This window comes from Apodemus sylvaticus, chromosome 1 (assembly GCF_947179515.1).
Source record: "Apodemus sylvaticus chromosome 1, mApoSyl1.1, whole genome shotgun sequence".
Taxonomy (NCBI): domain Eukaryota; kingdom Metazoa; phylum Chordata; class Mammalia; order Rodentia; family Muridae; genus Apodemus; species Apodemus sylvaticus.
Genome location: NC_067472.1, coordinates 119,000,993 through 119,128,429, shown reverse-complemented (window position 1 = coordinate 119,128,429; position 127,437 = coordinate 119,000,993). Strand labels below are relative to the sequence as shown.

The following is a 127,437-nucleotide window of genomic DNA, read 5'->3' as shown; positions in this document are numbered from 1 at the left end:
CATTGTGTCAAAATGGGGTCATGAGAACATGCATTAATAGCATTAGTATTGTGAAAGTAGCCAGTAGGAAGAACACAAAAGATAATTGGGAAAATGGCTTTGTGTGTGTGTGTGTGTGTGTGTGGTGTGTGTGTGTGTGAATCAAGAAGCTTTGGATCCAAATCTCAGTACTGAGGAATAAGTTTCTCAAAATGCCTTTTTCTATTCATATTGGTTACTCTGTTGAGAGTAATCTCAAATTCTCAAAATTTGAAAACATGAGAAAGTTAATTTCATTGCACTTCCTTTAATGCACTAAAGCTAATTAAAATTTCTTAAGTTGTCTGTGCATTTGTAGGTATAAGGGATGACATTTACAGTCTCTTGGTGAGTATGTGACCCTCATGGAGGTAGGAAGGGCCACAATGGAAGTAGAAAAAAAAATCATAAGTGGTATATGAAAGGTATTTTTTTTACTTAGAGCAATGGCTAATTATGACAGATTTCAGAGTTATATATATTTATCTTGACAAAGCAGTTTCTGAGATTAAAATTTCTGTTTATTCTGACAAATATTATGTGCAAACAAATTCAGATATTAGGTGTTTACTTTAAGAACAAAAGATGCTTACTTCCCTGTGTGCCTATGTTTCTTTTATTATGGTATTAACTGCTGATTCATTTAGTCCTTTCAAAATGTCTTCATGGAATATTTGTGGATGAGAGTAAACCATGGGACAGTTCCTGGCTTTGGTCTTCTAAAATAGGTGGAAGTAAAATATCTAGTAATGGATCACAGCGTGGACTTTGTAAGATTTGGAGTTTGAAGTTAAATAATCCTAACCTACAAATTCCATTTGCTACTAACAGAAAAGATAATTGAATGAGTGAGAGCACATGAAGCTCCAGAAGCCACAATCACAGCCACAGCCACAGCCACAGCCACAGCCACAGCCACAGCCACAGCCACAGCCACAGCCACAGCCACAGCCACAGCCACAGCCTGGGAGGAAAGTCGCTATTAAAACTGCACTATGACATCTTCTCTTTTCAATCAGTGTCAACTGTCCTCTTTAAAAGTTCTCAAACACAGGGTGGGCTATGGCTCTGTCAAATTTGTAAGGCATCTTTTCTAGGATCCCAGGATGTATGCCACACTTGCTATGTACCTGCTTATATCCTTGGATTTCCCCCAAGTTCTCTTTGTTTTATTACCCTATTAGATTTTAACATGCCATACAGGTTAGATGTGACACACTTGATATCTGTTCAGCACACATTATCTTTCCAAGACAAGGTACCTCTGTGGTTATGGTTCTTCCATCTCCCAAAATGAACAAAGTGATGGAATATTTATCTATGCAGGAGAATTTATTTGCATAAGGCACTCATAGTGGCTTTTGCAATCCCAGTATTTGTAGATGTGAGGCTGGAGATTTACTGTACTGTACTATTAGACTTAGATGCAACAAAAGAAAAAAGAAAAAGATAAAAATAAAGAAAGAGAGAGAGAAAGAAAGAAACAAACAAACATAGAAACAAAGAAACAAAGAAAGAAACAAAGAAAAGTAACTGAGAGAAAAAATGGATGGAGAGAGGGAGGGGAGATGGGTAGGAGGAGTCAGAATAAGAAGAAGGAGGATGACAAAGAAGAAGGAAGAGGGGAAGGAGATAATTCTTGGTAGTTGTGTTATATGTGAAATATGTGTTATATTTAAACTGCTCTATACAGTTTAAATTGGTGAAACTTAAACCATTTTATCTAGTTAGGATCTTCTGAGCATCTGATGGGATTTTCATCAGCTAACTTTGATATTTGTTTTTCTAGATAAAAGCACACACATATCTATTATGTACAATATTTAAAGTCTATAATGATACCCCAATGGCTAAAAGTATTGTGGCTATGTCTGACAACCTAGATTTGATACCCAGACCCAATATGGTTAAAGGAAAGAACCAATTCCTCCAAATAGTCTTTGGCTGATATATACAAATCATAAGAATGTTCCCACATACAAATACAGTATGCTTACATATATAAATATAATAAAATATATAATTATATATAAAATATATTTTAATATAAAATATAAATATTCTAATATAAATATAAAGTTATATATTTTAAAACATAGAATTTAAATATATAATTTAATTTGGTTAACCTTGAACTGTTTACCGACAGTACTATAAGTCACACTTAAATAAATGTTAGCTATTATTATCCCACAAAGCCAAAAAGACAGCCAATTCTTTTGTTTGAGTTCCTTTTTTGCTATTTGGCAGTTTCATTGATGTATGTAAAGAATTTTAATCATTTCAATCCCTCCTTTTCCTCTCTCATGCATCTTTCACTCTTGCTAAGGCCATTTTATTCCCAGCTAGTGCTCCTCTTACTTTCATGCCTTCCTTTTGTGTGTGACCAACTTAATATAATTATAGTTGCTTACACAAGCATGAGTGGGAAATGGAACAGGAACACTTTATCAGTGGCTATATCAGTAAAGAAAATTACTCCTTCCTTTAACATCCATTAACTAGTCTCTCAGAGAAAGAGAGTCTTATAGGCCACTCCCACCAGTGATGGAATGTCTACACATGCAAGTTTGTGGAGCTTTTGTGCAAACATAGCTTCAGTGACATTATGTATGTCATAGTTGTGTCATTTCTATAAGAATTATTTTGCTGTATCTCTCTGTCCTCTGGCTCTTATATTCTTTCCACACACTCTTCCACCAATCTTGCTTAAGCATCAGAGGAAGTGAGATAGATCCCATTTAGGATGGAGCACTTAACTGTCATAAATTCTTGGCACTTTTACTGGCTATGAGTGCCTTCATTGAACACCAGTGGTGGTAAGGAATGTGCCTGGCATATAAACTGGAGTATTTAAAGGAGCACTTAAAACCAGAGATCATGACCAATGTGGTCTATGATGGTACAGTTAACTGTTTCAAAAAAATAGCTCTATTTTCAGTTGTCTTCCCATGTCCTACAGCCCATTACAGTCCATCTTTCTCCCAATACTTCCCTTATCTCAGAGAACTGGCTATAAGCAAGATAAACAAAATGCATTCTGTCATCTAAAGTTACACTGTGATGACTCCTAGTGACCAGTACAGAAATGTTGAGGATTGGTTCCAATGCTTTGTCTTAATTTGGCTCCCAAAATCACATTGAACTCTGCATGTTCAGAAGATGCTGAGGGTCCCTGTTTCCAATTGGTTTCTGTTTAATCAATAAAGAACCAAAAGCCAATGGCTGGGCAGGGTAGGAATGCAGGAAGCTGACGAAGGAATTCTACCATGAGGGACCATAGGACTGAACACCACATGCCCCATGATGCAGCAAAAATAAAATATAGATTTAGAAAGTGTTCACTAAAGAATAGCAGAGGGGAGTGTATGGAAGTGCCTAACCATTGAGTTAGTCAAGTCATATAAAATATAGCTGATGTGTGCATGTGTGTGAGTGTGTGTGTGTGTGTGTGTGTGTGTGTGTGTGTGTGTGTGTGTGTTTCATTCACAAATCCAGAAAACTCAGGCAGGTGACTAGAAGTACAATCACACTCCCTTTCTTCCCCACCCCTGGAAGGAAACTCAAAGCAATTTAACTATTCACTGCTACACAAAAGTATCACCCCCACTAAGAGCAGTTTTAGAACAGTTGACATGATAGTTCAGAGTGGGTGCTTATCTTTCAGATTACTGTCAACATGAAGCAGGATGGTGTCTTTCTATGTATAACTATTTCTTTCTATCTGTATTATTTTTCTTGACTTTGTATCCTTATGGATTTATAGAATTCCAGTACTTACTGTATAAGGTAGTTATTTTTACATGCTTGAAAAACTGTGAATTTAAAATCATACTAACTAATGTAAAAATCTGTTTCCACCAATTTGAACTATAAAAGCTTGTACATCTCTCTGTCTCTTTCTGCATATGTGTGCATGTGTGGATGTGTATACATGAATGTATGTATGTATGTATGTATGTATGTATGTATGTATTATGTATGCATATGTATACATGCAAGGAAGAATTTCCAGTGTCCTTCTTTATTAATTTATACCTATTTACTGGAGACAGAGCTTCTCACAGAATTCTTCTTTATGCCTGAACAGATAAGGGAAGCTGGAGCTAGGCAGGTAGAGAGAAACTCAAGTGATTTTATTTTTGTCTCTATCACACTTCCCAGCACAGAACTGAGGTTACAGGTGAGCATGCAACCATGGACAAATTGTGCATACAGATGTTGGAATCTGAATTAGGGCTTTTTTCTTACACAGCAAGTATTCTTATCCACTGAGCATAACCTCAAGTCAATAATTTCCAGTACTCATGGAATGATGATATATGTGCAAACATATGTCAGATTTTTGTCACACAAAACAAATTACCAGTATTACAAGTAATGATAATAATTATAGTAAAGTCATCAAAGATGTGTGTGAAAGTCATGGAAACACTATGGCTTTGCATTAGAAATAAGGATTAAAGTCACAGAAGCATAAATTAAAAGATGCAATATATCCAATTTAATAGGGCTTTTTGACCCCTTAGTATGACTTTGTTATTCAAGCTTCATCATTGAAAAAGGATATATCCATATTCAGTGTCCCATATGACAAGCAGTGCTTAGAGTAGTGCTTAACATGGGTCTAGTATATAAATGATGAAAAGGCCCTATTATAAATGTTAAAGAAGAAATTAATCCAATCTAAAAAAATTATGTCTTAGAATAGAGATAGGTAATTATTTTTCTATTTTATGAACTTACTTGTTAAATTGTGTTTTAGAATATTGCTCTAGAATGATTATAATCCACCATAATTTTATAAGTAATTACTTTCCTGTGACCTCCATTTGCATTTTTCAATATAGCATATGGCTTATGGTTCTTAATCATCTTTATAGCCCCAAATTCTAGCAAATATCTGCAGGTTAAGTTGATGCTGATTTCATTTTGTCTTTATAAGTAAAATACATAAATACTTTGATTTTTTTTTTATCATTGATATATATCTATTGTATACATTATAAGTGTTATGTGTTTATTATAACATTTTCATACATATATAACTTGTTCTTTGCTTATACTGAGGCCACCCCAAACTACCATCACACCAGAAGAACAAGATTTGGATTCAAAATCACTGGTCATGATGCTGGTACAGGAACACATGAAGGACATACTTAAAGAAATTCAGGAGAAAATGGATCAAAAGTTAGAAGCCCTTACAAGGGAAACACAAAACTCATTGAAAGAAATTCAGGAGAATACAAAAGCCAATAAGGAGGAAACGCAAAAATCACTTAAAGAACTACAGGAGAACTTTGGTCAACAGGCTGAGGTCATGAAAGAGGAAACACAAAAATCTCTTAAAGAATTACAGGAAAACACAAACAAGCAAGTGAAGGAGCTAAGCAAAACCATCCAGGATCTAAAATCAGAAATAGAAACAACTAAGAAAACTCAAAGGGAGACAACTTTGAAGATAGGAAACCTTGGGAAGAAATCAGGGGACATAGATGCAAATATCAACAACAGAATACAAGAGATAGAAGACATAATCTCAGACGCGGAAGATACGATAGAAACCATGGACTCAACAGTCAAAGAAAATGGAAATGAAAAAAGCTTGTGACCCAAAACATCCAGGAAATCCAGGACACAATAAGAAGACCAAACCTAAGGATTATATGTATAGATGAGAGTGAAGATTTAAAACTTAAAGGGCCAGCAAATACCTTCAATAAAATTATGGAAGAAAACTTCCCTAACCTAAAGAGGGAGATTCCCATGAATATACAAGAAGCCTACAGAACTCCAAACAGACTGGACCAGAACAGAAATACCTCCCGTCACATAATAATCAAAACTCCAAATGTACTAAAAAAAGAAAGAATATTAAAAGCAGTAAGAGAAAAAGGCCAAGTAACATATAAAGGAAGACCTAGCAGAATCACACCAGACGATTCACCTGAGACTATGAAGGCTAGAAGATCCTGAGCTGATCTCATGCAGACTCTAAGAGAATACAAATGCCAGCCAAAACTACTATACCCAGCAAAACTCTCAATCACCATAGATGGAGAAACTAAGATATTCCATGACAAAACCAAATTTACCCAATATCTATCCACAAACCCAGCCCTACAAAGGATAATAGGAGGAAAACACCAATACAAGGAGGGAAACTTCACCCTGGAAAAAGCAAGATAGCAACCTTCTTTCATCAAATCCCAAAGAAGATAACCAATCAAATTTAAAAAATAACATCAAAAAATGACAGGAAGTAATAATCACTATTCCTTAATATCTCTTAACATCAATGGGCTCAAAGCCCCAATAAAAAGGCATAGACTAACAGACTGGATACGTAAACAGGACCCTACATTTTGCTGCATACAGGAAACACACCTCAGTGTCAAAGACAAACACTACCTTAGAGTAAAAGGCTGGAAGACAATTTTACAAGCAAATGGTCTCAGGAAACAAGCTGGAGTAGCCATTCTAATATCAGGTAAAATTGACTTTCAACCCAAAGTCATCAAAAGAGACTCTGAGGGACACGTCTTGCTGGTCAAAGTAAAAATACACCAAGAAGAACTCTCAATCCTGAACATCTATGTTCCAAATGCAAGGGCACCCTCATTCATAAAAGAAACTTTATTAAAGCTCAAGGCACACATTGCACCTAACACATAATTGTGGGTGACTCCAACACTGTACTTTCCTCAATGGACCAATCAGGAAAACAGAAACTGAACAGGGACACAGTGAAACTAATTGAAGCTTTGGACCAATTAGATTTAACAGATATATATAGAACATTTTATTCTAAAGCAAAAGAATATACCTTTTTCTCAGTACCTCATGGTACCTTCTCCAAAATCAATCATGTAATTGGTCACAAGATAGACCTCAACAAATATAAGAAGATCGAAATAATCCCATGCCTCCTATCAGATCACTATGGAGTAAAAGTGGTCTTCAATAGCAACAAAAACAACAGAAAACCCACATACATGTGGAAACTGAACAATATTCTACTCAATGATACCTTGGTCAAGGGAGAAAGAAAGAAAGAAATCAAAGACTTTTTAGAATTTAATGAAAATGAAGACACAACATACCAAAATCTATGGGATACGATGAAAGCAGTGCTAAGAGGAAAACTCATAGTCCTAAGTGCCTCCAAAAAGAAAATGGAGAGAGTATACACAAACAACTTAATGACACACCTGAAAGCCCTGGAACAAAAAGAAGTTATTTCACCCAGGAGGAGTAGAAGGCAGGAAATCATCAAACTCAGGGCTGAAATCAATCAAGTAGAAACAATGAGAACCATACAAAGAATCAACAAAACTAGGAGCTGGTTCTTTGAGAAAATCAACAAGATAGATAAACCCTTAGCCAGACTAACCAAAGGGCACAGAGAGAGTATCCAGATTAACAAACTTTGAAATTAAAAGGGAGATATAACAACAGAAAATGAGGAAATTCAAAAAAATCATTAGATCCTACTACAAAAGCCTATACTCAACACAACTGGAGAATCTGGAGGAAATGGTTATTATAGACAGATGAAATGGTTAGTATAGACAGATATTAGATATCAAATCTAAATCAGGATCAAATAGATAATCTAAACAGTCCCATAACACCTGAAGAAATGAAAAGGGTCATAGAAAGTCTCCCAACCAAAAAAAGCACGGAACCAGGTGGCTTCAGTGCAAAATTCTATCAGACCTTCATAGAAGATCTAAAACCAATACTCTTCAAACTATTCCACAAAATAGAAACAGAAGAAACTTTACCCAACTCGTTCTATGAAGCCACAATTACGCTAATACCAAAACCACACAAAGATCCAACAAAGAAAGAGAACTTCAGGCCAATTTCTTTTATTAATATTGATGCAAAAATACTTAATAAAATTCTTGCCAACTGAATCCAAGAACATATCAAAACGTTCATCCACCATGATCCAGTAGGCTTCATCCCAGGGATGCAGGGATGGTTCAATATAAGGAAATCCATCAATGCAATCCACTACATAAACAAACTCAAAGAAAAAAACCATATGGTCATCTCATTAGATGCAGAAAAAGCATTTGACAAAATTCATCATCCTTTCATGCTAAAAGTCTTGGAAAGAACAGGAATTCAAGGCTCATACCTAAACATAATAAAAACAATATACAGCAAACTGGTAGCCAACATCAAACTAAATGGAAAGAAACTTGAAGCAATGTCACTAAAATCAGGGACTAGACAAGGCTGTCCTCTCTCTCCATATCTCTTCAATATAGTACTTGAAGTTCTAGCTAGAGCAATTAAACAACATAAGGAGGTCAAGGGGATACAAATTGGAAAGGAAGAAGTCAAATTATCACTATTTGCAGATGACATGATAGTCTACTTAAGTGACCCGAAAACCTCCACCAGAGAACTCCTACAGCTGATAAACAACTTCAGCAAAGTGGCTGGTTATAAAATCAACTCAAGCAAATCAGTTGCCTTCCTATACTCAAAGGATAAGCAGGCTGAGAAAGAAGTTAGGGAAGTGACACCCTTCATAACAGCCACAAACAATATAAAGTATCTTGGTGTGACTCTAACCAAACAAGTGAAAGATCTATACATCAAGAACTTCAGATCTCTGAAGAAGGAAATCGAAGAAGACCTCCCTCAGAAAATGGAAAAATCTTCCATGCTCGTGGATTGGCAGGATTAATATAGTTAAAATGGCCATCTTGCCAAAAGCAATCTACAGATTCAATGCAATCCCCATCAAAATCCCAACTTAGTTCTTCACAAAGTTAGCAAAAGCAATTCTCAAATTCATCTGGAATAACAAAAAATCCAGGATAGCTAAAACTATTCTCAACAACAAAAGAAATTTTGGGGAATCAGTATCCCTGACTTCAAGCAATACTACAGAGCAATAGTATTAAAAACTGTATGGTATTGGCAATGTGACAGACAAGTGGACCAATAGAATAGAATTGAAGACCTAGAAATGAATCCACACACTTATGGTCACTTGATGTTCGACAAAGGAGCCGAAAACATGGAGTGGAAAAAAGATAGCCTTTTCAACAAATGGTGCTGGTTCAATGCAGAAGAATGCGAACTGATCCATTCTTACCTCCAGACCTCCATGTAAAACCAGACACACTGAAACTAATAGAAAAGAAACTGGGGAAAACACTTGAGGACATGGGCACGGGGGAAAAGTTCCTGAACAGAACACCAATAGCTTATGCTCTAAGTTCAAGAATTGACAAATGGGACCTTATAAAATTACAAAGTTTCTGTAAGGCAACGGACACTGTTAAAAGGACAAAACGGCAACCGTCAAATTGGGAAAGGATATTCACCAACCCTACATCTGATAGAGGGCTAATATCCAATATATACAAAGAACTCAAGAAGTTAGACCCCAGGGAACCAAATAACCCTATTAAAAATGGGGTAAAGATCTAAACAAAGAATTTTCACCTGAATAAATTCGGATGGCCGAGAGGCACCTTAAGAAGTGCTCAACATCATTAGTCATTAGGGAAACGCAACTCAAAACAACCTTGAGATTTCACCTTACACCAGTCAGAATGGCTAAGATCAAAAAACTCAGGAGACAGCAGGTGTTGGGAAGGATGTAGAGAAAGAGGAACACTCCTCCACTGCTGGTGGGGCTGTAAGATGGTACAACCACTTTGGATATCAGTCTGGCGGTTCCTCAGAAAACTGGACATGACACTTCCGGAGGACCCTGCTATACCTCTCCTGGGCATATACCCAAAGGATTCCCCGGCATGCAATAAAGACACATGCTCCATTATGTTCATAGCAGCCTTATTTATAATAGCCAGAAGCTGTACAGAACCCAGATGTCCCTCAAAGCAGGAATGGATACAGAAAATGTGGTATATTTACACAATGGAATACTACTCAGCAATTAGAAACAATGAATTCACAAATTTTTTAGGCAAATGGTTTGATCTGGAAAATATCATCGTAAGTGAGGTAACCCAATCACAAAAGAATACACATGGAATGCAATCTCTGATAAGTGGATATTAATTAGCCCAGAAACTCTGAATACCCAAGGCACAAATCTCATAACAAATGACTTCCATGAAGATGTATGGAGAGATTTCTGATCCTGGAAAGGATTGATGTAGCTTTGGAGGGGAATATAAGGACAGAGATAAAGGAGGGAGTTGATTGGAGAATGGGTGGAGAGACGAAGGTTTATGGGACATATGGGGAGGTGGGATCGGGGAAAGGGGAAATAATTTGGAATGTAAACAAAGAATATAGAAAATAAAAGTATTAAAAAATAAATAAAATAACAAAATAAAATAAATAAATTGGCCCCCAAATAATAAATTTGAAGTATATAAAACTTGAATATTAAAAATATTAAAATTGTTCATATGTAGTTTGCAATTGCTGAATAATTTTAAGGGTTTGATGGCATTACTAGCTTGATTTAATTTGCAAACTGTTCTTATAAAGGAAAGCTTATATAAATGTTGTAAGGCTATTGAACATCAATGACTTATGCTTGTTGTCAGTCTCATAGAGACCCTGGTTAAAATGGCTTGTATCCATCACAGGTTAATTTCTACATATAGAGAATTACATGTTTGATTTGATAAAAATAGATGAATCCTACAATTAATTTAAAAAAATTAAACCTAGAGAGAAAAGGAAGGGGAAAAAAGAATACCACTTATTTATTTCTTAAAATGATGCAGCAATAGGACTTCAGAAAAAAAGAAGCAGTTTATAAAAGCTACACAGTATGCAAGCTTAAAATATACAAGGCTGATGAGAATTTAACGAAACTTTCAGATATATTGAAATATTCATAATATAATTTTGTTACCATAATGAGAATCAATATAGAATCAAATAACTGGTAACTTTTATCAAAGGTGTGACTGCTATACAAATATATGCCATGAGCCTCTAGAGGAAAAAAAGAATATTCTATGATGGCATGCAGTGGCAAACGAGGAAATTGTATTGTGATAAAGAGAAAAATTGAGTTTATAAAAACCTCTGTCAGTTGTAATGAACATCTCTTTGGTGGATTTATATATAAATGCTAGGTAGAAGAGTGCAAGAAAATGCTTGCATTGCATATACAACACTCTGAAAAAAAATTTAAAAAACTAAAAATTTGCCTTCTAAAATTTTACTAAACTAAAAACTAAAACTAAAATTCTACTTTCACTAAAATAAAATTTTACCTTTCACTTAAAGTTTACATTCACTGCAAATTTTGGTTAGTCTCACAGATGTGAAGGTCTCAAAGATGACTCGTACCAAAGCGCCATGAGATTGGATGTGCCCCTGACACTTTCACACTAGAAACTGCTTCAGATAGTTTTTCCCAATTACTATTTGCATGCCTTTGGCCCTTGGGCTTGATGATTTCAGATTATAGTGATGCTGACTCGAAGCTTCAGGTGTGACTGTAGTCATCTGTTGTTTCTGGCTATGGGTACACTTCAGGCAATATTCTGTAGTAATAGACCACTCCCGCCAGAGGCCACTGTCCTAGTAGGTAGCACATTCCCATCTCTTGCCTGTTTTATTTTTCTACCAGTCACAGAATATAGATAAGATGACAACTAATGAAAGCTGGCAGATGTTTTCCTCTGCTACTGACTTAGTAATTATTCATCTTTCCTAATCATTAATGAAATAAATTCAGAAATAAGTGAGCGTTTCTGTCTATCACAGATTTTCAAAATTGCCTGAATCAGTTACACACACACACACACACACACACACACACACACACACACACACACACAAACACACACACACAAACACACACACACACAAACACACACACAAACACACACACACACAAACACAAACACACACACACATGCATGCACACACCAGGGGGGTGGCTATTTTTTTCTTGGAAATTCACAGTGAAGTAAGGGAAACAAAAATGTACCTCCAGTTTAAATAATCAAGACACATTCATAACAACCAGACCAAGTAATTTTAAGAGAAATTTTATTTAGATACAAGTAAGTTGTTTTTTTAGCAAATACCAGTCTTTCCTTAGAAACTAAAGTTGGGAAAAACCGTGGGTCTGAGCAAAAACCAGTCAAACAGCTATGGTCTATGTTTTATAAAAGTTTAAAATTGTACAACACTAACAAATAGGTTGAGTGAGGTCAGACCGCTTAGTCCCACTCTGTTTCCTAGGATGTTCACAGATGGCTCTGATACAGCAAGCTGTGGTAGTCGTCTTTGTCCATGAGGAGAGGCTGCCTTTCCTCCTGGGGTTGCTTCTTCTTCTGCTGGCATAACCTACTGCTAAGCCCAGCCAGAGCTGCAGCAATAACAGCTCCCACCAGTGCTGCCCCAAGAAGCCATGGCCAAATACGACTGGCTTGTTCCAAGTAAGGTTCAACATAGTTTCTGTAAAAACCTGGATCTGAAATAGAAAGAGATCATGCGCTGTTTTCATGGATATCATCAGCACCGTTTGCAGCATTTTAGCATCCTACTTAGGAGTAAGATGCCAGCTATTTTGCTAAGTACATAGAAAATCTTGGGGAAAGATAACCTATTCCTTCTTAGGGCCAGTTTCCTCCCTAGAACTCTGCTTTGGGGATCTTTTGAAACTTGAATATAAGCCTTGATATGAAATATTGTTAGGTATTATTGTTACAATTCCTTTCGATGATTATGTAATAGTACTGCTGATCAAAGAAACGTAGCTGATTATTAGCTGTTGATCTGTTTGATAATTTTAGTTATTATTTGAGTAACACTAATTATAGAGCTGGAAAAAACTTAGTCTCAGAGCATTCTCAAGAACACTAGGACATTTGTACACTCTCTGTTCTTACAGAGATCTCTCTGTGTGTGTGTGTGTGTGTGTGTGCATGTGTACATGGATGTGAGCATGTGCATGCAGATGGCATCAAGGTAAAAAGAGGGTTAATGAGCCCCTGTAGCTGAAGCTACAAGTAGATAAGAACTGCCAAAATTGGTACTTGGATTTGAATTTCTGTCCTCTGTAAGAAGAGCAACCTCTTAACTGTGGAGACACCTCTCCGGCCTTCCAATTTTCAGTTTTAAGACAATAGATTTTAGCCAAGAGTATTTTAAAAATAATTTCAAGTAAGAAAAAGGCTTTGATCATCTATAATTACTTCAAACCTCATCAGAAATTAAAACTGGGTTGGAATTAGAAAAATTGTGACTCCTGCCACACATAAATAAATTTTATTCCTGAATCTTCTAGTGCAGATAATCTAACCTACATATTTTCAAAAGAATGTACTTGTGGCCAATAAGTTAAGGAAAGATTACAAGGTGGGACATCTGGCAGAGAGAGATGAAATCTGGGAAATAGGGATAGGAGGATTCATCACCTGGACTTTTCCTGATATATATATGGAGAGAGAGAGAGAGAGAGAGAGAGAGAGAGAGAGAGAGAGAGAGAGAGAGAGAGAGAGAGAGAGAGCACTAGCTCTAAGATAAAACTAATATAAGAAATAATTATAACAAACAGATTCAGGGTTGAAACATAACAAAAATTCAAGATGTGTCTTTAAGTGACAGTCCCATATTGAGATGGTACAAATAAAATAGATTTGTAAGAAAAATAGACTCATTATTTATATATGAAAACACCTGAGATAGACATGAAGAATTAAAAGATATTGATATTTACATATTATTTGGAAACATGGAAATAATTTTTTAAAATATATTTACACAAGTTATGGTAACTGACTTGGCACGATAGCCCTAAGAGTAGAGACATGGAAAGTAAAGAAATTGTTTTAGTATTTGGAAAAGTCTAGCCTTAAAATAGCATATATCATCATTTGACAAAATGAAATGAAGAAGCATGATCAATGACTTGATTTGATTTTATGAGAGTAAAATGTAAGCAGATACGAAATAGAGACAACATAAATAGAATACATTATTTTCCAGCACTTAAAAAGAATTTACCATTATATAATACATAAAAGTATTATAAAAATAGTACCTGGGTTTTAAAACATGCCTAAAATAATAATTAAATAGTATGATGAAGCATGAATTATCAGATGATATATGTTGAAGTAGATGATATATGTTTTTGTAGAAAAGAATCATATCAATTAATTATATATGAATTTTAAAATAGCTCCAAATAAATATGATTTGAAAAATAATAGTCTTATTATCACATATATTCTTAAAGAATGTAGTAGTTCAAACAGTTAAAATGTATATACTTCTAAATATTAATATTCTGCTTATATAAATACAATTAGATACTACGTAGAAAACTTTAAATTTTCAGTAAACCAAGAAACTGTACTTAGTATTGTCTCAAAAAGAGTTAGATAGATTGCTTATGGAAGGCAACTTCTATATACTGTCTCTTCTTTGGGTTACTTAAATGGAATGACATTAAAAACATTGATGAGCCATCATAGATTATGGAATTCTATGTAAATATTAAAAGATTAAAGTCTAATCTTCAAAATTATGGACTGTTTTTTTTAGTAGAGTATCACTAGCAAACAATTTATTGATGTCAAAAATTTTAACTAGTACCTTAATATGTTTGCTACCCACTTTTTTATCCCATCCTTGTTGAAGTGGAAATTACAGTAATTCTTTCATGATCATCTTCTTTAGAGATACTTGATAAGTATAGGATGATGGATGGATGCCTGATTCATGATAGATATTCCTAATCACTATTCAGAATTCACTATCCTGCAAACTAAGAAAGAGTGGATTCAGGGACTAAAGCCCCCCGGAAATGAAGCCAGCACAATATGAGAAGTAGAAAATCAGGAGCTAGAGAAAACTGAAGAAGGCCTCTATGCCTTTATCCTTTCCCCCATTTTATCCTTTGAGTATGCCCCCTTCTCTAATTTTATAATCAAATTGTCATTGCATCTAATCTCATTCCTATATATTTGCTGATATTTGCTCTTCAAAAGCTGCACTTTGAGAAGCTAATTAACTGCTCATTCCACAAAAATAAAAAATAAATACCCTTGGCACGCTACAATGATAATTGCATGTAAGTAATTCACAGTAAAATTATATACCTAAAACAAAGAAAAGGTAACATTTACTTTATGAGGTATTTGGAGAGAAGTGGATGTATATCACACTTTAGCTTGATAATGTTCAGCATGAGTGACACAGGAATATTCTCTTTTTAATCTGGAGGATTTGTTAATAAGTAATTGCATATTAAAGATGAGTGTTCAAAGAGGACAAAAATAGAACATTTTTTTTTTTAACTTAAGTAGTGGCTACAGGGATAAATATCTGTCCATTTTTTTTCTGTTTTTTTTCTTGTCTCTGAAAATCTTAGAAATCATGATGATAGTTTTAATAAAAATGGATTATTTGCTTGTTTATCGTCACCAGAAAAGTCAAGAAATGACTGACATAAAAATGGAAATCTCTAGATTTGACTGACATTAATTTAAATAATGAAAAAAATTGAGACCAATGAAAATGTGACATTTACTTTCAGGAATCCTGAAAAGTCACTATTAAATACGTTTTAAAACTGTGGTTTGATATTGGGACATAAATATCTAGATTTGATTACTTTTAGATATTCGCATACTTAGTTCATTTTAAATGTCTCCTCAATGTGTAGCAAATTGCACAATAAATGCTATTACCTTTATGGCCTGGGATCAAAGAGAGCAGCTAATGCTCCTAAACACTAAGCCATCTCTCCATGCCCAGAAGCTGCCTCAACTTGGAAAGGGGGTCCTCAGACTGGTGTTTGGCAAAGGCCAAAAGCAACAGCTGAACATCAATGGTGAGTACAAGTTGACAGCTCAGTGTTCTGCTTGAGACAGCTTTCCAGAGACTGCGAGGCAACTCAGCTCTTGGTAGAAAAAAAAATTCTAAAAACTCTCTGGATAACTCATGGATTTTCTAACCAAGGTCAGAAAGCTGCTAGGAAAAAAACTTCTTGGATTTTCAGGCCTAAGCCAGAAATCCTGATAAAAAAATTCTAAATGAGCTGTAACAGCTCCCTGTTATAACTTTTGGGGCTTTTTTGAAACAAGTCAGAAAAGCTGCTAGAAAAAAAATTGGGGGTCCTGACCAAGGACCAGGCAGTTGTGGAGCATGCCTTTAATCCCAGCACTTGGGAGGCAGGAGTTATTCTGAGTTTGAGGCCAGCCTGGGTGGGTCTACAGAGTAAGTTACAGGACAGCCAGGGCTATACAGAGAAACCCTATCTCGAACCCCTCCCCTCCTCCCAACCCCCCCCTCCTGAAAAAAGAAAATTCTAAAAGAGCAACAGTTCTCCAAACAGTTCTCTCTGGATAGCATTATCTTGCAGACTAAAGCCCAAATTGATTTACATATCTATTCAGTCATTTACTCCAGTTTCCCTTTGATTAGCTCATAAATCACCATTTAAGGACATTAGCCCCTTGATTCCAATACAAAAATAATTTTTTTTAACATGGCAAATGAATTCAGAGATCTACCTGCCTATGTAAGCATAGACAATAAGCGAACTGTATGAGATCCGTGTCTGAGACCACTATTCCATAAATCTCTTTATCTCTTTTCTTAATATCTTTCTGAGAAGCTGGCTTATAGGGCAGTTGCCTCTGCTCTTTTAGGTCCATGCAACCCCTCTTATAATTCATATTGCTTCCTAATGGATAGTTGAGAAATTATTTATTCTTGAATTAATGTTTTAGAGGGTTTTTTTTCAACAGGCTGTCCTGAAGGTCATAGCATATACCCTTTTGCTTAGTACATTAGACACACCCTCGCCTCCCAGACTAGCACAGTTTCTGATTATCATGGGCTCATTAACCTTGGCATAGAAGACATTCATCTGAAGGGGGAACATAAAGTAATTATGTACATTATTATATAAACAAGTCTCTTGTGCACAGCAACCATTAACATGCATTCTCTAGCATTTAAACATCAAGACCACTGCAATCATATGCGAAAATGAACTCTTTTTTTTGATGTTTCTTTCCTTGCCTTTTATCAGTTACCCCTGAAAGAAAATCACTTGCTTCTCAGTTTTTAAAACATCACTAAATCTGATTATAAGAGAAAATGTGTGACAATTTCAGACATTAGCTGCCCTCTACAGCAAAATACTTAAGTAATTATCACCATGAATACCTGAATGATGAGTAATGACCCTCATGAACTAAATTATTGAAAACATTTAATAATTCTTTTTAGAAATTTTGAAATTTAGAATGAATAGAGATGAATTTTAAGTACTTTGAATGCATAAAGAAACAATAATGAAGAATGCTTCATAAGATAGAAAATAGGCAATTTGTATTACTTATTTTAAAATCAACTTTCTCTAAAGTTAACTGTGTAAATTCATAGCTGTATAAAAAACATAGTAGATCAGTAAAGCATTTCAAATTAATATTTATTTTAATATACTTAGAAAAAATATATTCCACTTTCTATTAGGATTTTTTGACCCTCATCTCTTATATAGATCTAAGCTAGGTATGTGTTTAGGACTTCAAGTCTTTGTATCACTTTGCACTGAGAAATATTTACCCTGATGTTTCATATCTTACTCTATCATAACAAAAACATGAACTTCCCCTTGTGTCTGGCCCTTCTTTTATTATTGTTAAATATATCATTGAATTTTACTATATGTAAGTACACTGTAGCTGTCTTCAGACACACCAGAAGAGGGCATCGGATCTCATTACAGATGGTTGTGGGCCATCATGAGGTTGCTGGGATTTGAACTCAAGACCTTCGGAAGAACAATCAGTGCTCTTAACCGCTGAGCCATCTCTCCAGCCCTGAATTTATAATTAATTTTCTTCACAGATTAAAAAGCTTCAAAAGAGTCTTTTGACTCATAAATTTAAGTCAGTATATAACTTACTTGCCAATTTCTATAAGTTTTGTCCTAAAAATGTAATGAGGAATAAACTGGTTCATGGATCACACCTAGACAATGCCCCAGCCATAAAAAGCATAGAATTTATGGTAACTTTTACAAAACATCTCAATCTTTTCAATGTTATTTTCTTTGTTCACAACATGCAATAGAATTCAATATTTCATAAATACAGTGATCATCTTTGCTTTTTAGTCTTATTCTTTCAGGTCAGAGTATTTTCTGCCCTTTTATGTCTGCTGCCTACCAATTCTTCAAACATTGTCAAAGATGAATTATGTATGAATCACTACTTCCCTATCTGATTCTTTGTAAAATTTTGCTGATTCAGACTTTGTACTTCCTTGCATAGTCTCTTGAACTTTGTAGTGGTTCGAATATGCAAAGCCTAGGGAGTAGCATTATTAGGAAGTGTGGCCTTTTTGGAGAATGTAAAGAAGGGTTCAAGAGTGTTGTCCTGGTTGTCTAGGAGCCAGACTTTTCTTAGCTGCTTTGAAACAAGAGGTGGAACTCTCAGCTGCTCCGGCCCCATGTCTGCCTAGAAGCATCCCACCTTGATGATAATGGACTGAACCTCTGAACTTGTAAGCCAGCCCCAATTAAATGTTATCCTTTATAAGAGTTGCCTTGGACATGGTATTTGTTCACAGCAGTAAAACCCTAACTAAGACAGACTTCCACTTTAGATTTGGTCCTTACTGAGATCAAAACTACATTAGTCATTTTATTGCACCTAAAGTTGATCCTAAGAGGTAGGAGTTAGTGAATTTCATACATTTGTTCACTTTTCCTTATCTAATGAACTTATTCATGTTTCCTTCATGTAACAATTTATAATTTTACACTGTATTCTTCTAGCATATATATATATAGAAGCCTTTATATGCTATAGTAATAGCTAAGGGAACTGTCAAAACCTGATTCCTCCATATATTTATATTTAACATTTAAGAAGTCACATTAATTCTATAAGACTTATATTCTCACCTTTTTTCATACAAAATACCTGTCTAGTGAATAATAAATTAAATAATATATATAGTTATGGTTTAAATATAAAGCGTTCATCCCCATACCCATACACCCCAAAACTAAAGTTTAAAGGACTTAGCTGCCAGCTGATAGGTTTGACAAATTGCATCATGAGGATTCTGGCTGTATCAATTGATTAATCAATTAATGGATTCCCAATATGATGCACCAATTAGGACTTGCTAGAAAGTAGGAAGCAAGGCCTCATTGGAGGAATTTAGTCACCAGGAGCTTGCCTTGGAATATGACTTCCTCTTTGTCCCTACTCCATATCCCTAACATCATGATATTTCTATTTTGTTTCAAGCTCAAACCAATGAAACCTGTTGATCTCGTCTGAAACTTGTGAAAGCAGGAGAAAATCATTTCTTTTACTTGACTTTCTCAGTCATTTGTCATTGCAACAAATAGGTAGACTAAAATAGTAGGAAGCTCCTGCATGGATAGGTTTTCATTACTACCTGTTCCTTCTTCAAGAAGATATTAATGTAGTTCTGATGAGGAAGGCTAAAGACCATAGGTACTTCTAGTCCTAAGGCTTTACATTATGCTTTTAGCCAAAGGCATAATAATTAACATTAAGAAGTATTATGAAGCCCAGTATTAATTGGTTTTGAAAATTCAACCAAGAGTCTCACAATGGAAGATCACAAATTGTTAATTCCATATCATCCTGCCTAGTCTGAATTCTTTAACATGATTACGAACAATCCATTGAGTTATTCCTAGAGTAAAATGTGATTTCCAGAATTGAAATAATATCCCTAGGTCATAAAATAGTTAGCTGACAGAATTATGCCCCAAAAGCTTCCTAATCCTATATTCTTCAATAATTTAACTGGATAAAATATCCTATAGTAGATGGAATAGATGTAAATTTAGTAATCCTTGAATTACATTTCTAGTTTACATGATTATATATTGGTTTAATATAGTTTCTTTAAAAGTTTTGGAAAAAATTGAATATACAATGGATATTTTTTACTACCTCAGAAGAGGTTACCTGTATTAGAATCCATAGTTCATCTAAAGGCAACTGAGCCTTACCTGACTCTTGTAGGTAGCTGTAGTCATATCCCAGATCCTTGGATGAAATGAAGAAATCACCATTTCTATAGAGCGGTATGAAAGGAACCATGTAGGCATCTCTGTTATGGCCAATAGGTGCATTGGCTTCTGGGTAAACTTCCAGAAGAGGGCGGTGTCTTCGGAGCCATTGTTCAAATATACTACAGAGAGAAGGGTTACTCAGACTCAGGAACATTTTATTTATAAGGTCTAAATTTTAAGTTCTTAAAAGACTGTTATTGATATCTCAAGATTTGGTCAAATGCTGACTATCTTCAATCTTTGGCAAGTGACAATTTCATTTCCTGAAGAAGGTCATTCATCAGAAATAGTGTAAGGATAACTTCAATTTTTTTCCTTATGAAAATTAGACTTTTATAGCTAGTATAGAGAATTTAATATTTGGTTTCATGAAATTTAGTCATAATCATGAATATAACTGAAAATACAAAGAAAGTCAAAAGAAAAAACGTAAAACTAAATGACAAAAGACTAGAACTTAATCACTTTCTGTTGTGTGTGAACATCAGCTATTTCAGTCCTTTTCTTTTTTTTTGAATCTTTTTTTTTATTCGATATATTTTTTATTTACATTTCAAATGATTTCCCCTTTCCTAGCCCCCCACTCCCAAAAAGTCCCGTATGCCCCCTTCTCTCCCCCTGTCCTCCCACCCACCCCTTCCCACTTCCCCGTTCTGGTTTTGCTGAATACTGCTTCATTGAGTCTTTCCAGAAAAAGGGGCCACTCTTCCTTTCTTCTTGTACCTCATTTGATGTGTGGATTATGTTTTGGGTAATCCAGGTTTCTAGGTTAATATCCACTTATTAGTGAGTGCATACCATGATTCATCTTTTGAATCTGGGTTACCTAACTTAGTATGATGTTCTCTAGCTCCATCCATTTGCCTAAGAATTTCATGAATTCATTGTTTCTAATGGCTGAATAGTACTCCATTGTGCAGATATACCACATTTTTTTGCATCCACTCTTCTTTTGAGGGATACCTGGGTTCTTTCCAACACCTAGCAATTATAAATAGGGCTGCTATGAACATAGTAGAGCATGTATCCTTATTACATGGTGGGGAATCCTCTGGGTTTATGCCCAGGAGTGGTATAGCAGGATCTTCTGGAAGTGAGGTGCCCAGTTTTCTGAGGAACCGCCAGACTGATTTCCAGAGTGGTTGTACCAATTTGCAACCCCACCAGCAGTGGAGGAGTGTTCCTCTTTCTCCGCACCCTCTCCAACACTTGCTATCTCCTGAATTTTTAATCTTAGCCATTCTGACTGGTGTAAGATGAAATCTCAGGGTTCTTTTGATTTGCATTTCCTTAATGACTAATGAAGTTGAGCATTTTTTAAGATGCTTCTCCGCCATCCGAAATTCTCCAGGTGAGAATTCTTTGTTTAACTCTATACCCCATTTTTTAATAGGGTTGTTTGGTTTTCTGGAATCTAACTTCATGAGTTCTTTATATATATTGGATATTAGCCCTCTATCTGATGTAGGATTGGTGAAGATCTTTTCCCAATTTATTGGTTGCCGATTTGTCCTCTTGATGGTGTCCTTTGCCTTACAGAAACTTTGTAATTTTATGAGGTCCCATTTGTCAATTCTTGCTCTTAGAGCATACGCTATTGGTGTTCTGTTCAGAAACTTTCTCCCTGTACTGATGTCCTCAAGGGTCTTCCCCAGTTTCTTTTCTATTAACTTCAGAGTGTCTGGCTTTATGTGGAGGTCCTTGATCCATTTGGAGTTGAGCTTAGTACAAGGAGACAAGGATGGATCAATTCGCATTCTTCTGCATGCTGACCTCCAGTTGAACTAGCACCATTTGTTGAAAAGGCTATCTTTTTTCCATTGGATGTTTTCAGCCTCTTTGTCGAGGATCAAGTGGCCATAGGTGTGTGGGCTCATTTCTGGATCTTCGATCCTGTTCCATTGATCCTCCTGCCTGTCACTGTACCAATACCATGCAGTTTTTAACACTATTGCTCTGTAGTATTGCTTGAGGACAGGGATACTGATTCCCCCAGAATTTCTTTTGTTGCTGAGAATAGTTTTAGCTATCCTGGGTTTTTTGTTGTTCCAGATGAATTTGATAATTGCTCTTTCTAACTCTGTGAAGAATTGAGTTGGGATTTTGATGGGTATTGCATTGAATCTGTATAGTGCTTTAGGCAAAATGGCCATTTTAACTATATTGATTCTACCGATCCATGAGCATGGGAGGTTTTCCCATTTTTTGAGGTCTTCTTCCATTTCCTTCTTCAGAGTCTTGAAGTTTTGTCATACAGATCTTTCACATGTTTGGTAAGAGTCACCCCAAGATACTTTATACTATTTGTGGCTATTGTGAAGGGTGTCATTTCCCTAATTTCTTTTTCAGCCTGCTTATCCTTTGAGTATAGGAAGGCCACTGATTTGCTTGAGTTGATTTTATAACCTGCCACTTTGCTGAAGTTGTTTATCAACTGTAGGAGCTCTCTAGTGGAGTTTTTTGGGTCACTTAGGTAGACTATCATGTCGTCTGCAAATAATGATAGTTTGACTTCTTCCTTTCCAATTTGTATCCCTTTGACCTCCTAATGTTGTCGAATTGCCCGAGCTAGTACATCAAGCACAATATTGAAAAGATAAGGAGAAAGGGGGCAGCCTTGTCTGGTCCCTGATTTCAGTGGGATTGCTTCAAGTTTCTCTCCATTTAGGTTGATGCTGGCTACCGGTTTGCTGTATATTGCTTTTACTATGTTTAGGTATGGGCCTTGAATTCCTGTTCTCTCTAAGACTTTAAGCATGAAAGAATGCTGAATTTTGTCAAATGCTTTTTCAGCATCCAATGAAATGACCATGTGGTTTTGTTCTTTGAGTTTGTTTATGTAGTGGATTGCATTGATGGATTTCCATATATTGAACCAACCCTGCATTCCCGGGATAAAGCCTACTTGATCATGGTGGATGATCGTTTTGATGTGTTCTTGGATTCGGTTGGCAAGAATTTTACTGAGTATTTTTGCATCGATGTTCATAAGGGAAATTGGTTTGAAGTTCTCTTTCTTTGTTGGATCGTTGTGTGGTTTTGGTATCAGCGTAATTGTGGCTTCGTAGAAGGAATTGGGTAGTGTTCCTTCTGTTTCTATTTTGTGGAATAATTTGAGGAGTATTGGTGTTAACTCTCTTTGAAGGTCTGATAGAATTCTGCACTGAAACCATCTGGTCCTGTGCTTTTTTTGGTTGGAAGACTTTCTATGACTCCTTCAATTTCTTTAGGCATTATGGGACTGTTTAGATGATCTATTTGGTCCTGATTTAATTTTGGTATTTGGTATCTGTCAAGGAAATTGTCCATTTCCTCCAGGTTCTCCAGTTGTGTTGAGTACAGGCTCTTGTAGTAGGATCTGATGATTTTTTGGATTTCCTCAGTTTCTGTTGTTATATCTCCCTTTCATTTCTAAGTTTGTTAATTTGGATACTTTCTCTGTGCCCTTTGGTCAGTCTGGCTAAGGGTTTATCTATCTTGTTGATTTTCTCAAAGAACCAGCTCCTGGTTTTGTGATTCTTTGTATGGTTCTCTTTGTTTCTACTTGATTGATTTCGGCCCTGAGTTTGATGATTTCCTGCCTTCTACTCCTCCTGGGTGAAATAGCTTCTTTTTGTTCCAGGGCTTTCAGGTGTGTCATTAAGCTGGTAATGTATGCTCTCTCCATTTTCTTTTTGGAGGCACTCAGGTCTATTAGTTTTCCTCTTAGCACTGCTTTCATTGTGTCCCATAGATTTGGATATGTTGTGTCTTCATTTTCATTGTGTTCTAAAAAGTCTTTAATTTCTTTCTTTATTTCTTCCTTGACCAATGTATCATTGAGTAGAATATTGTTCAATTTCCACATGTATGTGGGTTTTCTGTTGTTTTTGTTGCTATTGAAGACCACTTTTACTCCATACTGATCTGATAGGAGACATGGGATTAGTTCGATCTTCTTATATTTGTTGAGGTCTGTCTTGTGACCAATTATTTGGTCGATTTTGGAGAAGGTACCATGAGGTGCTGAGAAAAAGGTATATTCTTTTGCTTTAGGATAGAATGTTCTATATATATCTGTTAAATCTAATTGGTCCAAAGCTTCAATTAATTTCATTATGTCCCTGTTTAGTTTCTGTTTTCCTGATCGGTCCATTGAGGAAAGTGCAGTGTTGAAGTCACCCACAATTATTGTGTTAGGTGCAATGTGTGCTTTGAGCTTTAATAAAGTTTCTTTTACGAATGAGGGTGCCCTTGCATTTGGAGCATAGATGTTCAGGTTTGAGAGTTCTTCTTGTTGTATTTTTCCTTTGACCACCAAGAAGTGTCCCTCAGGGTCTCTTTTGATGACTTTGGGTTGAAAGTCAATTTTATCTGATATTAAAATGGCTACTCCAGCTTGTTTCCTGAGACCATTTGCTTGTAAAATTGTCTTCCAGCCTTTTACTCTATGGTAATGTTTGTCTTTGACCCTTAGGTGTGTTTCCTGTAAGCAGCAAAATGTAGGGTCCTGTTTATGAATCCAGTCAGTTACTCTATGTCTTTTTATTGGGGCATTGAGTCCATTGATGTTAAGAGATATTAAGGGATAGTGATTGTTACTTCCTGTCATTTTTGACGTTATTTTTTAAATTTGATTGCTTAACTTCTTTTGGGTTTGATGAAAGGTTACTATCTTGCTTTTTCCAGGGTGAAGTTTCCCTCCTTGTATTGGTGTTTTCCTCCTATTATCTTTTGTAGGGCTGGGTTTGTGGATAGATATTGGGTAAACTTGTTTTTGTCATGAAATATCTTAGTTTCTCCATCTATGGTGATTGAGAGTTTTGCTGGATATAGTAGTTTTGGTTGGCATTTGTGTTCTCTTAGAGTCTGCATGAGATCTGCCCAGGACCTTCTAGCCTTCATAGTCTCAGGTGAAAAGTCTGCTGTGATTCTGATAGGTCTTCCTTTATATGTTACTTGGCCTTTTTCTCTTACTGTCTTTAATATTCTTTCTTTGTTTAGTACATTTGGTGTTTTGATTATTATGTGACGGGAAGTATTTCTGTTCTGGTCCAGTCTGTTTGGAGTTCTGTAGGCTTCTTGTATATTCATGGGCATCTCTCTCTTTAGGTTAGGGAAATTTTCTTCCATAATTTTATTGAAGATATTTGCTGGCCCTTTAAGCTGTAAATCTTCACTCTCATCTATGCCTATAATCCTTAGGTTTGGTCTTCTCATTGTGTCCTGGATTTCCTGGATATTTTGGGTTACAAGCTTTTTGCTTTTTGCATTTTCCTTAACTGTTGAGTCCATGGTTTCTATGGTATCTTCAGCGTCTGAGATTCTTTCTTCTATCTCTTGTATTCTGTTGTTGATATTTGCATCTCTGTCCCCTGATTTCTTCCCAAGGCTTTCCATCTCCAAAGTTGTCTCCCTTCGTGTTTTCTTAGTTGTTTCTACTTCTGATTTTAGATCCTGGATGGTTTTGCTTAGCTCCTTCACTAGCTTGTTTGTGCTTTCCTGTAATTCTTTAAGAGATTTTTGTGTTTCCTCTTTCATGACCTCAGCCTGTTGACCAAAGTTCTCCTGTATTTCTTTAAGTGTTTTTTTTTTTTTTTGTTTCCTCATATTGGCTTTTGTATTCTCCTGGATTTCTTTCAATGATTTTTGTGTTTCCCTTGCAAGGGCTTCTAACTTTTGATCCATTTTCTCCTGAATTTCTTTAAGTATGTCCTTCATATGTTCCTGTACCAGCATCATGACCAGTGATTTTAAATCCAAATCTTGTTTTACTGGTGTGATGGGGTATCCAGGACATGCTGGTAAAGGAGAATTGGGTTCAGATGTTGCCATATTGCCTTGATTTCTGTTAGTGACGTTCCTGCATCTGCCTTTTGCCATCTAGTTCTCACTGGTGTTAGTTGGTGTTGTCAATGCTGGACTCACCAGTGCAAGCTGCCCCTTCCCAGGTGGCCTCTGGTGCACAGCTTGCCTCCTGCACTGCCTGGAGACAGGGTGTTGTTGTCCAGGCTGTTTAGACCCCGAAGCAGACACCTGAAGGCTCCTGCTAGGGCCTGCTGGATTCACTGGAGCACACCGACTTCTCCCTGCTGGCTGCCTGGAAGCTCCACCTGCCTCTTTCAGAACTTGGGAGATGTGGTGTTGCTGCTCAGGCTGATCTGGATCTGGAAGTGTAGAGGCTACTGCCAGAGGCCTCAGGACAGAAGCCTAGGCTCTGTGCCACAGGGAAAGAGCTGTGCTGTGAGCTCCCAGACTGCCTCTGGGCGCACACCAGGTCCCCCCGCACTTCCTGGAGACCTAGCCCTGTGGCCCAGGCTGTCCAGATCCCAAAGCAGGCTCCTGAAGGCTCCTGCTGGGGCCCGCTGGATTCCAGTCCTTTTCTTATGGTTAGAAAAGATCATGTTTTCTGAGACAGAGCATACCTCTAATGATAGAAGATGAAACAGTCCATAAAGCTTTTATGTGACCACATGATTACTATTCAGGAAAATCCATCCTAAGACTAGGAAATAGTGACGAAAGCAAACAAAAAAAAAAAAAACAAACAAAGAAACAAAAACAAGGACAGTGGAAATCCATCCTAGTAGTAAGCAAAGTCTTTGGAATAGCATTGAGCAGTAAAGATTGCCAAATCCGACACGGACTTGGTAGAGGTGGAATGACATGGTTCCTGCCCCTGAAACAGGGCCAGCAGGCATGGTCCTCCATGAGTGTCAATGGCTGCTGTGGGCATATGGCTTGTTTGTATAATAATGTACATATTTTCACATTCTTCCTTCAAGGAATGTCCTCCCTGCTAACATTACTCTATAATAATCAGAGATAGTATGAGTCTGGCAGGTGAAGTTGTGTCTAATATCTCACCAAAATGATAAACACTGGAATCTTCAGGACAGTCTTTAATGCCTTGGAAAAGAACTATAAAACCATGAGTTTGAAAATACATATGAATCATTTGGGGAGGGGCAGTTTTTTTTTTTTTTTAAGAACAAAATCAGCTGTACTCTGATCCGACTTGTAAGAAAGACAGTAAGGAAAGAGAGAAGGAGATTTAGGGAGTGGTGATCACAAGAGATTCCACCCTGCTAAGTTTTTGGTGTATGATTTCAAATGCAGACAGAGTCCCAAGTTCAAGATCACCCTGGGACATAGGGAATTTAGGTCCAGACCCAGGCATGTAGCAATGGTAATTTTAGGGCAGGGTCCCAATCCAGCTAGCTTATCATCTGTACAGATCTGCAGGCAGATCTCCGAATTCTTTTGCAATGTTAAAAAAAAAATGTGCTTGCTGTATCCTATGAATCAACAGGCAAGGTCTTGGGATACTGATTCATAGGATAATCAAAAGGGAACGTGGAGTAAATGACTAGATTGATATGCAGCATAAAAACCTGGGCTTAAGATCTTCAAGAGATGCTATCTAGCAAAATTTTTAGAATAGCAAAAGACAACTGCTTAGAGAACTATCTAAAACAAAAAATAGGGAAGAGAGCTGTCTGGAAATCTGCAGAGAACGCAAATCAGAGAGAAAGCAATCTGGAAAGTTATCTCAAGCAGAGCATAGGCTACCAGTTTGGACCCAAAATTTGGTTTCGAGTTGTTCCCTTCTCTCAGAATCTCCCTCAAAGTTGAGATGATCCTTGGCAAAAGACAGATGTACCATGAAAGGAATATATTCTGAACTAATCTTTTTCTACCATGTTTGCTCATGATTTTGCCCCTACTGATCTGATCTGCTCCTAAGTTTATTTCACGATAGTTCTGTAAGCTAGCTAAATTCCTTTTGGAACTTTCCTATTAAAATAAGCCAATGTAAATGGTTGGAACTGGAAAATATCATCCTAAGTGAAGTAACCCAATCACAAAAGAATACACATGGAATGCAATCACTGATAAGTGGATATTAATTTGCCCAGAAGCTCTGAATATCCAAGACACAATTAGTATATCAAATGACTCTCATGAAGAAGTAAGGAGAGGGCCCTGATCCTGGAAAGGCTTGATCCAGCATTGTAGGGGAGCACCAGGACTGAGAAAAAGGAGGGAGGTGATTGGAGAATGGGTGGAGAGAAGAGGGCTAATGGGACATATGGGAGGGGGGAGAAACAGGAAAGAGGAAAGCATTTGGAATGTAAACAAAGAATTTAGAAAATAAAATAAAATAAAATAAGCCAATGTTAGTTTCTGGTAGACACAATGAAAATTAGTAATAATGCTTAAAATATAAATGCATCAGAATATCTGGAAACATGAATTATCAAACAGTAAGAGAATTTATAGAAAGCTATTAAAAGTGTGACAACAAATCAATTTCTGTTATAAGACTGGTTGACAGGGGAAGAATAAGAAACCTGGAGTTAATGAAGTTTCCTTGAGCACTACATTTAGGTTTGTATCTTTCATGATTAAAAAATAAATTTTGGGGAGATGGGGAGGAGGTACAGGATGTGAAACAGTCAGAAGGTAGACAGGGGTAGGGGGAATAAAATGTGGAGTGTAAAAATAAATAAACTAATTAATAATGAAATAAAAATAAATTAAAAAATACTACATTTATTAAAGACATGGTCACCAAATCTTTACAATCCAACCAATCCAAAAATCCAATGTTAGAAATATTTATGAAGGTCCAAATAAGTTATTGTTAGTTTTAAATTTTATGTTAGAAAATCAGGAGGTAGTATGTTGTAGAGAGCAAGTTATTTAAAAGGGAGACTGTTAACACTTGAACAGTCTTTTTAATTTTAAACTTGAACAGTTAAACACTTGAACAGTTTTTTTTTAATTTTAAAAAACCTATAGTTTAAATTACAACAAAAAGAACAAAAAGTCAAATAGAAAAAACACAATAATTTTTTCTATGGTATAAAACAGTCCTGTCACGTGAGATCTGGATTTCAATCAGTAGTCTAGTCAATATATTGTACCTATACATGAAAGTAAACATAAAGCATGAAAATATAAACCATAACTATCAAAATTTTTCTAATTTTGGTTTATTATGAAATATATATTAATCATATATTACATGTCAACTTCTAATTAAAAATGGAAATAACTTTTATTGTACAAAATACTATGTAGATTAAAACAGCATCAGACACAGATTGTTGATAGTAGCATTTTCCCCAATCCCTTTTGCCAATCATCTTTGGAATTAATGTCAGTACACTAGGTGAACTTTACAGCTGGTAATAAAAGTGAAATGTGCTATGACAGAAATATGAAGACCATATGTTTGAAGCCAGTTCTCTAATATTACTAGTTTTCTGGGAGACAAAATTAAGAACGAAGAGGCTTCTAAAGGATTGATATTCTCTGGGTCCCAGCTTTTTCTACCAAAAAAAAAAAAAAGATTAGAACTGGTTTCTAGACCCTAAGTCTCTGTAAGGTTTATAATTTTATGACTTTTTAAAAATATTAGATTGTACTTTTATCTTCAAAAAAGCCTTATTTGTTAATCACATGCAACTTGAAGCTAATAGAAAAGAAACTGGGGAAGACCTTGAGGACATCGGTACAGAGGTAAAGTTCCTGAACAGAACACCAATAGCATATGCTATTGGGATCAAGAATTGACAAATGGAACCTCATAAAATTACAAAGTTTCTGTAAGGCAAAGGACACCATCAAAAGTACAAATTGGCAACCAACAAATTGGGAAAAAATCTTTACCAACCCTACATCAGATAGAGGGCTAAAATCCAATATATACATAGAACTCAAGAAGTTAGATCCCAGGGAAGCAAATAACCCTATTAGAAAATGGGGTACAGAGCTAAACAAAGAATTTTTACCTGAAGACCTTCGGATGGCTTAGAAGCATCTTAAAAAATGTTCAGCAGCACTAGTCACTAGGGAAATGCAAATCAAAACAACCCTGAGATTTCACCTCACACCAGTCAGAATGGCTAAGATTAAAAATTCAGGAGACAGCAGGTGTTGGCGAGGATGTGGAGAAAGAGGAACACTTCTCCACTGCTGTGGGGCTGCAAATTGGTACAACCACTCTGGAAATCAGTCTGGCAGTTCCTCAGAAAACTTCCGGAGGATCCTGCTATACCACTCCTGGGCATATGCCCAGAGGATTCCCCAGCATGTAATAAGGATGCATGCTCCACTATGTTCATAGCAGCCCTATTTATAATATCCAGAAGCTGGAGAGAACCCAGGTATCCCTCAATGGAAGAATGGATGCAAAAAATGTGGTATATATACACAATGGAGTACTATTCAGACACTAGAAACAATGAATTCATGAGATTCTTAGACAAATGGATGGAGCTGGAGAACATCATACTAAGTGAGGTAACCCAGTCTCAAAAGATCAATCATGGTATGCACTCACTAATAAGTGGATATTAGCCTAGAAACTGGGAATACCCAAAACATAATCCACACATCAAATGAGGTAGAAGACGAACGGAGGAGTGGCCCCTCGTTCTGGAAAGACTCGTGGTACTAGTATAGGGCAAAACCAGAACAGGGAAGTGGGAAGGGGTGGATGGGAGAACAGGGGAAGAGAAGAGGGCTTATGTGACTTTCAGGGAGTGGGGGCCAGAAAAGGGGAAGTCATTTGAAATGTAAATAAAAAATATATCAAAAAAAAAAAAAAAAACCTTAGGAGAAGTAAATGAGGATAAACCTGCAAAAAAGAAAAAAGAAAATACAATCCAGCCAAACATGAAAAGATGACATGTAAATATATACAGATATTATATTTTTAATTTATAAAGATTTATACATATATATGTGTGTGATATTTTATTAGTTTAAAGCCTTATATCTTCAACTAGTAAACATATATTTTAGGTATATGCATTGTCTTTGACAATTGGTCCTTTCCCAGGCCCTCTTACACTTTGATGTAGGAACAGACAATATACGCCGAGGCAAAGAAAAATTTGCCCCTGATTTCATTTGAGAAAAATTATTATTGAACTTAATTGATAAATAATATTGTTTCTACCAAGAGATATAAACAAAACTCTTACCTTAATAGGACAAGGGCATTAATCCTTAGCTCCAGATATAATGGATGAAACTATTAATTTGCTTACAACTTTATCAACTTGTGAAAATGAAGGCATTAGTCTTGATGAAAATCTTCAGTGGTAGTTTTCATCTTCATCTAATTTCATGAAACTGTGTCTAGAATGTGACTTTCATTGAAATACTAATAATAAACTGTATATTCATGCTGACAGTTTGGGGGAAAATCTTATAAAAAATCTCATATGTTCTGAATTAGAACAGATTTCTGAAAGTCTGAGAAATAGGGAGAGAGGTATTGGAGAATTAGAAAAACAGTGATCATAAAAATATAGAGTGATTTGTTTTAAAGATAAACTTAACATAGACTATTTGGTTTCAAGTCTAATACAAAGTCCAAGGTTGCTACTGTCTATCCAGTAATAGACAGAAAGGGGAAAATGAGCAACTTCTCTTGAACCTATAAGAAAATCAAGGTTTTAGGACAAATTTCTGACCCTAAAAGTATAGGTATATATGTACCATAAAGAACAAAGCTAAAATTTATCTACTAGGAGCCCATGCAGCTGGTTCCATGAAATGATAACAACACACAAACATTTCAGAAAATATAGTGACAAACTTCTGGAATAGCAGTCTCATTACAACACACATTATGCCTTTATACCCAGGAATTCTACAAGGATATCAAGATGAAGATACAAGATCTTTTCTAACCATGTCCATCATAGCAAATATTGTGAAATATGTTGAGAACATTTCCAATTAATTAGTTTTAAATGGATAAATGGATTTCTTCAAGTCTACTTTTTGTTCTGGTTTTATTCAGTATGGGAGGGGCCCAGGAAAACCAAAGGGCCCAAGGCCTCCAGAAAATATTTTTTGTAGTGCTGAAGCAATGGAAGAGAAAATGGTTAAAAGGGTTCAGAGAAACTCATTTGTAGCCATAGCACACAGACATTGGTGTATGTCTTATTACAAAAGTTTCACAATATGTTATATGACTTCCTGGCTCTCGGACTGTAACATCACCCCAACAAAAGTGCAGTGTCAGAACCAGAGATTGCACATAAAGGAACTACAGTATACTGAGAAAGAAGGCATATATCCTTAAGAAAGGTATACAAGGAAGTCCAATACTAACAGAAAAATAACAAAGGTACTAGGGAAATATAAAACATGTCTACTATAACCACAGATTTATTAAAGATTGTTAGATGTCAAAAACATAAGTCTTCACATTATCATTGCATTTACTTCAGCTACTATAATTAAATAAAAACAAAACATGTCCAAAGTAAGAAAACTTGTCTGAAGAGACAAAGCAATTATCAGAATTGCAAATATCATGTATAGTTTTGGGATTATTAAACAGAGTTCAAAATTATATGAATAATATGCTGAGTTCTAAAAGGAAATGTAAAAATCTCACAATAAAAATCTCACAATGCAAGATGATATGTAAGCAGATGTAAAAGCTCTAAAAAAGAACCAAAGAAAACATCAGAAATTACAAAAAAAGATCTACAATAGAAATGAAAGATGCAGTGAGTTGATCAGTATACTTAATATAGATTAGGAATGAATTAGCAAATATAAAGATGATTTAGAAAACTTCTCAAAAAAACTTGTTTTGTTTGTCACAGTGGCAAATGAATACATCCATGTGAGTATGAATACCATGTAGTGTCATAGAGTAAGGATATGATTAAAGACAGAAATATTTGTTATAACATACACACAGATACAAACACATACAGTGAGGGGGGAGAAGAAAGAGAGAGAGCAAGAGAGTGTGAGAAAAATAGAGAGAGAAATATTTCCGGATAAGAAGCAAACTGAAATTGTTGCCAATTGCTAAATATGAAACAATTGAAATTAAAATATTAAGTATTGCTGGCTTATAATCCAAATTATAAGTTAAATGAGTTATACTCACACTAATATAAATGAATTAATAGATAAGGGCAATTTATGATGTCAAATACTCTAAAATAATCCTGTGTTTCTCTGCAGTTAGTGTATAAGGACTTCCTTCTGAAGTGCATTATCAGATAGTAGAGAAATTTAACAGTTTGAAAAACTGTCAAAAACAACCTCTACACAACAACATATGTTATTAATAGTCATTATAAGTCCTTGATATGATATGAAGCAAATGGTGATTTACTTCTGTAATATTCTTTCAATACAACACTTGAATCCAGTAGGAATAAAGTTCTGTTGAGGGACATTATACAAGACACCTGAGTAGGACTCCAATATGTCAAGATCAATAAATGAAAGTGAGAACAACTGTCATAGCTGAGAATAGGGAAGCTTGATAAATAATGGTAATATAGTATCTAAGTCAGAGTACCAGTCCAAGAACAACATTAGGGTCACTTCTAATATGGACTTCACCTATGTAATTTATCAGTATTAGTTTTCTAACTGCAACAACTGTTCCATACTCTTGTAAGATGTTATTGATTCAATAAACAGGGTATGATGCATGTCAAAACTCAGTATTTTATCTAATTAGTGAAACTATTTTAAAACAAAATAAAATTAAAACATATTACATTACAATACATTTTTTTTTTTTGGTCAAAGCATTGGTGACATTCTCTGCCCTGTGGTTCTTAACAGTATAGTGGTAGATTTAAAAATCCTAGAGAGTAATTTTAGAAATATTTTTGTAATTATACACTGGAAAATTCTATAAAAGAATTATGTAGAAAGCAATTCTGATTCATGGTTATATAGGATTTTCCAAGTCTGCAAAGTTAAGGAAAATTTTTCATGGTATATTTAACTCAGAGTTGAAGAATGAGTATCCAGGGGAAGGGATGAATACGAACATGTATGCAGGAAATCACAGGCACTAAGTGTCTGACATACTTGTTCATAAAGGATCAAGGAGAGGATATTTCTAGATGATATTGGAGAAAAAAAAAACTTTGGCTTCAGCCATGGAGAGTAGCAGAAGTCTTATAACAGAATTTTTCATGATTTCCTTCTCTCAGCAGTAGGAAGGAGCTTTTTGAATTTGGAATGGTGAATGGAGGCATTAACAATTAAGCATTCTGAAAGATTATCCAGACTTCTTTGTGGATGATAGACGAAGGATGATGCTATGGTTTGAATATCCCCCAAAATTAAAATGAATTTTGACCCTCAATCTGGAAGTATTGAAAGTCAGAGCCCAATAACCAGAGAGTAGGTCACCAGAGTTCTGACATCATGAATGGATTAATGTTCTTGTCTTTGGAGAGAGGCAATTTCCAGAGGTAAGTGTTGAGGAACACCTGGGTTCTTTCCAGCTTCTGGCTACTACAAATAGGACTGCTATGAACATAGTGGAGCATGTGTCCTTATTATATGCTGGAGAATCCTCTGGGTATATGCGCAGGAGTGGTATAGCAGGGCCCTCTGGAAGTGCCATGCCCAGTTTTCTGAGGAACCTCCAGACTGATTTCCAAACTAGTTGCACCATCTTACAATCCCACCAGCAGTGGAGGAGTGTTCCTCTTTCTCCACATCTTCGCCAGCGCCTGCTGTCTCCTGAGTTTTTGACCTTAGCCATTCTGACTGGTGTAAGGTGAAATCTCAGGGTTGTTTTGATTTGCATTTCCCTAATGATTAATGATGTTGAATATTTCTTAAGGTGTTTCTCAGCCCTCCAAAGTTCTTCATGTGAAAAATCTTTGTTTAGCTCGGTACCCCACTTTTTAATGGAGTTATTTGGTTCTCTAGGTTCTACCTTCTTGAGTTCTTTGTATATATTAGATATTAGCCCTCTGTCAGATTTAGGGTTGGTGAAGATCCTTTCCCAATCTGTTGGTTGACGTTTTGTCCTTTTGACAGTGTCCTTTGCCTTATAGAAACTATGTAGTTTTATGAGGTCCCATTTGTCAATTCTTGATCTTAGAGCATAAGCTATTGGTGTTCTATTCAGGAACTTTTCCCCTATACCCATGTCCTCAAGGGTCTTCCCCAGTTTCTTTTCTATTAGTTTCAGTGTGTCAGGTTTTATGTGGAGGTCCTTGATCCATTTGGAATTGAATATTTGTGCACATGTAGGGTGCTAAAATTTTCTAAACTAGACATCTTCAGTTAGTGATCCTTATATAAGAAAAGAACTTTTTATCATAAAGTATTTTCCAGATTGCAGAAAAAAGATAAATTCATAATTGTAAAAGACAAGTCTAAAGATATGTGTGTGTGTGTGTGTTTGTTCATGTGTGTGTACATATGTGTGTGTTCAAAATTGAAGCTCAATTTTCCTCCTTGTACCAAGGGAACCCAGAATCCAGTACAGAGAAGTGGGTTTCAGATAGACACAGACATGGGATTTTCTAATGAATAAGTTAAAGTTCCTTTTGTAGGGAATCTTGTGAGTGTCCTTGAAGTGACTAACAAATTGCTGAGTGTTCTCTAGATAGAGCATATCCAAGCAAGTAGATGTGAGTGGAAGGAGTTAAGGAAAAAAAACCAATATAATCTATTAAAAGAAAGAATGCTTTACAGGATGAAAAGGTAAGAAGAAAATATGTGCTCTGTGGTATATCAACAATGAGAAAAGTGCAAAATACAGACACGTTGTTTCAAATATGTGTGTGTGTGTGTGTGTGAAAAACAACAATTTTTGCCCAACTTCAGTTTTCTTTAGTGTAAAGAGCACCTAATAACAAAGTCAAAGGCTATAAGAAACCAGTGAGATAGGTATGCAATGTACAATCTATTAGTTACCCAAACTGATTTGGTGTAGCTATTCTTTGACACAGCAGAAACTACCCGTTTCACTTAATACAAATATAAACATTTTTGACATAAATATTCTACATTTTGGATCTGGTGTTATAGTTGGTATACTATGGACAAGATGAAGAATGGTTTGCAAACAATGTTTTATTTTGTACCTTTATTACTAATTAGAAACACTTTAATATTTACGTGTATATATAATGTGTTATATGGAAGAATCTAAAGAAAAAAAAGAAAGAATCTAACTTCAATTCTATCCCTTCCAATTGTTTCTCATCCTTCCCTCACTTTTCTCTACTAATTTCCTGATCTCTCTCCTCTCTCTCTCTCTCTCTCTCTCTCTCTCTCTCTCTCTCTCTCTCTCTCTCTCTCTCTCTCTCTCCCCATACCTACTGAGTCCATTTAGTATTGCTTATATAAGCATGGGTGTGGGGCTACCTACTGGAGGATGGGTAGCTTCCCAGGTCCCCAGAAATTATTAAGAAAGCTAAAAAATTCAGGAACTTTTCCCTGTGCCCATGCCCTCAAGGGTCTTGCTCAGATTCTTTTCTATTAGTTTCAGTGTGTCTGGTTTTATGTGGAGGTCCTTGATCCACTTGGAGTTGAGCTTAGTAAAAGGAGATAAAGATGGATCAATTCACATTCTTCTGCATGCTGACCTCCAGTTGAACCAGCACCATTTGTTGAAAAGGCTATCTTTTTTCCGCTGGATGTTTTCAGTTCCTTTGTCAAAGATCAAGTGGCCATAGGTGTGTGGGTGCATTTCTGGATCTTCAATTCTATTCCATTGATCCGCCTGCCTGTCACTGTACCAATACCATGCAGTTTTTAACACTATTGCTCTATAGTATTGCTTGAGGTCCAGGATAATGATTCTCCCAGAATTTCTTTTGTTATTGAGAATAGTTTTTAGCTATCCTGGGTTTTTGTTATTCCAGATGAATTTGAGAATTACTCTTTCTAACTCTATGAAGAACTGAGTTGGGATTTTGATGGGTATTGTGTTGAATCTGTATATTGCTTTTGGCAAGATGGCCATTTTAACTATATTAATCCTCCCAATCGACGAGCATAGGAGATTTTTCCACTTTCTGAGGTCTTCTTTCATTTCCTTCTTCAGAGACTTGCAGTTCTTGTCATACAGATCTTTCACTTGTTTGGTCAGAGTCACACCAAGTTACCTTATATTGTTTGTGGCTATTGTGAAGGATGTTGTTTACCTAATTTCTTTCTCAGCCTGCTTATCCATTGAGTACAGGAAGGCTACTGATTTGCTTGAGTGGATTTTATAACCTGCCACTTTGCTGAAGTTGTTTGTCAGTTGTAGGAGTTCTCTGGTGGAGTTTTTTGGATCACTGAAGTACACTATCATATCATCTGCAAATAGTGATAGTCGGACTTCTTCATTTCCAATTTGTATCCCTTTCACCTCCTTATGTTGTCTAATTGCCCTAGTTAGTACCACAAGTACTATATTAAAGAGATATGGGCAGCCTTGTCTAGTCCCTGATTTTAGTAGGATTGTTTCAAGTTTCTTTCCATTTAATTTGATGCTGGCTACTGGCTTGCTGTATATTGCTTTTACTATGTTTAGGTATAAGAACAAGAATTGACAAATGGGACCTCATAAAATTACAAAGTTTCTATAAGGCAAAGGACACCATCAAAAGGACAAATCAACAACCAAGAAATTGGGAAAACATCTTCACCAACTGTACATCAGATAGAGGGCTAATATCCAATATATACAAAGAACTCAAGAAGTTAGACCCCAGAAAGCCAAATAACCCTATTAAAAATGGGGTACAGAGCTAAACAAAGAATTTTCACCCGAAGAACTTCAGATGACTGAGAAGCATCTTAAAAAATGCTCAATTTCATTAGGAAAATGCAAATCAAAACAACCCTGAGATTTCACCTCATACCAGTCAGAATGGCTAAGATCAAAAACTCAGGAGAAAACAGATGCTGGTGAGGATGTGGAAAAAGAGGAACACTTCTCCACTGCTGGTGGGGTTGCAAATTGGTACAACCACTCTGGAAATCAGTCTGGTGGGTCCTCAGAAAACTGGGCTCATCACTTCCGGAGGACCCTGCTATACCACTCCTGGGCATAAACCCAGAGGATTCCCCAGCATGTAATAAGGATATATGCTCCACTATGTTCATAGCAGCCCTATTTATAATAGCCAGAAGCTGGAAAGAACCCAGGTATCCCTCAACTGAGGAATGGATACAAAAAAAAATGTGGTATATATACACAATGGAGTACTATTTGGCCATTAGAAAGAATGAATTCATGAAATTCTTAGACAAATGGATGGAGCTGGAGAACATCATACTAAGGTAATCTGGTCTCAAAAGATCAATCATGGTATGCACTCACTAATAAGCGGATATTAACCTAGAAACTTGGAATACCCAAGTCATAATCTACATATCAAATGATGTCCAAGAAGAATGTAGGAGTAGCCCTGGTTCTGGAAAGGCTCAGTGCAGCAGTATAGGGCAATACCAGAACAGGGAAGTGGGAATGAGTAGATGGGGGAACAGGTAGAGGGAAGAGGGTTTATGGGACTTTCGGGGAGTGGGGAGCCAGGAAAGGGGAAATCATTAGAAAAGTAAATAAAAAATATATCAACTTAAAAAAAAAGAAAAATGCACCAACAAAATTTCTACAATGTTAATTTATACCTAGGGTTTTTTTTTGTTTGTTTGTTTGTGTTTTTTTTTTTTACTTGAATGAATGGGGATAATAGGGAAGGAAAGAACCAAGCATGCATGACATGATTATTCAAATAAAAAGATGAAAGATGTAAATTCAAAAAAAAGAAAGCTAAGAAATGTTTTTTTTTTTTTTTTTTGTAAATGGAGTAAAACAATTGAAGATGGGCTTCAGGTGATTTATTCAGTATGGTACTTGTTACGCAAGCATGATGAACTGAGTTTAAATCGGCAGCTGCCATTCATAAGGAGAGTGTAATATAAATTATGTTGATAAATTGTTGTGTCATTTATGCTTATTAGGAAGAGAATCTGGAGACAAGATGGATCTTTTATTTCAGACTTAAATATATTTATATCTTGTCCTCTGAGACACTTTTGTAATATTTCCTGTCCAGCTAGTCTTGCCAAGTGGTACTCTCCAGTTTTATTGAGATCTTTTCTCAGAAACTGATGTGAAAAAGATATAGAAGAACATGCCCAGTGTCAGCCTCTAAACTGCACATAGGATCAAACACACACACACACACACACACACACACACACACACACACACACTAAAAATTTGCAGAGTAAGCATTTTATAGAGGGTTATGAAGAATTCCTGAGGGTATGAAGCTAGAAATTTAGGTTTAGAGTATTGTAATAATAACTCTAGGAATGTGGGTAACCTACTTAACCTGTGATGATGCTAGTTTCATTTTGGAGAAAGAGATACTAGTATTGGATGAACCATTTCAGCCACAAAATTCAAATGCTGAAGGAACTCCTAGTACCTTGGTGAGTACATTAGAAATTGAGTTTTTTGGAAAAAAAAAGATTGACATAAAATGAATCATGAGACTATCACAGACTGACAACCACTCAGGAAGAAGAGCTTTAGACACAGATAATGAGAAAAAACTGTGAAGATATCTTTCATTACAAAAAAAAAGGCCTTAGAAGAAACAATCTCCTGTCTCTTTCATCAGATTTCTAGCTGCCAGGATTGTAAGAAGAGTAATACTCTTCTTTAAGTAAGAAGAGTAATGCTTATTATAAAAATTACAATTATTAATATTGATATTAGCATTATAATTTGATTTTAAGGTTTTCTTTTTCAGGACCTTATACAATATATGTATTTTTACTTTATCTTTGGCTCCATTAGGGCTCAGGTCAAATACCACTTCTATGAGAACTTCAGTAAGAATTATTTCTTTCCTTCCTTGATTATTACATTACGACAATTTTTCAATATGTGTTTACTACTGAAAATCCATTCACTATTACCTCTCAGGCCTTCATCTAATATCATATGTACAGAATTCAAATAAAGAAATTAATCATCTCACTAATTATTATATGTCTTACATTTATACAATTCTTGCTCACAAACCAGATGGGCATTCAAATCATTCATACCCATAAAATTTAAAGGAAATTTACAGAAACTGCACTTTATTGGAAAACCACAATATTTCCAAATTCTTAAAGTGAATATATAGTAACTCTTTTAGTAATTACTAACTGATGATCAGAATTGGTTAAAAAATCTGAGATATGCTGGTGTTTTTAAATATTTCCTGACTGAACCATTCACTGAACCAGGTAGCAATAGGAACAGCTTGAAGCCTGGTACTCGAAATACAAAACCCAGTGAAGAACTACCCTTGTATTCCAAGGAGCTGAAGTTGGGCTCACAATTCAACACAGCATATCATGAATGGCAAACAATAATCAAAATGTCTTATACATTAGGAGAACAGTGAAAGGACAGAGAAACATCATTAGATAATCTTATCCAAACTCCATATCTATGAATTCAACAACCTGAAGATTAGAAATATTATTTTTATATATCTACTGAAGATTTGAAACCTTTCCCCTTCTCTCTTAACAATGGGATAAAGAAGAAAAGTCTATGAGAGGATGTTTATAAATTATGCTCAAGCATAACACATAAGTAACACCGTATTGTATGTGAGAGACTTCAGCATCTGTGGATATGTGTATCCTAAAAATTCAGAACAACTATATTAATTTCCTATGTTATTCTGCAATTCTCTTTAATTATTATTAATAATTTTTGTTTACATTTCAAATGTCTCCCTTCCTGGTCTCCCCTCCATGAACCTTCCCCCCTTTGCCTCTAAGAGGATGCTCACCCACCCACCTACTCCCACCTCACCCCTCTAACCTTCTCCTTCTCTGGGACATCAAGCATCTACAGGATCAAGTGCCTCCTCTCCCATTGATGCCAGATATGGCAGTCCCCTACTATGTATGTAGCAGAAGGCATGGATCAACCCATATATACTCTTTGGTTGGGAACTCTGAGGGGTCCAGCTAGTTGATATTGTAGCTTTTCCTATGGGGTTGCAATCCCCTTCAGCTTCTTCAGTCCTTCCCCTAACTTCTATTGGGGTCCCCAGGCTCAGTCTAATGACTGGCTGTGAGTTTCTGCATCTGTCTTAGTCAGGTGCTGGCAGATCTCTTCTGCAATTTAATCTTCATTTATCATAAAAAAGTAAATGACTTCAAGATGGACTTAGTATAGGCACACTCTTAACACAACATTTCCACAAAGAGTGACAGAAAAAACACTATCCTTACTCAGGGGTTCTCATTACTATATCAATTTTCTATACATTATTAGTTTTTTTACTTCTTGTCCACTTATGGTAGATTATACTAAGCCTTCACCCAACACCCAGGATTAAAATGGAATGGGCTCCTTGTTTGTTCTGATAACTATTTACTACAGACCACTGTACATATGACATTTCATATGTAAAATTTAACCTTTATAGTCTCACAAGTAAATAACATGTCTTTATGAGGAATCCAAAGTGATCATCCCTCTACCTAAAAACCTACTCAGAGACAGAAGATATACATGTATTTGCAGTTGCATAAAGCCAATAATTCCACAGTTATTGGTCGTCCTACTGCATTATCAGTATATTCTTTATTTTCTTTATAATTCTGGAATTTTTGTCAATAAAAATTACCAGAAATATTATTTATTATTTTAGATCATTAGCAGTCCACATGACAATTAATCTATACTCTTTCCTTTTTGCAAACCCCCCAATTTCCACCTCATGACTTAAAAAGGAAAATAAAATAAAAACTTTCATTTTGTTTATTCACATTAAAAATTAGAGCAGGAATGGTGATGTAAATTAAACAGGATAAATTATGGATGTTTGTCAGAGGACTTTGAATTAATTTTTATATCCAGTGGGAGATGTAGCTACAATTTGATCAATGGGATAGTATAAAAAAATTGACTTCATCAAATATTTATTTAAGAATGCTATGCAGAATTTGTTTTTTAAGGCTTGAGCTATGGTAATTATGGCATAGTTTAATACCAAGGGCCTATACTAAACTTAATACTAGTTAGAAGTAATGCATGAAGATACAACAACAACAACAACAACAACAACAAAGTATAGAAGTTCACAGATGTTTCAACACCAGAAATGACATTTGTATAGAGAAAATTCACTATGGATGCAAATTTTTTCTTAGCTAATTGCAAATGTTCTATGTATGCATCAGCATATGTATAGTGTATAATTCTAGAAGCATATGGAATACAAATAGACAAGTAATTTATATAGCAATAATACTATTATCATTGGTATTTCAATGACAGATATAGTGTGTTTAAACTAGTGTAATCAATGAAAAGTATAATGTAAAACATTATTCAGAACATGTATTGATCCAGGCAGCATGCTGACATTTAAATCACAACAAATCATTTTTACCCCTAGAAGGACAAACTGAAAAATGCACAGATGAAAGGCTGAATACCACATTATTTGTGTGTGTGTATTTTGCTGTTTGTATCTTCCCACTTATCACTATCATTTTCCTGTAGTGACGATCTTCATTTATTCATAAATTCTCTTCACTTTTCTACTCATTTAAGCTTCATTTTCAATTGCAGTAATTGAAAACTAAAGTTATTCCTGAGAAATAACTTGATTTGTGTGTCACCTAATCAGGAGTTTAAAATATGGAAACTGACATATTAAACAAAGGAGAAAACTCTCTGCTTGAATTTTTATTATGGGAAGGAAATAGCAAGAAGGAAAGAATTTCTATTTATTGTATCAAGGAATGATCTTTATATAAGAGAAGATTAGTGAAAATAAACAATGAATCAATGAGCAGAATACTAAGAAAATCAGCAGGGATCATCTGGAGAAAAGACAGGGACATGGGCCAAAGGGAATTGTGAAGTCCTCATAAATGTCACAAGTTGCTATCAGCTTTTCCTATTTTCCTTTATGTGGTTAGTTGTGAAATTTATGAAACTTAAAGTGCCTAATTAAGTAACATAAGGAAAAGGGAACTATGGATAAATAGTCAGCCTTTAAAAACTTAGGGGGTATTTTTGAAAGATAAAGTCAACATGACAGTTATTAGCAAAGCCCTCCTTGAATCCATCTGACAACCTCTACAAAGATTAAAGGAATGATTTTCCTGTCTGAAGTCTGTTCTAGCTGCTTATGTATTGTGTCATTTAGAAATAATTTCATTTATTATCAATTCCCCCTAGTTTTAAAACTTCTTTGCTTCTTTTAAAGATGTGAGTTATGTCATAAATGTCCAACTTATCACTTTCTGTTTGTGCTGAAAACACGGATGAGCTCTAGCTGTATAGAAAGAATAGATATAAACAGTCAAGAATTGTAACAATCTCCCAGTGGATTTACTATATAATGGGTCTGCGCTTAAAGTGATAGAGATGAAGAAAACTTGAAAACAACCAAACATGCATTTATCACATTGGTATAACTTAATGGGAGAGAAACAAATCCATCTTTCTTGAAGCAATGGAAAAAAAATGACACTATCAAAAAGCAATTTTCTTCAGAAAGAGAATTCTTATATATATAATACATTCTGCATATGAAAGAATATTGTGGCTTGAAGTAATGTTGTCATTTACAAAGAAGATGATAAACATTTATACTTGGATCATCATAATTTTCAAGAATTTCCCATGCAAATGGACAATCGATCATAAAAACACAGTTTTATCTATGTATATATTATTATGTCCATGAAAACAGAATTGAAATAAAGTGTTCTTTATTTTTATTTCTGGAAGTAATAGAAGTACATCAGTAGATGTGTTGTTTTAGAGAGATAATATAGCTGAAAAAATAGGAGATAAAACTATTATTTAGCCTTAGACATTGTCTAATGGCAATAAAATCATTATTTATTTAAGAAAATCTTATAAACATTAAGAACCATGAATGTTTGTGCCATGTGACTAGATTATATCACGTCTTTCCATTTAACTGGGATAATAGAAAAAAACCAAATCATTCTAGAGAATCTTATCACTTTAACAGATGTGTCTTTCAATTGCTGAGCAAGAGATATTTATTCATTTCAGAGATTTATTAAATTTACTTCAATACTATTTCTGTACTTTTCAGCATATAAATCATGCCTTTCTGGATTAAAACTATTCCTAACTTTTATCCTAGTGGTGCTGCAATATGAATCAGGAGAAATACAGAGTTCTGATGCTATTTCTAAATGACAGCCAAGATCAGCTGATTTAGTATGAGATCTGGTATTCATGGTCATACAGGTGGCTAAGAGTATACTTTTATAAAATTTGCCTGCATGACATTTTTTTTCAGAGAAAAAAGTTTACAAAGTATCAATCCTCTTAGGAAGATATTGAGACTAGGCAAGAGATGAATGGTTTGATTCAAATAGTCTGTACTATAGGGCACCTGATTTCTAACATCAAAATAGTATAAAGCTTGCAGTTTTTTTTTTCTGTGTGGGAAATGAGTTCAAAGTATGCTATAAATCAAGGACTATTTTCATTCCTAGGATTAATTCATCTTTTACTTTGCAGTTGTGTATATGTTCCTAATTCCAGGCTTACCAATCACAGGCATGAATACAGTTCATCCTTAAATTCATTGAAACTTGGATACCCAGACATGGGAAAATAGGAAAGGAGGGAGAACAGGTGGAAAAAGAATCAAAGAGAGAAAGAGATAGTGTAAGAAGAGGAAGAGAAACAGAATTAAAGAAGGAAAAAGAAGAAAGGAAGGAAGGAAGGATGGAAGGAAGGAAGGATGACAAGCAAATTATGACAATGGAAGAGCAGGAAATGTATGAAGGAAGGTAAAGGAAGAAGAAGCAAGGAAACAAATGAAAAGAAATTGGAATCTTAATGATGTAGTCTTTGATATTTTCCCCTATAATCAAGAAAAGATAATGCAGTACATTAAAATTACAAAATTGTAAAGAAGAAAAAAGTGGTTGAGAAACAAAATTTAAAAGTATAATAAACGAAGAATGATCAATAGAAGAGAAATTTAGCTGAATAGAGCTGAATAATTAAAAATATTTTGTCAACCACAGCCAGCCAAAGCCTGATATTTCAAGGAGAGACACAGACCTTGGAACACAAGGCTCTACATGACATCTCTCCATCAAATCCCTCGCTTCAGGGCTGTGGAAAGCTGGTAGAAGACACAGAGAAAGTGTAAGATCCAGAGGGGATGGGGGACACGAAAAAAACAAGTCCCTCTAAGTTAATTAAACAAAGCTCACATGAACTCAGGACAAATGAAGCAGAAAGCACAGGACTTACATGGATCTATACCAGGTCCTCTGCATGCATATTAAATCTTTCAGATTGGTAAATTTGTGGGAGTCCTGAATGTGTGAATGAGTGTGTCTCTGATTCTCTTGTCTGCTGTTGAGGTTCTTTTTCTTCTATGGGTTCACTTTGTCCAACTTCAACATGATGGGTTTTGGTACATCATATTTTTTTTGTTAAAAATTAAATTAAAATAAATGATAGCTGTAAGTCTGTTTAAAGTCTCCTCCACCCCTACTCTCTACATGTACATCTTGATTCTTAAAATCATTTTAGGAATATTTAACCAGAACTAAAAAATAAAAGAAAGAAAAGAAACTATTTTTTCAAAGGAAATAAGGCAGAGATAAATGTGACAATACACACACTTGAAATCTCCAACCTCAAAAGGCTGAGGCAGATATATCTAACATTGGAAGCTAACTTGGTTTAAAAAGTGAGATACTGGAGGGAAGGAGGGAGGGAGGGAGGGAAGGAGGGAGGGAGAGAGAGAGAGAGAGAGAGAGAGAGAGAGAGAGAGAGAGAGAGAGAGAATAATTAAGAATAATGGAAAGAGAACAAACGAACAAATAAACTTCAAGATGTTCTACATAAATTCCAACTATGTAAGTAGTTAGTGTTCTGAATACTGGAACTAAAATTATCTGATTGTATAAAAATTGAGGATCCCATGTGAGCTGTGCATGGTGTTTCATATCTTTAATTCCAGCATTTGAATGGCAAAGATTGATTGATCTCTGTGAGTTCAGGACTAGGCTGATTTACACAACCAATTCCAGGTCAGTCACAACTGCCTGTATAGTGAGACTTTATAAACAACCAAATACATAAGAAAAAAAGAAAAAAAGAGAGAAAAAAAGAAAGAAAGAAAGAACAAAAGGAAGAAAGAAAGAACAAAAGAAAGAAAGAAAGAAAGAAAGAAAGAAAGAAAGAAAGAAAGAAAGAGAAAGAAAGAAAGAAAGAAAGAAGGAAAGAAAGAAAGAAAGGAAGGAAGAAAGGAAGGAAGGAACAAAGGAAGGAAGGAAGGAAGGAAGGAAGAAAGAGAATGGGGGTATGATATACTTGAGAGAAAAAATAAGACCTACCTAATAAGTAAAAACCTAAAGAGAAGATGTTTAGCTAAATAAATAAACATTAATGTTGATCCAAGCCTGAATCATAAAAAAATTGCATAAATTTTTTCTGGAAGTTCTAACTGTGGAAAGATGCCTTTATCTAGCAATTAAAATTGAAAACATGTAATTAAATGAATAAACATGAAATTTACATGTGATTAAGTGTGAATTTTTAAATATTCATTAATTTATTTTATGTATGTGAGAACACTGTTACTCTGTTCAAGACACACCAGAAGAAGGCACTGAATATCATTACAGTTGTGAGTCACCATTTAGTCGCTGGGAATTGAACTCAAGACCTCTCTGGAAGAGCAATCAGTGATACATACATACATACAGACAGACAGACAGACAGACAGACAGATAGATAGATAGATAGATAGAACAAACAGTACATAGAAAACATTTATGATATTGAAACAACATTTAAGGACAAAGAACTGAAACAAACAGTTTAATCATCTTGATTAAGGGACATATAAGTAAAGAAAAATTCAATATAAAGAGAAAAATATAAATATTTCTGAAATTAAAGATAAAAGAATGGAGAAAACTAGTCTTAAGCTGTAGCTTATAATAAAAATCAAGGATACTGATAAAATCTAGTTAGCTGGGTCATAGCCTGCCTTTGAGACCCTTTTCCCCACTGGGTGACTTGTCTAGACTTGATAGAAGAGGAGTTGCATTGTGTTGCTGCAGTGTGATATGCCATGGAGGCCTTTTCTGAGGAGAAATGCAAGATGAGTGGGTTGGGGAGAGGAGAAACTGGGCAGAGAGGAAGAAGGAGAAACTGTGGTCAGGATGCAAAATAAATAATATTAAACTTCAATAAGAAACAAAGTAAAAAAGTTGGTCACAGTAAAAAATTTAAAAAAACAGAAATTGTAGATTGTCACACCTTGATGCATATACACTAAAGGATTAAAAATATGAAATGTATTTGACCACTCTTTTATAATCTGACAAAATTGGAAAATTCAATGAAAATCACAAACTATTAAAGTGTGTTTAAGGAGAAAGAGTTGAATAGTTATATTTATGCAAACACATGAATTTATTTTTGAAAGATATATTTCAAAGAAAATTCTTATTTTTCTTACTGATAAATTCTACTATATATTTAAACAAGATACTAACAGTTGAATATGAACACTTCCTCAACATGGGAAAATAAGAATAAGCACAGCAATTTGTTATCAACATGTGGTTCAACTCAGCGTAAAAAGGAAATGCATTATACAAAATAATTTAAAAATCAAATACTATTATAAGACAGAGATAAAACATTGTCCTTAAGAAATTATATTTCAGACTGACATACTATGCTACCTGCTTATAATGATTACATACAATGTCTGTATTTGAAAAGATATTAAGGCAGTTGTGGAAGAAGGAAGGAAGGAAGGAAGGGAGGAAGGAAGAAAGGAAGAAAGGAAGGAAGGAAGGAAGGAAGGAAAGAAGGAAGGAAGAAAGGAAGGGAGAGAAGGAGTGATGGAGGGAATAGATGATGGAGAAGGAAGGAGGGAGGAGTGGAAAAGCAGGAAAGAGGGAAGGAAAATGGAAGAAAGGAAGAAGGAAAGAAATAAGGAAGAAAGGATTTGCCATTGGTATGTAAATAAACAGAAATAGAGATGTTTAAGAACTTTTAATCTTCGTGGTATTTGTACTATGAATTTCTGGCTTTGTTCTATTTACAATAAGTGGTACCTTTTATTATTTCAATTTATTTCAGAACAGTTCTAGCACAGATAACTGAAATGAAATCCTGAGGCTTACTCTGAAGCTAGACACATAATTGATTTGTTTACCACGTGATGAAAAACATGTAGACTATAAAAAACATACTGATGGTCAGAGAGTCTCATTAAATCCTTCACCCAATCACTTAATTATGTGTGGACATTGATTCTCAGTTTCCATTTCTCCAATATCTTCTTTTTATTATTTAAAATATTTGTAGTTTTAGTGCTAATAATAAATGACAAAACAAACAGAAAGGCCCAAAATGATGCCTTCCCTTTGAACCTGTTTTAAATTCCTTGCACAGTCCTCATGCCTGGTACTTCTATTTTTCTGTTTTAGCAGTCCCTTATTGTATCATGTCTTATACATGAAAACATATTTGTCCCAGAAATTTAGTTTGTTTCAATTTCAGAGACTTGTTTTCACAAATTAGATGATGTGAATTAGAAATCAGAAAATTAGATGATGTGCCGATTCAAGATTTCAAGTTCTTCAAATTATTAAATGCTTATCAGGTTTGGGAAACACCCAGATTTACTAATATATTGAATTTTTAGTTTACAGTACTCTTATTCACTTATGGTGAGGATTTAAAGGAACCTCAGATTTACAAAGGCATTTTAGTCTTAACCATGGACCAAAGCCCTTCATTTTTGTTGAATTCTAGCCATTAAGTTAAACACACTAAAATCCTAATAGTCAAAAACAGGAATAGGCCTAATTTTAAATATAATGCTGCATCTAATTCCTTTCTCTTCCCAGAATGTTGCCTGAGCAGTGTTTTGAGACACAGCTATAAATGTGAAAAAAATCTTTATACAGGTAAATTAATATTTATTGTTAAATTTATTAAAACTTTATTCTGCTAATCTATTTGACATTATCTCAGATTTGTGCCATTTTAAAGCATTTTTTCTAATTTATTTTCATTGTTTTTGTATTCATTTTCTTTTAGTACTTTGTATCCATATTCCCACTCTGCCAAACTTTCCTTCACTCCCTCTTTCAGAACCACACAACTTTGTCATGTGCATTTTTTTTGTTTGTTTGTTTTAAACACATCAAGTTCAATTTACGTGCCCATAGATTCTTGGATATGTGACCTATCACCAGGGAATAGTCAACTTACCGGGGGCCACAAACTTAATAAAAATTGACTCCCTCTCACCCACCTGTCAGTTGTCAGTGTCTCCTCAGCTAGAGGTGGAATATCTGATAATTTACTATCTTTCTAGAACAGAGAGTCTTATCTACTTTATAATTACACAAACTATAGATTTAAAATTATAAAAGACATTTTCTTTTTTTTTTCAACTTTAAGATGCTTTTATTAACAAAAAATATATTGAATATTAAAATTCTGAAACCTATAGTAATTATATATATATTATATATATTAGAGATACTCAGAAATTATCAGTAGACTAGTTTTTTTTATTCGATATAATTTATTTACATTTCAAATGATTTCCCTTTTCTAGCCCCCCCCACACCCCGAAAGTCCCGTAAGCCCCCTTCTCTTCCCCTGTCCTCCCACCTACCCCTTCCCACTTCCCCGTTCTGGTTTTGCCGAATACTGTTTCACTGAGTCTTTCCAGAACCAGGGGCCACTCTTCCTTTCTTCTTGTACCTCATTTGATGTGTGGATTATGTTTTGGGTATTCCAGTTTTCTAGGTTAATATCCACTTATTAGTGAGTGCATACCATGATTCACCTTTTGAGTCTGGGTTACCTCACTTAGTATGATATTCTCTAGCTCCATCCATTTGCCTAAGAATTTCATGAATTCATTGTTTCTTTTTTTTTTTAATTTTTTTATTCGATATAATTTATTTACATTTCAAATGATTTCCCCTTTTCTAGACCCCCCACTCCCCGAAAGTCCCGTAAGCCCCCTTCTCTTCCCCTGTCCTCCCTCCCACCCCTTCCCAGTTCCTCGTTCTGGTTTTGCTGAATACTGTTTCACTGAGTCTTTCCAGAACCAGGGACCGCTCCTCCTTTCTTCTTGTATCTCATTTGATGTGTGGATTATGTTTTGGGTATTCCAGTTTTCTAGGTTAATAACCACTTATTAGTGAGTGCATACCATGATTCACCTTTTGAATCTGGGTTACCTCACTTAGTATGATGTTCTCTAGCTCCATCCATTTGCCTAAGAATTTCATGAATTCGTTGTTTCTAATGGCTGAATAGTACTCCTTTGTGTAGATATACCACATTTTTTGCATCCACTCTTCTGTTGAGGGATACCTGGGTTCTTTGCAGCATCTGGCAATTATAAATAGGGCTGCTATGAACATAGTAGAGCATGTATCCTTATTATATGGTGGGGAATCCTCTGGGTATATGCCCAGGAGTGGTATAGCAGGATCTTCTGGAAGTGAGGTGCCCAGTTTTCGGAGGAACTGCCAGACTGCTTAAAAGACATTTTCTTAAAACAAGTGAAATGTCTTTCTCTCCTTATAGCACATGAGAAATGAGACATTTGCAATCGGAAAAGTAGCAGAAAGAGAGGACACACTAAGGGTAAGGAACTGGACAACGGATAGATTTTAAGGATACTCTGCTGTTTGCTGGCTTCCTTTACACTGTGTGTTTATACAGTTGTTTGCTCACAGTTCAGTGGAGTAAGCAAGGACTCTAATGGCTTTGTTCCATAGAACTAAGAGAAGAGAGATCACTCTTAAGTGATCACTCTTAATCACACTGTGATTAAGGAATTTTTTGTGATTTCTTTTCCTCAAAAGACTTTATTTCTGGCTTTTTTAAGGGAAACATGGTAGCATCAATCTTGAATTTTGTTCTGTTTCTTGTCTTTTTTCTCTCTAAGATTAAAGGAGTTTTACTGTTTCCTTTTTTCTTGTGAGAAAAATCACATTTAAACAAATCTTTTTCTGTTTGTTTGTTTGCTTGCTTGCTTGCATTTTGAGACATGGTTTCTCTGTATAGCCCTGGCTGTCCTGGAACTTACTCTGTTGACCCGGCTGGCTTTGAACTCAGAAATCCACCTGTCTCTGCCTCCCAAGTGCTGGGATTAAAAGCATGAGCCACCACTACCTGGCTAACAGATCTTATTATTTTGATAAATATAAACATTGTTCTTCTAATGCAGTTAAAGAAAACTGGCACTTCTCGCTGAGGTACTGACATAGGAATAAGTCTTTTTTGACATCCAACAGCTCTGTACCCTTGATGTTCTAGATTACATGACAGTTTGTACTCCACAGCTTTATCTTGGCTTGCTGACAGAATGGAAATAACATTTGCATTATGCATTCTTCTGTTTTGCCAAAGTACATGAAGAAATTTTGTTTTGATACTTTCAGAAACACAAAGGCAGCATCAGAATCATATTAATAACATCAATTCATGAAATTAAAATATCACAAATAAAAAGTTAAATTAGCATTTCCTGTGGATATTTTGTACTTTAATAATCATTATTGGCTTTATTCTTTATTTAGAACAATTTGGAAATTTTTCCTTTTAAAAATAGCTTTCAAATTGAAGCCATGTAATTTTTCATAATTTGAATTTTAAAGTAGACCAATGTTCTTCATTTCTAATGAATTTTTTACTGTTTCATTGGCAAAATTCCCATAAATTGTAACACCACTACCTGCCATTTGGAACTAAAAATCTGTTCTAAGAATTAATTTTTTTCTTACTTTTGCTATCACATTATTAAAATCTCTAATGTAGTTCAACATTTTCATTAATATTCTGTCTTCCTTCAGCCTTTAGTTTAATTTTTATTTGTATCAAATTTTAAAAGATTAAATGGGCCCCCACACCCAAATAAATAATATTTTGAACTACTAATCCCCATAACTTCATGGTGTTACTGGATTTAAAGACAAAGTCAGAGACTGGCAATTAGGTTAAGCAAGTTATTAGTGGGAGCTACAATCAGATATGACCAGTATCTGGAGAAGAAATAGATACTGTACACAGATACACATAGAAAATATTCTACATGGGCACACAGGAAAAGGATGGCTATGTCCAAACCAAGGACAGAAATCCTCAGAATTAAATTCTCTTGACATTGATTCAGAGCATTTATTCTCAAAACTATGTTAATATAAATTTCTGTTCTTAAGTCACTAGGCTGTGGTACTATTCTATGGCAATAAAAATTTAAATTAACTTCTTGGGAGGATATTTCTAATTTTATTATCCTTAAAGTCAGAACTGATTTAATGGCAGATGCAGGATAATTCCAAACAATACAGAGGTCAACTAAAATCCTGACAGTTGACTACTAGTTTCTGTGTGTGAATTTACTAATCTTAAATAAAAGTTATAATTCATACATTTAATGGGTGATATATACGTGTATGTGTGTATGTTTTTGTGTGTGTATATGTGTGTATGTGTGTATATATGTGTATATATGTGTGTGTTGTAGAACATTCCCACACCAGTATATTTCTTTTTTGTTTGTTTGTTTTTTTGTTTGTGTTTTTTTTTTTTTTTTTGAGACAGGGTTTTGAGACAGGGTTTCTCTGTGTAGCTCTGGCTATCCTGGAACTCACTCTGTATACCAGGCCAGCCTCGAACTCAGAAGTCTGCCTGCCTCTGCCTCCCAAGTGCTGGGATTAAAGGCATGCACCACCAACATCTGGCCCACCAGTATATTTCTTAAATTCAACAACCTATTAATGCACTGAGTTACATAAAAAAAATTCCTAAATCCTTTTATAAATTCTTGTTTTTCCATCTTATCCTCCTGAGAAGTCATCACCAAATTTAAAAGTGATGAGCACCCATGCAATTGAATGGAACAGTAAATAAAGACAAGAAACAACACTGAAGTACAATCAAAATATCTCAGTACTACATTCGCACACATATATGCACCTGTTCTTTGTCTTTTTGTTCTAAACGTGAAGAAGTCACGCATATCTCATAGGAGGGTTTCACAGGTTCCTTGTCTTCAAACCTCAAATAATAGTGTGGTTATTTGAAAAAGAACATCTTCCCATAGGCTTTTATTTTTAAATGTGTAGTTATCAGGTTGTGGAACAATTTTAGAAGGATTAGGAGATATGACCTAGTTGGAAAAGTTCAGCCTGATTGGATGAGGTGTATCACTGGAAAAGGGCTTAGAATTTTCAAAAGTCCATCCTAGTTCCCAGCCCATTTTCTACTGAAGATTAAGTTGTAGAGCTTTCTTCTACTGCTCTTGTGTCATGCCCATCTGCTTCCTGCTGTGATAGTCATGAACTTCATTGTCCCCTGGGACCATGAGCCCCAAATTAACTTTTATAAGAGTTACCTTGGTGTCTCTTCACAGCAATAGAACAGTAGCTAAGACAGTCAATCAGCATGCTGAGGTGCTTTTCTCCCTCTCCCTCTGTATCTCTTTATACCACTTAACCTCCTAAAAGCTTCGTCTTATATACCCTATTCCACTTCTCATTAGAAATCTTTGCAAAGAATTGTTCTGAAACTTCCATCTGGCTTCCTATATTCAGAGCAGCTACCAAATCTGCTTTTGCATCAATCACTACCCGACCCAGTAACATCATGTAATTTTTCTTTTTAGAGCAGTGGATATGATATGTTTGTTGGTATCCTTTCTTTGTTTCCTTTTGTTGTTGATGTTCGTGGTAGTGGTGGTGGTGGTGGTGACTGTTTTGTTTTGTTTTGTTTTGTTTTTCATGTTCTTAAATGGATCTTAAGACTTCATATGCTTGTTTTTATCCCTTGTCCCCTGTTGATCTTCCTGCTCCCTAATCTGTATCTGCTCATCCTCTTAAATAATTATATAGGTTAAAGTGTTTGGACTTTTTCTCCTATTGTACTAAATGCCTGTGTAATTTAAACATTTTTTATGATTTTAAGCATTGTCTATGTGCTAAATGTTATCAAATGTATTCTGACTTTTGAGTACCACAGGACATGATCCAATTAAAAGTGGGGATTGTTTGATAATTGCAATATCACCAAATGACTTATTTATTGATATGTAAAAGTAACTTTTATTCACCTGATGTAATTGAAATCTTGTAGGTTTACTGCTGAATAAAGCTCACGCCTACCTAATACTTTCTGATCTTTTGTTGAGGTTTAGTCTTTTGCTATGTATTATAAAACCAAGTGTGGTCCCCAAGACCTGGTTGTCCCATAGATGAGAGAGTCTGCACATAGATCCAAGTGATGCTATGTGACCTTGTCCCCAGTTATTTTTGATTGGTAAATAAAGATGCCTATAGTTTACAGATGGGTAGAATTGAGATAGGTCGTGCTTGGTGTTCCCAGCCTTGGGGTTGGAGGAGACCAAGAGAAAAGGGAGAAGATGGAGGAGGGGGAGGAGAAGGAATAGGAGAAGGAGGACAAGGAGGAAGACGACGATGAGGAGGAAGAGGAGGAGGAGGAGGAGGAGGAAGAGGAGGAGGAAGAGGAAAAGAGGAAAATACCATGGGTTAGGAATCAAGAAAGAATGGATCTGAGGATCAGCCAATTGGAGTTAAGAGCAGCCCAGATGAAACAGTCAGTAATAACTCCAGGTTATCTATAGGAAATAGATTTTAATAGCACAAAGAGTAGATCTTTGCCAAGCTCTACTGCTAATTAGGGCTTATTGTAAAAATTAAAGTGTGTGTCTTTTATCCTGGAATTAAATGGTCAAAGGCAGCGTAGAAACACTAGATTGGGATTAAATGATGTCTAAAACAAAAGAGCACTCAAATTATGGTAGTTAAAACCGAAGTTTACAATTGAAAAGGGTCCAGGTAAAAAGCAGGGGTTGGGGGTGGGGGAAATCAGATAAAGCAGCCCAAGAGGTCTATTCTTGTCAATCAATCAATCAATCAATCAATTAGTCAATCAATCAATCAGACCAAAGCTTCCCAGAACATTACAAGAGGAGAGGCTGGGAGGGCAATTCCTAGCTAAGGAGCAGGAACCTACAGAGAAAGTATGGAAAGTGGCTTTTTAAAAAAAGTCGCTACTAAATTTAAAAGCAAAACATAAAAGTTAAGACTTCTCCCAAGGGCAGAAAGGCAGAAGGGGAGGAACCAGCTCCCGTTTAAAGGTGAGGTAAATGCTTCTGTAAATTGCTTACATCATTATCCCTATGCAGGAGGAGTTTACGCAGCTATAGACATTCGAAAAAATAGGAAACTAATTGGTCCACTGAGCGTCGGCTCCGATAATTTAAACTGATTGGCCTAAAAACTATGGAGAGGTACAAATCAATTGGCTCACATTTCGTGTGCTCTCCATGCTAAGAAATGATTGGTTTGTGATTCGTGGGCTTTGTTGTAAACTTATAAAAGCTGTCATAATTTGGCACTCATGGTCCACAGTCCTCTAGCCCTGTGCAGTGTACGGCTGTGGAACCCAGAATTCTGGAATAAAGAAATCCTCATGTTACTGCATCGAGACTGTTTCTTGCGAGTGATTTGGGTGTCGCCTTCTGAGGTGTGGGGTGCTGGGGCCCCCTCGGTTTTTGGGGGTCTTACATTTTTTGGTGCGTTGGCTGGGAAGTGCGATTTTCCTTCACATGTGAGAGAACAAACTCAGAGGTAAAGGGGATCCCCTCTGGAATGTGTGTGTGCCAGCTGGTGTCTGTGTCCTGAATGTCTGTACTGGTCTGTTTTCTGTATCTGAGGAGACACGTGTTTTCAGTGGACAGCTGTCCTCTCGGGTTTGTGAGAACCAGAGGACCGTGGTGAGCAGATATACTCCATACCACAGGCTGCAACCCAGGGAGACATTCCTGGGTATTTGGGGGAACTCCAGAAACCCTGGAAGATTCCCAACTGAATGTCGGAGAGGACATGGTAGTCCTACTGAATTGGAGAACTTATACACCCTCCCGGCCATCTGGTTTTCTGATCTGGCTCTGTCTGTCTCAGTGGGAGAGAGCTGAATAAGGCTTTCTTCCATCTGTAAACAGCAAGTCAGTGATGGTGGAAGCCATGCTTTCCTGAAATCTGTTTTATCTGATCCCTGTTATGTGTGCAGGGATGCCTGGTGTCTGAAACTGGGCCCCTCTAGGGGCAAATTATGTGATTTTCCTTGCTCTGTGTTCTTGAATCTAGAGACCTGACAGTGGCAGGGTCATGCTATCTATGTGGTGTTGTTTTGTATCGTGTTTTGTGTTCTTGGACTTAGATGGGCGATATTATTTTGACTTTGACTGAAAAGCAACTCTGTGGCACCAAAATCAGGTCACATGACTCAAGCGCGCCTCAAGCGCACCAACTTAGAACAAAAGGAGAGACAAAATACTTGGGCTCTGACGCCCCCTGAAAAGGAAAACAAGTCTTAACAAGACGCTCAATGTGGTAGGTGTAAGAATTTTGGGTTTAAGTTGGTACAAATGGTTTATTTCTTTTATTTTAACTTGTTTAAATTGTTATGATTGATGTGATGTTAAACTTTGTGGTTATATTTTTCCTCTGGGAGAGAGGGCAAAATAAGGGAGACCTCCAGAAGACTAGATTCTAAAATATTAAGTGAAAAAAAACTGTCTTTGTGATACTAAAATCTTTATAATTGGTATTAAGTTCAAGGCATAAATTCTTATTTGATACAGGGTTTATTTTGATAGAAAATCAAGGTTTTCATTGGTATAAATACTAAATTTAAAAGTACAGGATTTACACCCAGTTCTTTGTTGTCATTATTACCGATTTAAGATGTTTAAACCTATGAGTTTAGGGCTAAATAGAAATACAAGGCTCTGAGTTTATTGTTAGGGTGTTTTCTAGGTTTTAATCAGAAATAGCTGAAGATAGTTTCACAGACAACAGTTCACATTACTTTGCATAGATAGTTGGTTTTCAAAAATGTCAAAAATCCATGGAATATGGTGTTTAAGTCTTAAAAGCTGTGTTAATTTTTCTATATATCTTTTTTAGTTAATATTGGTCACTCTTAGATTTCTGATTGTATTGAAGACTGTTAGTCTCATAGACAGCCCAAGTTGTTTAATCCTGAGAAAGCTGATATAGATTTAAATAAATGATTTTCAGGTGATATAAAATTTAAAGCCAGCACATGAGTCAATTCTTACAATGTTAATTATTAAGTTGTACAGAGTCATATTGGGGACTTATGCCACATGGTAGGAACTTGACATTGGCCAAGGACAATCCCTGGCTTTGGGCAGGAATCTAAAGTTAGGGCATAATAGGGAAGTAGGTTACAGCAGGAATTTTTATCCTAGGGTGGAGAAGCTCAGTGAAGATCATTGTTCTTCCAGGTCTATGAATTCCTGAATTAAGCAGGTGACCCACCCAGCTGCCCTAGCAGAGGAGTCAAGAACCGCCAGATGACTTTGCAGGATTTCAGCCTGGGGTCTGGGGGAAAGGGCTTGCCCAAACTGTTAAAAGGTCTGACTGACATTAAAGTTCCAGCAACCCAGTTTGTAGTAGTGGCAGGCAGCTACGGAATACAACATTGTTAATTCTGACAGTCTTTTAAGATAATACAGATGAAAAGGGTTCTGTTTAATTTACAGGGATGATAAACTAGGTGTTATGTCTATCTTATAGTTTATAATTTACAAAATGGTAATAATTATGCTCAATTGATACTTAGAGAGGACCACAGAGTGGAGCAGGAGAGGACCTGAGACCACCTATCCTGATACCATGGTAGCTCTCTCACTAAGGGTATATTTCTCAAGAGACTAATCTCTTTGAGACTGTTTTATTTGTAATACAGGAAGCCAAAAAGAATACCCCCTCAGACAAAAGGTAAGAGGCATCTGACAGACCAATACCAGACTCCATTGGCAGATTTCGAGGGTATGGCAGCCCATGAATTTGACCAAGGTATATAAGGGTAAGCAGGTACCAGATGAGTCACCTACAGCTTTTCTAGGGCAACTTATAGAGGCATTCTGCCAATATACATGCTATGAATCCAGGGGCTCGGAATATAAAGCTACTATGACAATGGCTCTTATAGACAGGGCTAGTAGAGATAACAGGAAAAAGCTTCAGAGGCTAGAGGGATTTGGTGCAGGTTGCTGAGAAGGTCTGTAGAAGGATTTAGTAGTATCGGTTATTGAGAAAGTCTATAGAGAGATTTAGTACAGTTTGCTGAGACAGGGAGACAGAGGAAGAGAAGAAACAGAAAAAGAAATAAAATGACAGAGAAGGAAGGAAGCTACAGAGAATCCTGGCTATAATAAAAAAAAGCAGAAAAGGGAGACAGAAAAGGACCAGTGTGCATACTATAAGGAAAGAGACCACTGAGCCAGAGTGTGCCCTAAGAAATAGAAGTTGGGAGCAGGAATTCCCAGGTCTTGGGAAAAGTGCCCTCAAATGGCAAACCCAGGTGTTAGCCCTGGGTGAAGACAGCGACGAGGGGAGATGGATTTTCTGACCACCTCCCCTAACCCAGGATAACTGTGGGAGTGAAAGAGAAACCCACTCAGTTCTTGGTGGACACAGGGGCTCAACACTCAGTCTTCCAAGCCAATGGTGCTGTTTTCAAGAAAAGATCTTGGATCCAAGAAGCCCCTGGCACCAAAATGTATTCATGGACTACCCGAAGAACAGTGGACCTAGGGATGGGATGGGTAGCCCATTCATTTAGGGTCACCCTAGACTGTACCTACTCTCTGTTGGAGTAAGACATACTCTCCAAAATGGAGAGGGTGCATATATGCTTCCTGCCCAACAGCTGCAGCTAACTGGCCCAAAAGAGAGACTGACCCCTGCTGAAAGTCGCTACAGACAGGAGCAGTGTTCTCCATGATGGACAGAGATAAGCAGGTGCTGCTATGGTGGACGACACAAATGTCATCTTTGTAGAAGAATCTTTACCCCCTGGCATGTCAATGCAGAAAGTGGAGCTCGTTGCACTCACCACTTGGAACTTGGACCCAGCAAGAAAATCAACATCCACACGGATAACAGGTATGCCTTTGCCACAGCCCACGTCCACAGGGAAATATGCCAAGAGGAATGCTCACATCAGAGGTAACCAGCAGGAAATCTTGGACCTCTCAGATGTCCTAATGAAGCCAGCCACTGTGAGTATTCACTGCCCAGGATGCCCAAAGGGAAAAGACTCAATGGGCAATAACCAGGCAGAACAAGTGGCTCCAGGAATGGATATGCAGGAGCCTATACTGACTATGGGTCTCTAAAAGACACCCATTGGGAAATGGGACAAAATTAAGGAACAGCCTCACTTAAAAAAGGACTCAGATTGCTAACCACCCTACCAACTATTACCAAGAGAGGGTGCACACAAGAAGGGAGAACTATACTCCCCAGAAAGTACACCAAAGACTCACTAGGCCAAATGCACAGATGGACTCATTTAGGGGATTAAAGAAAAACAACTTTGTCCTGGCAGTTAAGGCACCAAACTTATATATTTATGACTCAGGTTTTAGGCTAGAGAGATAATAGAACAGTGTAAGATATGCCAGCAAGTAAATGCTTATGCAGTAAAGAGTAAACAGGGCAAAAGACCTAGAAGAGACAAGCCTAGATACAGTAAGAGATTTTATAAAAGCTAAGGCAGGAGAATATGGTTATAAAATATCTTCCAGCATTTATAGATACTTTTCTCTAGGTTTGAAGCAGGAAACAGCTGCCAAGGTTAGAAGAAATTTTCCAGAGTTTCAGAGTGCCCAAGGTAATTGGATCAGATAATGGTTCTGGTTTTGTTTCTAAGGTAAGTCAGAAATTGACAGAAATATTGGGGACTAATTGGAAAGATTATTGGACATACTGTCCCCAGGGCTCAAGGCAGATAGAGAGAATAAACAAAACCCTATGAGAGACCTTAACTAAATTGTCCTTGGAGACTGGCTCAGGCTGGGTGGTGCCTCTCCCCTTGTTTCTGAAGAGCCCCTGCCATTTTAACCTGACCCCCCCTAGAGATCCTCCTTGATACCCCAACTCTTTTGGTGTCCACTGGGTCCTCCCAGGAGATGTCCCACAATATGAGATTTGCCTTAAATGCTCCATCCCAGAGACTCCACACTACTTCCAGATAGGTGACTGGATCTATATAAGAAGGCTTCAGGAACTGTTGCTGGAACCCTGATGAAAGAAACCCTCACCAAATTGACCACAAAGACTGGTGTTAATGATTAGATAGCTCTCCTACCCTTTTTGCTTCAGGCTTTTGTTCTCTAGGCTCAAGGCCTTCGAGTGGATGAGGCAGCAAGTGTGGAAGCAGTTCCGGGAGGCCTACTCAAGAGAAAGAGACTTGCAAGTCCCACATCGCTTCCAATTTCGAGATTCGGTCTACATTAGACGTCACTGCAAAAAAAATCTTGAGTCTCGGTGGAAAGGCTCTTATCTTGTACTCTTGACCACCCTGCTTTCTGCTTTGATGAGACCTTTTGTAATTTTACTCCTTTTGCTTACAATTGGAACCTGTGTGACTAACTGGTTAATAGTTTTTTATTAGAGAAATGAATAAGTGCTGTGCAAATTCTGATGCTATGCCAGCAATATCAGAGATTTAGGGCAGGACAATTCAGAATATATAGAGTCAGAGATTTAGCTCTATAGTTCTAAGATTAGAACTATTAACAAGAGAAGAAGTGGGGAGTGAAAGGTTAGAAAATAATACAGCCTAACTCTAATGACCCCAAGAAGTCAGAGGTTTAAACTGCTATCTCACTTTGTTAGAAATTAGGTAAAAGGTCACATTCCAGATCCCGCCCTTTGTTTAGGGCTAGCAGAAAAGGCCTTGAATAGGTGATCCTGGCCTCACAAGGTAACTGGAAATGGGCTAGGCTTATTTTGCTTCTGTAAATTGCTTACCCCATTATCCCTATGCAGGAGGAGTTCACGCAGCTATAGAGATTCAAGAAAATAGGAAACTAATTGGTCCAATAAGCGTGGGCTCCAATAATTTAAACTGATTGGCCTAAAAACTATGGAGAGGTACAAATCAATTGGCTCGCATTTCATGGGCTCTCCATGCTAAGAAATGATTGGTTTGTGATTCTCAGGCTTTGTTGTAAACTTATAAAAGCTGTCGCAATTTGGCACTCATGGTCCACAGTCCTTTAGCCCTGTGCAGTGTACGGCTGTGGAACCCAGAATTCTGGAATAAAAAAATCCTCATGTTATAGCATCGAGACCGTTTCTCACGAGTGATTTGGGTGTCACCTTCCGAGGCATGGGGTACTGGGGCACCCTCAGCTTTTGGGGGTCTTACATTATAACTTCAAATTAAAAGATAATGCTTTTCTGTTGCTAAAAACTCATTTTGCCCTAGGAAAGATATATTCTGCTAGTCAATATGGGGACCAAGAGTTGAGGATGGGGCAGAATTGTTTTACTTTTATCCAAAAGAAAAAGAAAAGCTATGATCATGAGAATTAACATAGGGTAGAGTTACATGCTACTCTGAGCAGCCAGTCTGTCTCCTTGGAATGTGGGATTTCCACAGGAGAGCTATGGCAGCTCCAGAGAGTTAACTTCAAAATGGGCATCATGCTGGTATGAGCAACCATTTCTAGAAATGTGGGCTTCCACGGGAGAATTGGAAGTTCCTCAGTTTGACAAATGACACATGACCTAAGCCATAAAACTCATCAAATGTATGGTGACTTGGGAATATGTTTATACAGTAAATAGAAAAGAATTTAAATAAAGATAAATATAGAAAAGACTATTAATTTAATTTGTATAAATAGTGAGAGACCCCAACTCAATGTTTTTAGCCCCCTAAACAACTAGCCCAGCACAGAGTAACTTGTTTTTCTTCTTTCAGCTTGAGAGAAAAATAGTCCATCCTGTTCTAGTTCCAGTATTTAACTATACAATGCCCCAAGGACGTTTGCTCCAGATAATCTCTAAACTTCTTGAGACATAAACTATTGCCTGACTTCCCCTTTCTGTACTTCCCCATTCCTTGCATAATTTGTCCTCCACCCCTTGCCTTGTTTGTGATTTTTGTCCTCCACTTTGTCCCCCACCCCTTGCCATGTGATTTTTTTCCCCTTTAAATACCCCTGACTTCAGTTGCACAGGGTCCCACAGTCCTCTACCCTGCATGGTGTACAACTGTGGACCCCAGAGCCTCTGGAATAAAAATCCTCTTGTTATTGCATCAAATTGTTGTTTCTCTCGAGTGAAATGGGTGTCACCTTCCAAGGTGTGGGGTGCTGGGGCCTTACAGAGTGACTAAATCTAGGTATTTGATCTCAGTTGCTTAGGAGAGAAAGGCAAGGAAAGTAAGGTTTCTTTTGAGTCTGAGTGTTAGCATTCCTTATAGGGCCCCCTCCCCCTTACACACACACACACACACACACACACACACACACACACACGCACACGCACACGCACACGCACACGCACACGCACACACACGCGCACGCACACACACATACACACAGATACCTGGAAATATCCAGGTATGCCTAATTCATTACAAAAGGGACTGTTTGCCCCTTCCTCACTAATTCTCTTACACTCTAACCCTTTTATGCTCTTACCTTCTCTGTCCCTTCTCTCCCCATTTCCCTCCCCATCTCTCCACATTTCCCTGGCCAGCCTCTGCTCTCTCTCCTCTCTTTCTGTCTCTTTGTCTCTCTACTCTCTCTCTCTCTCTCTCTATGTCTCTGTTTCTCTTTGTGTCTCTCTAGCCAAAGGGATTTAAAGACTATGTCATTTCTGCATTCCAGCAAGATCACAAGGACCTAGCAAGTATTTGGATGTGATCTCTTGTCAGAGCAGCCATGTTGGTGGATTAAAATTCCTCTAGATTTATAAGTGAGCAATGATTTAATTTTACTGAATGTATTGCTTCTGTCACCTACTTGCATCTTTTTATAGCATTATTCCTTTTTCTACTTGTCGTCATCCTGTGCATCCTTGCGGTTTCCCTTATTTTTAAGTTACTATTTCTAGTGACATCAATATCATCATATGTTAAATGATAACTTCTGTTGATTTTACTTCTGAAATACACATGAACTGTTTTCTTCCCATCAAAGCTCTGGTTGATAACATTAATTAATACCACAGAATTATCCCACCTACACTGACATTTTCTTCCAACAGTCTGTTTGTCTCAGCAAGCAAAGTAACTTGAAAAATACCTGGGTATTAATAATGAAGTACAAAAACATTAAAGTTTGGTCCCCCCTATAGACCACTGGACTGAGCACAGGGGTCCCCAGTGGAGGAGTTAGAGAAAGTCCTGAAAGAGCTAAAGGGGCTTGTAACCCCATAGGAAGAGCAACAATATCAACAAACCAGACCCTCCCCCACCCCCTACCCCTGCCCCAAGCTCCCAGGGACTAAACCACCAACCAAAGAGTACACATGGAAGGACCCATGTCATATGTCATCTGTAGCAGAGGATGGCCTTGTGGGACATCAATGAGAGAAGAGGCCCTTGGTCCTGTGAAGGCTTGTTATCCTAATGTAGGGAGATGCCAGATCAGATAAGTGGGAGTAGGTGGGTTAGGGTGCAGGGGGAGCGGGGATGGGATAGGGGGGTTTCTGGAGGGGAAATGAGAAATAGGATAACATTTGAAATGTAAATAAAGAAAGTATCTAATAAAAAAGAGAAAAAAGATAGTGTCCTGATCAAATAAGTGATCACAATGGCAGACATTGGAAAATTGCTAATGCTTGGACTGTTTTTCATGTTACATATTTGAGTATTCATATGTATTTCTATTAGAATCTTAATTAAACACACATTTGCTGAGAAAAAAAGAGATTGGTGCATGATTTTAAGATTCTTTTTTCAGATTCAATAATAAAGGCCTATTTTTCTTTCTACTGTTGCTAATGAAATATTTAGATTAACAATATTGTAATTCTTCTCATTCTAAATCACATTAACCCTACAAAGAGTTGAAAGATCCTCTTCATTATAGGACATGTTTAAGGTTACTTGTCATAGCAACTGATTTCTTTATCACAAGATAAAGTACAATTCAATGTCCCTGGGTGAATATTTTATCTCACAATAAAATGTTATTGATACCCCATAGTGGCTGACTGCTGCCAATTATCAATTACATGACACTTTAGGAAGTCTTAGTGAATGGCTTCTATGTGTAATGAACAGACAGTATTAGATGCCAGAGGTGATCAATATATAGACTCTGTTAGCACAGAGCTCAAGATTTACTGGGAGAGATACACATGAATCAATCTAACAAAGACAAACTCTTTTAAGAGCTAAATCTAACAGGAAAAGCAGCTGGGGGAATATGGTCGAATATGATTATAATGGTACAATGGCAATTTGTTATAGAGAATGAATTCTGATTCAGAAAACAAGCAAGCACTTTAAACCAGGTTATGGGCCAATAATAAGAAAAGAAACAGAGAGCAGGTTCCCCTCTGACATCCCATCAAGTGCAGACTTGAATATATATCTCTGATTTCTGAGATGACCTCCTTCCATAACCCTGATATTTCCACCTTTCGGAACAGGCTTCAGCCTCCAGTCACCAGTCAGGAAGCAATCTGCTGTTCATTCCTGAAGTCCCAGGGACCTGTCTTGCTGCCACCTGTCTGCTTGGACTGCTGTGCTGACAATTTGGTACAGCATCTGATTTGAGGGCATATGGTTCGGGCAGGCTTCTTAGCAAGCTAACCCAGGGGAAACTTGGCAAATACAAACAAACAAAAAAAAAATCACTTCAGGAGAAATAATTATCTGTAGCTGAGGATCAAGGCAGGATCACCATTCCTAGAATGCATTAGTTCATGTTTTCACTTAGCCAGGATTTTTCTATCCTCAAAAGGCTGGTTTCAGAGACTTGCTGAAGTAGTGTTACTTTACTGGAGAACACTGAGAAAATAGGAAATAGAGACCATGTAGCCATTTTTAAGTGTTCCCTTACTTCTTATGAGAGCTAGTCTTTATACTGTGAGCTATACTGTGTTATAATTTGTAAAATTATATGTATATGCACATTATTATTATAATTATATATTAAAATATATTATAAAATTAATATAATTGTAAAATTGAAATACATTATAGTTAAGAAGGTTCATTACCATTACTTTGTATGTGAAAAGTCTTAGGTCCAGAGAGGTCTGCCAGCTTTTCCAATCTCACATAAGATTCACTGAGCATTGCCAGAAGTTTCTCATGGGCTCTGACTCCAGACCTAATGATTTTTCTATCACATAGTTTCTTTTTATATTTAGGATCTGGGGTTTTAAAGATGAATTACTAGTAGTGAATATCTTATCCTGTTAGCTTTCCTCTGCTCATTTGGTTCCTCAGCCTGTTTGCCGCCACTGTCTTACCAATGACATCAGACTAGGATTTGAGAATCAGTTAAAATGACTGGTCTAAATTGGAAAGGCAAACTCATAACAGGATCATCTGGGTCATTCTGGTTTCAGATTGCCAATGTTTTGTAATTCATTCTACTTGAATAGTGTCTTCTGTAACAATCACACTACTTGGCTACTGTTAACACAACCACTGTAATGATAATTTCAGTTTTCTCACTGATTGAAGACTATTCTCTCTTTGTCTATTAATACATATAGCTTTTATTAATTATTTTATGAATCAGATTTATAACAGGTGACTTAAACTGTTTAATTCTGTTTTTATCTATAATGTAATGACATAGGACTTAACTTATAAGATGGTAGAATCTGTAGATATGAAATGAGTCCACTTATGCAAGATAAAAATAATTCAGCATACATCTCATTTCTTATAAATGTTATTTGTGCTTTTAATACTTTAGCAGATTTTTGTAATACTTGGAGCTAATATGAACCTTCTCTAACTGCAAACTTCTTTATGAGTTTTGTTAGCTATAGCCTGAACAATTTACCTCTCAAATGTCACCAATTAGAATTGTATCTATATTTCAAGAATTCTACAGTCTCAAGTATATTCCGTAACTAGTGGATATTCATTTGTGACAGTCACAATTTTAGTGTTATGACTTCATAGGCCAAAGAGAATGCCTGTCTGTCTTCACTTCAATCGTGTTCTTTTCTTCACGCCCCTTTCTGCTCTCAAACATTGATCTACAGTATGTGCTACCTATCAACAATTCATTAATTCCTGAGGAAGTCATCATTTTCTCAAAGGTTAAAAATGGAAACAGTTTTTACCAAACTCAGTAGCATCAAAGTTGGACATGGATTTGTAAACCTTAACACAGACAATTTCCATAAGAGAAATTGAAGACCAGATGGTATAGAAAGTTCACAGGAGCATTGCATGTACAGCCCTCAGTGTGGCAAGTGCCACGTGACAGGAAGACATTCTAGAAGCCAAGGCTAAAGAGATATCATGTAATATATAATAACACTAGGCAGCACTTTGAGATGAATTGCCAGGAAGAAATCTTCATTAAACCAACATATAGAGAGAAGGCTTCAGAATAAATATTTTACCAGAAATCACTTTAATAACAGCTAGTAAGAAATAAACATTTCTAATACATTTTAAGTGTTATAGGAAAACAAATGCCCATCTCCTTCAATTCTTTTGAGTTTTCAGAATTGATTCTATCATTGGTATTATTGGATAAGTATATTTGTCCATTTCTTTTTTTTAACCATAAGATGTTCTTTATTTATTTCCACATATATTCTTTTTTATTAGATATATTCCTTATTTACATTTCAAATGTTGTCCCAATTCCTGGTTCGCACCCCCCCACCTTGCTGAAAATCCCATAAGCCATCTCCCCTCCCCCTGTTCCCCAATCAACCCTCTCCTGCTTCCCTGTCCTGGTATTCCTCTACACAGCTGCATCAAGCCTTTCTAGGACCAAGGGCCTTTCCATATTGTTGTTCCTCCTATGACTCTGCAAACCCCTTCAGCTCCTTGGGTCCTTTCTCTTGTTCCTCTATTGGGGACCCTGTTCTCAGTTCAATGGCTGGACGAGAGCTTTGTATTTGTATTTGTCATGCAGAGCAGAGCCTCCCAAGGGACAGCTATATCCAGCTCTGGTTAGCAAGTTCTTGTGGGCATCAATAATAATGTCTGGGCTTTGTAACTGTATATAGAATGGATCATTAGGTGGGGTGGTCTCTGGATGGTCTTTGCCTCAGACTCTGCTCTATATTTCTAAATATTAACAAATTGAAAAAAACTAATAGGGTTATTTGGTTTCCTGGGGTCTAACTTCTTGAGTTCTTTGTATATATTGGATATTAGCCCTCTATCAGATGTAGGGTTGGTGAATATCCTTTCCCAATTTGATGGTTGCTGTTTTGTCCTTTTAACAGTGTCCTTTGCCTTACAGAAACTTTGCAATGTTATGAGGTCCCATTTGTCAATTCTTGATCTTAGAGCATAAGCTATTGGTGATCTGTTCAGGAACTTTTCCCTTGTGTCCATGTCCTCTAGGGTCTTCCCCAGTTTCTCTTCTATTAGTTTCAGTGTGTCTGGTTTTACATGGAGGTCCTTGATGCACTTGGAGTGAAGTTTAGTACATGGAGATAAGAATGGATCAATTCACATTCTTCTGCATGCTGACCTCCAATTGAACCAGCACCATTTGTTGAAAAGTCTATCTTTTTTCCACTGGATATTTTTGGCTCCTTTGTCAAAGATCAAGTGACCATAGGTGTGTGGGTTCATTTCTGGATCTTCAATTCTATTCCATTGGTCCACTTCTCTGTCACTGTGCCAATACCATGCAGTTTTTAATACTATTGCTCTGTAGTATTGCTTGAAGTCAGGGATACTGATTCCCCCAGAATTGCTTTTGTTGTTGAGAATAGTTTTAGCTATCCTGGGTTTTTTGTTATTCCAGATGAATTTGTGAATTGCTTTTTCTAACTCTGTGAAGAACTGAGTTGGGATTTTGATGGGGATTGCATTGAATCTGTAGATCGCTTTTGGCAAGATGGCCATTTTAACTATATTAATCCTGCCAATCCACAAGCATGGCAGATTTTTTCCATTTTGTGAGGTCTTCTTCGATTTCCTTCTTCAGAGACCTGAAGTTCTTGTCATATAGATCTTTCACTTGTTTGGTTAGAGTCACACCAAGATACTTTATATTGTTTGTGGCTATTGTGAAGGATGTCATTTCCCTAACTTCTTTCTCAGCCTGCTTATCCTTTGAGGATAGGAAGGCAACTGATTTGCTTGAGTTGATTTTATAACCAGCCACTCTGGTGAAGTTGTTTATCAGCTGTAGGAGTTCTCTGGTAGAGGTTTTCAGGTCACTTAAGTAGACTATCATGTCATCTGCCAATAGTGATAATTTGACTTCTTCCTTTCCAATTTGTATCCCCTTGACCTCCTTATGTTGTTAAAAAATGGGGTACAGATCTAAACAAAGAATTTTCATCTGAAGAAATTCAGATGGCCAAGAGGCACCTTAAGAAGTGCTCAACATCATTAGTCATTAGGGAAATGCAAATCAAACAACCCTGAGATTTCACCTTATACCAGTCAGAATGGCGAAGGTCAAAAACTCAGGAGACAGCAGGTGTTGGTGAGGATGTGGAGAAAGAGGAACACTCCTCCACTGCTGGTGGGGCTGTAGGATGGTACAATCACTTTGGATATCAGTCTGGCAGTTCCTCAGAAAACTGGACATCACACTTCCGGAGGACCCTGCTATACCTCTCCTGGGCATATACCCAAAGGATTCCCAGGCATGCAATAAAGACACATGCTCCATTATGTTCATAGCAGCCTTATTTATAATAGCCAGAAGCTGGAAAGAACCCAGATGCCCCTCAAAGGAGGAATGGATACAGAAAATGTGGTATATTTACACAATGGAATACTACTCAGCAATTAGAAACAATGAATTCACAAAATTTTTAGGCAAATGGTTTGATCTGGAAAATATCATCCTAAGTGAGGTAACCCAGTCACAAAAGAATACACATGGAATGCAATCTCTGATAAGTGGTTATTAATTAGCCCAGAAGCCCTGAATACCCAAGGCACAAATCACATAACAAATGACTCCCATGAAGAAGTATGGAGAAGGTCCTGATCCTGGAAAGGATTGATCTAGCATTGGAGGGGAATATAAGGACAGAGAAAAAAGGAGGGAGGTTATTGGAGAATGGATGCAGAGAAGAAGGTTTATGGGACATATGGAGAGGGGGGATCCGGGAAAGGGGAAATCATTTGGAATGTAAACAAAGAATATAGAAAATAAAAATATTAAAAAAAAAACTAATAAAATTGTCTAACCTCAAAATCAGAGATAGTTCATTAATATTTATTTATGCTTGCCTCTCACTTATTAATAGGCAGATTCATACATATGAAGAGATATATGCAGTTGCAATAGTAAATATCATGTAGCATCCATACCTCATTTTATAATATAAATAATACTGTAAATTTCATCAATTGTAGATACATTGGCATTATTTTAATGCTCTCTGAATTTCCCTTAGCATTCAAGAGCTCACTACAATTTATTTTGTGAAAGAACAATAGGAAATGCATTCATCCAGTTCTTCTACTCAGTATTTAAAATTAGGATATTTTAGTTGCACACTGCAAACCTCCATTTACTTGTTCAACTACACATTACATGTTATCATGCTGAGTACTTGAACTAATGATTCAAGATGTGTTAAAATAAACTAGTATTTTAGTGAGTATGATACAATGAATTAAGTTCTACAGTAAAGAGAAGAACAAAAATTTCTGAGGACATAAAACAATTCAGTAAGCTCCCTGGAGAAATGACAAAAATTGTATAGTGAGGAATGTACCTAAAATAATACTTGACTTCTAAATACTGGTACAACCATTGTTCCATGCTTTAAACAAGCTCAGTTAGAAAGAGAATAGAGTGAGTGCCCAAGCCATTCTAATTGTTTCTTGAATAAACATTAATGAATATATAAAATTAAGGAGATAGCCTAAAATATTTTTACCTCGTAATATTAAATAAGTTTGCAAGAAATCTGCAACACCTCAATAACATACTTTGTTTCTTTATAGTATTATTTGTGGTATCATTTTTAATATTCAAATTTTTAAACATAATGCACTGTTGAACAATTACTCAAATTGTTAGATAATAAGAATATTATAACTCACTAATATAGAGTTTCATTAAGTATTATTACTTCCACCACTCAGCATTATGACCAATGTGATATCATTATAATATTTCCAATATATATGTACCACAGAGGTTGTATGGTTGTCTTCAAGTCAGCCATAACTTATATGTGCTGCCTACTGTTCACACACACCTGTTTAGTTAGATTCATATCTTGTTTGTTTTTAATAACCCCTCTATTCTTCATAACATTTCCAAAAATCTGTATTTAAAGATAAGATAAGAAAATCTCAGAATACCTCCATGATTTGTCTAAACTACCAATGATATGCATTGATGAATTCTAAATATCAAAAAACCCACCTTACATCCATGATAGTAGTAACAATTCCCAACACATTGTTATTTCTGTGAAAATTCTGAAACATTAACTATCAGGATATATTATAGCTGCTTGTTTAAGTTTTACGTGACTAACACCTTTACCTAAGTCCACTAACATCCACCTATCAGTTTGCTTTAAAAATAGTAAGAAGATTAGTTACAAACCATGCAAATTCCTATGAAACAATAATGTGTCTTTGTCTCCATGAAAACTGTCACTTTTTTCATCCATCCGTACACAGTAGATTCCTTATATTCATGCTTTTACTCTTAACCACAAATGTCTACAAGCTTTCAAATTCAGCACTAGAGCCAAATGGCCTCATAGCCTATGAGGAATCAAACTTATACTTGGGAGTTCTGTATCTACTATGTAAAGTCCACCTGTAGCTATTGACTCTCTAGTATTAGCTTCAAAATGTATTCCTTGTCCTAATCTAATATCAAATATAGTATACCCTATGCTGTAGTAAGACATGGATGAATCTGAATCCTGAACTTACATTGTTGCTTAACTTGAAAATTTTTATTTCTTTATCATACCTTACACCTTACTGGCTTCTCTTTAGTTTATTTGAACTTTTAGTCTTAGCTTAGGTTCTCTCAAAATAGCAAACCACCATAATTTATAAGGATTGGTATGATAAAGTTGCATTTGAAGCACACGTTGATAGTACATTTAAGAGCAATGAACCCATAATTTATGAGGAAATGTCAACCAACCTGTCCACAAAAGCATGATGAAGAAGAAAAATGGGATCGTTGGCTGATCCCTGTACTTGGGACATTGTTCCATTCATAAAGATATGTAAACCATTGTGCATGCTACTTTGAGAAGAATCTGCTATTCCTGTGAGTGGACTGGCAAATCCTGTTGGCACAAAGGGAAATTTAAAAATTAGTTTTTAATGATTGAAAATCTAAATGATTATCTTATCTCATATATAACTACAAAGGAAATCATGATTTTAAATAAACAAAATCAATAAGAAAACTCACTTGATATTGAGATTTTGAATATTCATTCAGATGTCTTCAAAACTGAAAGATATTAGGTTGGGTACACTATGTGGTAGATTAAGTAGTGAGATAGGTTGGACCAATATGGACACTCTTATGGTACATCTCTGTTAAGTCCTTTGGATACTGCAAAGTCCCAAGAACCTTTGCAATAATCAGCCTTCACTCTCTCTTAAATATAAAAATATACAAAATATATCAACAACTTATTTAAAATATAACCCTGAGAGGAGTCCTTTGCAGTATATTTGTATCCTCTTACTTTGTAGTTCTAACAATTATTTAAATTTTAGATACTGGTTCCAGAAGAAGCATAAAATTTATGGTCAGCATTATACTCATTTATTTGTAATTGTCCTAGGAAAATCATATCATAATGTTTTTATTTTTATAGAACATTCATTTCACAGATAATTAGAACTCATTTCAAAAACAAAATCAAGTCCTCATCTCTCTGTAAATTCACTGTTAAGAACATATAATACTCTCCACTGTCGTTTGTTGACTATAAGTATTGGGAGTGGAGTTTTCTAGGAACTTAACATTGCTTAATTTCATATAATTGAGAATCATCATACATATTACTTATTTGCATTTTCATGGATTTAAAATAAAAGGCTTAGTACACTAAGGAACTACATATGTTTAGAGAGAGGGATTGGAAGATAAACCTGTTTAACTATAGAGTTTAAGCTTTCATATGCAAGAGTTTACTGTCTTTACTATGTAGCAAAATACTGTACATCAATGAAGAGTATAATCTATATAAGGATAGGCTTCAAATTTTAGTTTTAAACATAATCATAACATCAAATGAAAGCTTTAGAACTTCATTTCATGTACGGTCTTCAATAGTTTTTTAAGTTTAACCTAATTATTTTTACCAGAGATATAAATAAATTTTGAGGAATAATTCAGAGATATTGTAAATAGTATAAAATTTAAAGATAATGTAGTTTTTTTAAAGTTAGCCATCTTAAGGATTTAACATTCACATTTATTTCTAAATATCAAAATTGACACATAAGTCTTAGTATTTTATAATTTCTTTTATGTGCTTACTTAAGTTTATTACTACAGAATTATTAGTCTAAGTGTTGCAAATTCTACAGTGGAGACCTTTTTAGGTTGGTGAAGTTTAGTTCTGTACTACTCAAATAAAAATTATGTTGGAGGGAAAGAATAAGGCAGGGAAATAAACAGAGATCATGACTGTAACTGATAGTGTATAGTACATGTGAAAATTGCTACAAACATAGATTGCAAACATTCACACTAAGGAATAGTAAGTATGTAAAATAGCAGACATGATGTTTAATTTGATTTAGTTACTATAAATGTATCTACCAATATCAAAATATCACATACCATAAATATAAATAATTTTTACTTGTCAATTTTTGCCCCAATTTTTGTAATATATTTGTTTTTGAACTTATAGAAATTTTCATCTCCCCTTGAAAATGCTAAAATAAAAGTGGAAGCAAAATGATAGTTTTTGTTAATGTAATTATACAAAGGGATTGTGTAAGAATTGTCAATTATACAATTATGCAATTATAGAAAGGAAAGTGTCAGAAGACCGTCAGTAACCTCTCATCTAGATGTGTTTTAGACAATTAAAGTAGAATAACGATATAGTAGAATAATGTCTGGCAAATTCCCTTCAATCTCTGTGCTTTTGATTCTTCTGAGAGCCTAAAGCACTGTTTCTAGCTAGCCCTGTTTCAAGACCCTGCTGTAAATTGTTAAGCAAACCTAGCTTTAACTTCTAGACTATTTACAAGAAAGAAGTATAGTACTTGCCAATTTAGGTAACTATTTTTTTGCTTCACTTTTGTCGTTATTATAATAGAAAATAGCTAAACAAATTTATTAGGATGTAACAGTTACTTGTCATAGCTGGGATGAAAGCATCTAGCACCAGTCTGATACTAGTGGTAGTTTCCTGGGTAATAATAACAGCTTTCCCTATTGCCAGACTTAGTTGATAAATGAATGCCCATTTTCAAAGCTGCTAACCGAAACATGCCTTTTCTGTGTGTATCCTCAGAGGTGGGCAATAAGAAAGGCATCAAAACTTACAGGGAACCATTAAATATTTTTAATGTGTTTTTTGCCAATGGAAATACTATTCAAGATTAGAATGATTTTAATATGGAAATAGATTATTTTCTATTTTACTTTTTTACAGTTCATTTGGGAGATTATGGCTACTGAAATTATCTTTATAAAATAAAAATGATTGCTCTGTCAATTTCATTTCTTGTTGCATTTTACTCTTTCCTGAAAGAAATACCCCAATACTTTCATAAAGCCAGGCATTCAAATATTGTTCATGTACATAATCTTATTTGAGTAACAAGATTACATGATATTTGACAATATTGTTGTTCTTGTCCCAGTTTTATTAATGAGGAAACAACAATTTAAAGAATTAATGTAATACACCTAAATTCAAACTAGCATTTGAAGAACCAAAAACTTAAACATAACTGTGATTATCTTGAAACCTGTGACTTTTTCCAAATAACAGGTTGGCTTTCTTCAAAGAGATCCAAAATGACTCAAAAGTGAAATCAAATCATTTACTTTGACTTTTTATAAGCAAAGCTAGAATTTTAAATGTTTCTGTAATTAAAAAAAGTATCCAATAGAGATTGAGAATAACAAAGATAGTCTTCTCCATAAAACCTGAGATGTTATATACGAAGTGGCCAACACACCTCAGACGTCTTTGTGGAGTGTTCTTGGAACTGTACACTTGCCATGGTCAAAACCATTACAGGAAGATACAGGATATTAGAATAATATTGCTCTTGCTTGTTCTTAAATTCCCCCTGGATAGACCTTCCAACAAGCCCCTAGGGATCATGTTAGCAACACTAGATGCCAAAATAATTCAAAGTTACTTGCAAAGGGCAGCAACAATTGCTCAAATTATTGAGAGTTATGTCTTTAAATTCATATGAATTATTCTCATGAGAAATTTTAGGAGCATTTCAGATGAATGACAATAGAGAGTTTCAGTTTGTCAATCTATATTCTTTCCTCTTTTATTTTTCCCCCAATTCTCCTCTAGAGAGGTTTGGGTTATTTGTTTTAGATTTTGATGTTTATCTCTGATACCTGGAGATTTGGATTTAATTGTTTTAGAATTGAACTCAGTCACTTACAGTCTTAAAAGCCCCTAAGTGATTTTAATGTGCATTCAGGGTTGAAATTTACTGAATTTGACTGAATTGTTCTTTGTTCCCTAAACCTAAACTTACACTTCAAAATATTTACATCATATTATTTCCTTCATGTGAACTTTTCATCTTCTATATTTTGGTATCAAAAAAAGGAACCTATAATTCTGCCTTTAAAATCTCATTGTGCAAACTTACGCTGATAAATAATATTTTTAGAAGTAGCTGCTAATATTTTCTTGAAAATAAGTTAGCTAATATATGGCAGGTGATACAAAGGCATTTTCACATAAAATGTCTTGTTTGATTAGACTCTTTTCTTTCCTGGATGGAGGATCATGGGTGATGTTGAACTTTCATGGTTAAGCCTGCTCAGTTTTGAAGTATGAAGTAACAATTGACTAAATTTTCACTAGAAATTTTTTGGTTATATTTAAACTAATGTTGATATTCAAATTATATTTATCATTCAAAGTGATTTGGAAATAGAAATGAAGAAACAAGACAGCAAACTCATTTTAGTGCCCTTGAGAAGCATGTGGCTCTTAGACCCTTTGACTAACTTCATTCTTAATTTACTCTCCTAACAAAACACTTAGCAAAGGATTATGAGCTTCACAGACTCCAAATGACACAATGATTTGGGGAGATTTTATTTAATGGCTAGATACTTTTAAGGAGTCAAAATTAATATCATTTGTAGCTGGGATATAAGAGGCAGTTTAAAAATGTAGTTTTAAAGTGAGTCTTTAGCTATTTTGGAAATAATCTAATTTTCAGTTTTTTTCAAAGAAGATGAAATCTTAAAGCCATAAATGGAATTATATTTCAATTTTATTTATTAAAACTCCTTTTAAAAAATCATTCTCTTTTTCTCTCTGTATCTGTCTCTGCTGTCTGTCTGTCTCTGTCTGTCTTTGTGTGTGTGTGTGTGTGTGTGTGTGTGTGTATTATGTGAGTATGTAGAGATACATTCCTGTAGAGATCTGAGAACAAGTTTGCCATGTGGGGTCTTCCCATACAACTTGTTTGAAACCTCATCATGGGTGTGGTAGTATTAAGACTTCTGACCTTTTGTGGGTTAAACAAGCATTAGTTTCTTATGCTTGTGCAGTATATACTTTGTCCTCTGAACCATCTGCCCTGCTACAGAAACATATTTAATTTGATTTAATACAACTGTCCATTTCTAGAAACAAAAACAAGTCCAGATGCTGACCATTGTAGTGTAATGCTTGGGGAGTGTTTTTCAACATGAAAATAATAATGAGTGACAAATCATGATTTTTTTTTTAATTTCAAGAGGCTTATGTGAGTATAATTTTACTCACATAAGTGATGCAATATAATTTTTCAAAATTGTAGTTTTAAATTATTACCATAAGCCTTAGACTAGTTTCTTAGAAATTTGTTAACACTAGTGTTTGTGTGTATATCTGTTCATTCTACAGGCATGTTATCAATCCACACTATTCACATAACTCTAAAATTTTTAGTATATCTATATTGCAATAATCCACTGCAAAGGTAATGGACAATATATTCATTTATTTTTTGAAACTTATTTTAAATTGTTAAATGTTTTTAGTTTTAATGTTTTAAAAGTTTGTAATAGCTAGTTATACCCTTTTAAAGATTTTTTGTGCTTGCAGAGTCAAAGGAATACTAGATTATACAGCAAGACTACAAAAATACAAAAATACAACAAAGAAATAAAAGATCTCTATAAGTAAATTTTTATTTATGTTTTCTTTTCCTTCCTGTTCTTCAATTAATGGTGACTAATTCGTTTGGCATAGTTTAGATATTTTGCTAATACTCTGATAATTTATTAATGATAATGCTAATTATATTTTTAACAAGCTTTGGCAATTCTTTATTTTTAGAATTTATAACACTGTTTTTTTGTTTTGTTTTGTTTTGTTTTTTTTACAGGTGGCTTTATACAAAGAGTGTTGCTCGAAGAACAAGAAACATTCATACTTGATATTTTGAATAATTTTTTAACAAGGTGATTGCTTTGATTTGAATGATAATGGCTCCCGTAGGCTCATATATTTAAAGGCTTAGTCATTAATTGGTAGAAATATTTTAACAGGATTAGAAAGTAAAGCTTTGGGAAATGATGTATGTCACTAGAGGGTGGACTCTTGAGTCAAACTCTCTTTTTCTCCCCCATCTCTTCTTCCCTCCCTCCCTTTCTGCCTCATGCTTGTGAATAAGAATGTAAGCTCTCACCTGCTACTCTAGTGCAATGTGACAAGTCTATTGTCATGTTCCCTGATGTGATGGCCATAGGACTGTTTTTTTTTTTTTAATTGTAAGTCCCAGCAAACTCTTTCCTCTCTACGCTATCCTAGTAGTGATATTTTCACAGTGATAGAGAAGTAACTAAGACAGTGAACCATATTTTTATCTTTTATTGACATCTGAAAATTAAGTATTTGATGCTCATCCTGCTCTTGGCAAATGCCAGTCTCAGAAAATAAAGTTGGATGGATCTGCAAAATTCAGATTACCAATTTGCTCTATCAGTAGTGATTCAGTTCCCATATAGTTTTAAATACTCTCCCATTATGACTTAGGCAGAATAATAACTATTCAAATAAAGACGGTTGGGAATCATGTATTATATGGAATCATTGTGAAAGATGTATTCAGTATCTTTTAAAATGCCAATGCTACGATTTAATCTGCAAATATGATTCATACTTTTTGAGGAATTGAAGCTAGTACCTCATATGCTACACAAAGACTCTACTCACAAATTATGTTCCTTCTCCTATTTTCCTATTTAACAGTCTCTCTCTCTCTCTCTCTCTCTCTCTCCCTCTTCCTCTTTCTCTCCCTGCCCCCTCTTTTTTCAACCACACTACAATAAAAGATGCTGCTATTATTGTACTTTATCCTTCTATACAGTTGGTACAATAATATGTTTCTATACGCTTTTATGGAAATGACTCCTCATCAAAAGTTTGGAAACATATATTGCTTAATGAGATTTCAGATAATAAAATGAAAATTCACAGAAGCTAAGTAATTTGTTCTAGATTGTTTAGCTGTATCAGATCAAAATTTGATTCAACTATGTACCAGGCATCAAAACTCTGACCTCTCTTATAGTCTCTTATTTCTTTTAGCTATGTTAAGCTATTATTTGTGTAAAAATTAAAATGAGAAATAAATTTTCTGCTCATGTTATAATTTCCTTGGTAGTTATCATGCTTACTGGGATGAATGCTGAAGCCCTCTTTTTAAATTATACTTTAGGATAGGGAACGCACTCTTGTGATGAGTTCTTATCTGGATGAACTTTTCAAGGGTCATGTCACAGGACAACCAGCCCTTGATTGGGAATCTTTACTAAGCAATAGCAGCACTATCTAAAGAATTTTTTCGCTCCCTCTCTGCATAATTACTTCATTATGATATAGTTGTTAAGTATAAGAGAAAAACACTACATTACATTCAATGCTTATTCTTAATTTCTTTAGAAAATCTCTTGTAAGTATTTTATGACTTTTTTGAATAATCAAAACATTTATTTACTTTCATAAATGTATATGGATTTTTAGGTATGTGAATAGTCTTTGTTCTGTTCAGTCACTGTACTCTTCTAGCTGATACCTTTGTTCCTTTGATATACATTTACAGCTATAAATACATCTATTTATGCCATCTATTTGTAAATATATCCAAATGTATGATTTTAAACAGAAGTTTGATGTATGAGGAACATTGTTGGTGTTGTCTTTAGGAGCGTGATTTATTTCACTTAATGATTTCCATTTTCATCCATTTTCCTGTAGGTGTAAGGATTTAAATTTTCTTTATGACTTCATACATTTCTATTGTTATTATGCAAGACAAAGGATTAGAGAAGACAGTGAGATCTGGAAGTCAAATTAGCATGGGAGAAAAAGCTGTTGGTCAAGATAAGGCAAAGCTCAAGGCCATTATGTGACAGATAAAACAGGCTGCAAAAAAGCCAGTGCTATACAAGCAAACCAGAAAGCCCATAAAATGTTGTCATTGTGTAACTTTTCTGTTGAACTCCCAAGCCTTTGTTCTATATGGGACCACGTCTGATAGAGAAAGTTTTTCTCTTCTAATAATCTGTGCTTCTGTTTTTAACCATGAATCTTTATCCAATTCTCTGTTTAGGGATTGAAGAACCTGGATCTCTACAGAGATTCCCTCTAAATCACTGTATCTGAAATTCTATTTACAATGTTGTCTACTCTCAGTCCACTCATAAACTATATTGGTCATCAAAATACGATGGGAAGAGTGTCCTTCAACAATGTCCTTAAACAAAATTGGTATAGGTTTGGGGCTACCAATAATTCAGTGACCAAACATAACCTCATTATTTGATGTTTCTGAACCTGACTTTTTCAGCTGAGAATAGTGATGTCATTTATACAAGATATTTGGAAAGTTTGATACAACATATAGAAGGGTTGGCAGGGTACTCTGCACATAGGCATCAGTTTTTAAAAGCATCGTTTTATTTCTGTAAGAGAAAAAAATATAAATTTTATCTTAACATTAGTCCCAAAGTCTATCTTTAAGGTGGCTTTCCTTTCTTCCATTATTTATGGGTACAAATCTTTAGAATTACGTCTTGGAATGAAAGAAGAAAAGGAAAAATGTTAGCCAGGGCTGAACACTTTTGTAAAGTTCCCTCATTATGGTTGAACTGTGAGAATTTTCATAGCTAAATAAACAAAATGAGTTGTTTCTCTCACTTGCCTTCCCTACCCCATGGACCCAGGCAATGTCCATCCAGGATGTTTGTCACTTAACATTCTTTTATTGAGTACTCAATGGTTACCCCTAGCAATGGCCACCTTTGTGCCACAAAACTAAACATTTTAACCTCATTTCTCTCTTTCTTTCATAGAACTATTGCAACTTGTAATTAATTAATTAATTAATTATCCCCATTTCCCAGTTTCTCCCTCACAGAATCCTTCCTCCATACTCTGTTCTACTCTCCTTTGAGAGGGTGGGACCCCTTTAATATTCCCTATGGTGGTGTATCAAGTTTCTGGAGGATTAGGTGCATCCTCTCCCACTGAGGCCATACAAGGTATCCCTGTTGAGGAACAGATACCACAGTCAGGCTACTTTTGCTAACTTTTCAAAAGATACAGTAAACTCACCCTATAAGTATAAGAACAAAAGTCAGGATACAACATGCTAAAAATTAAAGAGAAAAGTTAAAGAAAGATTCACTCTAGGGAAGAGATGAAGATTTTCTGTATGACAGATTGTGACGAATTCTTAATATCTGGTGGTAATTTGTAAGCTTTGCTAGAAGTTTTCCCCAATGTTTGCTCATGTATGGAATCTGGGGCTTGATCATTCCTTCCTTCCTTCTTTCCTTCCTTCCCTCCCTCCTTCATTCCTTCTTTACTTCATTTCTCTCTCTCTCTTTCTTTCTTTCTTTCTTTCTTTCTTTCTTTCTTTCTTTCTTTCTTTCTTTCTTTCTTTCTTTCTTTCTTTCTTTCTTTTTCTTTTTGTTTTGCCTCTTAAAAAATGTGTTGATAGATTTGTTTTCCTAACTTTTGATGGTTGGAACGGGCATATAAGAGGTTCCATTATGCTTGCACAAGAATAAACTGCTGTTGAAAGGAAAATGTGAGCATATGCTGACTTAGGGAATAGAAAAAAAATGTGAGAACGATCTCTGATGAAGTGCAGATGTTGGCAGATGTTGTGTAAATAGCCATTTATTGCTTTCCGCTGTACATAACCTAACATCTTTTTGCATTGGGTAAATAATATTTTACATATAGTATCCTTCTTTTGAGCAATGAAAAGACTAAGAATTGGGTCAGATTATAGGATGCCTATAGCTTAAGTCTCATGGCTCTTCGGTAACCTTCCTACATGATATTTTTTTGATGTACTTGTAATATTTCTTGACCTATGATTTTCTTTGATCTGTTAATGTAAAACTTCACAGAACCCTTACCACATTAGAAAATACTATTGGAAAAACTGAATTGGCATTCTCTGGCCATGGTCACTTACTTTTTGCTTTTGAGAATCTTTTTTATCTTCATTTTAGATGAGAACTGGGTTATGTTGTTGTTATTTTTATTGTGGTTTTGGTTTTTGGTTTTGCTTTATTTTGTTTTTGTGAAAAACTGCCAGTTGTCCCTGCCAGGTTTTCAAGGATTGGTAAAGTATCACTAAACTTCTGAAGTATAGTGCGATGTTCTATGCTGGCTAAATTTACTATTACCATGGGTATATTCAAAGCATAGCATTGCAAAACATGCAATATTCTAAATTCTAAATATCTCTGAGCCCAGAATTTCTGAAAAGAAGTTATAAAGAAGAAGAAAAAATTAAAATTAATGAAAACAAGGATATTACCTTCCAGTGTGTTTCTAAAGCTGAAATTGGCAGTTCTGTCCATTGATCCAGATTCATACTGGGTCAAACTCAGACAAAATTCCACATCTGCTGAAGACGGAAGCCTGGGGGTTTTGGCTTTGTCGTGGTTTCCAGGATTACGTAATAGTGGTCCCTCAGGTGTTCCATCACATAAAACCTGATGGCTGTTATACTCTTCTGATCTGCTACAAATGATCTGTGAAAAGCAATTTATGTTAAATGAGTTACCTCTGAGACAAGAGAGAGATGTTGAAAATTACACATCATTATTGTTGAGCTTTCTGGCAGAGAGGTGAAAGTGAACTTCAGCCACCATGCTAGGCATATATTTTCATTGTGGTGGCCTTTGCTAGTCTAATTTGTGTTCAGAAAGTACCCAACTATACCTTGAGCTATTAACAGTTGTAATTCATAAAATTGAACCATATTTCTTTTCTGTGACTTAGGTTAATTTTTCACTGTGACTCTGCCTTCCAGATATGCTCCAAAGTCACCTGTTAGTCCATTCTGTTTTCTTTTCTTCTTCCTTTTCCTTTTCCAAGTACAAAATTCATAATACAAGAGCTCCTTTGTTTAAATAAACAAGTTTTGTTTTACACTGTTGTATCTTGACTTCCAAAAGCATATGAAAACTATATGAAGAACTGGAAATCTGTTGTTCATTCTAACATAGAAGTGCTGTACAAACATTGGCTGCTGAATTCCATTGCAGGAGTTATAAATGCATGGAGACAGAAAAGGGCAATAGTTCTATGGGGAAAATATTTGCAATGCAAACCTAAGATCAGGAAATCAGATAACCAGCACCCTCTTAATTCCAGAATGTGAGTAGTAGATTCCTATTAGTATCCTGGTATTTGCAAACTGCAAACAAAAAATTGTCAGAGCAAGCTGGCTAACAAAACTAGCCATATTAAATGAACATTGTTCCAGTCAGAGACCATGCCTTAATGTGTACCATAGTGTGTAACTAAGAAAGATATGCAACTTCAACCTGTGTGCTCCACAGGCATACACAAACATGTATATGTGCAAGTACACTTGCAGATACACATACATCTGCGAACATGTAAACACACACTTGTGTGCATTCATATAATGAATGCTACATACATGTAATGCACATGCCAATAAAAATAATAAACAAATAACTGCACAGGGTACAATAAAGTTGGAGATGAAAAACTTGGTTTATATTGGAAACACATCTTTTATCTTTAAACTATCACTTATGCTCAATTTTCTTTTTAATATGGAAAATATTACCACATGACTTAAATGAATCATTTCATGCAACATAACTCCTTAAAATATTTCCAGTAAAATGTGAAGAATTGTGACTTAAAAATAATAATGACAATAATCTGCCAGAGAGTAACAAAGGAATCAGAGAAACTGCTGTTTTGAAATTCTCTAAAAGGAGGACTATACTGTATATCAAGCCTGACATTAAAAATGGATCTGTTACGACAAAACCAAAAAGCATGAAGTGGGATTATCTTCAGTCTTAGCACCGCCAAAGGATGAAGTAGAGTTTGCAAGATAAAGGATGGGGTGTCAAACTCAGGATGGTGTTCTAGTCCTAGATCTAGTGACTTAGGTTTCCTATGGATTACACATTAAATTGTAATGAAAATGAGTACTTTATATAAATATTCGATATAAAATTAATTTGTGAAACTTCTATTATAGCTGACTGCCATGTCTCGATGGCTTCACTATGAAACAAAAATTCACAGCTGAAATTGTTCAGAATTTCAAGACCAAAATAACAAGCTGACTAATTGTCAAAATGTAGGCTTGTTTTTAGCATTGCAAACTACAATGGATATATGGATATATGCCCAAACATGGGACTGGCTGTTCCCATATCTATTAGCAATCAAAAAAGGTCTCTATTAGGGAGCCAACATGACAATCTGTATGAAGAAATTACTTAGTTGATATTTCCCTTCCCAAGTATGTCCATGTTTGTGTAAAACTGACAGAAAACTAACAAGCCCAGCCCTGAAGGTGGTTTTGATGTTGAACTCAGGGTTTTGATGTTGAACTCAGGTTTATGCATTCTTTATATCTTTCTCTTTATTATCTTTGGCTGCCTTTATGAGTGAGTTTCATGACCTACCCACAAATTATATTCATGAAAATTCTCATATTCTAAACACATATATCTGATTATGACTTAAAATTTCAACAGTTTTCATAAATCACAAATGTATTTATTACTTACAACAATTGATTCATTCCTTTCTCTTTACTTTCACACCAAGCAGTGTGAAGCTAAAGCCCCAAACCAGTGGGTTTTATTTTATATAGTAGCCTTTTTTTTTTTACATTGATTCAAACATTGTTTTCAATTCTCCCTCCAAACATGTTTTTAACCTGGTCTGACTTTGCCAGATGCTTTTATCCTGTGTGATCCTTCTGCTGAGGCCACCCTGCCTTTTCCCTCTTCATGCTACTTATATTTGTCTGTACGCCATGCTTTAACACAGATGTATCTGCGTTCTGGGGTCTCAGATCCTGCATATTCTTCAAGAACAAAAGATAGCTTATTAAAAAATCTGTTACATGACTTACTCAAAAAGGTCTGACTAAGAATGGAAATAGTCCTAGAAATCCATGCAAATCATGCTGCCTATGCAGCCTCAGAATCCCAATCCAAAAATTCAAAATGTAGAATGTTGAAACTCTAAATATGAAGTGAATTCCACATTTCACTTCATAAGACAGAAGCAGGGAAAAAATTGTATGCTAAAATTGTATAAAATTATCTGCAAGCTATATGCATAAAGGATATGTGAAACATAAATGAACTTATTTAGAGAGCTTTCTTCCTTAAAATATCTATTTCTTTACATATGAAGATATTTGAAAATCCATAAATACAGAATTTCTGAATCTAAAACTTTATATATTTTATTTATTTTTCCTATTAATAACTCCTGAATGGTTTTATAAAATGAGTCCAGCTTCTGCTATGAATGTAACAGGTTGGATGACTGTATTGTCAATTGACCTGACACCAAGTCAGGGTCATGGAAGAAGTAATTTTCATTCCTCTTTGACTAATAATCTTCAGGATACTTGCAACCATTTTTTTTCTGAAATGTCAGCTGCCATTTGACTAAATGTTCAGTTAGTGGAGACATTAGTAATACATGATAATACTCAGTTGCAGAAATAATGTAAAAAAATATAGCTCCAATTTGTTGTCTTTATGTTAATTCAGAGCAAGGGGCAAGGATAGAGAAATTGTTAGCATTGTCATTATAGTCCTGAATATTACAGTCAGAAAGATAGTTTCTAAAATATATTCTATTAAATACATGGTGTCAAGTAGGTTACCCACATTTGTTATCAGAGCTTTCCATCTCTAAGTAGAGAGCATAATAAATCTTTATTCAGGATCAAATAGTCTAACGTATAATAACGGATCTTGATGTATTATTTAGAGCACTTCTCATACATGGGACTCAAAACTACATGGCAAACAAGACTAATTAAGTAATTTTCCATGAACTGATTTCTTTAAGTTATTTTATTCTAAGATTGTATTGAGACATTGTATTTTTTAGAAACAAAAATGTCTCTAAAATATTTAAGTTTCTTCCTGTTGGTCTTACAGGTGTTTTTGAGAAGTAACACTAATTCATGATTGTGTGGGTCAAAAGATAATGGCTTTTATGGTATAGTACATTGTTTTCTACTGCATTTGGTTCTCTCATTAGCAGAGAAAACAATCAGATTTAATAGCAGGGATTTTTTTGTTGCAAAATTTTATATGCCCTGTTTAGTAGTGTTTGGCAAATGGCAGAAATTGGACTGAGCCCAGGTCTTCTGGTGAAAGTTTGGTTCTTTCTTCTTCTAAACATAAATGATTTGTTGTGCATGCTAAGAATAGCATAGTCAAATATGAAAATACAAAGAAACAAAGAAAGGGACAAAAGAAACAGGTGTGTTAGTACTGAAGGTGAATCATGATAGTCTTCTATTAAATTCAGGAAGTAGCAATAAATTATCAGCTCTTAAAAGCCTTCAGGAGAAAAGGTTTTATTATGGTATTTAAGGTTTGTTTGTTTTTTCTGAAAAACAAACAAACAAAAACCAAAAAACCTAAACCATACGGCATTTCATGAAATCTTTTTTATAGAGAAAAAAGAGCTGTTATTTCATGGAGCAGTTGTCATGGTTACCTAAACCCATGACTTTCTGCTGAAATGTGACTTTGTTTTTCTTCCCCCTGTGGCTTCCATGTGACATGGTTTCCACGTAATGAGTGAATTCCCTGACTGCAGTCCACTCATAAGAAGTGTTTTCCTCTCCACTCTGATCATGACAGTTCTCTTTGACACACCTTTCCTTTTAGGTTAGGCTCTCTGTTGATTGTATAACCAATAGATCTAATAGTGTTGAACACAGGTATTTTGTACTTAAATGTCATCCAGTACCCTCTATACAAAACAAACAAAAAAATATGTGGACTGTTTTAATAGTTCTACTTGAAAAATATTTTTGAAAATAATCAAACAAATGAATGAATAACAAGCCAGGAAAAGACTGATTGCATATTAAACCTTCCCAAAACAATTCACATCAATTGTATGACTTTATAAACTATTCTCTGTCAAAAGTGTGTCAAATAATAATCAACTCACAAAATGTTCAGATGTATTGTGATTTATACCATATATTTTCATGTACACATCCTCTCTCTCTCTCTCTCTCTCTCTCTCTCTCTCTCTCTCTCTCTCTCTCTCTCTCTCTCTCTCTCCTACTTATGTAATCTACCAAGAACTGAGCAAAACGTATTGTTCAAGCAAGAGCTATCTGCTGAAATTGTTGTGTATTCTACATCAAGAATCCAGTGCTGTAAAATATGGGCTGAAGCCTCAGAAACCCATCTAGGATAAGATTTAAATTTATCTGATTTTTACTTTTGTTTAATTCAGCATGTATTTATAAAGCCCATTCTGTGTGTATACCATGCCCTTTTACAAATGGCTACAAATGTATTTATAAATAGTTTCCACCTTGGAAAATCTGATAATGGTAGACAGAAATAAGCTTAATAAACCATTCACGTTCTGAATATTATAGAAGTTATGTGATAAATCTCCACAAAGTGTAGAACAAAGAGGAGGAAATCAATTCTATCAGATATAAATAGAAATACCTGTCTTCCTCCAGGCTATCTGGTTCATGTGATCTTTTTAAATGTATATGGTGTTTTCATTAATGAAAGTTCACGGACCATGCATGTGTCTAGTGTTCATAGAGGAAGGAAGATGTCAGACCTCCTGGGACTGGAGTTAAAAATAGTTGAAAGCCATCCTGTGGGCTCTGGGAATTATACCTGGGTCAACTGAATGAGGACTCAAAAACAGTTAAAGTAACTACCTGGCAAATTATACATACATAAATTTGTTTTAAGACCTGCTTTAAGTCAAAGTCAATGCAGCTTACATAAATGACAATGAATACATAGGGAATTGGGCTCTGTCCTTAAATGGTAACTTTAGACAAATCCTCCTGCTCTTTCAGACCTATCATTTATAAAATGTGAGCACTCCATGAGATATCACAAAAGATCTTTCAGCTTAGACTGGGTAAATACTATCAAAGATCTAACATGTTCTTTTGTCAAGTAAAAAGATATCTGAAGGCAAGCAAGAGTAGAAGCTTATATGAAATGGGCTACAGCTTAGCTAATTTGGAAAGTATTAATGAGTTCATTGTAACTTGGAAGCTATTTGATCTCGTCTAACACAAACCAGTCTAGTTTTTAATTTAAATGTTTAATTTAGACAAAAGCATTCAAATTAATGGTGTGTTCATTACAAAAACTCTATTTTCATAAAGGAAAGCAAAGAAATAACTAAACAATCTCCAAATTAATTAAATCTGTGCATCTCAGTGATGGCTGCACATTAGAATCACATTAAGAGGCTTAAAAGTACAAACACCCTTGGGAGGCTGAAGGCAGGAGGGTTGCTGAGATTTGGAGGGTAGCCTAAGTTGTAGAGTAAGCTCCCAGTCAGTCTAGGGCTACAGTGGGAAACCTTTTCCTCAAATAGACAAAGAGCACAGACACTGGAGCTTTACAATAGACTAATTGATTCTTTGTTTCCAGCATGTAGTTGTATGATGGATTTTCAAGCAACTTCAGAACAATAACAAAAATTGTAAGTGATCATGATATTGACAGTAATTGAATTATAGCACTGCAAACATGTACTATTTATTAGTTCACTTATTAACTTGTTTTTAATGTTTATGGGTGTCAACTGAATGAGGACTCAAAAACAGTTAAAGTAACTACCTGGCAAATTATACATACATAAATTTGTTTTAAGACCTGCTTTAAGTCAAAGTCAATGCAGCTTACATAAATGACAATGAATACATAGGGAATTGGGCTCTGTCCTTAAATGGTAACTTTAGACAAATCCTCCTGCTCTTTCAGACCTATCATTTATAAAATGTGAGCACTCCATGAGATATCACAAAAGATCTTTCAGCTTAGACTGGGTAAATACTATCAAAGATCTAACATGTTCTTTTGTCAAGTAAAAAGATATCTGAAGGCAAGCAAGAGTAGAAGCTTATATGAAATGGGCTACAGCTTAGCTAATTTGGAAAGTATTAATGAGTTCATTGTAACTTGGAAGCTATTTGATCTCGTCTAACACAAACCAGTCTAGTTTTTAATTTAAATGTTTAATTTAGACAAAAGCATTCAAATTAATGGTGTGTTCATTACAAAAACTCTATTTTCATAAAGGAAAGCAAAGAAATAACTAAACAATCTCCAAATTAATTAAATCTGTGCATCTCAGTGATGGCTGCACATTAGAATCACATTAAGAGGCTTAAAAGTACAAACACCCTTGGGAGGCTGAAGGCAGGAGGGTTGCTGAGATTTGGAGGGTAGCCTAAGTTGTAGAGTAAGCTCCCAGTCAGTCTAGGGCTACAGTGGGAAACCTTTTCCTCAAATAGACAAAGAGCACAGACACTGGAGCTTTACAATAGACTAATTGATTCTTTGTTTCCAGCATGTAGTTGTATGATGGATTTTCAAGCAACTTCAGAACAATAACAAAAATTGTAAGTGATCATGATATTGACAGTAATTGAATTATAGCACTGCAAACATGTACTATTTATTAGTTCACTTATTAACTTGTTTTTAATGTTTATGGGTGTCAACTGAATGAGGACTCAAAACAGTTAAAGTAACTACCTGGCAAATTATACATACATAAATTTGTTTTAAGACCTGCTTTAAGTCAAAGTCAATGCAGCTTACATAAATGACAATGAATACATAGGGAATTGGGCTCTGTCCTTAAATGGTAACTTTAGACAAATCCTCCTGCTCTTTCAGACCTATCATTTATAAAATGTGAGCACTCCATGAGATATCACAAAAGATCTTTCAGCTTAGACTGGGTAAATACTATCAAAGATCTAACATGTTCTTTTGTCAAGTAAAAAGATATCTGAAGGCAAGCAAGAGTAGAAGCTTATATGAAATGGGCTACAGCTTAGCTAATTTGGAAAGTATTAATGAGTTCATTGTAACTTGGAAGCTATTTGATCTCGTCTAACACAAACCAGTCTAGTTTTTAATTTAAATGTTTAATTTAGACAAAAGCATTCAAATTAATGGTGTGTTCATTACAAAAACTCTATTTTCATAAAGGAAAGCAAAGAAATAACTAAACAATCTCCAAATTAATTAAATCTGTGCATCTCAGTGATGGCTGCACATTAGAATCACATTAAGAGGCTTAAAAGTACAAACACCCTTGGGAGGCTGAAGGCAGGAGGGTTGCTGAGATTTGGAGGGTAGCCTAAGTTGTAGAGTAAGCTCCCAGTCAGTCTAGGGCTACAGTGGGAAACCTTTTCCTCAAATAGACAAAGAGCACAGACACTGGAGCTTTACAATAGACTAATTGATTCTTTGTTTCCAGCATGTAGTTGTATGATGGATTTTCAAGCAACTTCAGAACAATAACAAAAATTGTAAGTGATCATGATATTGACAGTAATTGAATTATAGCACTGCAAACATGTACTATTTATTAGTTCACTTATTAACTTGTTTTTAATGTTTATGGGTGTTTTTGTTTTTGTCTGTGTGTAGATCTGTATGCCTTGTGTGTGCCTGGTTCTCAGAGTGGTCAAAAGTGGCCATCAGACCCCTAGGAACTGGAATTACCAGTGGCTGTAAAATGCCATCTGAGGCCTGGGAATTGAACCAAGGTTTTCTGAAAGAATAACCAGTGCTCTTAAATTCTGAGCCATCTTTCCAGTCCAGAACAATCAAAATAGCTTTGTTTCATTTCTGGAAGTCATTACTTAATTTTATTTCGAAATGCCCTATGTTCTTTTTCTTCAGCACATATTCACTGAACGAGGTTTCATAAAGACATATTCATCTAGGCATATCATCTGTTTTGATGATATCCCCTTTTTCATGCTCTCCAACACTCCCTGAATGGGAAATGAGAAGGAGAAAAAGACTTTTTTTAGAAGGACTTTAACAAGAAAGGTTGTGCGAATAAAGAAAACAGACAAGAACAATTAGTTTGTCATGTCTGCAACTGTTTATCCCTGGATTAAGTGGATAGAGCAAACTGTATTCATTTGACCTCATTTTCAAATAAGGTTGCTTATTTGCAAAGTTTTTGTTCTTTTATTAATTCTTTTTTTAAATTTTGCCTCCTTTTCTTCAGTGATTTTTCTCCCCTCCATTTTCTAGTTTTACATAAAAAGTCTTTCCATAGCCCCATAATACATGTTTGTAGGCAAGATTTTAGCAGTTACATCTTAGGACTTACTAGGCCAAACAAGTCTGCTGTGGTTTTAAACTTTCATTAATTTTTTTGTTTTGATTTGTTTTTAAAGGAAGTTATATAGTTGTGTATGATAAAAGGAAATAGATGAAATGTATGAGTTCAATACCCAAAACATGATTTAAAAATATTAAATCTGGATATCATCTAGTAGTAGGCTCCCTATGTAAATATTAATTTATAATTTTATACTGAGCTCGGTGGATATATTGCAACTTTTGATAATTTTGATAAGCCTTCAGTCTTTCTGCATCAAGTAATTCTATATAGCCATTCAAAATATTGTAACTGAGAGAATTCCACATCCAAGGCTGACAGAACTTAAAGCAATAGCCAGAGAAGTAAAAAAGGTAGATGAGAGTTTTGCCATTCATAAATTAAGTTAGAATGACTGAAAATATACAGCAGTGTTATTTTTCAACACAGCCTCATAATATAAAGTACTTCTAGGTTTAATAAACACTTGGCACCACTGGCACTAGAAATTAGCAGTAGCAATTAACAGTGGCCCTTTAAAAGTTTCCATTTTGGAAGTGTATGACCAGCAAAGATAGAGGGAATATTTCAAAATTGCAAGTGCAGGGCAGCCTAAGTTCTTTTTATCCCATTTGAACTGGTAAACAGAATAGTTGCAATAGAAAACTTTTCAAGATAGGCAGAAAAACATATTTCACACTTGTGTTTATTTAAAGGAAAAACTATTTAACATATATTTCTTTCTTTATCTATTGCTTCCATTCCAGAATGAAGAAAAATAATAGAAGAAAATAAAATTTAATCTCCAAATAACAGTGTCTTAATTCTATATCTAGTATTTTTAAAGTAGGAAGAAGGCTAATGTCTTCTTCATCCTAAAGAAAAGAGTGTCAGTTCCTTACAAAAGGGCCATCTTCTCCCTGAAAATAACATAAGTTAGCCAGACAGCCCTTATAATCATTAGCAAATACCACCTCTGCTATTTACCAACAGTGCTATCAAAAAGTCATTTTTAGCAAATTAAGTAGTATTTTATGACTTTAAAATAGAAATATGTTTATGTTAAATGCACAATAAATTCTTTCAATAGGTATTCACATATTCTAAATACTCAACAGACTTTAACTCTTTTCATTACTTAGCTATTTGAGTCAACAACTTTTAAAATTTAAGCAACTAAACATTTTTTTGTGTTCTGTCATTGTCTAATAGGAAATCATGCAATAAAGGTCATCACTGATACTTAGTGAATTATCATAGCACTCTCCCTTGAAGATCCTAACTAATAGGTCTTGGTTATGGGAGAGATTTGTATTTTAAAGTAGTATAATTATGGATTTTACTGTTGATGTTAATTTTAATATTATTCAGAAACATGTACTATGATAATCTTGTTTCTCATCCATTCCTAAATAACTCTGAGCTACTGTTTATTCCAGATGCCAGTGAAAATGACAACAATACAATGGTGAACCAAGCAGTATTTGTTTATAGCAGTTTAGAAATCTAACTAAGCTGTTAGATATTAAGACATATAAGCATATAGATATCTGCTTAATAGCAATTTTGAAGTGTTCTCAAAAAGAAAAAGAAATCTAGAAACATTAACATCTGTTATTAAGGCATCTTTTCTACCCTGAGATATTAGCAGAGATGCTCACAGAGTATGAAGATGTGGCTGCAGAAATACCATTCCTTGCAACTCTATATATGCAATGCATCTTACCTGCCAGGAGGAGAAGAAGGATGCTGGGCTGAGTAAGTTAGGATTTTCAGGGTGATGACCTCCCAGGTACTCATCTGTGCAAATGTCACAGTTTTCTGCATCTCTCCAATCCCAGTATGGAATGGTGAAATTCTCATCCCCTGTTAGCTCCTGTATTTCTTGTTCCCACAATAGCAAGAAAAGTCTGTGCCAAGGCAGAAACCCTGGTGCTTCATGGGCAAAATCAATGTCACTCCAGATTTCAGAGCCCCCAAGCAGTGTGTCCCTTGACACATAGTAATGCATCCATACAAAGAGGTCATAGAGGTTGATGTCATTAAACATGGGTGTTGACCCATTGTTCATTTGGCCATAGGTGCCTGTGGGGATGACATAGGCTGAGCTGATAGTATGCTTTGCTAAAGTGAGGTAAGAAAAAAACTTATTCTTTTCTGACACACTCAAATCAAAAATGTTTCTTCTAATTAAGAGTCGCTTCTCTGTACAATTTGGGCCCCCAAATCCAAACTTACAGTTTCCGCAGTTGAAACCCATGAAGTTGCCAGAGCACTGGCAGGTCCTATTATAAAACACGGAAGGCCAGGACTCACGGTCATCCACCCCTTTGAAGGGGAACTGAGGTCCATATGGTGCATCTGACAGAAGGATATCCTGGCAGGAACCTCTGCCTGAAAGCTGGCCGCAGGGACTTCCATCACCCATCCATGGTGGACAGCATTCTTTTGCCAACAAGTTCTTAGCGGAGGCACAGGCTCGAGGAAAATGACCATCAGAAACCTGGAAACTCCACAGAAGGCAATACAAAACAGCCAAGAACATTTTCTCCTTTAGATTGTACGAGATCAGCTCAAATAGGTTAATGAGTGTCACAGACTTCTTTTCCAGAAACCCCTACAGTGACTATCACATGTCTTGGCTAAGACCTATATCACCACTCCCCCTTTCTACATCAAATACTCTCAGCCCTTTTTACACTAAGCTTTTATCTTCCGGAAAGCACATGACTAACTTTTTCTTGGAGTTTGTACATAGCCCACAGTTGAAGGAAGTTGAACCTAAGTTGATAGAACATATGTTTTTCTAATTGATATGAAATAAATAATAATTGGAATTTCAAATGAGAAGTAGTATCAAAAATAGATCATCTCCTATGAATAAAATTCAAGAAACATTTGGATTCTGAATACAAGTCTGTTGTATTCAGAGACTGTAAGTGGACAACAACTTTCATAGAACTCATTTTGCAAAAAAGATTTTCTTCAGAACTCAGAGTATTGCTTGTATCTGACTACTGTTGAGCTTATTTACTTTGCAAAAGTAATCAGTCAATAGTTGTGTCACGTTTTTCCTTGATTATCTTGATGTATTGATTATTTTAATGACTATTTCAAAGATGTCTTACTTTGTTGTCTTAATTTTGTTGACTGCTTCGATGCATAAAGCTTTCTAGTTCAGAAAACACACACACACTCTCTCTCTCTCTCTCTCTCTCCTTTCTCTCTCTCTTTTATTGTTTTGTTTATAAAATCGGGAAGATAGTAAGGGACTTACTGGGTGGTTTTCATGGTCTGCATAGCACTGCTCCGTGAATGAAGAATAATGAGAAGGGTAAAGGAACACATGTCTCTTTGAAGCTCCCTTCTCTATGCTGCTTCATACTAAAAGTTGTGTGCCTCTCTGAATTTCTACTGTAAGAGAAATGAAGTGAAGGTTTGAGAAAACTGTTTGAACACTGGGGCTGAGGAAATCTAGGAAAATCATTGCTTTCCAGATGATGCTGGAATGTCAGCCTGCTCTGTTTCTTTTCTTCCCTAGGGCTTATCTCAGTATTTAAAAAGAGTTGACTGCTCCATTGGATTCTCTTGAGATGCAAGGCAGCCTTTGCAGGTAGAAAGAGCAGTGTGTGGGTGCAGGAAAGAGAAGTTTCCATGGAGATTTTGTCTCTTGCTGGGATAAGGAAGCTCTCACATGATTTCATTCAGGAGGCTTAGTTCTTTTTTGCTTTTCTTCTCTTAAAGCCAAAAAGAGATTAACTCGGGACCTCTCTCCCCTGGGGAGTTTTTGTTATGTTTCACTTGTAGCTGCACCATGGCTTTTTGTAACTCCTTCCCATCTAGTTGCAGGTGGAATTCAACTTCTGTTAAATTTGTTTAACAACTTTTTCTTTCACTTGTTCCACTATCAGGCATCTTAGCAAAATTGCTTAGAAAGTCCTCATCACACTTTCTAAGGGCATTACACTGCTTTCCCATGCTCATTTTCAAAATCTGTTCAGCCTCCTTAGAGGGAAAATGTAGTTTGCTGTCTTCATTTTCTTCATAGTACTGATTCTCTTAAGTTATTCCCCTGCAATGTAGTCTACAGTCTCAGTCTCCTCCAGTTTATTTATATGATGATCCTATCACCAGTCCTGCTCTCTCAGTGTAAGTATTCATTTACACAGATTTTTTTCTTGTCTCTAGATACACATTAGGTAGGTATCGTCAAGCTACAATTGCCTACCCTAAGATAGACTTAATGCAATCTATATTAGCTGTAGCTGGGAACTCATCAGTACAATGAAAGTATTTGTTGATTATCTCTTGGGCATTTTCTGAGGATAAAATGGGAATGGTATGGCAAATATAATAAGACAGTTTACACAACTGTCAAAAATGCCTTTTTATTACAATTTAATCTTAATATTTATAGCTAAGTATGTTTAAGTAAGTTTTCCTGAATTAAATAAAAATTCCAAGTTTTTATAGAAGAGTTTCTGTGGGGGAAAATGGTAGTCTATTAATTTTCAAGAAAGGTGAGGAGAGTTTTCGGGGAGAAAACGTATTTTAAGAGACATGTTAAATAGTAATAGAAGTATGAGTAGAATAGCAGTTATTTAAACTTTTATAGAATGAGTTCTTGAATTTAAGCTTCAAGTGGAAGTGACATAGCACTCCCAAGAATTCTAAAGACTGCTAATGTTCCCGTAGCCCCAAAGCAATAGAAATGAGAAGTAAGGTGTACATTGGGACATACAAAAGGGTTGAAGCAGTTTCAATGTAATCTCATGGGAACTTGAAACATTTTCATATGTATATATGTGTGTGTGTGTGTGTGTGTATATATATATATATATATATATATATATATATATATATATGCTGAGATGTGATATGAGCAGGGAATTAGAATGAGAAGAGAAATAGCACTTAGGAGAGTATTGACGTAACAAGGGAATGTATGGATGTTAATTAGTCCAGGGTGAAGGTATCGAAGATGTAAAATGCTCAGGATTGTCTTGAACCATCTATGTTGTCAACCTGGGCATAAATTCCTGAACTCTCTGACTCTGTCTCCCTCATATTACATTATTGATGTGTACCAGTCTCTCTGAATCTTATTAAGAAAACCTATTTTTTCTAATTGTAATAGGTTTTTCTTGTTTTTGTTTGTTTTTGTTTTTGTTTATGTCAACTTGGAGATGGAGATGGTCCTCTGGGCATGCTGTGGGCATTTGCTTGATTATGACTGATGTGAGAGAGACTCATCTCAATTGTGATGGAATCATTCCCTAGACATATGATTCTGGGCTTCATAAAATGGAGAAAGCAAACTGAACACTAGCATGTGTTCCTTTCTCTGTACATTCTAATTGTAGGTGTGGGGTAGGTGCTTCAGTCCCATCCTGCCCTGACTTCCCTGTCATGATGGGCAACTGCCAGCCAGTATAAACTTTTCTTCTTTAAGTTGCTCTTGTCAAAGAATATTTTAATCACACCAGAAAACAAAACTAGGACAGTACTCATTGTTATAGGATATTTAAGAACAGTAGCTTTTGGTTTTCCCAGCTTGAAGTGATTTCAGACTATTCTGTCACATAATTTTCTACCAAACATTTGTAAGGTTTTATTATTTTCAAGAATATTGCTTCTTATATACATTATTTTGTTAAAGATTATAAAAATAACTGATTTTTAATTTTGTCATTGTCATATATTTACTATTAATGATTCCACATGCTATTTTTTCTTTTGCATTCAGGTAAATTATCATTGGGTATGATATGTAATTTTTCTTACAGTTAGTAATTAGTTTGGGCATGTGTGTATTTGTGAGTGTGTGTGTGTGTGTGTGTGTGTATGTGTGTGTGTGTGTACGTATTTGTGTTTGTGTGTGTGTCTCTGTGTCTGTGTGTATGTACATGGACAATGTATGCCTGATGCCTCAGTGGAAATTAGGAGACAACTTATAAGAGTAATTTCTTTTCTTCAGCCTGTGGATTTGTTGATAAAACTCCTGGCTTCAGGCTTGAGAGTAAGTGCCTTTTTCTGCAGAGCTATCCAGCAATTTCAGATACAAATGTTAACTACCACTATAGTTTTGCTTGTTTGTATCCTTAGATACAACAAAAGGAAAAAGTTTACAGTGATTAATTCTCTATAGCTGGAGTTTAGACACACTAATTTGGTCCATAAATATGCAGCTCCTACAATTCTTAAACCCTTATAGATTTTAAGTGGTTAAAAAAATTATTGGATATTTTCTTAATTTACATTTTGAATACTATCCCTTTTCCTGGTCCCCCATGAAATCCCCAATCCAATGTCCCCTCCTCCTGCTTCTATGAAGGTGTTCCCCTACATACCCAATCCTGCCTAGCTGGCATTCCCCTACACTGTGGCATGGAGCTTTCACAGGATGAAGGGCCTCTTCTCCCATTCTCTGATTAGCTCTATACCCCACTTTTTGATTGGGCTGTTTGATTGTTTTGGAGGTTAGCCTCTTGAGTTCTTTATATATTTTAGATATTAGTCCTCTATCAGATTTGGGGTTAGTGAAGAGTTTTCCCCAATCTGTAGGTTGCCGATTTGTCCTGTTGACTATGTGCTTTGCCTTACAGAACCTCTTCAATTCCATGAGGTCTTATTTATCAATTCTCAATCTTAGACCATAAGCCATTGGAGTTCTATTTAGGATGAGTTCAGGACTCTTTCCCACTGTCTCTTCTTTTAGATTCAGTAGATATTGTTTTATGTTGAGGTCCTTGATCCACTTGGATTATGTTGAGCTTTGTGCAAGGTGAAAAATATGGGTCTATTTTCATTTTTCTATATAACTACTCCTAGTTAGACCAGCACCATTTGTTGTAGATGCTCCTTTTTCTACTGTATGCTTTTAGCTGCTTTGTCAAAGATCAAGTGTCCATAAGTATGTGGTTTTATTTCTCAGTCTTCAACTCTACTCCCTTGATCAATTTGACTGTCTCTGTACCAATACCATGGAATTTTTTATCACTATGGCTCTGTAGTACAGTTTGAGATCAGGAATGGTGATTTCCCCAGAAGTTCTTTCACTGTTAAGAATTGTTTTCACTATCCAGGATTTTTCTTTTCATATGAAACTGAGAATTGCTCTTTCCATGTTTTTGAAGAATTATGTTGGAATTTTAATGGGGATTGTGTTGAATCTGTAGATTGCTTTTGGTAGGATGACTATTTTTACTATGTCAATTCTACCAATCCATCAGCATGGGAGATCTCGGAATATTCGGAAGTCTTTTTCAATTTCTTTATTGAGAGACTTAAAGTTCTTGTCATATTGATCTTTCACTTGTTTGGCTAGAGTTACACTAAGATATTTTATATTATTTGTGACTATTGTGAAGGGTTTTGTTCCCTTAATTTCTTTCTCAGCCTCTTTATTATTTTTTATAATGGCAGATGCTACTCACATTCTTAATCAGAGAAACCTGAAGTCAGAAAATAAATTTAATAAAATATTTTTACAGTTTCTTTACACTGCAAATGTTTTACAACTGAATATCTATTTATTATATCAGTTTCTCTTAAGTCCTGTGAAGTTTGGGCAGCTTGTCGGAGTCATCCGAATTCTAATCCTCTTGACTTACTCCTAGTTAATATATTTATGATGTATCTTAAATTGCAACCTTTGTTCTTGTAAAGCAGATTTTACTTTTGATACTTTTATTGAAATATGCAATAACCAAGTAATAGTAGTGTTTATATTAAGCAGGTAACAGAATTCGCATGTATGTGGCAATATCAAGTATACAACCATAAATGTAACTTAAACAAATTAATACTCTATGACTTATGGAATATATATATATATATATATATATATATATATATATATATATATATATATATATATTTAAACTAGAACACAGAATATGAAACTTGTTTGGTATTGTAGTGGCCACATGTTTTAAATCTTTCAATAGCCTATGAAGATAAAATTTGAATAAAACTTTAGTGTATTACATAACTGAGATATTTCATAATAGACTACCTTCAAACCAAAGCAAGGGGAGAAGAATATTCATTTTTACTTCAGGGATTAATTCAGAACATAGTCACATACTCAATGATGGACTTCAAAACTGTTATGAAAACATTTTATACAAAGCCAAATATAAAACTTAAGAATGAATGCAGCAAAATATATCAGCAAATAAATCTACTGTTATTATAAACTGTGATACAATAAAAATGGAATATGTAGATATTGTATTTATACAGGAAGGTATGTCCTCTACTCCATATTATTTTACTTGCTCTTAAACTTTAGCATCAATTGACTTGAAAACAATTAGAAATGATAAGTACTATACAGGGCTATTTTGAGGGCTAAAAATTTAGAATTTTATGTATCTTTGTCCAAAGGAGTTATCAATCTTCTTTATATCAATTCATAGAAATGATTGTTAAATAAAATCTAGATAAATACTAGTCCATTTTATCTTCTTTTTTTTCCATTTTATCTTCTGACCAGACTTCTGGGGAGGATTTTCTATGACATTCTTCTTATTCTCTTGGGTCAGTTTCTTCTCATTATGAGACTTCTTTGCAGAAGTTTTTCTGAGTTCTCTCTACATGAAGTTATAGTCAAAGTTCTGATCACATTCATGATTTTTTCTTCCATCGCTTACCTGAGTATAAAATAACCACAAGAGGCCATCCATGGTGCTGAAAGGAAGAGAGTTGATTTGTTTACTGATGTGAGCTATGGTAGGTATACTATGTGGCAGGGTATGGCCTCATACTCAAGAGTATTTGGGAAACATAAATTGGACTTAATAGGTTTAAAGTTAAAAAAATATGGCAAGAATTTGGGAATATAGTAGTTGGGGTGGACCTTGAAGTTGGTGGTTCAGGGAAGGTGATGAATATCATCAAAATATATTGCATAAAATTATCAGATAATTAATAAAAATGTTACTTTTTAGAAGGACAATTGTGATCGCTTCTCGGCCATTTGGCTAAGATCAAGTGTAGAAGGACACTTGTTAGTCTAAACTGTCAAAGTCTGTTAAATAAATATAGAAAAATAACATGGTGGTCCATTCCATTTATTTTCCTCTATGGAATGCTTGAAAATTTTTAAATCTTTAAAATAAAGAAAACAAAGAAATTTATACATGCATTAGACTAGTTGTTATGCATATAATAAACACTTAAATAGCTAAACACTGAATATCAACTATATAACGTGAATACACATGTTTTTACAATCAGAGGACTCTGGTTTTGTAAGGAGCATAGGTATACCATGATTTTTTAAAGACCATTTAGTGAGCACATTTGTAAAGGCAAATTAAGGAAACTAAAAGTATAGAGAAGCATCCCACAGCCTATAGAGCAGCATATGTCCTCTTGCAGCAATGGCATTGAATATTATTGTGTCAACAGAAATCACAAAAGTGAAAAAGGAAGAACTCATTTTACAGAGAAAGAGAATGTGATAATCTCTGAGACCTGAGAAAGCATGACATGTCAGTTCACTTGCAAGATCTCCTCTCTAAGAGAGAAAGCTTTTGATTGGAGACAGAGCAAGAGAGTGTTTGGTAGAGAAAGTTCCAATTACAGTATCTAAGTATATCTAATAGAATACTTATCATCTAGATTTTTGCACTGAAAAGGTCTTCCTAGTAATGAAAAGTCAATAATGATGAATATCACAAGCACCAAATTTTCAGTCATTAATAAAAACACTGTTTATGATATACTTAAATTTATGTCAGAATTTATTTTGAGTGTCTGATATGTATCAGGTCATAAAGAACCACATGTTAGGTTTGAGTATAGTAAAGTTGTAATAAATAAAATGGTTTAAACAAATCCAAATTGTATTCTTACTCTCTTGCCCATTTCTATCCTCCACCCCCAAATATCAGTAACTTTAAATTTCAACCAAAAACTTAGGATATCTGAATTCAGTGCATCACATTTAGAATCATTAATTTGTTAAATTTTTGCAACCCTATAAGACGAACAATATCAACCAACCAGATACCAGAACTCCCAGGGACTAAACCACCAACCAAAGGGTACACTTGAAGGTACCCATGGCTCCATTCAAAACAGAGGAATCTTAAATGGGTGAAAAACACTTAAAGAAATGTTGAAAATCTTTAGTGATTAGAGAAATGCAAATCAAAATGTCCCTGAGATTCTACTTTACACCAATTAGGATAGCTAAGATCAAAACCTCAGGATACAGCACATGATGGAAAGGATGTGGAGAAAAAGGAACATTCCTTCATTTCTGGAGGGATGGCAAACTGGTACAAACACTCTGAAAATCAATCTGGAGCTTCCTCAGAAATTTGGAAACAGATCTACCTGAAGACCTAATTATACCACTCTTGGGTACATACCTAAAATATGCCCCACCATGCTACAGGGACACATGCTTCACTATGTTCATAGTGGCCTTATTGTGATAGCCAGAAGCTGGAAACAAGCCAGATGTCCCACAACTGAAGAATGGGTATGGAAATGTGGTTAATTTACACAATGGAATACTACTCAGCCATTAAGAATGAGTTTTTCAGGAAAATAGATGGAACTAAAAATTATCATTTTGATTGGGGTAACTCAGACCCAAAAGGACTTAGTATGTACTCACTAATAAGTGAATATTAGACAAAATTGTACAAAATAGCATGGATAAGATCCACAGAACTCAAGGAGATTAACAAAGTAAAGAGCTCAAGTGAGGACGCCTCAATCCCTCTTGGAAAAGAGTAGAAAGCAGTCACAGGGTGGGGCAGGAGAGGGCAGAGGGAGGAAGAGATCTGGGTAGGAGGGGATAAAGGAAGTGGAAAAGGGGAACATGAGCAGATATTAGTGCTGGAATCCAGTTCAAGGGAGGCTCCAGGATCTGACACTTTTACTGATGCTATCTATGGTGTGCTCAGACAGGAGCTGAGCATTCTGCCCTCTGAGAGGGCCAACAAGCAGCTGAAAGAGTCAGGTGCAGATACTTATATCCAACCAATGGTCAGAAACCAAGGAATCCTGTGGTTGAATTAGGGAAAGGCTGGAAGAAATTGTGGAGGAGGGCTACTATATAGGAAGACCAGCAGTCTCAACTAACCTGGACCTCTGAGATGCTGAGCCACCAACCAGGCAGCATACCTTAGCTGATATGAGGCCCCCAACAAATGTACAGAAGAAGACTGCCTGGTTTGGTATCAGTGAGAGAAGAAACACTTGAGGCCCCAGAGAGTGGGGAGGTCTGGTAGGGTGAGGAGGGGTCGGGATGTCCTCTTGGAGTTATGGTAGAAGGAAAGGGATGAGGAAGATTTGGAGTGTGGACTGGGAAGGGAGATAACTACTGGACTATAAAGAAGATTAATGATGATGACGATGACAATGACGATGATGATAGAATGCAAATACCATATATCTTAGGGCATAAACATAAGTATATAGAAAGGAAATTTGTGCTCTATGAACTTAGCTGACCAATAGAAGTAGGTTCCCCCTAAAGCCTAAGTCTTCTTCATTTATGAGTTTTTAACTTGGTTCACAGTGAAAAACACACATTGTAGCATGAAGACTTGGCCTCAAACTAATCAAATAATGCATGGTTACCTCTATAACAGTTGTGCTACTATTGTATCAGGGTATATATTTTGCCTGTCAGATTGCCATTGTTCAAAAGGTTATCAGCTGTGTAAGCCTACCAATGTCTTTTCTCTCATAGTACCCTATATTGTACTTTCTTGCTTATAATATCTGTTTAGCAGTGAGAAAGCTTCCAGTTAAATACTTGTAAACTGTGTAGATGCTATGAGAAATGCTAAATAATTTTTAGTGTTGCTATTATTGGTTGGAAATATCCTCTTGCACACAAAATATGATATCTGCAGTACATTGTTCTAGTTTGCATATCATTATTATTATTTGAAGGGAATATGTAGGGAAGACATTTTTGACATTTTCCATTTTCACTATTTTTTTCTGCATTTAAAAATGGGTCATGGAAACCTTTTTATCTTCTTTTTATTTAATATTTTAATTGGAATGCTCTTCAAAATTTTATTGTCAACAAGAGACTCACAAAAATGCAATATAATTGAGTTTTGTTCATTGTATTAGAAAATTAATGCACAATTTTATGAGTAAGAAATGCTTGGATTTTCTTTTATTTTGAAGTTTTATATTATCCTGGAAAACATTTTATAGGAGTCCAAAACATGCTATCAGTGTGCTTATACATTCAAATTAAAACCAATGTTTTAAAAAGTGTATATATAACACATTTTTTTTTTGCATCCCTTCTTCTGTTGAGGGATACCTAGGTTCTTTCCAGCTTCTGGTGTATTTGGTTTCAAATTGTCCAGAACAGTGCCAGCATCAGTTTCTTTGGAACTGCAGTTACAGGCAGTTGTGAGCTGCCATGTGCATATGCAAACTGAACACTGAGTGCTCTTAACCACTGAGCCCTCTCAACAGCCTCTGTCATTTTGATAGGCTATAAGAAAGAATTATACTGATACAGTTAAAATTTCATGAGAATTTGCAATAAAAGTTTACTCATAACAACCTCAAAAAAAGAGAAAAAACCTAATGTTCTTCTTGCCTATCTGATTGAAGTTTTTTCTAGTGTTATGTTCAAATTGGTTTTTGACTCAATAAATTCTAGGCAAATAAACAAATAAACAAACAAATGATGAAATGCTTTGGAAACTGGGCCTACAATAAAGTCAAGTAAAAACCTGACTGTTCTGGTTTAGAGTAGTTATCCTGGCAGCTCATAAATTACTTCAAACTTGCTTTATTTGTTTATTTATTTATTCATTTATTTTTGGTGCTATTCTCTCATATGTGGTTTCAGCAAATAAATAGTGTTAAGTTTTCCATCTGTAAAATGTAACTGATTATAACTGCTTTGACAACTACTACAGATTATTAAAAAATGAGATAATACCAGTTTGCAGTCCCACTGGCAATAAAGGAATGTTCCTTTCTCCACATCCTCACAAGTATGCACTGTTGCTTGAGTTTTTAAGTTTAGCCATTTTGATTGGTGCAAGGTAGAATCGCAGTGCCATTTTGATTTGCATTTTTCTGATGATTAAAGATGGTGAACAATTTTTTAAGTGCTTCTCAGACATTCAAAATCCCTTTGTTGAAAATTCTGTTTAGCTCTTTACACTATTTTTAAATTGAGTAATTTGATTTTCTGGAGTCAAGCTTCTTGAGTTCTTTGTACATTTTTGATATTAGCCCTCTATATGATGTAGAATTAGTAAAGATCTTGTCCAAGTTTGTAAGTTGCCATTTCGTCCTAGTGACAGTGTTATTTGCCTTACAGAAACTTTTCAGTTTCATGTATCCATTTGTCAATTATTTGACTTTAGAGTCTGAGTCATTGGTGTCCTGTTCAGGAAAATTTCTCTTGTGCCAATGTGTTCAAGGCTCTTTTCTACTTTCTCTTCTATTATATTCTCTATCTGGTTTTATGTGGAGGTCCCTGATCTACTTGGATTTGAGCTTTGTAAAAGGAAATAAATATGGATCAATTTGCATTCTTCTACATGCAGACTGCCAGTTAAACCATCAAAATTTGTTGAAGAGCCTTCCATTCTCCCCACTGTATGGTTTTAGTTTCTTTGTCAAAGATTAAGTGTCCATAGGTGTGTCAGTTTATTTCTGTGTCCTCAATTCTATTTCACTGATCTATCTGTCTGTCCCTGGACCAATACCATGTGGTTTTTATCACTACTGCTCTATAGTACAGACTGAGTTCAGAGATGGCAATCCCCTCAGAAGTTTTTTTATTGTTGAGAATTGTTTTTGCTATTCTGTTTTTGTTTGTTTGTTTGTTTTCCATATGAAGTTGAGAATTGCTTTTTCCATGTTTGTGAAGAAATCAATCTGGTAGTTCATCAGAAAACTGGAAATAGTTGTACCTGAAGACCAAGGTATACCACTCCTGGGAATAGACTCAAAAGATGCTACACCATACCATAAGAACATGTACTTCATTATGTTCACAGCAGCCTTATTTATAATATCCAGAAGCCAGAAACAACCCAGATATCTTTCAAACCAAAGAATAGAAATAGAAAATGTGGTTTATTTACACAATGGAATACTATTCATCTTTAAAAAATGAGGATGTCATGAATTTTTCAGGTAAATGGAGGGAACTCGAAAATGTCATCCTGAGTGTGATAACCCAGGCCGAAAAGGATATGTATGTACTCCTTGACAAGTATATATTGGCCAAAATGTTCAGTATACCAATGATACATCTCACAGACCATAGGAAGCTTAACAAGAAGGAAGGCCTAAGTGTGAATACTTCAAACCCACTTAGAAGGGGGAACAAAATAATAATGGTAGGCAGATGGAGGAACCTGGGTGGGGGAGGGGATGAGGAAAAGGGATAGAATCAGTATGTGGGGAGATATAAAAAAGAGAATGAATTGAAATTTTCAGCAGTGGGATCAGGGGGCCAAGCGAACCTCTGAAAGTTCCAGAAACCTGGGATATGAGAGGCTCTCAAGACTCAATGGGGATGACAGCTGAAATGAGAATAATAAAGAAATGGAACCTGGAGAGACCACCTCCAGTAGATAGACATGCCCCCCCCCCAATTATGACAGGAAGGAGGGCAACTACTCATCTTCAAAAATTTTAAAGCAGAAATGCTCCATTCTAAAGGAAATGCAGGGACAAAAATGAAGCTGTGGAGCCATTTTACAAGTCTCATTCTCCCCCCCCTCTCTCTCTGTCTCTCTGTTTGTCTCTCTCTCTCTCTCAATCTCTCTCTCTCTCTGTCTCATCATAGAATCAGACTTTCATCAGAATCTATGATTTTTGGTTAGACATTGGAAATGCACCATCTTTCACTGAATTGCTCATGTTACTTCCTTACCCTTGGTGATGTCTGTATTGGAGGAGTGATTGTTATCTTCAACAACAGACAGTATTATAAAACACAATTTTTAAAAAAAGAGCACTTATATAAATAAGATGTAAATCTCAGAGATAATACAACAATTTTTCTCTGAACAGATGCCCTAAAAGTGTTCTATGAAAATACTATTTGAAATAAAATGTTTATGTAAATAATCTGTTTAGTGCTTTCGTCTTGACTTACTTATTTTCTAAATATGTACTCTATACAGATTCCCAAACCAAGTATTAATTTATGAACACATTCCTCAAGTAGTAACTGCCTACCTTCCCTAGAAGCTCAGCTCAACATGCCTACCCTAAACTGATTTTTAGATGATACTTACCTTGACTTGTTCACTAGTTTAACTTTTCCTGAAACATTCTATTTAATAATTGTATACTACTATTCTTATGGAACACATATGCATCCATACTGCATATACTTTCTTACCACCTACCCTACATTATTGTGCATAAGGCTTTAGACAACTATGAAGCACCATTTACATTTAAGGAGTCAGAATAATATGCAATCCATTTTCATTCGGTAGATCAAACAAAAGCTTATTTTGCGTTTTTATTTTCTCAAGCATTATGTGTGACAGCACAAGATAACAGGAAAACAAACAAGCTACATCCCTGCTTTGCAGAAACTCACAATCTGGATGGGAATATAAAAAGGTGATGGTGGGAGAATATTAGGTACATATTGTTAATAATATTGTGGTCAGCCAGGACCCCAGCAGGAAGCAGCTGACACACTCAAGCTGATTCTTTGAACATAGTTTAAGAAAGAAGCTATTTACAATATTAGGGGTGGAGTTTAAGAAAAAGGACAGTGAATAATGAAAAGGATACTCAGAACAACTGCTGGAACACAGACATCACTGTCTTGACAAAGTCAGCTGGCAGGAACCATGACCTTGGAAAGGGATATAAGCAACTTTCTGGCCATGTGGCAAAGAGGAAGTTGGGAACCTTTGACTTCACTCTTCTTCTGCCCCTGATTTTCTAGCTGTGAGTAAAGTCAAGCTCAAGTCTAGGAATGAAGGAATCTTTTAATGCAGTTATTAAGAGTCATGATCACAAGACTCAAAACATGTCAAGGAAGGATGCAATGGATTTGGGGGCCTATGAAATGATTCTTACCACAAATGCCACATAATTCATCTTTCTAAATAATCTCCTTGAAATAGTTATTCTAATATTGAATTTCAAATATAAAGGGGTTTATAAAGTTTGACAATTTATGGAATAGTAACTGATGGGTCCAAGTGAACACTCACCAGTGGACCAAGGTTTATTACCAGGTCTATATGTTAGAATTTATACTCAAGTAAATATTGACCTATTGTGAAGGCATAACTAACTCCCTCTGTAAATGGGCCTAAGAGACAAGATTTCTAGGAAAGACTGCCTGAAGGGGCATAATGACTCTTCTTAACCATGAAAAAAGTGTAGTGTAAATAGAGGAATGTGAAAAAAGGGAAAATGTCAAGTATAGGGAACAGAAAAATATATGTACAGAATTTATAAAATACTGCCATGATTCCAAGTTACTGGTTGAATTTGGTACAAAGGACAAGATCAATGAGAAAAAGAAATAACACTTTGGGGAATTATACATGGGTAAAAGTTCATACACTTTGTAGTTCATGTTTATGTTTGATGATTTATATAAACAAATGAACGCATTTGTTATTAGTGAATATTTAAAGAAAGACAGTGTGATGGCATATATTACTACATCCAAATCTTGTTACTTATCATTACTGCAGAGCCAACATTGCCTAGTTTTATCACTATAAAATTTCTATTTTCTACCATACATTACTAAAGCTTAAATCACAAATTGAACCTCATGCATTAATAGTGGGAGAATTCAATATTCTACTCTCACCAATGGACATTTCATCTAGACAAAAATTAAACTGAGAAATAATGGAGTTAACATACATAATATATATTTTTACAACATTTCACCCAAACAAAAAAGAATGCACCTTCTTCTCATCACTTCCTTGAACCTTCTCCAAAATTGACCATAGAGTTGTTCACAAACTAAGCTTCAACAGATATAGGAAAATTGAAATAATGCCTTGTGTTTTATTAGACAGCCATAGAGTAAAGGCGGAATTCAACAACAAAAACAACAGAAAGCACATGAACTCACAAAAGCTGAAAAACTCCCTACTGGATGACTTTGGGATCAAGACAGAAATAAAGAAATTAAATACTCCCCAGATTTCAGTGAACAGGAATTCAAGACATACCCAAACTTATGGAGCACAGTTAAACAGGTGTTAAAAGAAAGGTGTTTAGCATTCAGTGTTTTTGTAAAGAAATTGGAGATATCTCATACTAACAATTTAATAGCACAGCTAAAAACCATAGGACAAAAAGAAGCAAGCACACACTGTCCCGACCAGCGGAACCTAGTAATTTGGGGTGTCAAGGAGAACCCAAGCTTGAAAGAGAGGAACGGGTGAGAAAGAAGAGGGAGGCCAAGCAGTTGGGGTGTCTTTGTCAAGGCCTCTTTAATGAACAGCAAAACACCTGGTTTTGAACCCTCAGTAAGGAGGAAGTAGGGATGGGCTGAGGGGGATACTAGAAACACAGATGGAGGAAAGGTCATCCGGGGTGGAAGTTGACTCCAGCTAGAGGCATCTGCAGCTTTCCTGGAATGCTAGTTGAGCCCAGACCATCCCAGCTGTTTGGCCAGGATGAGAACCGGTTGATCAGCCTTGTGTGAAGAAGGAGGGGTGGGGGTTCTGCTGTAAATTGTAAGGTCAGTGAACTTTCAAGGTGAAGGCTGTTGAAACTCTAGTTTTCTAGGGTTTGGTCTCCGACATATCCCCCTTTTTTCTTTCTTAAGTTGGGGGGTGGCTATGGAAAGAGGGTTGGTGGAGAGCCTGTTTTAGGCTATGTGGTTTTGCCCCCACCTCCAGCACCGCAGTAACTAGGCCTTTTTAGTTCCTAGTAGGGCAGGGCCTCTGCCTTAGGCTCTGTAAGTTGCACCCACTCCTGGCATCACATCCCACTCCAATGGCTTAATCAGGCCCTTGGTGGTTGTGATGGGCATCCAGGTAGCAGACTCACAATAATCCTGTCATGGAGTCACCCTGCAGCCTATACGCGGTGTGCATCTGGCTCGTGGCACCACAACATTTCCCATCATTGGCTATTCCACAGCTTATGGCCCTTAGCCACTGTTAGGAGCCAGAGGTCACCCTCCATGTCTTTGACATTTCCACAGCCTACAGAACCAAGAAAGGTCTGTGCCTGCAGCAAGGGTGGAGAACTGAAGGCCAATGGTTGTTACCGCTGCATTGGTTGGCAGAAGAGAGGTCTTTGGCTGAGCCTCGGATATCAGGCCGATGGTAGTGAACTGCAACTGGTCTGTTTAAGGAAGAATCGATCTTTGATTTAAGGAAACTGGTTAATCTGTTAAAAGCCCAGGGGCCAAATGACAAAGGCAACAAAAAACCCACGAGGGGCCCCAAAAGGCTGGCGAGCAAAGTGGAGAGCCAGGGAGAAGTCTCAGCACCAGCATACTCTGGCAGCTAGCATGTTCCTTCGGCATCTTGTAGAAAGAACACAAACATGCCCTCTTCTCTACACTCAGAGTTCCCTGGCATTAAAATTTTAAATTTTTGGGGCATATAGAGATGTGATTCTCCCTCCTTTTATTATAAAAATATTGTTGTAAAGGTCTATGGGCCTGTTCCATAATAATCTTGTCTCTGTGAATTATGAGGAATCTCAGCAATATCATAATAGATTAATTTTTTGAATTGCATTTGTAAAAAAGTTAAGAATTAGTAGCATTAAAAAAGAAACAATTTCAAGCAATTGTAAGCCATGATATATATATGTGTTATCTGTGCTGAAGCAATGGGACACTCAAAGAATAAACATGTGATCTAATTATGAGCTTTACTCCCATAGTATATACATTTTTATAGGATGCATGTATAAATCTATAACAATATAAAATATGTATAGAGGCATATTTTCAGCAATTTCTTTTAGATAACAATTATTAATTTTGCCTAAAAAGAGCTTGCCATGTAATAGAACAACCATCAATGTTTTGTAATAACCAATTTGATTGCTGTTTGAAATGAGGAACAAACGTTTTTTACCTTGAAAACAGAGGTTTAAGTCTTCCACGGGCAAGCTTAAAATGAGGTTAATATAAGATAAAGCTAAATAATATATCCTAACAACCTTTAAAAATCATTTATATCAAAATTCTAAAAGTCCATAGTTAGGAGAAATGCCTGTAACAAACATTCCATGAATATTATACACTGAAAAATTTAAGATCCTAGCTTCTTGTATTGAAACAGAGACATAACATCTTTTCTCTCTTAAGGTAAGGCTACTATCCATTCCTTGAGGAAAAAACCTTCTAATGAAATTGCTTTATTGCTTCTTTAAAGTTAGAAGCAAATGATTTTATAATTATCAGAATGTAAAGCAAAAAACAACTCTCTACATCTATAATAATTTTGTATGGAGTAGACAGGCCAAATGTTAATGCCATTATAACCTTATTGACCTAACATAGATTTGAACTGCATTTTAAACCACACCTGGATAAGTATTTCAAGAATGTTCTTTTAGCCAAACACTCCCTAGGTGAGGCCTGCAAGGCAAAAACACAAGCTTCCTCACTAGCTTTCACTCAAATGTAAATTCTTTTTTTTTTTTTTTTTTTTTTTGTTGCCTAAGGACCTACCTTGAGTCCTTGGCAAGGGTGTTATATGCAGTTCCTCAAACTTAACCATCTTCTAATCTGAGCCTTTTATCTAAGACCAGACCCAAACCTACCTGTCCAGACCAGCAAGGACATTTTGAAGATTGACTAACAAAAGGAACCTGTAATTTCAGGATTCCTGGAAAGATTCTACTTGTTTCTTAGTAGTTAATGGAGCCTGTTTGATATCAAATAAATTTCCACTGAGATCTCCTTTTTAATCTTGGAGGGTTAAATTTTGCTCCTACCATTGTAGCCTATAAACTTGTGGAAATGTGGCAATAGGCCTATAATGGCCACAGCTGTATCACTCTTAAAATTATCTTAATTACAAAATATGTTAAGAATTGTGAGTCTTTAACCAGACTGTAAACTTAAAACTGCAGCCAATGACACACTGGCAATTTTTATTGTAATTCGATTTTTCCTTGCAATATTAGAGCACAACTGCAACTTTGGAAGCAAATCCCAATTTTAAACAATCTATTTTCTTTAAAATCAATGACAAATGCATCATTTTTATAGCACAAGATTTGTCTGCTTGTTCTTATGTTTAAGTGTATGACAGTGTAACTTATTAAAGAGACATTATTTTAAATTGTATATCTTATAAGTCCAATCTCCAGGCCAAGATCCACACAAAACACCATGCCAATTTAGAAGCATCTTAGAGGCCTGTATCTCCTGGGTTGTGTCATGCCATGTGTAGCTAGTTAAAATGGCTCCGACACTGAATCACCAGTTTTAAACTAACCTTTTCTTAGTAACACTATACCTTTTAAATCATAACCAATTAATTTATAACTCTATAGTCAAGATATGTAAAACCTGATACAATTAAGATCATTTAAAAAAGAAGAATAAAGCAATTACACGAATTTCATAAGTTAAACCAAAGTTTCCCAAAACTTGAGGCTTCCTTCTCTAAAGTGGCTTTTTTTTTTCTTCCAGCTGTGTTTTGACTCTTACTTAAGAAAGAGAGGCACCTTGAATTAGCTTCCTCTGTGTAAATTGCGGAATGGCAGATAAAGCTTTTTTACCATTATTTTTTTCTTTTTAACATAAAACATAAAAACAACCAATCATTCAGCCAAACAAAACAATGGACAACACAAATTGACATGCATATGAACAAGTTTTGGTGCACCAAAGACAAACAACAGATGGAGAGGGAACTTGATGTTCCAAAGAGATCCAAATATCTTAACCTGAACTAAGATCTCCAGTAGGTTTCAAAGAGAAAACAGGATGTCTCCAGTCTTCCTGTCCTCACCAGGAGAGTTTTGAAATAGCTTCCAACCATTTTTTTTTTTTATATACCGTGTCCTACACATGGAAAAACTGCTTTTCTGAAACCTGCTTTTTCTCTTGTTTAAGATTTAACAAGGGGGAAGGGGGGTGCCTAGGTGAATACACACACCTGTGGAGAGAGGTGGGAGGGGAGGAGAGCCCAGGAATTTCTTTGCAGTCTAGATCTTACATGCTGCCAATGAGCGGTTTTTCTTCGGCCGCCTCAGCAGCAGTTTCTGACTTCCAAAGAACATTTTCTTCCTCAGAGAGCTCAACTCGGGCCAGCTGTTCCTGCACTAACTCCATGGCTGCAGACAATTTTTTAGCAGGGAGGGATCTTATCCACCTGCTATGCAGGGGGAGCAATGGCCCTTATGAAAAATGGGTATTGTAACCTAGGCCTGTGCGATCCATCTTGGGAGCAGTAGCTACTGGCATGGGTCTCCCCTGTCCATATTTGCCTAGTCCCTGTCCAGGGAGATAGCCTTGAGAGAGCATTTGTTGAGCAATAACCTCATTGGGACTACACATAAGGACTTTCATTTGAGAAAGAATGTCTCTTCCCCAGAGGTTAACAGGCAGACCTGGGACCACGAAGGGCTGAGTAGAGCCAGGATTTCCCTCACTGTCCTTCCAAGTCTGCAACTGTGAGTGCTGGAGAGTATTTTTTGATTGTCCAATCCCCTGCAGATGGGTCAGAGAGGCTTGCAAAGGCCAAGCGGGGGGGGGGGGGGCGAGGGGGAGCAAGCACTTCGCCAGATCACAGAATTGGTGCCTGAGTCTAAAGATGCCCTCAAAGATTTTACCATTTATTTTAAGGCTGAGTATAGGATGATCTCTGGTGATTGTCTGGACCCAGTAAAGGTCTGAGGAACCTGGCTGAGAGGGGCCACGCTGTGTGCCTATCACAGGGTATAGGGTAGCGGGCCATGTGGAGGGGCTGGAGCAAGAATTATGGTAAAGAGCTGCCTCCTCCTCCATGGTGGCTGTATTCTCAAGACCTAAAGGCTCCTTATCGTGGGGTCTCTTAAACACTGGATTAATTAATGGCATATCAGAGGGGGATGGATCCCTCAGGAGTGGAGGATAAAGTCACAGGAGTGGATGGCGGAGACTCAGACCTGTCTATTACAACTGAGGAAGGTTTTGAAGAATTCTTTTTAGGGGAAAGCGAGGTCAGTGAAGCTGTCCGAGACAAAGGGCAGAGGCAATATTCAGCGACCGACAAAAGCTGCTGTCTATCAGGGTCCTCGTTCACACTCTCTATTACATCACAAATGAGCCCCCAGTAAGAAAAAGTGGTGGCAGGAACAGCATCAGGGTCCTGCCTGTTCAATTTTTCATTTAGTTCTCAATCCACTTTTTGCCACCTATTTTATAGTGAATCTCTGGTCCATCTATGATGAACCATCTGTAACATATAAAAAATTTTATCAAATCATTCTTTTTAACTCAACTCCCCTTTCCCTGAGAGAAGCTTTTAGTTCTCTAATGAAGACCGCTTCTTTAAAAAATGGCCCATTTCTTATGGGATGGAAATGAAAACTTACCGAAGGACACTTTCTTCCATGAGCAGGTGAGAGTGCCTCTTCCCAAGGACTTTTTTGCTGCGACAGCCTTCTCCTTTGGGATTTCGTACCTCGAGGACCACATAGGGTGCCACTTGTCCTGACTGGCGGGACCTAATAATTCGGGGTGTTGAGGAGAACCCAAGCCTGAAAGAGAGACACGGGTGAGAAAGAAGAGGGAGGTCAAGCAATTGGGGTGTCTTTGTCAAGGACTCTTTAATGAACCGCAAAACACCTGGTTTTGAACCCTCAGTAAGGAGGAAGTAAGGAGGGGCTGAGGGGGATACTAGAAGCACAGAAAGAGGAAAGGTCATCCGGTGTGGAAGTTGACTCCAGCTAGAGGCATCTGCGGCTTTCCTGGAATGCTGGTTGAGCCCAGCTCATCCCAGGTGTTTGGCCAGGATGAGAACCAGTTGATCAGTCTTGTGTGAAGAAAGGGGAGGGGGGTTCTGCTGTAAACTGCAAGGTCAGTGAACTGTCAAGGTGAGGACTGTTGAAACTCTACTTTTCTAGGGTTTGGTCTCTGACAACACACAAGAAGAATAAAAGGTAGGAAATAATAAAACTGAGGCCTGGAATCAATAAAAATAGAAACAAAAAGAAAACACATTATCAATGAAACAAAGAGTTGGTTATTGGAGAACATCAACATGGTAGAAAAACTCTTATTCAAAATAACTAAAATATTCTGATAAACTATCTGAATCAATAAAACCAGAAACCAAAGGGGAACATGACAGCAGACACCAAAGAATTACAGAGCACCACTAGCTCATAAAATTGGAAAAGAAATGGCAATTTTCTTGATATATATCACTTACCAAAGTTAAATGAAAATCAGATTAACAATTTAAATAGACCCGTAATTAATAATGAAATTAAAAGACTCTGAATAAAAAAAAAAAACTAAAAGCCCAAAATCAGTTTTAGGACAGAATTCTTCCAGAATTTCAAATAAGACCTAATTCCAATACTTTACAGCATTCTTAAAAAATAGAAACAGAAGGAATATTGTTAATTGCATTTTATGAGGTAACAATCATCCTGATACCCAAAACTCAAAAAAGATTCAACAAATAAAGAGAATTTTAGAACAATTTCTGTCATGAATATTAATGCAAAACTACTCAGTAAAATACTTACAAAATGAATCAAAGACCACATCAAAAAAGACCATCTACCATAATCAATTAGGCTTTGTCCCAGAAAAACTGGGACTCCTCAAAATATGAAAATCTTTCATTGTAATCTGCCATATGAAAAGATCTGAAAAAAACAAAAACACATATTCACAAAAAAAACTTTGAAGAAATTCAACATCCCATGATCCTAAAAGTCATGGAGAGTCTGAGATACAAGAGACATACCTAAATATAATAAAGGCAATTTACAACAAGTCTATAGCTAAACATCAAATTAAATGGACAGAAAATCAAAGCAATTTCACTAAAATCATAAATAAGATAAAGCTGTCTGTCCAATCTATCCTATCTACTCTACATAGTACTTGAAGTTTTCAAACAATAAAAAAACTAAAGGCGATCAAAAGGTTACAAATTGGAAAGGAAAAAGCCAAAGCATCTCTATTGTAGTTGATATGAGAGCATATATATATATATATGTCACCTCAAAATTTCTACCAGGGAATCCCTGCAGGTGATAAATACTTTTAGCAAATTAACTGTATACAGGATTAATAGGGAAAATCAGCAGCTGTCCTGTATACAAATAATTAAGTGGGATGAGAAAGAAATCAGGTAACAATACTCTTCACAATAGCCACAAATAATAACCAATATCTTGGGGTAACTCTAACCCAGCAAGGAAAAGTCCTGAATGATAAAATCTTTATGTCTTTGAAGAAAGAAATCAAAGAAGATACTAGAAGATAGAAAGATCTCCCATGATTAACAGTAAAAATGGCAATCCTACCAAAAGCAATTTACAGTGTCAATACAATCCACACCAAAATTTCAACAGCATTTGTTACAGATCTTGAAAGAAAAATATTCAAACTCATATGAAAAAACAAAAATCTAGGAAAGCTAAAACAATCCTACAAAATAAAAGAATATCTGTAGGCATCACCATCCAGATCTTAAGTTGTTCTTGAGCTGTCTAGCTGCATTAATAAAGGCTACATAGTGTTTTCATACAATACCAGACATATTAATCGATGGAACCAAATTGAAGACCTATATGTAAATCTGCACATCTATGGGCACCCAAATTTTGATAAAGAAGCTAGAAATATACAATGGATAAAAGAAAGCATCTTCAACAAATTTTGTTTCTTTAACTGGATGTTGGTATGTAGAGGAATGGAAATACATCCATATCTATAATCCTAAACAAAAACCTCAAGTCCAAGTGGATCAAAGACATCAATATAAAACCATATACACTGTACCTGATTGAAAAAATTGAGGAATAGCCTTGAATAGACTGGTACAGGAGACAACTCTATGGACACTTCTGATCAGAACAGAGAACAGTTTTTATTTTACTGAAAGCTTAACATAGTAATTGAGATAAATAGTAATGGGATCTCAAGGAACTATAAAAACTCCTGTAAGGTAAACGATACCATCAACAGAACAAAACAGCAGTCCACAGAATGGGAAAAACATTTTACCAACTCTACATTTGACAGGGGTAATATTCAAAGTACCTAAGGAATTCAAGAAATTAGATATCACAGGATAGCGAAAACTATTCTCAACAATAAAAGAACTTCTGTCGGAATCACCATCCTTGACTTTATGCTGTACTGCAGAGCAATCATGATAAAAACTGCATGGTACTGGTACAGAGACGGGCAGAAAGATCAATGAAATAGAATTGAAGACCTAGATATAACCCATACACCTATGGTCGCTTGATCTTTGACAAAGAAGCTAAAACTATCCAGTGGAAAAAAAGACAACATTTTCAACAGGTGGTGCTTGTTCAACTGGCAGTCAACATGTAGAAGAACGCAAATTTATCCATTCTTATCTCCCCCTACAAAGCTTAAGTCCTAGTAGATCAAGGACATCCAGATATAACAAGATACACTGAATCTAATAGAAGAGAAAGTAGGGAAGAGAGTGGAGCACATGGTCACACAGGAAAAGTTCCTATACAGATACTAATGGCTTATGCTCTAAGATCAAGAATCGACAAATGGGATCTCATAAAATTGCAGAGCTTCTGTAAGGCAAAGAACACTGTCAATAAGACAAAAGAGCAACCAACAAATTGGGAAAAGATCTTTATCAATCCTACACCCGATAGTTGGCCAATATCCAATATATACAAAGAGTTGAAGAAATTAGAATCCAGACATTCAAATAGTGCTATTAAAAATGGGGTACAGAGATAAACAACACTGTAGCTGTCATCAGACACACCAGAAGAGGGCATCAGATCTCTTTACGGATGATTGTGAGCCACCATGTGGTTGCTGGGATCTGAACCCAGGACCTTCGGAAGGGCAGTTAGTGCTCTTACCCGCTGACCATCTCTCCAGCCCCCCTACTGCAATTCTTAGTAGTTGAATGCTTTCTCTTAGGTTTTCCAAAAGATTCCTCTATTCTCTGCCAGATCCTGGTCAGAAAACAATGTCATATCACATTCAGTAGCCATTTTACTGTCATAATCCATTAGTTTGTGACACTTTAGATTTTTCATCCATACCATTTTGAAGTTATAAAACAGAGGATATCATTGAGTACCAGACCTCTCCAAGTGATCTCCAAATAACTGCTTTCTTCCTATTCCCTACCCTTACAAAGAAATGCATATTAAAAGAATATTATCAAGTCAATAGTTTTTGTTGAAATCATTGGCTAAAAGTCTGGTGGAGTAAGAAACATGGGCTTCTTTCTGTCTTTATTTTTAGGCTTACTGTTTAAGAGATTCAAAGGGAATGGAAACGATATTATTCTTGAATGTTCTCCTGTTAATGGCAAAAAGCCTGGAATTTGAAACTAGTTCTGAGGAAAAGAGTGGAATTCAATAGCATTGGCAGTAGATAATTTCAAGCACCACTTCCAGGGATGCACATGCTTTTACAATAGTCTTACACTCTGCCAATATTGAAGGTTTTCAGAAACAAAAGAGCTATGAAAGGGGAATGGAAAATCTGTCCAATAGAGACATTTTCCTCTACCAGGAAGGACAACAGAACATTATTAGTATATGGTAAGGGGATACGCTTAATGAAGAATATGTTTTGGCACAGTTATAAAGACAAGAAAGGATGATAATGTGATACAATAACAAGACTTACTAAGCACTGCATTTAAACTAAATAGTGTCCATGCCATACAGATTAGAAAAGTGAGAAAGTGTTAACAGTATTGAGACATAAACAAAAACTACCACAGTTCATGTTTGGTTTATGTAAGAGGTGCATATAAAGAGGTAGAAGCTGCAGATAGACATAAAGCTGGCACCATTCATGCAAAGCATCAGGTTGTACTAAAACTGATAAATCACATTGATGAAAATTTTCTAATTTTTAGTTCAATTCATGACCATTTAGTTGCTCTCTCTCTCTCTCTCTCTCTCTCTCTCAATCTCTTTCTTTCTCTCATACACACACACACACACACACACAAACACACAAACACACACATACACTCCTAAAAATTAATATTGATAGCTGGTCAAAATTTCATTTATATGTTTCATTGCTTTACAAAATTAATAACAGATTATGATGTAGGTGTGATTGAATATGAACAAATAATCTTGTGTCTAGAATGGACTGGTAGAGGAAGGGTCCCCTATCTATGGTATGTAAGTATGTAATTTATTATTATTATTATTATTATTATTATTAATTATTATTATCTCATCATCATCATCATCTTTTACAAATTGACAAGTTTATTTGTGTTATAGTATCTGCAGCCAGTTTCCCTCCTCTGTCATTCTCTCTCCTCTTTAGTTATTCAAGACACGGTTTCTTTGTGTAACAGTTCTGGCTATCCTGCAACCTGCTTTATAGACTAGGCTGGGCTCAAACTGGAGGGATGAGCTATCACCACCCAACTTACAATTATCTCCTTTAAGACCATGCACAGGTACGCAGATGCAAATTTTGAGTCTTAGAAGGTCATCTATTCCTAGTGTCACTATTACCGACTTTATTTCACCAGTCTCTAAAATAGCATCATCTAAGCCAAATTCGGTTCATAATTTAAGACGTGGGCTACTTGGGTTAGTGTAAATATAGAGCTACCCAAAACCAGTAAGGGTGGTTATGTAGGACCCTGGTGAAATCTCAGAGGACATACCTGAGGTCCATGGTCTTAAATCATAGCGGCACTCATTCTGATCAGCCAAGAAGTAAGCCTTTTCTTCATGGCTTATAGATATAGAAGAAAAAATAAGTCTTTTAATTAATATTTAGCTTTAATGACACAAGTACATAGAAATTATTAAAAGTAAATGGATTTTTCAATGCATTAGAGTCACTGATGAGAACAACCAAGTGTAGTGTTGTGGTAAGGCTTATTCCAGGAAACCACTATCATATGACCATTAAGGAATCTGGGTGTTTTTCTTCTTTTTATGCCCAAATGGTTGGAACTGGAAAATATCATCTTAAGTGAGATAACTCATTCAGAAAAGAACACACCTGGAATGTAGTCACTGATAAGTAGACATTAGCTCAGAAGCTCTGAATACCCAAAACACAATTCACATATCAAATGAATTCCAAGAAGAAGGGAGGAGAGGCCCTGCTCCTGGAAAGGCTTGATGCGACAATATAAGGGATTACCAGGACAGAGAAGTGTGAGGAGATTGATTGGGGAATGGGTGGAGGGAGGAGGGCTTATGGGACTTATGGGGAGGGGGGAACCGGGAAAGGGGAAATCATTTGGAATGTAAACAAAGAATATAGAAAGTAAAAAAAAATGTTGAAAATCAATCTTTTAACATATATATATATATATATCATGGCTTTAAAAAAACATGAATTTTTCAATGCATTAGAGTTACCAATGAGAACAACAAAGTGCAGTGTTCCTGGCTCATTCCAGGAAACCACTATCATATGACCATTAAGGAATTTGAGTGTCTTTCTTATTTTCATGCCTTTAGTTATTCCATTTTTACAGTATATAGAAATCAAACACACACACACACACACACACACACACACACACACACACCATAATTTTCTTTTTATTTATTATATTCTTGAAGTTTTGTTTTTTAATTAAATGTATAATGCTTTGTTTTTATTTATTTGTGTGTCTATGTGTATGCGCAAGTGAATTTGAATGTCCAGGAGGCAAGAAGAGGGCATCAAACTTGCCGAAGCTGGAAGTATAGCCGTTTGTTAAATGACTGGCAAGGCTTCTGGGAATCAAACACCAATTTTCTGGAAGAGCAGCAAGACTCCTGAGTTCTGGGATTCTAAGTGATCTTCAACTTGACAAGCTTTAAACTACTTTTTGATGAACATAACTCCATATTGTGTATATTGATAATTTTGATATCTTCCATTCAAAATATATTAACTGGCCTAATTTTTCCTGCTTGGTTTTCTTATTTGATTTATGGATTCCATTGAACATTCTAAGCATTCTGTTTTCCTGATACATATATAAAAATCTTTATCTTTTCACTGGTCTATTTTTTTTGCTTTCAAAATAGAATAATTTTCTGGGTCAATATTACTGAGTTACAAATTTATGGATTATGATATCAATGATTTATATTTATGACAATATAAAGATTATCTAAAAACCACAGCAATTCTCTTTTGTAGTCTGTTATCGATGTTTCAGTGTTTTGTACTTCATCTGTACAATTTGGGTTGGTATAAAATGGGGATGATTTCCCTTCTCTTATGTGGTTAAACAACAGTCCAATGGAAGCATTTCTTTCAATAGATGATTTATGACAGAGAAACAAAAAAGATAGTCAAGGTACACAGAAAAAGTGACTGTAGAGTATTCAGCCCTATATAGACATCTATGTACCCTCTACTGTTTCCATGGCCCATTGTAGAAGAGGTGTCAGAAAGACTATAAGATTCAGAGATGGTATGACCACCAACTATCACTGTTTCCTAGTGCTGTACGTGTGATTTCTTAGCAACTGGAAAGAGTTGTAAAAGGTAAATTCAGACAGAATCTAAGCATGGAAGTGGTAGGAAGTTATAAAATCCCACACCTAGCTTGGTTGCTATTGGTAACTGATAGATCATTGCAGAGGGAAAGGTATATTTCTTCAAGAGTAGATCCAACATGCTAGGCACTTATAAATCCAAAATGTTGTAGTGGATGACCATGTACCTAAGAATTTATAGGCAACACTAATTAAACTTGAAGATTTTTTTTAAAAATGAGAATACAATGTTTTGGGGGGTAGTGTTATGGAGTTGGGAGTATCTGGGAGGAGAAAGAAGGGAGGAGGAAAATATAAAAGCACAATGTGGAAAACTCAAACAATTAATTGACTGTTTTAAAAGTCTTTTAAAATTAATATTTCTTTAATGTTTTGCAGAGTTATAATCAAGTATCAAGTGAGTCATTTTCAGATTCTCTAAGAGGCACCATTAGTGTGTCAGTGTTTCTGTGCTAATGTCATATTGTATCACTTTATCTCTGTAAAAGGAACATTTGACTTGTGTTTTCTTTTTTTTCTTTTTTTTTTCCTTCGATATATTTTTTATTTACATTTCAAATGATTTCCCCTTTTCTAGACCCCCACTCCCCGAAAGTCCCATCGGCCCCCTTCCGTCCCCCTGTTTTCCCAGCCATCCCACTTCCCTGTTCTGGTTTTGCCTAATACTGCTACACTGAGTCTTTCCAGAACAAGGGGCCACACCTCCATTCTTCTTGTACCTCATTTGATGTGTGGATTATGTTTTGGGTATTCCAGTTTTCTAAGTTAATATCCACTTATTAGTGAGTTGACTTGTGTTTTCCAGTGTTATTCTCCAAGTATATTTTAGCTACCCTTGCCCTTTTACACATTGTTTCATATAAAGTTTAGAAATATTTTCTCATTTTCTACAAAATGTTAATAGATTTATTGAGATTATTTTAAATTAGATTAACTGAAACTAAAACAACATAATTCCAAGTATGTTTATATAAACAAAATGAAATCTTATTGCATTTATTCTTATTAAAAATTTTTCAGTCATGCCTTATAATCATGTAAAAGGATTGTGTACAAAGGCTTTTGACTCATTCCTTAACAACTTACTGCTTCTTTATGCTACTATAAGAACATCACTAAAACAGGTTGCCCCATGACCTGAATTCAAATGTTCCACAAATTTCTGGGTCGAAACTTAATCTCTGATACAATATTATTAAAAGGTGATTTTGGAGATTTGGGTGATTATATCTCTAAGGTTCCACCATTACAGATGAAATAGACTATTAAAAGATGCCCTGTGAAGAAGCAGTCTCCTTGTGCTGCTAGTGAGTTCATTTACTAATATTTGTCTCCTTGGAACTTCTACTTAAACGAGCTGCAACTCCAAACACTGGAAAAATGAGACCAATTCCCATGTTACAGCTAACCTTTCCATTTTTTCTGACCTATTCATAACACTTCAGGAGTTTCAATGACTAAATGACATGGATGGTGGTGTACACAAAGTTTAAACCCGAATCTGTTATGTCAGGGAATATACTACCTGAAACTTCTGGGTTTGAGGAGGTGTCAAAATTATTCTTGATGTAAGTGAATGATGGAGATATTTTTTCTTTCTTCCCTTAACAAGTTTTCATACTTATAGTAGCTTTAGGTTGGTTATTGCATTCCTGGACTACTTCCAATCAAGTGTTTTTTTTTTCTTTCTGTTCTTGTTCATAAATAAGATGGAAGGGAGTATTTTAAAGTAATTTATTCGTTTTTTGTCTTTTAATAATTATAAAATTATTTTTGATCATTTCATGTTATTTTTGCTTCTATATTCCCAATGTGGTATAATTAAAGGAAATCATTGTAGACATATACAAGATAAAACACATGAGCCTCAGCCAGATGTTCCAGAATTTTACTCATCTTTTCCCACAAGAAATTATTTTTATTCAAAAATCTTTTTTGAAAGCCTTAAAAAATTCTACAGAGCATTATTAGCTTTATCAATACTCTACTATATGATAAAATACTAAATGTATATATCCTATCTCTCCTTAATTCTCTTAATCTCTATAACCTATAGATTGACTCTCATAAGATTTGAAGAACCACTGTATCTGGGAATAAGGCTACTAATAGGTTGCCCATGTTTCAAAGAATGAGCCCACACCCATGTACTTTGCAACAAATCTTGCTACCAGATTCTTGCCTTGCTTAAATTCCTGCTTCCTATTTCAGTGTTGAATGGTGATATGGAAATATAAGTAAAATAAATCCTTTCATCCTCAGCTTCCTTTTCCTCATGCTGTTTCATCACAGCAATCATAACTCCAGCTAGACAAAGTGCATATGGGCATAAATTAGTTAAGGGCTATCCTATGACTTTAGGAAACCACACATACTTTACTTTTTAAAAGAAAAGGCCTGTAACCACACAAGAGACATGGATAACCGTATATAAGTAAAACATACTTCAGGAATGGTAACATAAGAAGAATTTCTTAAATAAAATTCTGAGCTCATATGGTACATAGGCTTTCTGAAATAGCTCAGAGTGCAAGATTATTTTGATCCTTTGTTTCAACCATTCATGACACACATTGACATTTCTCATACTACTAGTCTGTTATCTCTGCCAAAGTAGAGGTGTCTTATCTTTAAAGTCAAGCATGAAGATTATTCTATGCTTTCAATGACTACCTCATTAATTATAACTTAGAAAGAAATTCTCACTAATGACCGTGTATGAGACATGCAAAAAAGAGAGCTTCTATTCCTTTAATAGAAACAGACTTTCCAACACTATCTGGCACAGACAACTGTAAAGTTCTCAGACTTGTAGCTGGTAAGCTATGTGAGTAAATGCTGTGGTAGTACTCTTAATTCTAACTCTTTTTAATGCAGTGATTCTCAACCTTCATAATGCTGAAACTCTTTAATTCAGTTCCTAATGTTGTGGTGACTGCAAACTATAAAATTACTTCATTGCTACTTCATAGCTGCAATTTTCTACTGTTGTGAATTATAATGTAGATATTTGGTATAAAGGATATCTGACATGTGATGCCCCAAAGAGTCATGGCCCACAGATTGAGAACTGTTGCTTAAAAGAGTTCTATGATATCAAAACAAAACAAAACAAATGGATGCTTAAGTATCTTACACAATTCCTGAAAGAGCAATTAGTCTAGAAAGACACTTGCACTTCAGATATTACTTTCCCTACATGAGTATTCACATTCTAGATTTAAAGTAAAGGACACTAATTCTACACATACTCCTCACTCTATTCTTTTTTAATATAAAAACAAGGATTCTGGTTATTTTTTAAAAACTCAGTTATAAAAAGTATATCTTTATATCTAAATACACCTATCTGGATAGTCATAATTCAGAGTTCCTAAATGTTTCTCATAAATAAGAATTATAATAAAATTTTATCACTAGTTTGTTGCTATTTATTAATTTTCATGAGTAATTTGGTATCTAGCTTCCAATTAAGAAGATGAAGTATACTTTATGCCCATCTATATACCTATTTGCAATCTAGATAAAAATAGATTACTCTGAAAACATATCATACAGCTGTAATTAAGTAGCTGTAAGTTTTCTAATTTGAGAAGTAAATACCATTTGTTGATCTATTATAACTTGAAGCCATATCTTATAGTAAATGCAACTCATTAGTATATTATTTTTGTCAGAGATGCTGTTGAGAGAAGCCAGTTAGAAAGTCTGAAAGATGAGTTTCTCTTCTCTGTTGTGGTTACTATTATCCTGTTGTTAATCATAAAAACATCCCTTTGTTGTTTTTAAATGTATAATAGAGGTTTCTATCCCCACTAAAAACCATATAGTTCTCAAATAAAAGGCATAGAAACATTTCAATTTATAGTGAGGTCTAACGTACTAGAGTTTGGCAGATATCAACCCTTTATGCTATTTCGTGAATGTCCCTTTCAAAATCCCAGAGATATTACATGCCATATTTCATTTGGGCTGCTCCTATAACATCAGGTCAGGCCTCATGACCATATGCTTATGATTCAAGATACCCCATGGCGAGCCTTTCCTTCTACTCCTCATCTCCCTTCATGGTTTCTGCCTCTGACCCCAGCCCAGGAACCTATACCCTCTCTTCTGTCCAGTATGTTGGAGTTTTTATTAATTAATCAGCTATATCTTGGGTGTCAAAGTTTACATAGAATCATTTGTTTATATAAGTATCTCCTTTTCAGGGTCAACCGGACCTTGGGAACCAGGGTCTAGCATTGGAATAATAGCAGCACCAGATAAATCTCCTACACTTCTCAGTTGCAAAGCTGTTAATTTGATATTTTATCATTGACAAGGCTTAAATTTCAATATAGTTATTTTTACTCATATAACCATGAATGAGCCAACCAGATTGTAATCCTTTAAAGCCAAATATTTCTATTTAAAACTTTAGTATTGTTATGTATTCACTTTACATCATTGGGATTATAACAAATTTAAACAACATATCTGTCAAGTCTAATTCAATGTGATAGTATGTTGAAGAAATAATTTAAAATAAATTTCAAGACAAGTGTAATATATGCCTGCAGTTCCAGCTGTTTGTGTAGATGAAACCCACGTTAGCATAGGAGTTTAAGATTATCCTTTGAAGCATAGTGAGACTGTGTCTCAAACAAATTAAATCAAATTAATGAGAGAGAAGTTCTTGGAACGTGCTGGAGGCATAGTCTTTGAACCTATTTCATGCCCGCAAATAATAGGAACTAGGTGCATGGAATAAGAGATTGGCCAGACATTGATATATGCTCACCCTGCTATTTGAAGCTAAGTATTGAAGCGCTGGTCTCTACTGGTAGAAACTGAAAGGAAGACTATTGGCTAAATCTTTACAAGAGTGCTAAACCCAGGTTTTAAATGTCTTTGATTAATGATTGCATTAAAATTCATGTTGTACACTAATAAGCTAGGAATTTCAGTTAACATTTGTAATTATACCACATATTTATAATAAGATCTATATTATTTATACATTTTGTTCTGTATATTCCTTATATATTTGTGTGTTTTCATATGTGTAGATAACCAACTAACTCAAATCACAGTATTATTTTTCTAAGAATTTCATAGTAAAGTACCAAACACCAACTACTGAAAGTTTTCACAGTAGCTATAAAAACTCTGAAGTCAAAGGCAGGCAGGCAGGACTGCATTTATGTTCACTCAAATCACCTCATTTAAATTAACTCCCTCTGTGCTAAGACGGTATGTCCTGAAATTTTCATATCCTGTGTTACATAGTGTGACTTTGTGAATTACTGTGAGTCAGAAGTTTATTTTATTTTGAATGGAAACAATTCCACCTAAAGGGAATACAGTAAACCTACAGTGGACACTTCACTACGTGTATCTCCTTGCTAGCTCTTCCTTTCCTCACTGTTGCTAGGTTGAAATAAAATAAACTACCTGTTTTGCATAACATTTTTTCTTGAAGCATACATTGTGCATTCTACTACTTAATTAATTCTGAGGGTCCAATCTTCCTTCAAGTAAGAGATTTAGGAAATGTAATCTGCCCATCTGTGGCCTTTCCTTCTCATTGAAATAAATGATATTGTTAGTTTGCTTGTTTTCTCTGAGACAGAAGTTCGTTTTGAACTTTGTAGGTTCATTGGCTCTTTTGTCTTATTATCCATAACTTACATATCTTCTAATCAGACAGTGTCTTCTCAGGATATGGAATTTAGGAAAACGAAATGGCCTAAGTTTAGAAGTCAGGGACAATTTTGGCTAACAATCTGCATTTCTTCTCATACATGATTCCTTGGGAGGTGTCCAGAAATCTAAATTCCTTTGGTTTTTCAGAATAAGTATATTCATTTGACCAAATATGCTGAGTGTCTCTTCCCAGAGAATTCCCTCAAGACCCAGGTAGCAAAAAGAATAGATAGTTATAGGCCTTTTTCACATATTTTGTCAACGTTTTTTCTTAATAATTATTCATCCTGGAAGTACTTGGTCACATGCCCAGACCCTTCCAAGTCAGTATCCCTCGGAGGACCTTGATCGCTTTCTTCTTGCCAGCAGTACTCAGCATGGCTGACTTCACGCTACGGGATCAGAAAGATTTTAATAAAACCAAGGATTAAATGGAGAGAATTTGTTCTGAAGAATGTATCTATTACTTTATGAGGCTGTTTGTTATCTATTACATAAATATACCATTTCCCTTCCCCAATGATATGTAGCAGGCAAACAGTCCCAATTAACACAAAAGTCATCAAAAAGGTTACATTTATGTTTTATTTTTTCTGTAGAATACCAGATTCATCTTCCCTTGCATGACCCAAGTTGGAGCTGAAGTTTAAGTGTTTCTTTCTAGAACAAAAATAACACCAACAATATCTACATGGTTAAATGTAATTGAGTGTGATAGTAAAATGTGACTTTCATAAGAGCAATATATTAAACACATTTAAAACTATAACTGTTTTTAAGGATTCAAATAGACAACAAATATTCAAAAACTATTTGTACATAATTATTCAGTCAGAAGAAAAAATATATAATTATATTCCTAACTTAAGAGCAAAATTGGCTAGTATCCTGGAATTATCTTTTTTTTGAACAATTTTCATTATTTTTATTTCCAAAGGCAAAATAATTTTAAATATTTTCAGAGATTTTCATAGCTTAACACATACAAACTCAGATTAATAAACTCTTCTTCATTTTACTCATAAATATACACATACATGTATTTATATCCTCTGGCTCTTACAATCTTCCTGATGCCATTTTCTGTATCCTGTTCACTAGTACTCAAGTATTATAGTTGGACGAAGCCCGGTACTTAAATACCACAGGCTCACTTATTCTCTGGATTTGGACCAACTGTGGATCTTTATATTAAACCTTATCTACTACAAACAGAATCTTTATTAAAAAGGGTTACTCTAAACTGTCTATGGGAATAATGATCAGCATTTAGAATAGTTAAAAGATATATTGATTTAGGAAAATGGTAATAGCAGTTTTTCCTTTAGAAAAATGGTCTTTCCAGCCATGGGTAGTTAGCTAAGTTTCTATTGTCAAGTGTGCCAAGCATGTGTTCCTCTCTATTGAGCAGACCTTAACCCCTTACACAACTCTTTTTTTAAGATTTATTTATTTGTTTTATGTATATGAGTACATTGTAGCTGTATAGATGGTTGTGAGCCATCATACGGTTGCTGGGATTTGAGCTCTGGACCTCTGGAAGGACAGTCAGTGCTCTTAACCTCCAAGCCATCTCTCCAGGCCTACACAACTGCTTTTTTCTTCCAAACTAAGTGATACCACTTACTCCATTAAAGATGTTTTACTAAACTATATCCCAAAATGTTATAGGTTTAAAATATTTTAACATGTAATGCATAAAGAATCCTTATAAACAGAATTCCAGCAATCATTAATACCTAAGAATGCAAGTCTCAATGGAGAAAAATTGATTCAGGGTTATTAGTATGAATATGAAACTAGACAGTTAAACATTTCTCCATGAGCCTTTTATTATCCAGGAACAAACTCTCTATGAAGGAGATTCATCCGTTTTCAGAAAAAAAAATCTTCAAACCTAATCATTAATATTATTTACAGTAAACACATAATTTACTTAATAATGACTTATATAAAATAAGAATTCCTGTCTTGTAGTTGGAGAAGAGGTAATTTACACCTTTAATCCCAGAACTTGGGATGCAGAGCTAGGAAGATCTCTATGTGTTTGAAGCCATCCTGGTATACAAGCTAGTTCCAGGACAACCAGCCAGGGCTAGATGAAGAAACCCTGGTCAAAAAACAAGACAAAACAAAACAAAACATAACAACAACTAAAAAAAGAATTCCTTAAAACCCTTCAAATTCCTAAAAACCATTTTTTATACACCTTATTAACCTGAAAACCTGTTCAATGTACCTCAGCAACAACT

The 127,437-nt window shown here is 35.6% G+C and overlaps 1 protein-coding gene and 1 non-coding gene across 2 annotated transcripts; both read right to left on the bottom strand.

Annotated features, from left to right (window-relative positions):
- Nucleotides 1–12,239: 12,239 nt before the first annotated feature.
- Tyr (tyrosinase) lies at nucleotides 12,240–92,366 on the bottom strand. Its single transcript, XM_052177691.1, has 5 exons — nucleotides 91,548–92,366; nucleotides 80,964–81,180; nucleotides 71,086–71,233; nucleotides 20,018–20,199; nucleotides 12,240–12,466 (listed from the first exon to the last, which is right to left on the bottom strand). Exons 1-5 carry the CDS (start codon nucleotides 92,364–92,366, stop codon nucleotides 12,240–12,242), a joined length of 1,593 nt encoding a protein of 530 aa, XP_052033651.1.
- On the bottom strand, nucleotides 15,991–16,053 carry LOC127676655 (U7 small nuclear RNA). Its single transcript, XR_007976096.1, has one exon. It is a non-coding gene; the product is annotated as a U7 small nuclear RNA (small nuclear RNA).
- Nucleotides 92,367–127,437: the final 35,071 nt, after the last annotated feature.

What these genes read in the sequence shown, in the direction of transcription:
- Tyr (XM_052177691.1), bottom strand. Translation starts at nt 92,366, where the DNA reads ATGTTCTTGGCTGTTTTGTATTGCCTTCTGTGGAGTTTCCAGGTTTCT. An exon ending in CCTTCTTCTCCTCCTGGCAG is followed by an intron (nt 81,181 to 91,547) that starts GTAAGATGCATT and finishes TGCTTTTCACAG; the next exon opens with ATCATTTGTAGCAGATCAGA. An exon ending in CTTTAGAAACACACTGGAAG is followed by an intron (nt 71,234 to 80,963) that starts GTAATATCCTTG and finishes TTGTGCCAACAG; the next exon opens with GATTTGCCAGTCCACTCACA.